This window comes from Macrosteles quadrilineatus, unplaced genomic scaffold (assembly GCF_028750875.1).
Source record: "Macrosteles quadrilineatus isolate MER2022 unplaced genomic scaffold, UCM_ALF_1.0 Scaffold_3__2_contigs__length_128488019, whole genome shotgun sequence".
NCBI lineage: Eukaryota > Metazoa > Arthropoda > Insecta > Hemiptera > Cicadellidae > Macrosteles > Macrosteles quadrilineatus.
This window is the reverse complement of record NW_026542596.1, coordinates 126,853,083-126,984,996: the sequence shown is the minus strand read 5'-3', so window position 1 is coordinate 126,984,996 and position 131,914 is coordinate 126,853,083. Positions and strand designations below refer to the sequence as shown.

Sequence of the window (131,914 nt, the reverse complement as noted above, 5' to 3'; positions counted from 1 at the left end):
AGTTTTTTCTTATCCACTGTTGTGCTGTCAATGTTTGTGTTGTCGTTACGAAACAAGCTATAGTGTCCGAGTGAAAGACCACCGTGATAAGTAATCAACCGTAGTCTCTCAGGATGAGTCTCGGTCACAGGACAGTTCTGAGAAGTAATTTGAAAGACGGCCTTATCAGGAGTGTGTGTCGTTAATGTGCAATGAGCTCCATCTCTTATTAGTTCTTGAATCTTTGGTACTTCAACTGAAAAATGAAAAGGGTGTTACTTAACGAGAAGGTATTTGCAACTACAATATTCCCTACAACTTTGAGCTACACGAGATAAACATAAAACCCGAATCAGAATTTGTGTCATTGTGTGTAAGGAAAACAACACAATGTGAATAAATGGCACTTAACTGTTTATCATCTCACTAGACGTTGTACTTACTTAGAGAATGAATGCTAAACTTAGCTGAGTGCCCTTGCAGAAACGATCGCATATATAGGCCTACTGGTTGTAACATTCTGTAACTGTAACACTTATATACTGTACTTCAATCGTATACACGTATAATTCAATGTGAAACCGAACATGTCTCAGGCTCTTACTTGTGCCAAATCTTGGTTCAAAGCCAAATAACTTAAATATCAATGAAGAAAAGACTGAATTGATCTATTACTCTCTCAATGATGTTCCAGAACATGTAAGTAGTGATGTACTGATGTAAAACAACTAGAGTTCACATTAGATTCTAGGTTAAGCTGGGGGACCTAAAAACACTATCCTTTCAAATATATTACATATAAGAAGAATCCATACCATTGTATAAATATCTAATGGTAGTTATATGTCTGTATGTCTGTTACTACTTAATGTAAAAACTACTGAACTGATAGCTTAAATTTTACAAAAAATATAGTTACCATAACAAAGGATGGTAGTAGGATTGTTCACACTTCGATACTGACCGTGGGGCAAAGGGGTTTTGTCCCTTTGTCTTTAAAAGTTCTGATATTAGGATTTTATAATTAACTATTGATTGATCTCCATGTCTGCAATGAGAACATTTACAATATTTACAATTTCTTTGACATTTCAATGTAAACAAGAAGAACTGCCACATTAAATTTACAATTTGTCAAAATTAACTCAGCCATCTCTGTGCTCCTCAAAACTAACGCATTTTACTACACCAAAGAATATTTTGACTGTAAAACTTTTGTTTTGTCTCAAACGATGACTGTATATAGTTTAATTGTGTTGAAATTGTGTTGACCTTTCCTAAATGTAATATTGTTTAACGGAATAAAGAATGAAGAACTGCCTATTGTATACTGACTACTTGATCAAAGTTTACCCCAACTCGGACATTGTTTACATGAAAAGCTACGTTCTGCAAATTACTCCTACTGAGCAACATACACAATTTTGAATGTATATTGCCATTGATCAATCTCTATATCGGCACCGAAAGATCAACGCAACTTCTTACGACCTTGATCTTCATTGTGAACGAACCCAACATTTGGCAAACCATGGCAAACCCAATGGCAAACCATAGCAAACCCAATGTCAAACCATGGCAAATCAAATAGCAAACCATGGCAAACCCATTGGCAAACCATGGCAAACTCAGTGGCGAACCATGGCGAACCCAATGGTAAACCATGGCAAACCCAATGGCTAAAAAATTTACACTATGATAAGAGTACTCTAAAAATACCTGTATACGCATTTGCTGCTTCATAATCCGGTTTCAACTCGTCGCATGCGTCAAATTCCAGAGGTCGCAAATCGATGCTTGAATACGCGTCACACCACAATCTTTTAGCATAATTGAATTCAATAAAATATAAAGCTTGATTGTTCAGCTTGGAGTCAGACACTTTAATATACTTGCATAAATTGTCTCTAACTTCTTGCTGTACTTGCTTTTTCTCTTCGGCGGTTTTGGCGGTAAAGAACTTGTTTTCTACCTCGTACGTGGCAATGTGGGAATAACGGTGTAATTTGAATAATGCAGGAAAGGAATTTTTCAGACTAGGGTAGGCTGCATGTGCCTCTACTCGCAGTCTTATTTCATTGCTGCCAATTTTGGAGGTGAATTTCGCAACGAATTTGATATATTTGTGAGTATTGCACACGTCAATTTGAGGAATGTTGAATAACCACGTCGCACCTTGCGTTCGTGATGTCTGGAGAGCTCCTTTGAGAACTGAAACAAAAGTGAAACTGCAGCTTTACCAAGAAGGTAGGGAATAAGTCTAGTTGAAGTGTCTATACTAATGGCCACGAGAGTCTGCAGTTGGCGGTAGCCAATAGCAAGACTGGGCTAGCGCGACCTTGCAACATACTCTTCGACACTAATCAAAATATACTACACAATATTTTCAAATCAGCTGGTATTATTAGATTTGGCAACACCGCACTGTCCTCATTGGCTCCTTCAAAGTCACGTGGCAAATAGGCTCCTCCATCAACTGCAGACTCTCGTGGACCGTACTATGGATATAGAATAGTAAGCACAGTACTGCTTTAGCATCAACTGCAGAACTGAAGTACAAAGTGTGTGTGTGTGTGTTTGTATTTTACATTTATCTGGCAGTTTCTTCTTCAACGTAATCCCTGCTGTGTGGAGTGAATTTGCCCAAGGAATATTTGACCGTCACCAAATAACATAGGGGAAAACCCGGGGGCTTGCAACGAAAGATTAAAAATTAGTTAGTCCGTAAACTCCAGTGTACTATCATTGACTAAACAAAATGTGGTTTGTAAACATGTGTTTTTGAAATTTTTTGGGATAACAAAGTTTCTGTAGTAAACGCCAGAAACGTGTGTTGCAAACGTAAAATTTTCCAACGATAATAATTTGCGTTACTTGATTTTTTGTATTTATTTGAATAATTGAGCGAGGTATCAGGAAAATTATACGTAATTACAACACGATCACTCCTCAACTGTCAAGGGTCTATTGCACTGAGACGACTAAATATAAACCTCCCGGTGTGTGTGTTAGCAAAACCACTGTCTCTTCTTTTAAACCAGCAGCCCCGCTACAGAGCGAATAATTAAAAAAATGTGAAAACAACTTGTTACATTCCTCTCCGTACAAGTAGACTGATCTAAATCGTTATCAAAAGTAATGTTTTGCATCACACTTGTCCAAAATTGCTTAGGAGAGGGCGAAACTAATGACTGATAAAGGAAAACAACACGGACTAGATTGTGATTATTAGAAAATACGCTTTGAATGCTTGGAATATGTGTAGAAAAATACAAAAATACAGTAGACTAAGCAAACATTACAATAGTCTAATGTTTATTTTAGAATATAATTTAACGTATTAAAAATAATGTAATATAAATGCGTTACAAGTCTTGTAATAACTAGACTAACCAACTGAGGGAGTATGTTTTACAGTTTCTATACATGGAAATACCTAGCTTACAATCGTATATGTATAGGGGCCTAGTGGATATTAGCTGGTAACTAACTGTACTTACTATTATATTCCTCTGCTGCACAAACTGTTATGATCTGTAAAAAGTTTGAAAATTGCATATGAGTATTGCCAAAAATTAGTTTACCCTTACAAAATTGCTTTAATCAGCCCTGCGACAGTTTTTACTTAAGAAACTTTAAGCTAATTTGGTATCCTATGAATCAGCTGTAGAGATACACACAAAATAGACGTAGGTACACGAATACTAGAAAAATCGTGGTAGGTACTATAAAAAAGTTAACCTGACCCGACAATATACAGGAGGTTACGAACAATATTTTTCATTATCCATTTCACTCATCTTCTAACAGTAACGTTCATTTACAAACAAAAGCTAGGTTAGGAAAATTCTTCAAAACATAACAATAAAATTCAAGCGCACAGCTGATTTCTAGCGTTGAACGTCGTTGGCTCCATAGAGGTATATTTTTTTCCTACAGTTACCTAACAATGTACATATTCTCTCACTGATTTGAGAAAGCAAAGTGGCCAATTCGCTCATCAGTGAGACAATGTTAACATTGTCTCACTCTAATTACTTTGTCTCACTCCAGATTTGCAACGTGAAGGCACGAAATAGTGAGCGCGTAACATGCAGACAAGGTCGCATGCGCGCGAAATACGTTGGCAGCACTGGCTGTAAATCAGCTGGTCAGCTGTTGTACTGTTATACCATTAAATGTCATATTAAAAGTTCACTTCTGTGCAAAAATATGTTACATTTCTTTACCGATTTATTTATTTTATGGTAACTGTAGGAAAAATATAATGTGCAACTCGAGTGCAAAGTGCAATTGTCTCACTCGAGAAACAATTCCTCACTCGCCTACGGCTCGTGAGTTAGTGTTTCTCTCGAGTGAGTCAATTGCTCACTTTGCTCACTAGTTGCACAAAATAACTATTAAGTTGAGCACTCAATGTTATTTAAATGGGTTTCATTACCTCACCGAGTGAGTTTTTTTTTCAACTTTACATCACTCGAGAAGTAAAGAAGTTGTATACATCACGCTTGGGATAGGGAAGTTTAACATGGCGGGTTAGGTAAAACACTATACCTAGCTATATTGTGTAAAAGACAAAAGATTTAAAACAATCGCATTGAATATTTAATTGTACGATACTATCCTTATTAAATTTTGCCTTGTTAAGTGATTATGAATTTAACTACGACCAAAACCAGAAAATTTCAATTATTTACCTTACCACTCATTTGCTATTATTAACTACAAACAATACATTATTAGGTTAGTGGTACGAATTGTCCAGTAAATTAAGGTATCCTGCAACCTCCAATTGTGGCCAAGCCCTGCGTGATTTACTTCCCCAATAATATTACAGCATGTGTTCGGCCCTATAGGCACACAGGGACCAACATAATAGTGAGGGAGGATATGGGTAATGGATAAAGTAGAACAAATAAATTACTCGGTGCTGATGTAAGATTTGAACACCCCTGACCACGTCTGGAGCCTGGAGCATGACCTCCAGCAGCAAGACTAGCAAAGATTCCGTAGAAAGAGTCCTTGGAGCCTAGACATTCTAACTAGTAAAACAATTAAAAAAACTTAAAAAGAAAATTTATAATCCCACAGTATAATAGATATTTAAATTAAAATCCCTCTGATGTTTGAAAAAAATATTTTGAGATGGTAAATAACTCTTCAGCGGCTGTTTGAAATCGACGTAATTAACATTATGATGGTCAAATCCAAGATGGCCGTTAGCTACCATGGACTCCCTTAGAGAACAATTCAAAACTATAAATATCATTTCTAATCTCACAGTATACTAAATACCGGGTGTCCCACGAAGGGGTTTAAACGTTTGATTTTATATTACGTGCCCATTCATGCACCAAACCTTTTTAAACTTTACACAGTTTACAAAGTAGGTTCTAAAAATATTCTGGAAAAATTTCAACTCCCTAACCTTAGTAGAAACAAAATGGCGGCTTATTGACAAATTTACCAATGTGCTTTCTATAAAAACTACTTTCATGATTTATTATTAGTTATTTATTTATTATTATTATTTATTAGTTATTTGATTAATTTTTAGTTTTCCATTTGGCTATGTTCTAATTTTTTCTTTTTTAAAAGTCATATTGCCCTGGAAAGTAACAATAAAAATATTTTATAAAACCAAAAATACCTTTTTTAATGTTTTAAAGTAACTTTTTCAATATGCCGCCATTTTGTTTCTTCTAAGGTTAGGGAGTTGAAATTTTTCCAGAATATTTTTAAAACCTACCTTGTAAACTGTGTAAAGTTTCAAAAAGTTCGGTGCATGAATGGGCGCGTAATATAAAATCAAACGTTTAAACCCCTTCGTGGGACACCCTATATTTAAATTATAATCACTTTGGTGATTGGAAATAGTATATTTAATCATTAGTGCCTATAGTGACTCTTTTTGACCCGAGGTCAAGTCGGAAAATGAGCGAGGGTTAAAAACTCACTTTTTGCCCGTGTGGTGAACTGTATTGCATATATTGGTGAACTATTGCATCATTAATAATTAACAAATACAAAGCTAGAAAACGAAATATTTTGTATGTAAATATAACCTCTCAAAACGACTTCCAGCTTGTTTTCAAATAAGCAGCTGTTTAGTAACTAATTCAATAATTTAGTCTATTACGATCACTGAGCTATAATTCTAACTGGAGGTAGCACCGAATGTCCAAGATGCGTGTCGCCAGCCGCCATGTTTGCGTGAGGTGTGAGTTATAAGAAGCCATGTCATTGGATAAGAAAACTCACTGCTATACTATATTTCACAATTTTAATTTTTTTTCTTGTAACTCCATTACATCATTTTTTCACCTCATCATATCTCCTGTCATTTATTTATTTATTGCATTTGATAAATAATGTATGTTTGGAAGCAACTGCAGTCGACGCACAGGCTCGCTGCCCATGTCGGCTTATTCCCTATTAACATGTACGTTTTTTTTTAACATAGATGTAATGTAAAGGTTTATTTAATTTTATTCTTTTAAATTCACTTATGTTTTATTCTTCCTTTAAAAATTTGTGTACATATTTTGTAAATACCGTAATTTGTTGGAATAAAGAAATAAAGAAATAATACCAACCTAGTTATAAGAAGCCATGTTATTGGATAAGAAAACTCACTGCTATACCAACCTAACAAAATCAGCGACACGCTTTTGACAGACTTCTGCCATGGCAGTGCTACCTCCAGTTATAATTTTAGCTCAGTGATTACGATTGTGTTACAGTACATTATACCATCGATATGTCAAGCGATCGACATCAATAGGCTAAAACCTTACCTAATAAATTAATCTATAAATAATTTCGATCGATAGCAGTTTACAAAAGCTGATTTTTACTCAACGCAACGCATGCAAACGGCTGTTTTTTGCTGCAGTATGACAAACAATATTTTGGACGATAAATAACTCTTCAGCAGTTGTTATTGTTGAAATTATACAAGATGGCCGCTAGCCTCCAAGGACTCTCTTTGCCCAGGTAAACTGTGTGGTTATAGCGCTCGCCGAATCAGAGGGTCACCGACCCCGAATTCTGAGAAACATGTTTTTTATGGGTTGCTTGATCATTGGTATTCTTAGTGGCCCTTGATAGAAAAACAGCTTGTATTGTATTAGTCACTAACAAAACATCTAAATACGTTCTACATAGTTCCTGCTATTTGTAGGAAATCACACCCATCATATATGCGTAGACAATTTACCATCAATTTGCAGGACTTGTAGCATACAACTCCTTGCGCAATACAATATGTGGATCTTTCAACGTGATGTTTGTTGAAAATACATCAATAATACTAAATGTGAACTCTCACCTCTATCAGAATTACAGCTGCAACAAATGCCTTCATTTTGGGACTGCTGCTCCGAACACCAAGGCCAATGAAATGTGATTCTGACAAGAAACACAACAAACATTTGCGATGTCAGTCTGTGTCATTGATTAGCTGAGTAAACCGCGTTTCAAACACCTAAGAAAAACATCTTACATCGCGATCTTTTATGTCTTCATATTGATGATGATTAAATGTTCGCTGATAATTAAGTATGATGAGAGTAGATTTCGCATAAAAAATCTTAATCATGTTTAATGGGTGTTTTATGTCTGAAGAACCTAGGAAACTACTGAGGTAAAACGTTTTCCTCCTTAGAGGGAATAAGCCTCTAACTTGATACACTTTTCGACTAATATGTTGGGGTTTTATTGTGCATTTTGTAAAAAGTGTGGTCAGTACATTCCCGGAATAAGAGACTATCACTTTTGAAATGAAATTTTCTTTTAACTGAATCTTTAACTATTTAACGCAACTGTGGGCCATCCTGTGACGTTGAAGGCTGTTTAAAGGTTGTTAGTCTTGCTTTTAAATGACTTTTTATTGAACCAACTCTAGTAAATATTTTTCTGCAACATTTATGTACAACGCCACTTTTCTTGTCTTTGAAACCATAACTTAAGAAAAATTTGACACTTTAAATCAATGAGTTTATAAGTTCGTTGCTTTAAGGCCTTTTAATATTAAACAGTAAAATCCACATTTTGAAGGTCACTTGTGAAATCCAAATAGTTTACTAATAAAATGTAAACATTTGACAATCAACTGTTCATATTATTATACAGTACAAGAATGAGCCCAAGGTGTAACAACTTTTTCTGTAAGTTTATCTTAGTTTTAATATTACATGTTATGGTTTCTACCGGTTTGTCTCTCAGCTTCTTACAGCCCCCACCTTCCTCCTCCGTCACTTTTTACTACAGCTGTACTGCATATACGAGTATTTACTACATTTATTATTAGCTTATATCACTCAATGTAATATAAAACTATCACTTTATCACAATTTTTCTGAACGGAAAATTGAATTTACACAAAACCCCAACGAATTCTTTTTATAAAATTATGATTACTAAACATCATAAACACAGTTTTTTATACATTGATTGGAACTCGTTTCGTAGTTTTGAGAAATATAGGCTACTTCGAAGTTTTCATTTATTTATGAATATACAGTAATTGAAAATACATTTTAGTTTAGATCGCAAAGGTCGCAAATCATCATTTGTTTGGAGACAGATCACACCTGTTTAAACTTATTCTCTCCGACTGATTAACCATAATTGGCAACAATACCAAAATATTATAATGTCAAAAGAATGTAGGTAATGAAAATGTACGATCTTAGAGGAATGAAAATAATGCATGAGGTACAACTTATGTATCGGTAATTGTACAATGATGTACTTAATGACAAGGCTGGTACAGCAACAACCCTTTACAACTTATGTAATTGTACAATGATGTACTTAATGACAAGGCTGGGACAGCAACAACCCTTTACAACTTATGTAATTGTACAATGATGTACTTAATGACAAGGCTGGTACAGCAACAACCCTTTACAACTTATGTAATTGTACAATGATGTACTTAATGACAAGGCTGGGACAGCAACAACCCTTTACAACTTATGTAATTGTACAATGATGTACTTAATGACAAGGCTGGGACAGCAACAACCCTTTACAACTTATGTAATTGTACAATGATGTACTTAATGGCAAGGCTGGGGCTGCAACAACCCTTTTCAGCTTATGTAATTGTACAATGATGTACTTAATGACAAGGCTGGGGCTGCAACTAACCCTTTACAAATTATGTAATTGTACAATGATGTACTTAATGACAAGGCTGGGGCTGCACCTAACCCTAAAAAATTTTTTTATTACTTGGTTTTCTCGATTTCAGCTATATTTCTCCTGCCGAGGATTTCTCTAGAAAATGGTAAACAGCCATAGGGTATTAGGCCATAAAAAGTACAGCCAAAATTTTAAAATCTACTCTAAAACAACATAGGAACGTTTAGTCAACATCAATGATCACCAAAATTAAACACACATAAAAATGTTTCAAAATTTACAATAGTATGATAAGTCAACTTACTATTCGATAGAAGTCAGTAAAATAGCTCCTCACTTATCCAGATCAGTGTTTTAACTTGTTTGCTACCTATGCTCAACTGCAATGCTACGTTACCAACAACATACCACACATATACATACATACATAGTGTGCTGCAATGCTGTCTGCTGTGTTGCTATGTTGCATAGCTCTGCAATTATTATTCTGTCATCTGGCGTTGGAATCTACAGTTTGTCTGTACATTGCGCAGAATCGTGGAGTTGGTAAAATGGGAAAACCAAGAGATAAATAATATAGAACACGATAGTGTGGTTTTATGTTCTATTGGAGAATATAAAAATTCAGTAATCATTCAGTATTCACATATAATTTTCAATTATACGACGGTAAATTTTACATGAGTAACGGTTTTTTAATATGACGGTTTGCTGCAATAGTTTTCTAAAAAGGCATCAATCAACATACTTCTCATTACGACACGTTGCGAAATTTTAAAATTCATACAAAGACTTCTAAATATTTATTAAATTTTCAATCTATAATAAGAATCTGGAATCTGATCCCATCTTCAAGTAGAAAGTAGCTTATAACTGACAATATTAGTACTTATGATCGTGTTGAAAGGACAGCGTTGATTTGTCTAATTATGAGTTATACTGTCCTTTCTCACATAATTGTTTAAAATATAGGATTTCCAGTTTCAACCAGGACTATAAAGTCTGTCTAAAATAATTGTGCGGTTGGAATTCAACATATGATTTCCCTATTATGGTAAATCTCCCTCTCATTTACCCTTTTCTACACTAAAATACCCGTAACAATCATCTGTTTTATATTGCAGACAGGTTTTTAGGAAGCATTTGTTTATTATGATTGAACTACACACATAATAAAACAAGAAGATTTATTTAAACATAAATAATCTACGTATTAATTCTAATTTCACTAGAAGTTTTGTTGTAATATAGATAATCTTGGGCTAACATTTATGCTTTATGATTTTGATGGATTGTTTTAAATACAATTTCAGTTCAGGTAATGTAACTATACATTATTAAATTAGTTAATATCGTGGTGAACTGGTTTCACAATTCTAAAGCGATTCTTCACTTCTTATTTAGTTATTATTTTAATACCGTCGACAATGGGAACTTTGTCAAGGTCTCTAGCGGAGCCCTAAGGTCAGATCAGGATGAAAACCATTGGGTCATCCTCTTTATGTCTGAATAATCAGTGTACAACATCAGAGTAGGCCTACTCATGATGAACAACGGAGTCATTTCATTAAACTTGTTTTATTATACCATTCATTATTTGCTACAATTTTCTTTTACTGAGGATAAACTAACATAACAAATTGATCATACTATTTGAATGAACGAGTTATGTTTAAAGATACACAAAAATTAAAACATTTGTATGAAACAGCTATATTTAATTTTTTGCATTTTTCCATTGTTTACTAATTGTATAAATATTTCAAATCCCTAATAGTAAAAGCCCAATATGCCTGAGTACACACCAAATAGAAAACAAAACTCGTACAAATACATAAATATAATTTTATTTATAAAACATATATTAAACCACAAAATGAACACAATGATGTAAATTTAACAAAAGTTAGATTTAATGTGAACGTTAACAAAGTACTGGAAACGTTCCATTACATCATTCACTCTCATAACTAAAAAGTAGATGTTCACCATCATCTTCGCTTAGCCACCAGAGTCAGTGTCATCCTGCAGATTTATAATGAATGGTTCCATAATTTCGTCAAGCAGTCCTTCTTTAAAAACATCTTCTTCCTGGATATTTTCAGCATGAATTACGCATTGCTTCCAGTCTTCTACTGTTACCGTACATGGTTCATGACATTTTCAAGAAGGTTCCTGACATCCTTTATTTTAAAAGACGTGTTATTTTGCGCTACCTCCCCTTTCACTTGAGCCCAAATTAGCTCTATGGGATTGTATTGACAATGGTAGGGGGTAGGCGAACAACCTCAAACCACAGAAAACATATTTCTAAACCCATCTGCAACGCAAGTTCATCCAGTTCGTACTGTGGGGGAAAATCTTGCCTGTGCTGCCGCACGGTGGTAAGGAGTTCTGCTACTGTGTGGACTGGATTGTGTTCAATTCCGTTATCTGATAGCCACTTCATAATGTCCTGCCTTTCTTCATTTTGAACTTGGAATTTTGTTAAGTCGTTTTGAATGGTAGCTGGCATTATCCATTACAATAATCTTTTGATATATTTTCTATATTACAATCTTCGGAGTCCATATTATGTGCTGCAATGCATTTGTTTCCTTCTCCAGTTAAGTTTTGCACTGTTTTGGCTATTTCTAATTAACACTAATCAATTAAACCCAGACTGAATAATATTAAACTGCACAAAATATCATCATAATAATCACAATGTTGTTTACTACTAAAATGTAAACAAAGTGACACATGTTGTAAAATTATGAACAGTATGAATCAGCTGTAGGCTAATATGTGGTGGTGGCAGGGGCCAGGGAGAAAACAGGGGAAAACAAATTTGTCCTTCAACCGCACATTGAATTCAGACAGATTTTAACTCCGGGAAATAATCATATGGGTCAAAACGAAGAGAAAATCTATATATATAAAAGGCAAAGCCCTCACTGACTCACTCACTCACTCACTCATCACTAATTCTCCCACTTCCCACTTACCTAGAAGGCTGAAATTTGGTACACTGATTCTTTAGGCATTAAATAGGAAAACTAAGTGGTTTTTATTCTGATCGGACTCTCGGGCTCCGCCCCAGTGGCTCTGGAGTTTCCCATGTTAACCTTATGAGAAATGGAATTATTGAATCTTAACAGCTGTTTCAATTAAACAAGTTGGTTCTGTTCTATGATGTTCAATAGCATTAAAGTTACAAGGATTACCAACAGGGTGCAGCACTATTATTTCTTTTACATTTATGACAACAGCTAATTTGCAACCAAAAGGTGAGTGAGCGTAGCGAACGAACTTCAACCTGGAGCGAGTTAGCGTAGCGAACGAGCTAACCTGAAGGCAAGTGAGCGCAGCGAACGAGCTCCAACCTAAAGGTGAGTGAGCGTAGTGAACGAGCTCCAACCTAAAGGTGAGTGAGCGTAGCGAACGAGCTCCAACCTAAAGGTGAGTGAGCGTGGCGAACAAACTTCAACCAGGACGTGATTGAGCCATGCGAACGAGATAATCTTGAGAATTAAGAAGTTAAACGGGGCAAAGCCCGCGGGTTACAGCTAGTCAAGAATAAAACGTTTTCCAAAATCAATTCGTTAACCATATATCTGCCATTTTGTATTTTTTACATAAACATTTTTATCTCTGTGTTTTTCAACCGATCATTGTGAAACTTGGAATGTTAACCCATCAATGCATGATTTTTTTATTGTAATGATTTTAATATATTTAATAGGTAATATGATAAGCTTAGTGTAAAAAATAGTCAACAAAATCTAATTTGTTGTTTTTAATTAAAATTGTTAAATTTAATTATGTTACTTCTGACTAACACTTCTGAGTAAAATAGAAGAGAACTAAGTAGGGATAAAATTAACTTAGTCCAATTAGGGATCTTTAAATGAAGGCCATTTTAACATTATAAAACTATCAAAATATTATGAAAAGATGTCGCAACTAACTATTTATTTAGCTTTTAAACCTATCAAACGACTCCAAGATAATATATGTAGTAAAATTTAACCAAGATATTACAATATTATGTTGTAGAATTAGGTAGAATAAAGTCTTTGCACCTAATTTTACAACTAAAAATCATCTTAATTCGGTTATTTTTCATTAAATCTCGATCTTTTTATATTCGCCCTCTTTGTTTTAAGCTATTGTGTTTCGTTCATTGTCCGGTATGTGGCAAATTTTGTTATTTTCCAAGTTCCTTCTAACCTTAAGATGACACGATAGCGATCTCAAAACGTGAAACTTTTGTATTACAAATACAATAACGAAAACAGTCACTAATAATCTACAAAATGATAAACCCACTTTAAAACTTTAGAGTCAGGTTTTCCTACATATAACTTTAACTTTTTAAGTTCCCAATACAATTAAGATAACAATTAACGGTTATGTAACCATTTACTATTACGCTTGTAAATGAGGGAAGTTTCCCCAGTGTTATCTTGGAGGTTTATCTCGCGATAGGTGTACAGAACATGTAGGAAGTATGCAGGACATGTGTGGAGGTGATATTGGTTATCATTCACGGTCAGTGTTATAAAAGGTCTCGGAACACTTCGACGACACTTCGCACTTCAGCACCATGAAGAACACAGCTGTCCTCGTCGCCCTGTCCATCTTCTGTGTGGTCCTAGTGGCCAATGCACGTAAGTATCGAGTTAACAAACAGTACTTTCTGCTGTACTATTCCATGCGTTTTTCGTATTTAAATTTTTATTCCAAATGATAATGTATCCAAAAACCTTATACAATATTGGAGAAATAAAATTTTGGCAAAAATGGTTCGGATTTTGATTAAAGTTTTAGTATTTTATAGTTCTTTTAACTCTTAATGGCACAGCCCCATTACTGTTAAAACTGCGGTACAACAGTTACTACAACTTTTGTGACTATCCAATAAAACCCCATTAAATAACAGAAAGGCTTTTCGAAAAACTGCTTCATCAATTTTGATTAAAGTTTATATGTTTTTCCCAAATAAAATATTACAAACACCATTTCTGTATAAAAAAAAGCTTTTGCAACTTTTGTTACTTCCCCCATAAAATATAGTTTCTCCCATCACTTACTCGTGATAAAGGCTGTTGACAAGCTAATCAGTAGGTGGCAGATTGCTGATACCGTTTATAATGTTTGGAGAAGAAATGTGTTTCAAGTCTGGTTTTAACAAGACAATATACAAGTAAATACGTAATTACAAACTGTCAGCTTGACCGGTCAGACAAACATAATCATTTAAAACACTTTAATATTTAAACACACTCTAATCGATTCAGCCGTTCAAGGGTGGGCTTTCTTGTTTTCAGTAATGTGAAATGTGGTCAGTCTTATTTGTGCTTTGTGTTTAAAGTAGACATGTTAACTGATTCTGTTAGTCTAAGGGTTAAAAAGAGGAAGTTCTGTTAAGGCTTGGATTCAAACCCAACCATTGACTTTTACCTGTGTGATGTCCTGTCGGGTCGGGCTACACCTTTAGGCCTTATAGTTTCACTTAAAAGCTTAAAAGAAATTAAATAGGTTTTAAACATTCAAACTGTGTCTGTAAAGATCTCAAATAAAACCACGACGATGATTCAATTTGTTACAGCTTGGCTTCAGTACGTGTTCTGCGTTTGTTGGAAATATGTTATACCATTGACTATTGTAATAGTCAAAGGTTATACCTGGTAAAGCGTTTATTACAATATAAGTTGAGGAACACCAGCATTTTTACTAAACAAATAGTTTGATACTGTTTAAAAAACTGTTTTGTGTTAATCCTGTCTGGCGATCTTTTATTTAATGGTTTACGTTGAAATAAATCCATTCCAATAAATATATCAGCCATTAAAAATAGTTATTTGTGTAACTAGTGGTGAAAGTGGCACTTTGCTGCACACGAGAGCAATGTTTACGCACGAGCCGCAGGCGAGTGCGGAATGATCTCGAGTGCAGCAAAGGCCTTTTTCACTCGTGTTACACATTATATTTTTCCTACAGTCACTATAAAGCATATAAATAATTAGTCTTTCAAACACTATACAACACGTTTTTAGGTTCAGCTGGCAACACAAATGGTGCCCTAGAGAAAGTAGTACCCGTGGTCCGTATCACTCCGCTATTTTTCCTCGGCAAGAAATGTGCTCCACGTTTTGAGAATATAGTTCCGTATGTTTTTGTAATTTGAAGTGGTTTCCGCGCCTAAAAAAATGCTTTAAAGGTATTTTCTTGTTTATAAGATCGTAGGAACGTTTTAAAAACGTTTAAAAGAAAAGTCTAGAAAGTTCAGAAATACCGAAACTATAAACACGAAATGACAGGTTAAATCGTAGTTATAATAGTCAATCAGCTGCTCATAGTATTATTATCTGTAAGTGTTGCCAACCTATTTCCAAGCTTACACGGATTACGTGCATAATAGAACCACGCTGTTTTGTGTTGTTTCGTTGGAATCCTGATGTGCGGCAAAGTATAAACCGTACGGCAAAGTATAAACCGTACGGCAAAGTATAAATATGCAGCAATTAGCAGCTTTCTGTACTATAAACAGTACAAGGAAGCCAACTTTGTCGGGTGACTGTAGGAAAATTATTTTTCATCACTCAGTATTCGAAAATAGCCAATTTCCATACAGCTGGGATCTTCAAAAATCGTCAATTTCCATACAACAAAAACAAATAGTGATCAGCTGACTTTTCCTGTCATAAACATTACTTTCTCTACATAAACATTACTTTCGCTACACAAACGATACTTTGCCTGACATAAACAAAATTACAACCAGCTGAATTTTACACTTAAATGAATTCTTCAACCGTATTGTGTTTAGATTAGAAAAATGAATAGGTTACGAAACATCAGATAATTTTTTAAGTTTGATGAAGCAGTTTTTTTTTCATCGTGATAAAAAGTATCGTTCAATACTCATCACGAAAGTCCCACTTCGTGACTAGTAGTGAAATATACTATTACATCTAAACTTTGTGTAGTCAAATACATTGAGTCGTACCATCCAATTGACATACTTTTTCTACCTTAAGATATACTAATTTTCGTTCAGAGAATGAAAAAGTATAATATGTTAGATAAGGTGTATCTTTGCCTACCCCTTCTTTCCTTGTTAAGCTTGAATTTTACTCCTTTTCCCATGTGGTATTTTACATAATTAATATCTTCTACTTGACAATCCCCATGTAAATAGCATGGCCAAAAATCAAATTCTTTATACTTTACATGACATTAAAACTTTAAACATTTTTGGACTCTCCCCTTTTTCTCGTTGATTAGAATGTATTTTTAAGTAGTGCTACTGTAGTTATTTCATATACTACTTATTTAATATTTTTTTTTTACTTTTTCAGAAAACATTACTTCTAGAGTCGTAAGACAGGTGAGTATGTTTTTATACTCTAAAATGTATCATCATACTACTATAACCATACTAACAATATACACGTGAAAGTTTGTGTGATTGTTTGTTTGAAGTTCAATCACGCATTAACTACTGGTCAAATTGGGCTGGAATTTGGCATGATGATAGCTCACATTCCCAATTAACATAGGCATATTCTTATCTAAAAATCCTTTCCCAAAAGATATCGTTCTCTTGCCGTTGCAAAGCACTGGTATGGCGGCTAGTATAGAAAAGTAAATAGAATAATAAATAAAAATAAGTAAAAAAACCAACTTCTAACTTCTGAAATGTATATTCATGTTGAAATAGCAAAGTTAAACCAAAGAAATAGTTTCGGTGTAAAACATTTTCTACGTTTAGAGGAAACTAACAGGAAATATGGAAATGACGAGAGCTGTTTAGTTTACCGAGAAATATACGTAACAATTTTCTCCTGTTATAAGATAAAGTATAACTAACTCCTTTACTGGCAACAAAGAAAATGCTAATAAAGAAAACAAAAAGGATTACGGGTGCATTTGTAGGTGCATATCGAAATATTTGTTGGGAGAATATGATTAGTTACCTATCCTCCTCTTTATTCACCTGTGTGGAACTTGTATAACCAAGCAAGATCCCAACCTTTAACCTTGTGTGAACAATCATGTTAATAGCAAGTTAATAGTATAACTAACTGGGACGGTGGCGTCGTCCTGTAATCTTGCTACTAGGAAATCACGAATTGTGGGTATTATAGGCATGCACTGTGGATGCGATACTCCCTGGTGTGGATTAATGTCCCCACTAGAGAGTACGACAACTATCCGCAGTACTATCCTGACAATTAGACGAAATTGTTAATACCAAGACAAAAATGTGGTCCGGATTCCACCATAAACTGTATGTCCCCTTGTCATTAGCAGTATTGACTATTAAGCTGGAAGAATATGACAAAAGAAAGAATGTGACGACCTTTGTCACTAACAAGACTACATGATCGCGCCACTCATCCTACACTCATCTCCATTCATACTTCGCTTAAAATACTTTGTATGGTCACCATTTCAATGAAGAGTATTAAAAAAGTATTAAAAGTATTAAAGCTAGTTTGGACGTTGAAAAAGTTCTCCATTGAGGGCTCGGAGCTCACTTAGGTAGTTGTAGATTGTATGTTGTAGTTGTAGGTGATAAGCGTCGGTTGGCAAATGTTGTTGAATTCGTGTCCATTCTATGCACAATTTGTTGTATTCGTGAACGGACAAAAGTGTATCAATTCTTCAACCATCTGTTTTGTTTTTCAGGTTGCCATGCCACCTCAAGCATTCGCTGTGGCTGATATGACCATGCCTGATGATATGCCGATGGGTGTAGCGGACGAGATGGGTCCGATGCAGACAGGTGCCTAGCTCTTGGAGCACTCAATGGAAACATTGTAACAAATATGAAATAAAACTGAGTACAATTGTAATTTTTGTTCTTCCTGACCAATCTACTTCTGCAATCTGTATTTATAGTGTCGCTAAAAAAGAAGAAATTTAGACAGTGTAAAACACAGTTAGGATTAGGTAAAAAATTAAAAAAAAACTCTCCAAACACTGTTTTTAAATTTAAAAGTCTAACAGTTTATGGTCTTAATGGAACTAATGTCTCATGTTTGTTATCAAATAGACAGCAAGAGAAGGATCAGAACCCCAAATTACTCACAAGTATATCACAAGAAACCAGTGAGACACAAGTCCTGATGATCACAAACTGAGACTAGATTTACTAAAACAATGTATACCAAAAACATGTGGTTGAATTACATAGTCAACGCAGTATTCTGTTATAAAAGAAACGGAAAATTAATAACCTTAAGAATAGTTGGAACGTTCATCTCACTGAACTATGTTTTTATTCATTTGAGAAGCTGGAGCAGTCAAAGTGGAGAGTTCTAGGAATTTCATCCGGTTCCGTAAAAATATGATAGTAGACAGGGTTTTTTTTATTTCACGATTCTGAATCAATACTTGACGGATTTTCATGATTTTTGTGTTGAAAGAAAGATAATTTTGAGAACTAGGGAATGTCTAAGCCACAATTTTAGTTTAGGGTTTCAGTTTTTTAGAAATTAAGTTTTACATTTTAAAAAGTCTAGCAGCCGACACTAACATTCTGTTCTAGCTTTTGGTAGAATACAATCATTGACTATTGGATACAGAAGACTTACTTGATAGGGTAGGCCTACACTCTCAGTCTCTACTCTTAGCAAAGGCCTTCTTTTCCTTCGGGTCATAAGCAAAAGCAACATTACTTTAGGGTTTCAGTTTTTTAGAAATTAAGTCTTACATTTTTATACAATACTAGCTGTACTGTAACCCGCGGGCTTTGCCCCGTTTAACTTCTTAATTTTCAAGATGATCTCGTTCGCATGGCTCAATCACGTCCTGGTTGAAGTTCGTTCGCTACGCTCACTCACCTTTAGGTTGGAGCTCGTTCGCTACGCTCACTCACCTTTGGGTTGGAGCTCGTTCGCTGCGCTCACTCACCTTTTGGTTGCAAATTAGCTGTTGTCATAAATGTAAAAGAAATTATAGTGCTGCGCCCTGTTGGTAATCCTTGCAACTTTAATGCTATTGAACATCATAGAACATGACCAACTTGTTTAATTGAAACAGCTGTTAAGATTCATTAATTCCATTGCCCCGTTTAACTTCTTAATTTTCAAGATGATCTCGTTCGCATCGCTCAATCACGTCCTGGTTGAAGTTCGTTCGCTACGCTCACTCACCTTTGGGTTGGAGCTCGTTCGCTACGCTCACTCACCTTTAGGTTGGAGCTCGTTCGCTGCGCTCACTTGCCTTCAGGTTAGCTCGTTCGCTACGCTAACTCGCCTCCAGGTTGAAGTTCGTTCGCTACGCTCACTCACCTTTGGGTTGGAGCTCGTTCGCTACGCTCACTCACCTTTAGGTTGGAGCTCGTTCGCTGCGCTCACTTGCCTTCAGGTTAGCTCGTTTGCTACGCTAACTCGCCTCCAGGTTGAAGTTCGTTCGCTACGCTCACTCACCTTTTGGTTGCAAATTAGCTGTTGTCATAAATGTAAAAGAAATAATAGTGCTGCACCCTGTTGGTAATCCTTGTAACTTTAATGCTATTGAACATCATAGAACAGAACCAACTTGTTTAATTGAAACAGCTGTTAAGATTCATTAATTCCATTTCTCATAAAGTTTAACATGGGAAACTCCAGAGCCACTGGGGCGGAGCCCTTTTAAGAATTTCTAAACGGGAAATAGTTTACGTCCGATTCGCATACCTACAGAATTTACACACCAAATTTCATAACGATCGGTGAAGTCGTTCCGGAGGAGTTTGCAGACAAACACTGTGACACGAGAATTTTATATATTAGATTTATATATACAAACATCCTCTTTTATACTTATAGACTAGCTGTTGTACCCGTGCTTTGCAACGGGAAGAGGACACAAAATGCAAAAAAGTTAATATTACTGCACCCTGTTGGTAAACTTTATAACTTTTTAAGCTATTTAATATCATAGAACCAACTTGTGTAGTTGAAACAGCTGGAAATAGTTATTTGTGTAACTAGTCGGCAAAGTGGCACTTTGCTGCACACGAGAGCGGCTCGTGCGGAATGATCTCGAGTGCAGCAAAGGCCTTTTGCACTCGTGTTACACATTATATTTTTCCTACAGGCACTATAAAGTATATAATTAGTCTTTCAAACACTATACAATACGTTTTTAGGTTCAGCTGGCAACACAAATTAGGTGCCCTAGAGAAAGTAGTACCCGTTCCGTATCACTCCGCTATTTTTCCTCGGCAATAAATGTGCTCCGCGTTTTGAGAATATAGTTCCGTGTGTTTTTGTAATTTGGAGTAGTTTCCGTGCCTAAAAAAATGCTTTAACGGTATTTTCTTGTTTATTAAGATCGTAGGAATGTTTTAAAAACGTTTAAAAGAAAAGTCCAGAAAGTTCAGAAATACCGAAACTATAAACACGAAATGACAGGTTAAATCGTAGTTATAATAGTCAATCAGCTGCTCATAGTATTATTATCTTTAAGTGTTGCCATGCCAGTGTTGCCATCTCGTAGAAGTTTTTAAGGCACTCGCCAAGGCTCGTGCCTTAAATTTTCTACTCGTGTCGTAAAGACTCACTTAACGCAATCGTTGCGTAAACTACTATACTACTCGACTTTTTTAGGAAAGGTTGGGAAAATAACAATGATTACATGTTTTAATAATTCATCTTGGTAGCTTTTCCTTTACAGTAAATTTTGAACTGCTTAAACTATGCTTGAATTAGGAATAGAAATATTGATATAACTATATACCGTTTTAAATGGACTACTCGATTCCCGTACTCAAGACGGACCAACATTCATATTTAAAATGAATCTAACATCCGTTTCAATTTAACAAGTTGGTTCTATGATGTTCAATAGCATTTATGAAGTTAGAAGGTTTGCCAAAAGGGTGCAGCGCTATAAATCTTTTGTTTATATTCATGAAAATATGTAACTACAGTATTTTAATCACTCAAATAATAATTGTCTCCATAAAAATATTGTTTTAATAAAATAATGAAGCTTGATGGTGAGAGTGAATGACGAAATAAAAATTCCCTGATAACTACGCTCAGTTTTATGGACACCTCTGTGAACACCACCCAGTTAAAATTATAACCTACACATACAACTATTTTATACTTTAAATCAATGCATTCAACTGGATTGGATCAAAACAGACGATGCGTCGGCACATGCCAAAATTAGTGAAGACGTGTTTTGATTCGATTAGACTAATTGACAAGAAAAAATAAAGTTATTTTTTCTATGATGATACGGCAGGTAGTTAGGATCGAACAGGAAAAGCTTTCTGATAAATTTCAGAGGTTAAACCCTTTTTTGCTCATCTAGTCAATTCTTGTATGAAACTTTGGCTTATAAAATATATTAAATTAATATATATCGTTCATACGTCTTCTTAGTATGAATTGCTACGTGTTCTTCGTACTGTACCATGCAGAATACAATGATGCTCCAGTAAAGACAATCGTTGGAACACTATAGTAGTATTGACTATTGGATAAGTCAAAAGATAGTAGTTTACGCAACAATCGCCTACGCAAGTTGCGTACACTACTTTACCTACGACAGTGTTTTATTTACTAAAATACTCTACTAATAACTTCTAAGAGAGGTTATGTTTACGTTTATAACCTCTCACTGCCACCAATGCAACGAAACATTGTAGGCCTACCAAACACTAATTTCACCACTCAACAATTAAATTGGCCTGGACAGCTGATTAGTTGAAGTTCAAAACATTACAATTTTACTTCTTCTCTCTCAATCTTCAAACGTCAATGGTGTGTTAACCGTGTTGTTATGAGTAAAACTATGCTGTTATGAAAGTAAACAATGCTGTTATGAGAAATTTTTAATTCTAAGAACCGAACTGAAACGGCTACTTTAAAAAACGGTCGTAGGTAAAACTTGTTTACCGATCCTCCTCCATGCTTGTTACAAACCCAACAATTAAGTTATCCCTTGTTAACTGTCGTCACCAGTCATTGTTATAAACCTGTCAGTCCGCCAATTAACGTCCGTCAAGTGTCACATGTATAACTGATATAGCTAAACAGCAACGCTGAACTATCATTTTCACAACTAAAAAATATTGAAGGTCATTTGAATGTGCATTGTAAAAGAGGTCATAAACACATTTTACCTACGACCGTTTTTTAAAGTAGCCATTTCAGTCCAGTTCTTAAGGCCCGTTTTGCCAGAAGCGTCTGGTGCGTCCGACGCTCAGCGATGATCGCTAGAGCGATAATCGCTCAGCGTCTATCGCTCGGGCCTATTTTGCCAGAAGCGTCTTTTCCTTGCGATTATTTGATCAGTAAGTGGTTTACTTTGGTGACAAAAGGAGTGTTTCTGAAAATAACCTGTAAAAAGCAAATAGGTAGTAAAGTATTTGTTAGCTGAGGAATTAGACGATGATGAGATATTAGAAATGTTGTGCAAACGTAGGGAAGAAGTGCGTACTATGTTTTTAAAGAGGCCTGAAGAGGGATATTTTAAATTGTTAATTGAAAATCAATTGACAATTGACTAAACAGTCGTGTGCTAAAATGGCTTTAATCGGTTTTTCATCTTCTTCACTATTGAATCCGCACTTTGTTTGTGACATGTCACTAAACTTGAAAACACAACTCATATTAAGGAAACAAAAGTTAAGTCAACAACTAAACACGTGCTTATTCCAGTAATAATCGCTAGCGACTGCGTCTCCGTCTGCTCCAGGAGCAGTGGTCCGCGACAGACGCTTGCGTCTCAGTTACAGACGCTGGCGGCTGTAGCGATAGACGCTTCTGGCAAAATAGACTAACCTAAAACAATGCAAAGCAGTGGGCAGCGATAGACGCGGAGCGATAGACGCTGAGCGTCAGACGCACGAGACGCTTCTGGCAAAACGGGCCTTTAGAATTGAAAAGTTTCACTTTACAGCTGTTTACTTTCATATCCGCATAGTTTCATTTCATATCCGCATAGTTTTCTCATATCCACACAGGTAACGGACCAATGAGGTTCAAGTATTGAGAGAAAAGAATTAAAATTGTAATGCTTCAAACGTCAACTAATCAGCTGATCAGCTGATCAGTTGACCAATTTAATTGTTGATCCGACTTATTCATGTTAATACTCGCGTATTCTTAATTAAGTTGGTGGAAGTCCAAAAATAAATGAAATATTTGCCGAATTGTACCTGATACAATATTATTTATGGTAAGAATGCTGCTAGCAATAACATAACCTCTCTAAAAAGTTATCAGTAGTGATTGTTAGTAATTAAATCCAGATTGATAGTAATTAAAAAAACGGTCGTAGGTAAAGTAGTGTACGCAACTCGCGTTAATAGTCTTTACGACACTCGTAGAAGTTTTTAAGGCACTCGCCAAGGCTCGTGCCTTAAATTTTCTACTCGTGTCGCAAAGACTCACTTAACGCAATCGTTGCGTAAACTACTATTTCATCACACTGTCCCAAAAACAGCTGTCTTACGGATCGTTTTGAGTCCCTAAAGAGATACCGTAGCGTTTTGTGGACACGCAATTTTACGGACTCGAATCATATGGTTATGTCAAAGCTTATCTCAAAAACAAATCAGCTGTTCTGATCCTTTAAAATTCTTCAACGAGTTAAACACTATATCCTCCCAAAAAACCCCTACTTTAGGATCTAGTAACGAAAACTACTATTATATTACTGCCGTAAAACAACGAGACTTCCGAATAAATCAAATAAAGCCTACCACAAGTTGTGAGCGTTAAAATTGCATTCATTTTTCAGAATATGTTAAAACAATTTACAATTGGAGATAATGTAAGCTCTAACGCTTGTAATTAAACAACTACGATGCTAAAGAGTCACACTGTTATGTGTTATTTCGTAGAAAGCACTTTTTACAGGCAGAATCGACTCGATCGACTGGCCATGAGTCCAGTTGTAATTGATTTTGGAATTAATATGTATAGGTTAACACTCGCCTTCAAATCTGAAGGTTGTTGGATCAATCCCAATAACCCTGCCACAGCAAACCTGCAGATTAAGCTAATTTCAATTTTTCGAATTGATTTTAAATTAAATCTATTTATATAACACTATTGTACCTGTTGCTCGAATTCGAGCAATTGCGAAGCATTACATGCGACTCAAAGATTATGGAAATACTCATGATCTACACAACCAGTTAGATATAATCAAAATCTTTTGTAAATATCTTATCTTTTTTCAAAGAGCTGATCTTGTTTTTTTTATTGTTTTTAGTGTAAAAAAAAAAACATTAGCCTATTTCTATTTATTTTACTTGGTTGTGTTCTATGACTTTTTCTATGTTCCCATTGTTTGCAAATCGGTTATTTCAATGATTGCCCAAGAAATGTAGCACAGTGTTAATTCAGTTTTATTTTTAGCATATATCAAATTGTCCAGGATTTCTCGCTCTTTTCCATTCTCTAATAATTACACCAACCCAAGTTTCGTCTACAGATGCAATATGCCAAAGAATATCACCTACGTACAATCTCCAAGAAGTGGTAAAAAAAGGCAGAAACCAACCCATACAAATACAATAGATATAAGTTAACTCCAAAAGAAATAATTTTAAGAGTTACTGTGATGTTAGGATTTTCCACTGATTTGTTAATAGAACATTATATTGCAAAACATGGCACGATTCAGAAGAAAATCGATTTCAAAATCAGAAAAAACCATAAAAAATAGTTCATTTTGACAAATTTAGTAAATCACAATTTAAATATTAACAGCTGTTTCATTCAAAAGTAGTGTAAATGTATGCATATGGTCGTAATGTAAACAAATCTGAAGAGGGAACTTCAAAGGCCTCTGGGGCAGATCCCCAAGGGAATTTACCTCGTTTCTCTTTTGATGGCTCATCTACAGACTAAGACCTTTCTTTAGAGACCCCTACCGAGTTTCTACGCCCAGCCGTTCTCTGTAATTAGCTGTGACAAAACCCCGTTTTTCCTCCATAAGAATAACATGGGATGGGAATTTAAAGGCCACTGGGGCAGAGCCCCGAGGGAATTCTCCATGTTTCTCTTTTGATGGCTCATCTACAGACCAGGACCTTTCTTTAGACACCTCTACCGAGTTTCACCGCCCAGCCGTTCTCTCAAAATAGCTGTGACAAAGAAAAACAGTTTCAAATTAATATATAGATTAGGTATAATGAGTACCTAGGTTTGCTGCTACAGGGAGGCTAATAAGTGTGTTTTTTAGTAAAATATTAGTAGCTTAGTATAAAATAAATACATTTGCCAAGTTTGATCAAAATACTCCATAAATAAGCAAACTAAAACATTTTACAATATTCTCCATAAGAATAAGATGGGAATTTTAAATTTTGGAAGTAGGCACTAAATTTATGGTATCTCGTGTTTTTTTTAAAATTTTTTTTTGTAATCGGGATTTTCCCATAAAATAACTGAAAAATCTGATTCTCTCGAAAATGGTCAGAACTATTTTGATAAAAATATATTATGTTATTGTCCTTTAAATTCTAAACAAAATTGTTCAAACCCCATTTTCGTAAAAAATATGGTTCCAAAGTTATTGCAGCTTATGTTATTTTCCCATAAAAACCCCAAAAATTGGATTTTAGGAAAATAGCCTGTTTTGATTAAAACTAATTTGGTATGGACCTTATAATTATAAACAAAATAGTGCAACCCCCTGTTGCTTTAACAATTACGGTTCAAAGGTTATTGCAACTTTTTTATTTTTCCTACAAAATTATCATAGTGACTCCCACTGCTTACCCATGAAAGGTTGAGGACAAGCTTATGGGAGATAGTATGTGTCAGATTGCTTTACCCAATCAAAAAAATATTTATTTTATATAATTTTTCAGTACCTTCAAAATGTATAAACTGATTCTAATTTATTACACTACCAATAGAGTTTACATTGATAAGGTAACTAATTATTAATCTTAGCTACTGTGCAAACCAGTTTCACTCTCTTTTGACCTAGAGATAACCTTGTTTGGATCCAGTTGATTCTGACATTATACTGTCAGAAACAATGAAGACCACTTGTATCTTAGTGATGCTTTGCTTCTTGGCAATCTCCTGTATACATGAAGGTAAGAATTATTCAATCAGAATACCTTACCTCTTAGAGATGCTGAACTTGGTTTGAAGTTCATAATTTGAATCTTTTCAATTGTGTATCACTTGTCAAATTGTTTTCTGTTATATATTATTTGTATTTGTAACTAATTAATTTTGTATTCCTCCGTGTAATTCACCGTATGTAGGTTTGTTTGAAGACATTATAACATTATCTTTCTCTTTAGATGATGATGCATATAGATAATCTATAGATATGCAATTTAACTTTTCTTTGGAGCACTTTTTCATTATTAAGTTTTTTTTAATCAATGTTTGAAAATGCTGCTTGTACAATTCCTCCACAGTTGTATCCAGATACAAGACAGTGTAGGAATTGTATATGCATATACAAACAGTTTAAATTATGAATTTAAAAATTAAACATTGGACTTATGGAACTATAATTTACCTTTGCGTACCTTTAAAAAACAAATAATTTGTTTGTTTCATTATTGCACTTTGACACATTTTTGTTTATTATTAGTATAGTAAATTTTAACAAGTTTTACGGAAAATAGCAGAAAATTGTGTTTTAGCGAATTTCCCATATATAGGGAATATTAGCGAATTTCCCATATAGGGAATAAGCTATTACCGTAGTACTCATGGTAAGACCTGGACGCGGGACCGATTTTTTTTTCGTTTTGAGGTCCCTAGAGACCAAAAACACCATCCGTTCAAATTCTTATATATATATATATATATATATATATTTATAATGAAGAAAGCATATTAACTCAGTACCCTGAAATTATTTTTATTTTTAAAACTCTACATGTTTCGACCTTTAGGCCATTTACAAGAGTAACATTTAACCTCACTTCAAACACAAACAAATTAATTAACAAATAAACATCATGTGATGATCTTTACATATGATTTTCTTTTTTCTTAAAATGTATAGTAAAATAATCTTTGGTCATGGAATTTTGTCATATTTATATATAAAATTTTATTATGGTTGTTTAATTTATCCTCCTCTTGATGTTTGTGTTAAATATTCTTTAATTTTAAAATTTTTTCATATATAGGATTTTGTTTCTTAACTTGCATCGTATTGATTATATTTGTTGGATCATTCTTGTAGCTGCAGTATATATGATATTCTTCTTTTGTATCTAATTTATTTCCTTTTGATCCATAGTCTAAAACTGTCATATCTGTTTCTATTTTAGTGAATTTATGATTCTCATTAAGCATGTGTTCTGCTACATTACTTTTCATACTAGTCACATTCTTTGATTTAAAGGCTTGTACATGTTCTTTATATCTACAATTGAACGACCTTCCTGTCTGTCCAATGTAATACTTTTCACAATCTGAACATTTAATTTTATAAATACCGGAGTTTTCATATTTTGATGTTACAACTTGGTTGTTATCTTTTGTGGCTCTTTTATTAATTACTTCTAATGCGTTGTTTTTGGTTCGGTAACTTACATTTAATTTAGAATTTTTGAATGTTTTCCTGATTGCCCTATTGAATTTACTATTATATGGAACACAAATAAAATCATTCTTTTGTTTTTCTGTTACAATTTTGTTCTTCTTTTTCATTTGTTTTTTCTTAATCATATTTTCTATCATTCTAGGGTTGTATCCATTTTTAAATGCCAAGTATTTAATTAGATTCTTTTCTTTTATGAAATTAGTTTTGTTCATCGGGATATTGATCAACCTATTTGTTAATGCGTGGAATGTAGACATCTTTTGTTCCCACGGGTGATTTGAGTCTGCTGGTATTATACAGTCACTTGTAGTTGGTTTTCTATAAATTTCAAAGTTATGAGATCTATTTTCCTTTGAAATCGTCACGTCTAGGAAATTTATTTTGTTCTCTTGTATCTCTTGAGAGAATTGTATCGTGTTTGATAAGGAGTTGATATAGTTTAAACGTCTTTTTGATTCTTCTTCCGTACCTTCAAATAGACATATTATGTCATCGACATATCTGAACCAATATTTTATTTTATTGTAGAATGGATTAATTTCATTAATAATTTTCTTGGATTCCATATTATGCATATAAATGTCTGCCAATAGTCCTGAAAGTGGAGATCCCATGGCAAGTCCTTCTTTTTGTATGTAGTATGATGAATCAAATTTGAAGTAATTTTGACTCGTTGCAATTTTTGTAAGTTTTACTATATCTTCTATTTCATTTTTTGACAAGGTTTTGCTTTGGGTTAATGTTTCTTTAAGAATCTTAATAGTTGGTAAAATAGGAATGTTGGTATACATGTTCTTTACATCGAGTAATATATGCTTTCTTCATTATTTATAATAGTAGCCCTTTATCTAAACAATTGTATATATATATATATATATGTGTCCGTTAGCGCGATAACTCGAGCAAAAATGATCAGATTTTGATGAAATTTGGTACAAACGTGTAAACCTACATTTATTCGAACGAGTTCGCGATCCAGCATAATCAGACCATGGGAACAGGGGTTTATGGGGGGGTTTATGGGGTAAAAATGGGTTTTTTCCATTTTTGACCCTAAATACAAAAAAATTTGCAATTTCTTTCTAAACCGTTTTGTAGAGATTAAAAAAAGAAATAATTTAGTATTTTGAAGCCCTGTTGTATGCCTAACTGTCACGGAGAAAATTCAAAAATAGTGTAATTTAAAATTCCCATGTTATTCTTATGGAGAAAATGAAAATTGTTGTACTTTACTTGTTTATGGATATATATTGATAACATTATGCAAATTTATTTATTTCATCCTATACTATTGACTTATGGTCAAAAAACACTTTTTACCCTCCCCGTAGCAGCAAACCTAAGCACTCGTTAAATCTAATGTTATTTAAATAGGGAATAAATAACCTATGTCTTATTTATGGAAATATTTTAGTAGAAATATAATCAGACAAGTTGAAATTCGCTTAGTCTGCAGGTTTGCTGCGGCGGGGGTATTTTGTAATTATTATGTAATCAAAATAAATTATAAAGAATGCTGAACTGCTTTATTTACATTTAAATTAAAGGGTCATTGCTTTTGAAGGTTATCATTAGAGACCTCCTTAGTTTGTTTTTGTTATTCTTCTAAAGTCAAATATATTACTTTATCAGTGGGTTTATTTTATTTTCTTCTATTATAAGAAAATAAAATAAACCCACTGAAAAGTAATATTGATAACATATTATTTAGATCTGACTATACTTTATTTTTTAAATAGCTACACTTACCACTTACTTAAGGTAAAATAATAGGAAACATCTTAATTTATTTTACTGTTACAGGCAATGCTGATGATTTGAAAGTAGTCAAACAGGTAAAGAAGTAGCCAATCTTGAAGATAATTTTTACATTTAATTAATTAATTAAGGCTTAACTAATTAATTTAGGGTACAGTATAGCTAATAATGTCAACACATGCCTTTTTAGCGAATTTCCCTATAGGGAAGTAGCTATTACCGTAGGTCTCATGGTAAGACCTAAGCCCGGGACCGATTTACTTTTTCATTTTGATGTCCCCAGAGGCCAAAAACACCATTCGTTCAAATTTTTATATATCTATATATATATATATATATATATATATATATATATATATATATATATATATACATATATATATATATATATATGTGTCCATCCGCACGATAACTTGAGTAATTTTTGTCCGATTTTGATAAAATTTGGTTTGAAGGTGTAAGGCGGGATAAACTTGAACGAGTTCGCGAACCAGCATGATCGGACTATGGGAACGGGGGTTTATGGGGGGTTTTATGGGGTAAAAATAGGGTTTTCCCATTTTTGACCCTAAAAACAAAAAATTTCACAATTTCTTTTTAAACCATTTTGTAGAGCTTAAAAAAACAAATAATTTAGTATATTGAAGCGTTATTATGCGCTTAATTGTTACGGAGAAAATTCAAAAAAATTGTAATTTTAAAATTCCCATGTTATTCTTATGGAGAATAAGTCAACTGTTGTAGTTTGCTTGTTTATGAAAATATTTTGATTGATTTTGGAAAATACTTTTATTTCTTACTAAACTATTATCATTTTATACAAAAAATCTTTTTTACCCTCCCTGTTGCAGCAAACCTAAGTACTCGTTAAACTAATTCTATTTAAATAGGAAATAAATGTGCTATTTTCATGAAGGCATTTTAGTGTAAATCCAATCAGGTTAATGGAAATTCGCTTAGTCTGCAGGTTTGCTGCGGCGGGGGTATTTAAAGTAGTCATATAGCGTAACATTCCCTATTTAACCTAAATAATTTTAATGTTCCATTTCTAAGAGAGGTTTTCTAGTTAAAACTGTTTATCGATAAACACTAGAGGTTTCATGTAGATTTATTCACATATTCCATAAATCTTAGAAAAATACAAGCCACTATACAAAGTTTTGTTGTGGTAATTAAAACTATGTTTTTTTTTACTAAATTGTGATTGACAATGCCCACAAAAAATGTTTAAATATCATTATGTATGTTTACATGGTTGGTTAATATTTATGAAATAAAATTATCAGTAGCTAATATTAAAAGACATGATTTAGGCCCGCCGCACATTGGAGCGAGGCTAGGTGCAGGCGAGGCGCGGCTGATTCTGTAATACACTTAAATGGAGCACCGCACATTGAGCAGAGGCTGCGCGCAGCCTCCACAGCTGCAGCCTCTGTCAGGCCTCTGCGGCGTTGTAGTTGGAATACATTTTCCTGCACCTCGCTCGCGCCTGTGTTGGGATTCTAGTTGTTTGTAAGTGAAATATATATATAAATGGAGCATTTATTCAGATGGTTTTAAGTTATTGAGCTTTGCATTCCTTCCCACTAATGCCACTTTTAATCAAGTTATGGATATCATCAAACTGTTGTTTGTTCACTCAAAAATATATTCTAAAAGACTACTCTGGCAGTTCAGTAGTTAAAACATACTCTCCATGGCTTAATTTTTTTTTTCGTGTAATCACGTTTTCAAAAACATTTTTTACGTTTTTCGGATAGCGAATAGAGTCAAACTAAATTATTAAACTCACAATCAGAATGAGTAAAGGTCCAAAGAATCTTCAACTTCTCGCGATAGTAGGACCAAAGCTAGTAAACCTCTGTCCCGCCTCGCTTCAATGTGCGGTGACACGAAAAAGACCTCGCTCTCGCCTGCACCTACCCTGCACCTCACCTGCTCCTCGCCTCGCTCCAATGTGCGGAGGGTCTTAGTCGTGCATATAAAAATGCTTTGATGGAGGCCCTAACACATATAGCCCAGGCAAATTAGACATATGCTTCCCAAAAATCGTCTAAAGCTGGAAAGTGTTTTAATACCTTTTGGGGGTCCCAAATAAGAGTCCTGTAAGTTTGAGACGGATTCTGACGTCTGCTTAAGTTTTGGGAGTCGAAAAACTATGAAAATCTTGCACTTTTTTCACATTTTCGCTTATAACTCCTAAATAACGAATCCTACGGAAAATGTTGTGCGAAGGTTTCTTTTAGTACATTAAATTTTGCGTCGATTGGTGTTTAATACGTCAAAATCGGCCTAGCCGTTTAGCCGCTGTAGCTTTTTAAAGTTAGGTTATTTTCATCAACATGGCCAAAAGATGATTATTTGACCAGTTTTCGGCTTACAACTCCTAATCGACGCTTGCTATACAAAAATGCACCTGTAGTTAGTTTGGAAAAGACAAAATTCTGCGTAATATGTTTATTTACCAATCATTAATGGTAATTGATTGCTACCTACTTTGTATTGTCGCCATTTCATTGAAAAAATATTAAAGTTAAAGTTGGAAAATTTTACTAAAATTAATATTTAATATTAAATTTTTTCAATGAAATGGCGACCATACAAAGTAGGTAGCAATCAATTACCATTATTGATTGATAAAAAAACATATCACGCAGAATTTTGTCTTTTCCAAACTAACTACACGTGCATTTTTGTATAGCAAACGTCAATTAGGAGTTGTAAGCCAAAAACTGGTCAAATAATCAACTTTTGGCCATGTTGATGAAAATGACCTAACTTTAAAAAGCTACATCGGCTAAACGGCAAGGCCGATTTTGACGTATTTAACACCAATCGACGCAGAATTTAATGTACTAAAAGGGACCTTCGAACAACATATTCCGTAGGATTCGTTATTTAGGAGGTATAAGCGAAAAACTGAAAAAAGTGCAAGATTTTCATAGTTTTTCGACTCCCAAAACTTAAGCAGACATCAGAATCCGTCGCAAACTCACAGGACTCTTATTTGGGACCCCCAAAAGGTATTAAAACACTTTCCAGCTTTAGACGATTTTTTGGGGAGCACTCCCTATATTTGATCTAATTTGCCTGGACTAATAGGCATTTTGTAACTTTTTATTTAAAATATCATGGCTGTCTCCAAAGAAGTGTTCCTAATATTTAAGTTTTGTCTACTTGTTTAGAAGGGACCGAGCGACCTATACGGTTTTTGCCGTGTTTCTTCTCTGTTTTACGGGTTCTGACCATGGTGAGACTAATGTACACCATACACAGTCACAATAAACATAAACAGTGTCAAATTGAAGAGCTAGATTGTAAACAATGAACAGAGCAACGGCTGATCATGTTTGCATGTCTCCCTCGGCAAATAACCGTGCAGTGTAAAAGTTTACCTTTAACCACATGCGCCACTTACACGTGGCCATGGCGTCACAACCTTCTGGATCAGTGGTAGTGAACGGCTGCAAGACGGCATGGTTTTCTTGTTACACCTTACCCTGTATGGTCCCCATTTCAGTAAAAGTATTGTCTCCCTTAGTTTTATTACCATAGTTCATTTAGCATAAAAGATAGAATACTGTAGTTTACAATGAAGAAATCTCTTCAATTTGACTCGGTTAAAAAGTTGGGGTATAGGACATTCAATAATCAACATTAGCACACTCACTCAGTGGCAAAAATTTAACATTATTTTTAATAAAAAAAAACTAGCTACAGCTTTAACCCTTTGAGGAAGAATTTTTCCCAATTTTTCGCCGAGTGTAGTTTGCCATTAGAGCAGTCGGGAAAATGGCGCCTGGTGACCTATACTCGCCATTCGACTGCAAAAATAAACTTTATTAATTTTTTGATTTTTTTTTTTTTTGTAGTCACCATTTTTGAGCAGTCGGGAAAATGGCGGGCGGTGACCTATACTCGCCATTCGACCGCAAAGGGTTTGAACATAGGACTGCAATGTCTACTTTTACTACAATGAAATAGGTTGGACAGAAAGTTGTATTCTAGTACATGAGTGTTTGTTTTATTTCAGAACACCTGCGAGCCTGGGAAGACATTTATGAGGGATTGTAACACCTGCAGGTGCAATCTAGATGGTACAGTCGCCGCTTGTACCAGACGCGCCTGTGTAACGCCTCTACCAAAGGCAACCTGAACACTTACATCATGCCATACCCACGCACTCCTCAATATCCTGTAATTTTAGCTATTGTATGTAAGTTGATAGGAAAGAAAATAAATGTTATGTGTACTTGATAAAAATGTGTTTGGTTGAAAGTAATTTTAGTTTATCCAGAGGTCACTAATTATTCACGTGATTGAGCCATGCGAACTAGCCCAATTTGAAAATGAACGAGCATTTGACATAAAACCACATTCAGGACAGGAGGACGTCAGTCGGGCCAGCTAGTCATTATAAAAAAAATACCCTTTTCCACCAAAGTGCACCAAAATTCAATACACCAACCAACTACCTGATTAGGTTCATAGCATTTTACATCAGTATTTTAACAATAATTTTTCATTCAACTCCAAAGAGGGTAAGCTTATTTGAATCAAACATAAAATGGGAATTAGAAAAAAAGGTTTAAGTAGGTAGTGTTGAGATTGAACCCAATAATTTAGTCTAGTAATTTTGGGTATTCCTCTTTCCAAACATGGTAAAACATTACATAAGACATTTTCAACAATTAAGCTCGATAGTGTTTAAAATATGCTGGGAGCTTCTTCTATAATTATTACTGGTACTGCATCTAGAAATGAACTTTAAGATACCAGTAAAAATTTTCCAACCCAATTAAATAATAAGATACATTATCCTACAATACAGTTTGTGTGCAGTATTATGAAATCACAAATCGTAAACAAAGACAAATGAAAATAATTCAGTAAAAATATACCTTTTTATTCAACAAAATAAAAATGAGCACAGTGAGATAAGTTGGTGAAGTATTTCTGCTGGTCACTACCGGTCACAGTTTCCTTGGTCTGTAATCACGAACAAGGACCTCGGTAGGTTGGCCTCGGTCAGTACCTCGGCTACCTTAGCCTCCAACCTCGCCTTGTCCTGGGGAGAGTGATCCACGTCCTGCACTCTAGTCAGGATCCATCCTGAAACTACAGAAAACATATCCTTGTTGATAAAAAACAAAAGAAATTTGAATATTACGATAAGAGCATACCTCCTCATAGGGCTTGGCTGGTTGAATCATGTAGGTACGGTTCTTCTGTCTTGGATACCCAGGAGCAAATACTGCACAATCTTTTGGCTACTAATAATGCCATCACTTAGTGGTTCAGAGTCCTAAGAAGAGGCTTTATCTGTTTTTTGTTTGTTCAGTGCCTTTAGCATTGTATTCCTTTTTTTATAAAGGAATGTTCCAAACCCCAGTGTTGTGTTACTATCTAATATGAACAGTCTGTTAGATAACATTGACATAGTAGTAATTTTTTCCAGCAATAAAGTAGGTGTCACTGTAGAGCTTGTCTAATGATTTTAGATTTTTAGATTTTTTTCAAACATTGACTCAAATTACAAAAGATGAATACAAAAGTTGCTACACTCAGTACGTGAAGAATAGAAGCTATGATCAATGTGACTTGAATGTTTTATTTTGCATACAACTAAGGATTATACGTTACGTATACTTTGTTCTTATGAGTCAACCATAGTGTACACTCCTGGCAACAGCATTTATATAATGGTTAAATAGATAGAAGTGGTGACAAAAAAGAGAGAAAACTATTTAAACCACATTATTATGTTGGAAGATGATTTTGGTACAACATTTGAGACAACAAAGTTTTTATCTATTACAGTTTTCTAATAGGTCTTAAACAATATTTAACCTGCAGAACCCTATCCTTGGGTCCTTGGTAAGAATTATATTATTGTGACTTTTTTTCATATACTCACGTGCATGAGCTAACCTGGCGTCTACACAGCTATACACAACCGCAAAGGAATCGTAGTCTGTGTCCAGCACCCAATATGGAGCTCTTATAGACCTGATAACTGAAACATTATACCTGTATCTCACTACGGTGCGACAAATCAAAACCAATTTTATCACATTGGTAACATTACCATATACTGAAGTACTACTTTAGTTAACTACCTTAGTGTTGGTAACTACTTTAGTAACCAATGCAGATGGAGCAGTTGTAGTCAGTTTTTTTACTTTTTTCTAATTTTTTGCTACTGTAGACATTTCTGGTATATTGTCGATCTCATATTTTTCATTCTATGCTGGTTGATGGTGGGATAAAAAAGATACAATTGTTTACAATAAGTTGCACTTTCAGTTTTTTGTCTAAGAAAGAATAGTTGGAGTAGGAAACAAAACAGTATTTTACAACAGCATGTGGATGACTAAGTTAGAATAATTTATTTTCATAATAAGTCTACTGATTTAAGTTTTAACCTGTTAATAATTAAAGACATTTCTCATATAATAATAAAGATCATTTTTAAAACATCCTAAACATACCTGGAGCTGGGAAAGTCACTATTAACTTGCCCTCTATATTATGTGGATCTGCAAGCTCTGCTGTACCTTTGATACTGCTCATTGATGGGAAGGTTCCTCTGATAAAAGAAACATTTATATTACATTATATATTATCCATAGTACTTACAAGTTATAATTATAAGTAGGGGCCTAAACATGCTACTTGAAGTTGAGCACCGGCAACTCTTTGATTTAGGTACTACACTAGGGGCCATGAGAGTCTGCAGTTGGCGACAGCCAATACCAAGACTGGATTAGTGTGACGTTGCAACATTTACTTCTCTACTTTGATTTAGGTACTACACTAGGGGCCACGAGTCTGCACCCCGTTCACTACTTTTCGACACTAATTAAAATTTAATAAACAATACTTTCAAATCAGCTGGTAATATTAGATTTGGTAACAACGCACAGTCCTCATTGGCTCCTTTTAAGTCTTCTGGTAAATTGGCTCCTCCCTCAACTGCAGACTCTCGTGGACTGTACTCTGATTGTTCTCTATCTCATAACAGTGGATAATGATTCAGCTATTTAGGGGAAGTCTAACTTCATTGACTTTGGATACCGTAACTAAGCACGTATAAATAGGTAATATCTACATCTTGTACAACAAGCTAGATGTATTTTACTTAAAGAGAACTAAAGAACATGGACGGGCATGGTCATCTTAAGCATGCTACAATTTGCAAATAGCAAATCTGTTGTCTGTATTGAAGATCTATTTACCTTTTAGTTTTCACTATAGCAGCGGATGATTACTTGAAATACTCAGTTTTTACAACAGGATGAAAAGTATTCTTTTTTAACACAGCTGCCCATCACCATAAACTTACTGGCCAGTGAATTACTGTAATATAAGTAGCATTGGCAAGCTTATGGTGACCACAGTGAAGCTATGGTGCAGTCTGACCCTCTGATCTCCAGCAATCAGCAGTCTGGATAGTGGCTTTTCAGCCCAAAACACGACCGCTGAACCACCATATTTGGTAATGATAAACTTGCAGTATCCAAAGTCAAATACTTTCATTTCATAACGTTGCTTGGGTTTGGAAAGACACATTTGAACTTGCTTGATCATTATGAAACTTTTTGACTCAAGAATATCAGACAATGATTTCCTGACGGTGATTTGTTTTCCTTGTACAGTAACAATGTTTGATTGGTCTCTTACTCTTTTGGTATCTGGGAGTTGAAGACATCAATGCCGCCAGTAGTGGTGTTTAGCGTGTAGCGAGCCGTGACACAGCGACCTTCACCTTGGAACAGCCGAGTGCCGAAGGTGGCATATTGGTACCAAGTACCCAGATACTGTAATGTAATAACCGGTATCAGCTGAGCTTATGATACTGTAACCTGATACTGTATACAGGGATTTTGGGTTGTTAGTTATTTTTCAACCTGCTTCAAAATCCATTATCTGCAGGAAATACAAGTTGGTGAATGAAGAAACTATTGGTTTCACTAGAATAAACTATCTCCATGTATCAAAGTTCAACAATAAATGTTCTATGATCAAGCAGCCAACAGAAAGATCTATAGTTAGCGGCTTGAAGCTTGAAACATTGAAAAGATTGTGAAAACTGTGTTTGGTAAATTGTCAACATTCTCAAAGTATTGCATTGTCTAAGGTAATGAGCTACTCACTTACCCTGTTAACATCAAAGTCTTGTTTTACGCTGACCGATGGACATTGACCCGTCTTGACCAGCTGACCCAAGCTGTGCTGGACGCCACACAACACCACAACCAGTGATAACAACAATGTCAGTCGCATTGTCTGTAACATAAGAAAATTAAAATTTAAAAACAGAAGAAAACCTTTTTCTAAAGCCTTTAGTGGAGGGTGTTCTCAAACACAGAGAAATTTCTCCTTACTTTAGAGATTCATACATTTTTTTCTAGATTGGACCATGAGATCTAATTTGAACAATTATACAATTTGATAGTACCTATTGTTATTATTACATGGCATATTGCTACCAGTGATTAGCAGGATTTTAACACCAAACTCTCAGGACAGAAGTGTTACACACTAACGCACTAACGCACTAACCAAGAAACCAGCATTATTTCAATAGAAATTCTACAGCAATATTCAATCATCAAGTAACATTCGAGTCGTATAAAGTCACTATTATTTTTTTACAAAGCTGTATTTTAATTTAATTGACTCCATTCTGTAGTACAATGATTGAAAGATGACTTTTTCCATGATCAAACTAGCAACCTTTTGACTGAATGATATACATTATACATAGTAGTTGTATTTAGAAATGGAAATTTAAACTTGTATTACCTTGTTGTGTTTGAGTATCCTTAATTACAAGATGATGTTCAAAATGTGTACAAATATGACTAAAATATATCTAAGTTTGCCTGATTATAGTAACAAGGATTTTGACTATGATTTTCCTGATGATATGTCGTGACAAAGAGAGTAGCGGCCCTGAAATAGGAGGTCATGACACACTTCTCAGTGTAAACAAACTAGTATTGGCTAGTAAGCTTATCAAAGTTTATAGCCAAAAAACGCTAATTGATATTTTATATTTCAAACCATTGTTGATTGAATCTTGCAGCAGACTATTCATCATTGAATAGCTCAGTCTGCTCAGTATTTTAAATTTAAATTTTCCTCAGATACAATCTGATTCTAAAGATTATTTAATAAACCGGTCGTTGTTCCTCCAACTGCAAATACTTTAAATCCATTTAATTGATTGAACTTATTTATACAAGTTTATTTTTACAAATTATTTACCAATTTATTTATAGCTTTTACGAATTATGGGATTCATAATTAAATAGACCAAAATAGTAGCTTTAGCTTTCCCAATTTTAGTAAACTGGCTTTATATACCAAAATAATTTAGCTAAAAACATTGCTTGTCTTGAAAACCTTTAAGGTAGGTTAGGTATATTGTTTTTGTTTACATACCGTCATGTTCTTAGTCCTCTCTAAATTCAATTGACCTGCAATAAAACCAACCTACACTGAGGAGTCAGGAACTGAAGAGTTAGTTAACACAGACTGTTATGACAACAACTCTAGAAGGAAATGCTCACTGCTCATCTAGCACAGAACTACTCAGCATCCTTCGTGAGTCAGCTGTTTTCTCCAGCAATCAGTGGAAGCAAACCTGCCCAGCTGATTGTGAACTTAACACCTCACAGACAATGAGTCTGCAAGGTTATTTCACTGATTACACAGAAGTAGACAGTAGATCCCAGCGATTAACTATGTGAGTATTTGTACTATGCACAAGGCAAATTAATCATCCTTTTACAATGAAGGAATAATTATTCATAGTTGCTTACATGGTGTGATTATGATGGCCAAATAATAAATTATGTAATTTGGTTATTTTATACAAATAACATTACAATATTTTACATAAATTCACTAAAGCATCACCAACTGTAAGGATAACCTCATTTTTGTATGAATGTATACAAAATTGTATCTTGGCCATCTGTAGTTCAGATGATTGAAAATAGAATTCAGCACAAACTCTTAAATTTTAAAATTCTATAATAGGACGAAGGGTTTTCACGGAATATCATCATAGATAAACAGACTCCCATCATCCAAACCTGCAAAAGGATAAGAGCTTTAAATTGATACCCAATATGCCTATAAAAATTAATATTTAGCAGTCGATTTGCTGAATACAAAATTCCAACATAATTTTGTAATAATATAAATTCAAGATAAGTTAAAATCAAGATAAAAGATAACTTCCTAAGATAACTTAAGATAACTTTCTTAAAAAAACGGTTAGGGAAAATGTGAAGTGTTTGAGATGTTTCATTGGCTTCTGAAACTGTCAGCAGATAATTGGATTAGTTTTATCTTATTTGCTATCAGCAAAAATCAATTTCTCAATGAAAATAGATTAGTTAAGGTTCCCTTGTTGGTTGGTTGAAAAAATAAACAACCAATTATGAGTATTTTCCATTGTTATATACAGAGAGTATGTATTATGAAATGAGAATTAATTTCTGTGAAAAAGTTTTCAAAATCACCTTCAAATATTTAGTAAAGATCTGATAAAACTGTAAAGGGACAGAAGGTGTTGATAAATTAACCAATTTCGAACAAAGATTAGTACAGTATCTACATTTTATTATTGGCTGGTTGCTGCAAGCTAAACGAATACATTGTTACACACTCTTAACTTCAGTTTTTAGTCACAATAGGTTATAATGTAAAGAATTATAATTTATGTACTAGGACAACTAGCAAGTGCAAACACTACAAAATGTTGTCAACAAACAGATCAGCTTACCTCTGCTTCAGGCCGTTGTTCTGCTTGTGTAAGGTTTGTTCATTTTTTTATGATGTACCAGACCAGTACAGATTGATGCTACTTAATTCCCAATTTTTTTATGCGCCCAAACAGTGGCATCTTTATATTTATATTTTTGTCATCCCTCCAAGGTGCTGTCACTTTTTATTACTTTGTTTTAGTTGTATTACCTCCAAGTTCAAGGTTGGCTAATCTCTACACAATAATATCCTCTTAGTTTTGTGTTTTATAAACAATCGTCTACAAAATAAAGCGTAGAACTAGATTTCCTGCACTCCGACATTAAATGATCTGGGATGCCTCTTTCCTTTAGTAAAACTCCTAAATCTGCCTCTGTCACTAATTGTATGTCACTCGAATGTATTAAATATTGTCAATTCCTCAATTCCAGTAGCAAGTGGGATGTGCATACACAAGAATCCTTCCCCCGTCGCTTTTTAAATTTTGTTCAGTCCTCTTAACAATAAATTGCTGTTTAAGTAATTTAAACCACTAGGGACTGTAGTCTAGTGGTGTGTGACTCTCATTCTTGTTTGGAGTCCTTCCCTCATTCCTCCTAAAACTCCATTCCAAATGACAGTATCTTTAGACCTTAACGTTGAATTTTCTTTATCAAAAGTTTATCATTGCTTGTGTTTGTTACTTATTGTTGCGCTTTAGTTTTGTTGATTTGGCTCAGCAATTTTTGTTGTTAAATTCTTTTGGCTTTTAGATTTATGTACTCTTGTTCATTTTTACTTTCTCCCCCTATACCATAGTATATGGAGAAAGTATTGTTTTCGTCAAAATTTTCGAGTTTGAGTTTTGAGTGGATATATTCGTTTTGGGTCCCCCTGGACCCAAAAAAGTGGTTTTCGAAGTGATGTCTGTGTGTGTGTGTGTCTGTGTGTCTGTGTGTCTGGATGTGTACAGAGCTAGAGACTACACCTGTGGTCCGATTTCGATGAAATTTGGTATGTAGGTTCTAATCCATGGTATCTCCAGGCGTTTTTTTCATTTTTTTAAAATTTTGATTTTTAATGGGGATTTCCCCATAAAAACCCATAAAAAACTGGAAAAATTTGATTTTCTCAAAAATGGCTCGAACGATTTTGATAAGAATTTAGTATGTTGTAGCCCTTTAAATTCTGAACAAAATGGTACAAATCCCATTTCTGTAAAAATTACGGTTCAAAAGTTATAGTAAATTATGTTATTTTCCCATAAAAACCCCATAAAATAACAAAAAATGGAATTTTAGACAAAAATCCGGTTTTGATTTAACATAGTATGTTATAGTTCTTACAATTTTGAAAGTTTTATTTTTATTTTTTAGAAATTTTGATTTTTAATGGAGATTTTCCCATAAAACCCCATAAAATAACTGAAAAATAGGATTTTCCCTAAAATGGTTTGTACGATTTTGATAAAAATTTAGTATGTTATAGTCCTTTATATTCTGAACAAAATGGTACAAATCTTATCTCTGTAAAAATTACGGTTCAAAAGTTATTGTAAATTATGTTATTTTCCCATAAAAACCCCATAAAATAACGGTAAATCAGATTTTCCCAAAATTGGCTCGAACGATTTTGATAAAAATTTAGTATGTTATTGTAGTCCTTTAAATTCTGAAGAAAATTGTACAAATTCCATATCCCTTTATTTAATCTCACCGCTTACGCATGATAAAGGTTGTTGACAAACTTATGGGAGAAAGTATGTGTCAGAATGCTGATACCGTTTATTAGTTTTAGACTATTATTGATTTTTTGCTTAATGAGTTTACATTGCTTTCCAAAGATTTATGTTTTATAAATTAGGTATTCGTTCTTCCAATTTTTTCAATGCTGCTTATACTGTATGTATTTCAAGGGTGTTGAACCTTGCAATCGTTAAGTTTTTCTTCTGCTTAGCTGTAATTTACCTGCCGTCTAATTATTTGTAAAAATGTTTGTACAAAAAAGTTGTAATTGTACACTATGGTTTGTCTCATAAATAATTATTTCAATTGCATTTAACCCCAAATAATGTATGTATCGATTATCTGAATCAGGTACCCACCCTATAATTCCTATAACTATCTTAAACTCACCAAACTACTTTAAACAAATTTCTATTTTCCACAACAGTGTGGTATACTTTTGTCCTGACTCTCTGCACTTAGGTGCTCGGGTACTGTTCTATCGGGGGACTCACGTCCTCCACAGCTCGAGGGTTGAGATACAGTATTAAGTGGCTGCTATACTGTCTGGGGCTCCATCTGGGGTTCTCAGTCATGATGCATACAACCCTCAAACTGAGGCGGCAGAGCCCTCCGGTCACCATCTTCTACGACTTGCGCAAATGGTAGGTTGGGGGCAGGGTAGCCGAGTGGTTATAGTGCTAACAATCATAAGGTTGCCGGTTTGTTCCTGAGAAGTCAGTTGCTCTTTGATGGTTCGAAACTGGACCCAGCTGTTCCTGTTCCTGAGCTTTAAATAAATAATACTGGCTAATGAAACAGCTGATCTTAGTTGGTATTTTTTGTTACAATAGAGAGCCTACATTGGTGGGTCCATTATTCTGGCTTGAGAAACAGAAAATTTTATTCTTTTTATGCCAAGAAATCTCTCTTTCGAAATCTAAAATACTTTAGTTGAGTATTTTTAGATATTTATCAGATCAGATAAAATAAAATTGTTATTTTGCCTAATATTGTAAAGTTTTAGAGATTCATGTACAGATAGAAACTTTTCCATTCAGGTAAGTCTGCTATAACAAAGTATAGCAATTTATAGTGCCTTTTAAAAATTGTATGATGGTTCCACTCTATACATAATAGCGTGATTTATACTCTCTGTTACATAGGGTTATGAAATTCATAACCGCATCCTAATACTCCTAATACTTTTTTTCATTTTTGAACAGTTTTAAATCAATAGAGACAAATGCTGATTAAGACGGAGGTCTCAAAGAACCAATGGTAGGATGAGGAATTTCCTTTTGAAGAAAAAATCTATAAACAAAGTTTATGTCTTAACTGGTAACACGGTAATAAAAATATTGAGTAACTATTATTTCTCAGGTGTTACTTGGCTGCTCTACTGAGTACAGACCATCAGAAGATCAGACTTCTTCAAGGTCTGGAGGACTTTGACAGCAAAGTTGACGATCTAAATCAAATCACCCTTGTACAATACAACCCTAGGAAACGTGGGATTCTTTGGCACCTTCTGTACCATCTAACATACACTGTAGGCACCAACGTGGTGTCTTTCACTTTCTTTTACCCTACAAACAAACCATTCTTAGGACTAGTGTTCGATCTCTTGGTGAAAACATTTGCAGGGGAAATGGGGTTTGTTAACACCATAGTGAATGTAGTGTTCTGCAGTGAAATATGCTATCGCTACCGTCTCATCACCACTTCTTGGGTAAGCTGATTTGTAAAAAAACTGTACTGTTAAGACAATATGTTATAAATATTCTCTACTAGCTGTCCTGTGTACATATCACCCACCCCCTTCCACCACGCCTAGCCATGAAGACAGCTAAACAACCCCAGAGCTGTGTGGGCCAGATGTTTTTGGAAATGAGCAATAAACACTCCCCCCTACACCCCAGGTCCTAGCGCGGCCGTGCACCCAGACTGAATGCAACTAGTAACACTGCTATTTCATTGTCAAGTTGACCCATAGTAAATCAAGTAAAGGGCAATCATTTACTATATGACTCATTGTCTGAATTTGAGCCTTACAGTACTTTTTTGCCTTACAAACAAGTCGTATGACTATAGCTTAAACTTGTTCTTCTTGTCAGTACACTGTTTATCTCTTATATGAGCTCTCAAATTATTCCTAGTTTTTAAACAAATTTGTCAAGTACCTATGTAACCTATATTAGCTAAATATTCAATAAAAAAGTATGAAACATCTTGTGATAAAAACATTACCTTCACAGACTACTGTCTGTCACCCCCAGGTCTACCACAAGGAGAGGTTGAAGGACACTCCTGTCGCCCGTGTGGTGGTCCAGGAACGCTGTCGTCTGCTACACGCCCAGCTGACTGACCTAGCTGATCTCCTTAGCCTCTGCTACGGCCGCTTCTACGTTGTCAACCTCTTCTTTGTGTTTCTCGAGTCCATGATGTTTCTCTACCGCATCATCCTGGTTCAGTCTCAGATCGCAGGGAATGTTCAGTCCGTGCTGTATCTTGTAGTCAATGTTGCCTCCGTACCCGTCCTGGCGTGTTCCACTAGTAGCATTATAATTGCAGTGAGTGGTAACACTGTAACTAGTTGTAATGGATCAAGCCACTAATTATCTTAGTTATTTTGATATTTAAGATCTTAAAATATAAAATTAAGGATGATTTCTGAATATTAACTTTATTTTTTAATGTCTCACACAGTATCGAAAAATATTTCCATGTTCTGGATGAAAACTGTGGCAATTCTGAAACTACGAGCACAGCAAACAAAACTGACTTTTAAGAACTCGGGTTCTTTAATAATATGATGGATCCAGAATTGATTACCATAATAATTTTTATGACAGATGGCCAACACAAAGTAGAATGTACATTAAAATATCATATTCTTTCTCTAGAGGACGGGTATCTTACAAGAGCTGAGGAGAGAGAGATTTGCTGGACTCCCCAGAATGTGTGGGGAACAGGTAAGCTAGTTACTGTATTTTAAATGCCAAATTTTAATAATTTGAATAAGTTGATAATATTGATTGTTTGATAAACTCTTTCATCACACTGCGGCAAAGAGCTTGGACCATCAGCTGGAGAGGAGGAAATCTGCTGGAGAGGAGGAAATCAGCTGGAGAGGAGGAAAATCTGCTGAAGGAGGAAAATCAGCTGGAGAGGAGGAAATCAGCTGGAGAGGAGGAAATCAGCTGAAGGAGGAAAATCTGCTGAAGGAGGAAAATCTGCTGGAGAGGAGGAAATCTGCTGAAGGAGGAAAATCTGCTGAAGGAGGAAAATCTGCTGAAGGAGGAAAATCAGCTGGAGAGGAGGAAATCAGCTGGAGAGGAGGAAATCAGCTGGAGAGGAGGAAAATCAGCTGAAGGAGAAAAATCTGCTGAAGGAGGAAAATCAGCTGGAGAGGAGGAAATCAGCTGGAGAGGAGGAAATCAGCTGGAGAGGAGGAAAATCAGCTGAAGGAGAAAAATCTGCTGAAGGAGGAAAATCAGCTGGAGAGGAGGAAATCAGCTGGAGAGAAGGAAAATCTGCTGGAGAGGAGGAAAATTAGTTGGAGTCCAGTAAACTTATCCAACACTCTCACAAGATACTTTTCAAAAAGGCATAAAATTAGTGGTTTTAGCGAATTTCCCATATAGGGAATAAGCTATTACCGTAGTACTCACGGTAAGACCTGGACCCGGGACCGATTTTTTTTTTCGTTTTGAGGTCCCTAGAGGTCAAAAACACCATCCGTTCAAATTCATATATATATATTTATATATATATATATATATATATATATATATGTGTCCGTTAGCGCGATAACTCGAGCAAAAATGATCCGATTTTGATGAAATTTGGTACAAACGTGTAAACCTACGTTTATTCGAACGAGTTCGCGAACCAGCATGATCGGACCATGGGAACGGGGGTTTATGGGGGCTTTTATGGGGTAAAAATGGGTTTTTCTCATTTTTGACCCAAAAAACATAAAATTTTGCAATTTATTTCGAAACTATTTTGTAGAGCTTAAAAAAACAAATAATTTAGTATATTGAAGCGTTATAATGCGCCTAATGGTTACGGAGAAAATTCCAAAAAATTGTAAATTTAAAATTCCCATGTTATTCTTATGGAGAATAAGTAAACTGTTGTAGTTTGCTTGTTTATAAACATATTTTGCCCAAATTTGGAAAATGTTTTTATTTCTTACTAACTATTAACATTTTACATAAAAAACACTTTTACCCTCCCTGTTGCAGCAAACCTAAGTATGTTTTAAACTGATTCTATTTAAATAGGGAATACATGTGATAATTTTAAGGAGACATTTTATACACTAAATCCATTCAGGGAAATGGAAATTCGCTTAGTCTGCAGGTTTGCTGCGGCGGGGGTATTTTTTTCATTATGATCTCAATAAATCTTACAGTCATATATGTAAAATTGTATCAGTTGTAAAATAATCAAAATAATAAAATAATCAAAATTAGCCCTTGAGGGAATAACTAGACTGTGAATGAGCAGAAAGCTTTGCCCGGCAACGGCTTGCCTCGGGGGTATAATTTTGGACAGCTTTACATTTTGCCTGCGGGCATCTTTTCGACGTGCCCTGCCTCGTCTGGTCCTGTAAGCACCTGTGTAATTCCCGTCGCACAAGACGCCCTGGGGCAAAATGCCATGTCGCGCCCCGCACCATCCGGTTCTGTGTGGCCGGCCTTACTCAACCAAGAAAGTCTTAACGATATTCGCATGAAATCCTGTGTGAGAGTCATGCTCGGACCATGAACACCTACTCGCCAGCCTTGTGGCATTATATACTACCATCAGACAATTTTTAACATGAGTTTAATTCTCACAATGTTCCAATATGATCTACATTAAAAAGAAACTATACTCCGCTTACAAAATTTAGGTGGTTTGAGGGAAAGAGATTTCATCTCCTCCATCTCACCCTAACTAAATGTTGTGTATGCACGGTGTTGTAAATGTTTTTTCTATGTAGGCCTACATGTCAGATGTGTTTTTACATTTTACATTTTCTTATTGTTAGACCGTTGGAATTCTTTTAAATAAAATGTGACTATGTCTGTTGTTAGCTTGTAATGTGCTGAATGACTGAATAAATGCCTTATTAATGCCTAACTTTGAAATAACAGCTGATAGTTGATCAGCTGATATATAGAGTAATAAAAAAGTGGTGGGGTAACCAAGTAAACCTTTTCCCCTTAAACCACCTAAATTTTGTGAAAAGACTTTAGTAAAGAAACATCTATACCACAAATTGGAATTTAGGAAAATGGACGCCTCTTACACTAATTGCTATAGCTATTATTACTCCATATGTGGTAAAATAAAAAGATTATTACGAGAGCATAAATTAAACAGGAGACGGATCAGGTATACATAAGTGCTACACCTTGACTTTGAACTCTGTTGACCTTCCAGCTCAGTCACTTAACACAACAAAACATATTGGCCATTCCAAGGCCAAGACTTTGTACAAATATTGATTCTGTTTTATTAATTTGTTTGCAGATAATCTTGTTCATCAAACAGCTTCATAGAGACCCTCTTTCCATCACAGCTTGTGGCTTCTTCCCCATCAACAGACAACTCATTGTCTCTGTAAGCCAATCAGTCTGTAGGGATACAACTCCCATCTATAAGTACCAACATAGCCAGTTTTTTACTCAAAGAAAACTTAGTTAAACGTGCATGTTATAAAAGTGCTTTGCAGTTGAACTTATACTTTCTTTTTGAGTTTTTCATACTATGATATTTGATAGATTAAAGTCGAAAATTAATGCTTTATGTGCCTCTGAAAATGGCAATGGCAATCTAGATTTAGCGACATTAAGGAGGATATTTAGGGCAACCAATATATTATCCACAGTTATCAACTCTGATTTGAAGATACTGGATACTGGTTCAACTTCTCAATAACAGCATTATAGCTTAATAGTAGTAATAAAAGTTAACACAACGATAGTACGGTAAGGTAAGTAAATAATAAGTGGTAAAGTGAACCTTTTTGATTCTATAACAGTAGGAAAAAATACTGCAGTTAGTTTTGTCCCAACTTTATGTAGTATTTATTTTATTGATAATGATGAAATATTTCAGATGATAGCATCCATGACAACTTACTTTATGGTGATCATCCAGATGGGAGAGGAACTAGGAGTCCTAGTAGCTAAACTGTTTGGGTTAGAATAGATGCAAAAACTAACAAGTTTTCAGAGGTGTACTAGTATATTAGCTGTTAAGGAATTCTTACTAAACAACGGACAACTGCAGTTTGATCCTCATTAGGACATCACTAAAGGCTGTATGACATCCTTCATGAAGCCTACTCCAGCCGCAAAAGCAAACTGCGAAGAAACCAAGCAAAGTTCAGATTATTTTTATAAAAAAGGCAATGTTACAAGAATATGAAGTTAAAGACAATTTATTGATATGATCAATATTTTATACCTTTGAACTATACTAAAAAATAGTATAAAATACTAAAATTAGCATTCAACAAAACCACCTTGCCACAGCAAACCTGGAGATTAAGCAAATTTAATTATTTGTAGTTTTTTTTATATAATAAAACAGTATATAATAGTAAATTTTAATTTGCATTTCACATTTAGTATAACAAATTGACACAGTTATAGTACAGATTTGGTGCTAGTATGTTTTTCTTTTTTAATTTTTGTTACATTTTCAAAGCTTGTTATGAAGCAAATAAATTTGCCAAATTTTTTAAGTTCTACGTACAAATAAATGTACAATTGATTGATTCTCCATAAGGAAAACATGTGAGACTGTGTTTAGCTCTGGTTTAATCATATATATGTAACATATCTCTGGCAAACATTAATAATATACTGTAGATTGTTTTTACTTCTAAATTTGTATAATGTTTAATTTTAAAGTGTTTAGTACAATTTTAGATCACAAATTGATTTGGTGTCCCTTTAAATGTTTGATCAAAATGTAATCATTTAAATATTTCTAAGTAAATTACCACTTTATAATTTATTTTAAAATTCATATTTGATTAAATCAAGTTTGATAATCTTGAATGTGAAAACAATTCTCAAGCTGAGTTGGTGTTCAATAATTGTCACATCAGCAAATAGCTGGTGTTTCTAACTGAGTGTGAAATATGTATTCAACTGTCTGTTGGCAGTTTGTGTGGCTCACTACACTGAACTGTTTATTTTATCTTTGGTTTTTAATATTAGAGAAGTTTGATCAATATTTAATTAATTGGTGTATAATGTTTAGTCTGAACTGTTCAACTTACGTGAGTGATTAAAGTTGGTTTAGAAATTACAAAAAACATAAAATTTTCCTGATTGTTGTAGTAGTGTAACATGGAGTTCAACATTGGAAGTATATAAGTTATACGTTACATCACATCATGGGTAAATATACCTTACAAAATATTATTGATGCAATAAGTGATTTTAAATTACTTATTAATATAGAGGTGAGAATTTTATTACTGTATTAATAATAACGTAACGGTATTGTAGTTGATTTTATTATCATAGATTACATATACGTAAATTTACTGATTTATCACTTTTGTAGATCAGCTTGAGACTATTTTAGTAATAATATAATTGTAAAACACCGTTGAAACAAAAAAAGAAACAGGTGACGGCTTTTCCAAAAGTCCAATACCGGTACCTACAGAATAATAAGCCTTCTGTAATAACATTAAGAGATACTGTAAGCTTTTAAAGAAGAGTATTGTCGGTTGAAAGTCGCTTTTTTATGTCTAGCAGTTGTTTTAGACCATTTCTAAATCTTGTATCATAATCATGGTCAGATTGATTCAGGATGAGAGTGGCAGAGTATTCTGTTGAAGTCAAGAGAGAAATTTGATAAATCCATGAGCTATTATAATGGTATAGGCTAACTTTTGTTTGCCTGTAACACATTTATTTGAAACTTTTTTTTACTTATACAGTTATGGACAAGGGAGTAAGTTCCTACTTATTCCCTTGTTTGAGGTGCAGTTAGTTGTATTCAAACATAAAATAAATTAAAACATATTTTATTTTGTTCCTTGAAGTTGAATAAATATGTTTTGAGGAGAAGAAAACCAAATATTCTTTTGAACCAAACCCATATCCTACATAATTAAATTTAACTTAATTTATATTTATTATACATACTCGCCAAAGACTAGCTTACACCTAGTTCACATAGCCTACAACAGGTAAATTGTGCCTTCCTATTACACATATGATCACAATCATATGGTTATCACAAATACTCCGCTTTCATGTTTTATTTGCTTAACCAAACTAGCACAGTAGTTCCATGATAAACTACACTCTATGTTTTGTGTTAACAGTTTAAGACTCTTAGTTTTTTATAGGACGAATATGGTAAGAGTTTTTAACATTTCTGCCATCCAACACCATATAATGAAAGATCTGAATGACAATATCTAAAGTAAAACTGAAAACACTTTTCGTCCATGAGTACAACATATTAATTTAAATGAACAGTTTTTTGGGAATTGATTAACCTAACATTTTATCCTACAACAACGTTTCAATGTACACATAATTTCTTTTAAGCTCTTCAAAAAACTGTACTGAAAATATAGGCATTTTCATGTTTAAGGGTGAAAAATATAAAATAAACATTTTATTCATTTGCTAGGTCAGGTATTGTTATAACTGGGACCATTTTGAATAATCAAAAAGCTATAATAGTGGGTCTATTTTGATTTTAAATATTAGTTTTGTTGTTTAGCAGTAATTAGTTTAATTGTTAATGATCCCAAAAGCGAAGCATTATAAAAAAATACCCACAAAATATTTGAAGTTTATTTCAATATCCATTCTAAAAAATACTACTAACAAATCAAATACAAATTATTAAAAATGTTTTGATTCCTTTACAAAAAAAGTTCTAACAAACAAATCAAATGTTTCACTGTTTTAGGCAAACTATGCAGTGTTGACCAAATTTCGACTATGACAGTAAAAGTCGTGTAGAGCAGTTCAAAGAAAGTGAATGCAAAGCGGGTCATTGAATGCAAATGAGTGATGCGGGAGTGATGGGGGTTGAGTGAGGTAGTGATAAACTTGTTATCAGAGAGATCCTGCAAGAGTGATGACAATCCTGAGCAAACAGAGGTACCAGCTGATAAGAGACTTGAACTGTGAAGTACTACATCCTTGGACCTCCAGTTGTGCTTACAATGCTTTGGGAACATTCTTACAAAGCGTAAAAGGTAGCACCAAATTCTTCTTGCTAATTTATTTGGTGAGTGATTCAGCAATATAATCTTTCCATTTGTATTTGTCACATTTTTACAAGGTTAGGTTTTGGGTTGTTGAAAAAATTTAGAGAGGAGTGATACATTTTATTTGGTATAAATATTGAAATATCAACAGTGTTTAGTTTTTCAAGAAAAGTACGATGGGCATGCCTTTGAAGCTTGGAAACTAGACCGGCTGGATAATATTCAGGATTTTTTTGTCTAAGGACGCTAGGCACGAGCCCGGGATTGTTTTTCACATTACTTCAGGCTAGACCTAGGGGTTACATCATTATCACATTTATTAGTGATTTGTTGGGATTTGAACCCGGGACATCAGGAACCGGTGTCTCGCACTCTTAACCACTAGGCCAGCTCGCTCCCCCAGATTATATTCAGGATTGAAACAAATTCAAAATATATCCGCCTAACGTAGGCGGAGCCAAAAAAGATAGGCAGATATACCGTCCGCGATGCACAAAATGCTAGCGGATATCCGCCTATAGTAAGGGAAGGGAGCTATTATGCAGACCTTGACATTACCAAAGATTCCTTCAATGACATTATTAATGATTTTGATCAATTACTTTACATTACTTGGTCAAAAAGATAAATTACTTGATCAACTCCATGATCATTGACTTGAGAATCAAATGCATGATGCCTTTGTTGATGTAAGGACTTTGAGACATTTACTATTCCTCATACACATCTTCTGTTGTGTTTAGCTTCAGAATCTGCCGAAGAAGCAGAGCTACCAGAAGCATGTGCTGCTACAACAACTGGTAAACTTCTGCAAGTCCTGTCTATTTGGAGGATTTGCTGGAGGAACTTCAGTAGCATGTATGTGCTTTCTCAGGTAATAATCACGGTTAAAATTAAACTTCCTAATAAATTAATTACAAAAAGTATGTAAAAATGAACACAAGCACAAGAGTGAAAAATTCACAACGATAAAAAAATAAGTTATAAATAAAACAATTTGACAGAATTAAATTGACTTTAAATGTTTTTCAAGTTGATTGTCTCTTTTCATCTAAACGTTTCTCATCAGCCTTTTTCATGTATCTAATTGAAATGACCGACTGCTGTTTTCTAATTATTCTGTTGTTTACAGATGGATTCTAGGAAGATACACTCCGTATACTTTAGGACTGATACCAGGCTTCATAGGAGGAGCTGGAATATTTATTGAAGATAATTCAAGAAGAGAAACTAACCTGACACTTTTCATTGCCATGGTAAGTACGAATAAGACCAGGACAAATGTAGTATTGTCTGAAAATAGTAACCATCCTCAGTAAAAATTGTTCAATAAAACTTTACGGAGTACGGACAAGTCTAATATGACTTCCAAAAAAACTCGACATGTTTACACCTAAATAATGATTTACTATGTGATACGATACATGTGAAAGATGATGTATTGACTGTCAAATTTGAATAGGTGCTCACACTGTTAATCAACCGATATTGAACCCATATCATCCCTTACAGGTTGCAAATTGGGATACTGAGAGAATAAAAATTGTGTTCTTGCTATTATTCATCAAACTAACTAGTTGAAATTTTATTATTTTAAACTAGTAGTTCTGTGCCTCGCCACGGGGAGAGAACGCAGAGAAGATATGGTGATTCTACATCGCCTTGTCCAATGCAAACTGTTGGTTGATTAAGCGCTTGTTCTAGATGTAAATTAATTTTATCAATGTCCATAAGTTATCACAGGGAAAAAATACTCTACAGAGATGCGTTTATTCCAATTGGAACACATGACGTTCCTTCCAAACTCTAAGGTTTTTGTGTCACTTTATTATTTAGACATTTAACTGTAAGATCAATTGCTGTGGTTTAAAATATATAATACTCAACTTATAAGCAATGGTTGAAACGGAATTAAAAGTTATGAGACCAATGGATTTTATCTATATGATAATGACGCATCCCTCTAGGACTAGCCAGAAGTGATGTGTAAAAAAGGAACTGGGCTGGAGCATAGCTTCCTATGATTTGAAGGTGGGACATACAAAAAAAATAAAATAAAATAATGAGTATTAATTGTATTCCAATAACGCTTGTGTCAACACTTTTTTCAGGTTGAGATATACCAGAAATATACCTCAATATTGCTATTGCCAGAACATACATGTTGTACCTTTAATGTAAACCAAGTAACGGAATATCTCATTTTCCAGTTTGCCATGATGTTGGTAATCAAATACTTAAGTTGTATTATGTTGTTTGCTAGGTTTCTGATCTCTACCTAAAGGTGTTTAAGGATGAGAAGGTACTTGAAATGACTTTGACCAAAGAGATTCTTTTGTTTACGACGTGCAGTTCCCTCTTGCTGTACTGCCTGAGAGCTTTTAAAGACTCATACACGGTACTGTGGTAGGTTCCAACATTAGTGTTCTTGTAAATGTCTACTTTGACTAACGTGAAGTAGACGTTCCATCCTTAAAAAAAAACCGATGTTAACCTTTGGATACTTAAGTAGGTAGACATCCTGTATAGGGTGAATAAAAATTCAAGACCTCCCCATGTAATACTTTTCTAAGTAAATATATAGAGATACCCTTTTGGTGGTTGTGCAATCTTAACAAGAATTTTCATTTCACGGTTTTGAAAATTTTGAGTGTTCCCTAAAAATCCGGGATTCTGGGGGAAAATTTTTAAACGTAAACTCCCTTGGAGTGACACATAATTTTGAAGTGTTTACAAAAACTTGGAATAGTGAATACCAGAGTTTGCTATATCTTCTCTATCTAAAATGGTCCACCCTGTATGGACCAGCTGTAGTCTATTTTCTATTTAAAAAAAGACATACGTTAATTGAATGAACCACTCTCAGATATAGTTTTTCCTACTAAGATAGTTAATCTGACATAAAAGATGCTACAACGTTACACAAGTCAGTTTAATTTGGTTGGTGTATTTGCGATAGGAATTAGTAATTTACCTCAGTATGTTGGTGGCTCAACTCAACTATGTTCATTAAAAAGTTTTTAGTGAAACCTTTAGCATTGCCATGGAATGTTAAGTTCTATCAGTACTAAAAGGTATAGTGTCCATAAATTTGTTTACAAACTTCTTAGTTGAATTCAACCACTGTTGTAGTGCAGCTGAAAAATACTGCTAGTGTTTTAACAATGACAAAAATTGTAAGGAGTTTGGTTGGAAAAGCGGTGGAAAAGAATCCATCCTGACATATGCACCAACACTTCACGCTATCACAATATTTCACTTTCACTGTCACTGAAAACTGAAAACACAGGAAAGTTTACCTAAACCAAAGAAAGTTTTTTTTGTGCTAGGATGTATACAACTCATTTAGATAAGCCTGCTTTCCCTCAAAAACCCCTGAAACTTGGGTCCATGTACTTAAAATTACATTGTGGTCTAGCATTTAATGTAATCAAAACTCTTAGCAATAAAACAATAGTAAAATAATTTAAAAATCTCAAATAACCAATGGGACAACTTTATTTTACAGGCCGTTCACCCCTCACAAGCTCCCTAACGACCCAGAGAGAAGAAAACAATGTCCACACTCTGGCGAATGTTTAGAGGATATCAAAAAGGTATTGTCTCGCAAATAGTCAAAAGAAAATATTGACACCACACCAAAAATGTTGAAAGGAAATGTGTGAAGAAAACATATAATCTTAGCTAATACTCCTTGTTTTAGAGTTTGAACTTGATTTAAGAGTCAATCTATATAAATACAAATTAATGTTTTGTCTGTGCATTACATAGAATGGTGCAGTTTCTGGTTATTTTTACGATTCATAGCCTAAAATATATGAATGAGTCTTCTGAAATATCTCAGAATATCTTCAGAAATATCTCAATTTCTGATTATTTTTCTGTGTTTAAAAATTAGCGTTATCTTTAACATAGAGATGTCTACGTTTATCAATAGTTAACGATTATAGCTAAATATTCCATGTTTTAGATTTTAGAGCTTTGGTATTATGGTAATCAATCTAAATCGGAATCATTGGTGTTTGTTCCAGACTGCTGTGACATTTGTATGTTATGGTGCAGCTCTCCAATGCTTCAAAGTCCTGACATTGAACTTTCTAAAGTTATTTTACAAACCAAGTTCTTTTTTCAAAGCTTTCTTTAAATTGGATAATTTGAGGCTTCCGTTTTTCGCTGGACTTTATGTATCTTTGTTTAAGGTAAGTTGAGAGTGTTTAATTGATGATGCGTACAGTAACAATTATGTTTTTAAAATTTTAAAATGTTTTGATTGATCACCCTACAAAACGGGATACACAAGGAAAACTTGATAACAAAAATGTACTGTTTCTGTACTTTAATGTGCTATTTCTAAAAACAATACGATTTTTTTTAGATTAGGTTGTTACGGCACCGAAAAACCAGAGTTGCATCTTTTGAGGCAAATGGAGTAAATAAGTGTGTAAAATGGATTAGATGAGAGGATTGTTACTAAGATCAGCTGGTTTCTTAGCCAGGATCTTAAAAATCCAATCTATATAATTAATACGCTACACGAAAGTTTGTCGGTTGAACTTCTCCGCCATTTCTTAACCGATTTTATCCATTGACGTCTCATTGGAAAGAGCGTGTTGCGTAGATTTGCAAACTGACGTTACATTTTTGAAAAAGTCCCTTGGGCTCTGCCCCAGTGGCTTTGAAAGTTCCCATGTTATCCTTATGAAGAACATAATTGTTTACATTTTGATCAGCTGTATAATTTTATTGCTGTTATTTACTTTTCTATTCAATGAAACACATTGAGTACATTTATTTACTATTTGAGTTTGTGTAAACATAACCCCAAAGACGGATCGTGTTAGTATGGTTGTATCTTAAATTTGTGTATTTATCGTTGTTTTGTGTCGCTATATTGGATTGTGTTAGCATGATTGTAGCTTAAATTTGTGCATTTATCGTTGTTTTGTGTAGCTATAATTTGTTTATTATTTGTTGTTTATTTCTTTTAAATGTCTCCGACGCAACGACAACGAAACATAGACAGGAGGCGCAATCGTGATAACGACCGCAGCTACAGAACAGGGGCGCGTAATAGGCTTAACTCATCACAGTCTGAACCTGAACCTGGACAACTTCAACTATTTGGTTACAAATGCACCCTAGCACTACCCCAAAAAGACTTTTCGTTCTCAATTGGCCCTCTATTAATGACCTGTGTTACCTGTACAGCGAGGCATTTGGAGAAGGAGAAAACCGGCTGGAATTCTTTAGGTTTATCAATAACGAAGATAAACAGGGTCTGAGTTACACAACGGTAATATTTGAGTTGACTCTTTTAAACTCATTGTAAATATGACTGTTATTCAATCTGAAATAACTCCTGTAATACTTTGTAATTGCTCGAATTCGAGCAACATGTACACTAGTGATCAATGAATGAGTGACACCAATAATAATTTCTAGTTAGACTGATTTTTTTATATTTGACTAGCTGTAACCCGCGGGCTTTGCCCCGTTTAACTTCTTAATTTTCAAGATTATCTCGTTCGCATGGCTCAATCACGTCCTGGTTGAAGTTTGTTCGCTACGCTCACTCACCTTTAGGTTGGAGCTCGTTCGCTACGCTCACTCACCTTTAGGTTGGAGCTCGTTCGCTACGCTCACTCACCATTAGGTTGGAGCTCATTCGCTGCGCTCACTTGCCTTCAGGTTAGCTCGTTCGCTACGCTAACTCGCCTCCAGGTTGAAGTTCGTTCGCTACGCTCACTCACCTTTTGGTTGCAAATTAGCTGTTGTCATAAATGTAAAAGAAATAATAGTGCTGCACCCTGTTGGTAATCCTTGTAACTTTAATGCTATTGAACATCATAGAACAGAACCAACTTGTTTAATTTGAAACAGCTGTTAAGATTCAATAATTCCATTTCTCATAAGGTTAACATGGGAAACTCCAGAGCCACTGGGGCGGAGCCCGAAAGGATTTTTGAAATAAGAATATGCCTATATGTTAATCGGGAATGTGAGCTATCATCATGCCAAATTTCAGCCCAATCCGACCAGTATTTTTCGAGTTTACTTTTCCCATACACACATACACACATACAGCAACCACCTCTTTTTTATAATAGTATAGACTAAGCATGGAGTACATGTATACCCAATAGTACATGAAATGAAATTAAATGAAATGAAAAATCATTTATTTATACAGACAAAGTTAGGGCCACATGGCCCTTTCTTACACTTAACCTGTACTTTAAAACATAATATAAATATTTTAACATAATCAGCTTATACAATAAAACAAAACAGAAATCATAGATACAGAAACTTTTATAAAAAATCAGTAAATTTTAAAAATACTTACACACACACACTCACCCACACATACATAAAAGTCAGCGACCGCTATGCGCACAGGCCCCTACGACAAACCTACCATGGCCATACGTTCAAAATAGAGATTTTTTAGTGCTGCCACAAACCGGGAACGACTATCGAGGGATTTAATAGCTAAAGGGAGATCGTTCCAAAGACGGCAAGCAGTTACAATAAAGGCTCTGTCGTAAACTGCGGCCCTATGGTGAGGCATACGCAAAGTTAATGATGCATGGCGTGAGTATCTGACACTTTCTTCAGCTACAAACCTAAAATCATCTACAAAATATTTTGGAAAATTGTTTTTTAATATTGAATAGGTTAGCGAAAGAATTTTGATTGATCTCAGATCACATAGCTTTAATAACTTAGAATGAATGTAGAAAGGTGTGATGCGCTCACTGCGTCTTAGATCATAAATGAATCTTAGGCAGTAGTTCTGAGTGCGTTGGAGAGCATCAGCGAGGTTTACAGTCATGTCATTGATCACAGAGCTGCAGTAAGTGAAGTGGGGAAAAACAAGTGATTTAACCAGGTGACCAAGTGATTTAACTTTATGTGCAAAGGCAAGAAATTCTGTAGCTTTTTAAGTGAGTGGATTGATGCAAAAACACCTTTTTACGGATGTCTACTACCGCATCGCCCCAAGTAAGTGTCGAGTTGATAGTAAGCCCTAAGTTTTTGACCTTGTCATTGTAAAGCAAATCTGTTCCATTTATAGTAATTGGATTCGTCGTCAGAAAGTCAATAGAGTTCCGTAAACGTGGATGACAAATTATGATCGGTTTAGTTTTTTCGTGGTTGAGTCTGAGTCCGTGTTTATTAGTCCAAGTAATGATTTTCTCAATATCTTCGTTCACTCTCAGAACACTTTCGTTGATCTGTTTGGGTGAAAAATGTGTATAAATCTGTAAGTCGTCAGCATACATGTGGTATTTACAGTGTGTGAGGACTGAGCTCAAGTCATTTATGTATAGTACGAACAACAGAGGACCAAGAATGGACCCCTGAGGTACACCACTAGTAACTGTCTCCCAGTCAGATCGTAAGTCATCAACCTCAACACACTGCCACCTGTCTGACAGATAGGATCCCAGCCCAGCCAGTCCAATACACCATTTGAAAACCCTATGGCCCTTAGCTTTTCCAAAAGGAGCTTATGATTTACACAGTCAAAGGTTTTAGAAAAATCAAATAGGGTAAGAATCGTACCCTGCCGATGTTCCATTGCTAGTCTAATGTCGTCCGTCACACGTAAGAGTGCTGTTTCTGTACTGTGAGCTGCTCGAAAGCCAGACTGTGAGTTGCATAAGATATTGTTTGCAGTCAGAAACTCAGTGATTTGGCAGTGCACGATTCTTTCAAGGCCTTTAGATAATGCGGGCAATATACTGATCGGCCTGAAATCCTGGCAAGAAGCAGGTGCTGGAATCTTATTTAAGGGACGAATTAGGGCAGACTTCCAAGAAATCGGGAATATGCTTTGCCTTAGAGATGCGTTGAAAATGCAGGTGATAGTGGGGAGTATAGCAAAGAGAATGTCCTTAATGAAGGGAATTGGAATGCCATCAGATCCAATAGCATTACTGCGAATACGTCGAATAGATTTCAGAACATCAGACTGCAGTACAGGTTTGAAAGTAAACTTGGGGTATCCTAATTCTTATACAGGGGAGTTTCTTAACTCCGTTATATAACTCTCAACTTGTTGTTGATTGATGCTTTGACCAAAGGAAGAGAAGAATGCGTTTAATTCATTGAGAGGAACATTGACTCTCTGTGCGTCAGGTTGTTTCCCAAGCCCAAGACTTTTTACGTTACGCCATAAAACTCTAGATGATTGGTTATTGTTTTCAAAAAGCATACGAATATGTCGTAATTTTGAATTCCGCAAAAGTTGTTTAACTCTATTTCGAAAATAACGATACTGTTCCATTTCTTCTTGATTCCGGGAACGTTTTGCTCTCCTGAAAAGACAGTCGCGCCTAGCCATCAAGCTGCGTATTTCAGGGGTAATCCAAGGCACTGGTTGTTTTTTGGTCAAACGTTTTGAAACAATTGGAACATGTTTGTCAAACAGATTTATAATTTTGCTGTTTAGTTCATTTAACATTTCATCAAGAGATTGAGAATTTTCTATTAAGTGCCATGGCGTTTTCTGAATATCTGACATAAACTCAACTTCATTCATATTCTTAAAATCCCTATATTTTATAAATTTAGTCTTGGGTTTAGGTGCCTTAACTGAATACACACAAAATATGAGATCATGCTTGGATACTGCTGGAACTGGAAGCTGCCCATGATGTACAATGTCTACAACATCTGATACTACTATTAAGTCAAGAAGAGTGTCAGACTCGGCAGCATGATGTGTAGGGTCAAGTGGGAGTATGTTAAAGTTACATGAGTCGAACAATGTAGTACATGAATACTGAACTATAATTTCCGAGATTTTATTTTAAGGTAGGGAAGTTGAATATCCGTTATATTCTAGGGGGTAAGCTGTGCTCTAGTCCAGACGACGGGCAGAGATGAAGCCTGGCACGCACTGCCAGCTGGAGTAGTGGCATCCCTGTGCTATCTGATCCAACCTAACCTATCTCTGGCACTGTTTGCGCTCAGTAACCTCTCCCAGGTGAATATCCTCAACTAAAAGGTCTAAAGTGTTTTCTTCTTAATTTTTTTTTATATTTTGACTGCATGTTACTGTAGTATACTAAGTGTGGTGATCTAAAGTACAGTAGACTCTCGGTAATCCGAATAATATAGGACTGTGATACTGCCATATCAGTGAAAATACCGGATTACTTTAATGTCATCAACAAAAATACTTAAAATGAATGATTGTGCGGTCGGAAAACTGCTATTGACACGATTGCGGAAGACGGAAATAATGTCTACAATACCGCAGGAGATATTCATGATTTTGCCGCTGATTACCAGGAAAATCTATACAAGCAACGGTTTTGTCTTCTAGAGAACTTGAAAAAAGTAATCCAAGAGTAAGACCTAGGTCTCACTTTAACTAATGTTTAAACACTCTACTAATATTTTGTAGACTTACAGATGGTTGATTGTTGACAGATATTATGTAAGGAGTTACGGAGGAGGTGGGACCTACCACGTTGGTATTACAAAGAGATAGCCTTCATGGTGTGTATGGGACTGCTGTACCACGCGAGGGCTGTGTTTCCACACTGCTTCCCCCCGTACATGTTTAACATCATGGACACGGTCACTGTGGGCAGGTAACATACAGTCACAAAACTACTTAAAATAAAATGTGGCCCAACCAAAATGTGGCAAACGGCAACTAAAAATCAAACACACATTAAAAAGGTTGGTTCAGGAGTCAACTATCGGTGAACAAAGTAAATTGTAGTATGTAATGACTATCTGTTCTGTCTCAAACTATGATACATGAGTTAAATTGACCTCTGATGGATTTTATTTCTGAATAACTTAATTAGTTTTTATTTATTTGATTTGGAAGAAAAGTCTTGCTTTATTCTCCAATGACATGATCAAAACATTTGTATACCTCCTACCCTAAAGTTAGATAGCTACAGTGCTATCCTGTAGCCCATTTCAATAGTAGAAAACTTGTTTACCAACGACCGTTTTTAAACTAGCCTTTTCAGTTCAGTTCTTAGAATTGAAAAGATTCAACCACAGTATTGTTTACTTACTAGTACAAGTTTGGACCAATGAGGTTCAAGGATTCAAAGAAAAGAAGTAAAATTGTAATGCTTTGAACGTTAACTTATCTGCTGTTGAGACCATTTTAATTGAATATACAATTAGTGAGCGGTTGGGATAATAAGTAGTGGCATCACAATTAGTGGCAATGAGATGCTATAAACGAAAACTTAACTTCTCTTATATAGAAGTTAAATAAGAGTAGTGATTGTTTGTAATTTAAAAACGGTTGTACCTATGGTAGGTCAAGTAGTGTATGCCACGTAATTAGCCTTTAAAGACACTCATAGAAGTTTTAAAGCCACTCGCCAAGGCTTGTACCTTAAATTTTTCTACTTGTATCTTAAAGACTATCTTCAAACTACTAAACCGTACTATTATTAATTAAATGAATTGTTACAGGGCTGAAATTGTATATGGACTGGTGGAGAAGCATTTGCTTATAAGAACTGTTTAAGTGGATACAAAGACAAAGACAATTTGAGTTTGGTCGCAAGCATGACATAATCTTGCCTCAGAAGATGAAAAAATTGTAAAAATAATTTATAAATAGGTTTTGTAATTTATTAAATGTAGTTATTAAAAAAAGTCATCATTGGATTTACCTAGTATTCCCATGATCCTTTGGTCTTTTACTATATACCTCAGGCAAATTGTAAATCATTGGTTGACGATTAGTGATTATTATTGTAAATGGCATGTGTTAATTATTAATGTATTATTTTTTCAGAATTAGAAAACATGTGGCTTAAAATCTTACATACCTTAGTGATTTAGAAACAAATTATAAATTACTTGGCGACCATAGCAGCTCTGCTCTTAAGCTATGTATACAAAAGTGAAATTAAATACCCTTTTTTTAAACCTTATTCGCGGCACAGAAAACTTACTACTATAACCCAGAATGCCAACCGCATGGTAAAAAGCATTAAGTGTTTTGAGAGAGCTTTGCCTGTCAATCGTAGGCAGCGCCACCAGCGTTGCTATGCTGAGTGCATGGCAACGCTGGTGGCGCTGCCTACGATTGACAGGCAAAGCTCTCTCAAAACACTTAATGCTTTTTACCACGCGGTTGGCATTCTGGGTTATAGTAATATGTTTTCTGTGTTCGTGGTCTTCCACTAACACGATACATTTCAACACTGCATTACCATTCTTACCTAGAAACAGAACACGAAAATCAATAAACACACAAATACGCAATGTTTACTACATCAGCTGGTATATTTAAAACAGCTTATACAGTAGAAACACAGTAGGTATGAGTATGTCCATTAGAAAATGACTGGATCTTTGATGGCCTGTGGGGCAGAGCAGGGGTAATTTTTGACACTTCTGATATTTTTCCCAACGTCCTTGGACCTTAAGCTTTAAAATGAATCCGCAACAGACTGATTCACATATGAAATTTTCATTATGGCATTCATAATATCTATTGTCACAATTATCGGCATGTTAAGGCATCTGGTCTGGACATCCTAGCAATAAACAAGGTTTACTGCAATGAGCAGTTGTGTTAGTACAGGGTGGGGCAATGAGAACGCCACAATTTGTTTTAGCTGTCACATGTTAATTGTTGCAACAACGAATGATCAGCTGTGCATAAAACATCAATTAAACTATGCCATTTTAGTAAATATGATGAACAAGGCTATTAACACTGAGATTTTGATGTGCAAACCTATTTTTAAAATAGTGGTTCTTGTGCAAAAACCCAGAGATTGTTTGGACCACATTCCATCCTCGGTCAACATGGCACTGTTCCAGATTGGAAAACAATGGTGAACTGGGTAAAATTATTTAGGATAAACGCTTAAACCTTAAAAATAATCAGTGGGTGCCGCAAAACTCTTTGTACACCAGCAAATGTTGAAAGAGTGCGAGTCGCAGTAACTCAACGTCCAAAGAGATTTACCAGGAAGCTGTTGTTGTTGAAAGCTTTACGTTGGCTCCTTTTTTTGAAGGGGGGGGGGGGTTTCTAATAAGCTACTTGAAGTTCGAGGTTTTTCAAAGTCACCCCACAGATTTGCTTGAACCGAAGCTAAGAATTGTCCAAAAACCAAAGTGATTCCTGAAGAAATGCTGGAGGAGTATTTGATGGAGTTTTCAAGTGCCTAATGTCAAGTAGGACATGGACGTCACTTGCAGGATTTCGTTCTCCAAAAATGGAAAAATTACTTTGTTAAGTTAAAATGGCAAAAGATAAGCTGTGTTTTGATGTGCTATTTATATCCATAGGGTGAATATTATTGAGTTTGTACTGCTTATAAATTGGGGCGCTTTCATTGCCCTACCCTGTATAATATGAATTAACTTTGCAGAAAAATAATATTAATAATATTGCACCACATTATGGTGATACATTCAGTTTATCACTTAATGTAGGTGATCACTTATTTCACTTTTACACTGGAACTTCATATTTTTTTTTAACTAATGAGTATTTCAACCCAGAAGATGAGTGTTGCTGACTATCTTCTACTCCGTTCACAAAATTTTGGCGGTTTGAGGAAGTTTTTCTGGGTTCCCACCACTTTTTTAGCCTAATGTATTTATCAGCTGTCGGCTAAGAGAGTTCCACCCGCCGGCTGGTTACTGTGTAAACATGATCCTACAAAAAAGAACCTCGTGGCATTGTTAAAGTGTTTATCGAGTTAAAATAAACTGACGATAAAATAAACTGAGTTAAAATAAATTCAAAAAGATCCTAACTATGCACTGGATGAACTGAAAATTCTTAATTATTTCTTTAAGTATTTAAAAAATCATTTTGAAATTCTGTAAATTAGTCTTTTTCACATGCGATTTTAACTTCTAAATAATAGTTAAAAATTAATTTTTCCCCCTCCATTGCAAGCTCTGATATGTTAAGAGCACAAAATCACACAGTCGTTGGAAACAAATTAGATTTAGAATGTTGAGAGCTTTTGCAATATTTAAAAGCCCAATGATTAAAGACAACTATCATGCTCGCACGGTAAAACATCACTTACCGTAACGTAATATACTATTACGGCATGGTTGTTCATCATATGTGTAGGCCTATCTGTATGCTTTGTGCCTTGTAATGGGTGTTGAAATAAGCAAAAACTATACATTTTGTTTTGTGTTAGAATTATTACAGCACTTGAGTTGTTAATCTGAACTTATAAACAAGGTAATAAAAATAATTTAATTCAAATGAACAAATTAAAATTATAAGCCAGCCTTACTGTAAAAACATCAAAAATAAATTCAAACATTTTTTCATTTGTGAATTTGTTATAGTTGTAATAGAAAGCAGGACTTCTAAAATTAAATTAATTTGAACTGTGAACATGTCTTCTGAAATGAAAGATTCTGAAGTCAGCTGATGTGTTCTTGTTGTGATATAATGTTGACTTTTTGACACAACTAACAAAAATAGAACACTTGAGTGAAGTAATTAAAAATTTTGAAATTTGGTTTTAAGTGATTGAAAAATATTGAAGCTCGTCAAGATAGTGCAACTAGTTGGGTTTATTGAAAATTAATATAACAGAAATAAATATTCCAGAAGTAAGTTTTGATTGGTTTTGATTATTTTGATTTTGTGTGTGTAAACAACAGAGACTTATGTGAATGTGAAGGAACAAGAATATATTTGTTATATCTACATAGAATTCACTTAGTCATTTAAATTAAATATTTTACTGACAGTTTCTAATGAAGTTAAATATGATGTCACTTGCACCTCCTTATTTCAAATAAAATATACAATGGTCAGACAAAGTATATAAAACATCAAAATATTGTCATACATATCCAGTAGTGCCAACCTAAAGTTAAATCTAGTTAGAAACTTATAAAATTAAGTTGTTATTTAGTTTCATAATCTTAAAACACTATAACTTAAGTAGCGGTGCATTAACATTGATGTATCATTATATTTGATATGGAAAGTTTGGTTTCTAACTAAGCTAAGTTTTGTTTTCGATAATTTTATTGAAATAGATAATGCGATGGAGTCAGATATCAACATTTTGCTTTATCTTAAAATACTTAAAGTAGCATTAAGAGCAGTGTATTATTATAACTTGAAAACCAGAAGTAGATGCAAAGCTAGACTAGACAGAAAAGAAAAAAAGTTGTTTTCTAGTGAATTTTCTCTATGTTATCAAATGGAAGCTGCTATAAACTAGACAGGACACAACACGCGGCAAAATGACACGACATGCCATTACACTTGCGGATTCTGGTTAATTCCCAAAAGAGCATTAAATCTTTCTTATAGTCATGTTTTGTTACGCTGCATGTAGTGTCCTTTCCCATGTAGACAGTTGGACTGTACTAGGCAGGAAATGGAAATAAAATGGACACGGGACAGGAACTTTCTTTTTGGATGAAATATGAGCTCAGTTAGGAATTTTTTGGCTACCTATGCGTGCATACTATAGAAAGAAATTGTTCCTATCAGATTCCTTCCCGTGTCCCATACGGAGTAGCCCTGGCACAAGAATTTGTCTGTTATTTCCATTCCTTGTCATGTCCGTTTCTTTTGTTGATTAGAGTAGTAGCCAAACCTATAGATGTAAACATATCAAGTGCAGTTGAACGGGTTCAACATCTTTTATACTTAAGAAAAGTGCCCATACTTAAGAATTTCCTTACTAATTTCAGGAAGAGTTTGGAGAGCCTGCCCTGAACTATTGGCAGCCATTGTCAAAACCTGTTCCAGTGGCACCAGTTGCAGCGGACTGTATGGCAAATAATTATGAGAACCCTGGTTGGGCTTATCAAACCCCAAACTATCTCCCACCCCCGTACTTACCTCCCTGTACTTCCTACCAACAGATGTATCCTGTCAACAACGTTTTACCACCGTACATCCAAAATCAGGTATGGCAGCTTTATTGTGGTTGTGGCGTTAGGTGTTAGATAGCTCTGATCATTAGAAATAGGTTAAATTTAAGAAAATAACAATTTTGGAGAAGACAATGATAAGTTATTTAGAATACAGTAACTAATTCATATTGTAGCATCATAGTCATGACATAAACTTTGAATATTGCAAGTATACTTTTTTTCCTACGTTGTAAAATCATGATCATATTTTGATGTTCGATAACTCTTGAGTGTGATGCCTACTAAATATTTCTCTGTTTTATCTGAGTTAATTGTACAATGAATTCTATACTCTTTTGGCTATACAGTTTTATTACCAGGTAAGGGATGGTTTATAGATTGTGAAGAGCTTTTACTTGGTTAAAATCTCAAAATATTTTGTTTATGTAAGTCAATGAAACAAACATCAAAACAAAATTATATTGGACAGAAACACTCTTAGAATTCTTTCCAGATAATCCTCATGATGTCAAATATTAGAGAGTATGTTTTACCTATGATTCTAATCTGTCGTTGGTTTGTTTTTACCACCACAGGAATGTGACTTTTCACCGCCAGTGCCTATTGAGGGAGGAGCAAGAAGAAGAATGTCACAATACGCTCTAAATAACACTAGCTATGATCTGTTTTCACTATCAGCAAATCCTGGCTATGAACAGGTAGTTAAGAAAATACTATGCCTATTAAGAAAGAATTTTAGTGTTCACCTCCTAAATAGCTGTCCAGCCGTCAGAGCGGAAATGTTGTTGCGCCCGTTTTTGCAATTTAAGTTTAAAAAGTGTGCTACAGTTGACAATCCCGCTAGTTGTGATGTAATAACTGAATACAATAAATGAAGGTTCTGCCTTGAAATGCCATCAGTTTCAAAATTGCTAAACTAAAGTTTATGTCCAAAAAGTTGTTCATGGCAATGTCCAACATCACACAGCAAATAGCAAACAAGATCCCGTTCATTCATTCAAAAAGGTTTTCACTCAACTACCCTTTCTACAGTTCCGTACCTGGCTCCTAGTGACTTTATTTTGTCACAAAATGAAAACTTGGTAAACAGAATGGCGCTTCAATGACAACTAGGAGCACCAATTGCTTATAACTAGATTGCCGAGCTCGCAGGCAGCGGGATTCTATGAAAAAGGGATTTCAAAGCGCAATAATTATTAAAGGCCTCAATTAGTTTGGCCAGATGAATAGTATTTTAGTTGCTCTTTTAAATGAGGTTTTGGACAGTTTTCTCTCAAAACTGGATAAAATACCAATGGTGTGGATAGACACAATTATTAATTGTCTGGGTAGCCGAGAGGTGATATAAAAGGAAATCTGAAGGTCGCTGGTTCGATTCCAAGATAGGGTGTTTCCTGACCCATATGCCATTTGTCATCGAGCTATGAATTAGATGTTATCTAACAAAAAAGTCGATGTTAGATAGTAACAAGACCAGGGTTTGGGCCATTACATTTCAAAAACATTCGAAAAATGTCATTAGTGTAGAAAACAAACAAATAACAAAAAACACAATGAAAAAATGATACAGTGATACTCTTTCCTTGCACAAACGTTTAGTTTAATCCTAAAACGTTCTATATTTTCTGAATAGCCCTCGAATATTATTGTTTGCCAAAACATTTAGTTTGGTTTTAAATAGTAAAAATATCAACATTTGAATACAATATTAATATCACTTTGTAGATTCTGTAGGATAAATACTTCCTATAATGACACAGATTTAGTTTTCTTTGGGGTTTTATTTAATAACTTAATACCAGTTTCCTCTTAAATTAGGAAGTGTTTTTTGCATCCAAGTATTTAAAGCTATTACACGTATTACATGTTTTTATTTTGTTTAACAGAAATTATCCATCACAGGTAATGTTAGTGTCTAAAGTTGATCTGTTGAAAGCATTACTAATTAGTATTGTAATGACCAACAACAACTTGGTACAGAATTGATGTATAGGATTAAACCTTCATTTTAAGCTGAGTTACAAAATGCACGTGGTTACTCAGTGTATCAGGGAATAACCAGATGATAAAATACATCGGGGTAAAGTTTCAAATCTTCATTTGTAGGCTACCCAAAAATATTCAAACAGTATTTTCAAAATGATAATTCCTTAAAGTTTTAATTTCCCCATTTCAGATTTACACGACAATGACTGACAACATGATACAAGATGAGGTCACTCGAGCAGCAAAGACATTGTTTAGCAAGAGGAACCGAACGTTGATGCATTGGCTCAACCCTGATGTGAACAAGAATCAGATCAAGGTCAACACCGACGCAGCCTGGGAGATGCTTCCGGCCGTGCAGAAAAAGTTTTTCATCTCTCAGGTTAGGTGAATTCCTTGTCTGTGGTTAAGTACAATTTATACAGTTTATTTTTCCTACAGTTACCTGACAAAAAGTTCACCTGAAGGTGGCCTTTCTTGCACTGATTATAGTACAGAAAGTTGATAATTGCTGCATATACTTACTTTTGCCGCACACCAGTATTCCAACCAAAACAACACAAAACAGTGTGCTTTTATTAGGCACGTAATATGTGTACGCTTGAAAATAAGTTGGCAACACTTAAAGATAGTACAACTACGATCAGCTGGTGCAGCGTTTTCCCATTTTGTTCAATGTTTAGATTTAACCTAACCTAAACACGTGTTGTACACACTGAGCTATAATTACAACTGGAGTCGCCACTCTGTGTTTAAAAAGCGTACACTGTTTTGCTGTTTTTTTTTCCAGTTATTTGTGTTGTTATGTTGGCCTTTGATCGGTTGGTTGGATAGCTGACAAATTCGAACCAATCAGATGGGGTTATTTTTGACAAGTCCAACCAACCGAGACAGTGTGACCAACAAAACACAGCAAGCGGCCATCTTAATGGCACTTTTTTATGTTCAACCAGAGAGTAGTGAGTCCAGTTATATTCTATTCATCTCTATAGTTATACAATGTTTGAAAGACTATTATTTATATGCTTTTTAGTAACTGTAGGAAAAATATAATGTGTAACACGAGTGCAAAATGCCTTTGCTGCACTCGAGAAACTTTCCACACTCACCTACGGCTCGTGCGTAATTATTTGCAGCAAAGTGCTACTTCGCCCGCTAGTTACACAAATAACTAGTGTCGCTATCATTCAATTGCATACTTTCGAATAGGGATAAGAGGCTCATTTTATACTGAATGTGAGTAAAAGATTGATGTAGAAAAATTTAGAAGCATTTAGTTTTGTTACTGCCAAGGACTAGCTGTGTATTTAGCCATTGCCATTTGAGAGCTACATGACCGAAAATGAGATGGACAGTTTCAAACAATTAAAAAATATTATAAGATATAACATCAGTTGGTGAGGGAAAGGTTCTCTGTTAGATTAGATAAGATTTACCTTTGTAAATGCATAACTTATCCCAAAACTCCCTAGCCATAAGAAAACTTGGTAAGATCGATGTTATCATTATCAATTCTGAGATGGGGACGTGACATAGGTGCTTATTTTTACCCAAATATGAGTATGATGGCGTGAGATGATCTGTGTAGCTTGGTTACTGACTAAGCTGTTTCATTTAGGCCTAATAATTTATTAAAAAGCCCGATGACAGCTGGGTTAAGTTTCGACTTTAAAACCATCAAAAAGCTACTAACTTTTTTCAGGATCGATCCGGCACCATAATTGATTGTTAAGTGAGTAGAGTACTACAACCACTCAGCTACTCAATAAGCAGATAAAAATTGTACTAAAAAGAGGAAAGAATAGAAAGGTATAAATTTGTTTAAATAACATACCAAAAGAAAATTATGGTCAAAAAGCTTACATTTGCAGAAAATTAAGTACACATTTTTTTGCCCCACCAAAATTTTGGGCATAGTAATGAAATTATAATTCTTATTAGAGATTATATTTTTCATACAGGTAAAGTAACGGGATCTAATCATAGCAAATGAAATTGATTTTTACCTTAATTCAATCCTCTGTAGTAAAATATTCATCTATAGTTCATTTTGTTTCATTTAATTAAATACAGTATCATTAATCTGTCAAATGATCTAATATTAACACTCTCATCGTAGGTGCTAGGAAAGTTTTCACCGCATGTATCAAGCTTGATGGTAAATCCACAGTTGGACCCTTCACAAGTTGACAATCCAAGTCCATGTATGGTCAACATCTTTAACCCTAGTGGATCAAGGGCAACTGGTTTTAAAAGAAGACGAAAAAAGAATCCTGAGGATAAAAAAGTTAAACCTGATAGTAATGTCAAAATGATAAAAACTGTTATTAAAACTGAAGTAGAAGATAGTTGTGATTCTGGACTAGTTATTGATATTGGTCCAGAGGTAAAGTCCAAAGAAGTTCCTTCTGTACAAGTACAAAGGGTAAAACGGAAATACACCAAAAGGAAACATAAAGAAAGTACTTTAGGAGTGAATGTTCAAAATACCCCTAATACTTCCCTAATGTGTGCCTTGCCTGTCCGTGTAGAAGATATAAAAGTGGAAAATGATTTAGATATCTCTAATATTACTCAACCAAAAACTGAGTTGCCCGATGAATCCACTGAAGCAGGAGAAACATCGAATAAGATAGAATGTGGTAACACAAAGAATAAAAAGCCAAAGGTAGACAAAAACGAATTACCTCTAAAACCCAAACGGAAGTACGTAAAACGAAAACTTGTTAGGAAAAAGTACAAAAAAAGAGAGCCAAAACAAAAACCTCCAAAGGATGAAATTGTTTTGCCAGAAGTAGTTGGAACCGACAATAATGAACCAGAACCTGAGCCCATGAATGAAGAGGAAATGGAAATAGATTTGTGGATTGAATTAGAAGACGATTCCATTCTTACAAATGAGGAGGTTGACAATTTTTTTAATGGCATTGACGATCCTGACCATCTCTTTAGCGAATTAGGTATTGTAATGGAAAATCAAGAATTACCAGAATTATTCAACAATCCGTAAATTTATTCTGTAATTTAAAATTTATTACATTCAATAAATAGCTTAGTTTAGAGAGCCTTGGACTGTAAAACAAGTGTATGGGGTCTTGGAATTGTTGGCTGATACTAGTAAAATCTAACCATACAACATGTACCCCTGGAGTTTTATTTCCATTTATTTTATTTACTTTGTACTAACTATTAAAATAATTTAAAGTGATTAAACAGAATAGGTAGAAACTCTCTCATACAGAAATTGTTGAGCTATAATATAGGTTATTAATATAAATATACATTTTCTTGTATACACTATCTTAGTCAGAAACATGAATAAATAGTTTATTTTTAAATACCTAAGAACTATTTGACATGTAATTTTTTAATATATTATAAATTATTATTTTTCCTCAGGAAAGATATTCATTATTAGTTGAACCCCTCATATCTGTTGAGTGTGTGACTGCAACAAAGATATGTTATAGTCAAAGATAAGAAAGAAACGTACAAAAAATAAAAGCGGGGCCAAAAAACAAGAACCAGATGATCGATAAACAAATTTAAAGCGAGAGAATGGTCGAATTTGGTTGTAAAACCCCTAAAATGAATTTAAAAAAATGTGGTAACAAAGGTTTCTCTATTCAGAGACTTGCCCAGCAAATGCAAGTAGAAACGTGGGTGTAGGTTTGAAACAGAAAGATGAAGTCAATAATGTCTAAGTTAGATATGGGAGGTTCTATTGTATTGACCAGAAAGTGTGTTGGCAAATGTTTTTTTTTATATTTATCTACACTCATTTTCAAAAGAAGAAGCACAGTTTTGGCAACAATTTATTTTTTATCCACATTGGTAGTATTCTCTGAAGTCACTTCTTAATATTTTGCATTTTTCTAATGACAATAGGAATGGTTTAGCTGCAGCAATTGAGAGGTACTTGCCTGCTCTCACTAAAAAAATATCCCTGAAAAAATAAAGTTATTACATTCCATTTTACCAAGTGTAATAAAATAGTAAAAGTAATAAAATCATCACATATGCAAACACCAATTATTTGTTTAATTGGTAACAAATTTGATCAATTTTTAGAGTTAATGATTATTATGTCAAATATTCAAAAGTAATACCTTCAAAGAAATTTACCTGCATTGGTAATTTTTGCATTTCAAACTGTAAGTAAAAATACATAAATGTGATCAAAACACGTTTGAAATGTTACATGTAGGATGAGCTGAGAAATTCTGTTGTAGGAAATATTGCCTGGTATATATATGAAATACTAACACACAAATTTCGGTACTGACCTAGTGTTTAAAATGATCACTGTGTTAGGACATTCATAGTGAATAAAATCTTTTAACACGTTCGCTGCTGACCGCTAGATGCCGGGACGGCGCCAGGAGCTGAACTAGCGCTCGCCACTGCGTAACATTGCCGCTGATCACTGAATTATAGTAAAAACAACCGTAGTTATACTGGATAGCAGAGTTCTACAATAAAACTGGCTTTGGACTTAGTACTAAGTGATTCTGATAGATAACAGCACTACCCAGGCTGCAGTCGGTAAAGTAGTGTCGCTATCTAGCAGGAAAGAGGTGGGACAAAGCCCTGATCTAAACGACCCTGGTGGTGATTTTGGGAAACTATATTTTTTATTGTTAGAAAAGTACGTCCCCACGCAAAGAAATATAGGACGCTCGTGACGAGCTGGCTGATCCAAGGAAACGTTAAACAACAATAAACGGTGACGTTCTGGAACGTTCCTAACTCCTGGCGCCGCTGATGTTCCGGAACGTCTGTAGCAGCAAATGTGTAAAAATAAACCCTACGCATTAGTTGTAGATTTACATAGTGTCTGTCTTTTACCTGTTAAGAACTTCTTTTGCTGAAGCTGCTGATGAAGCCATCTGTCCCTTCCACAAGAAGCCTCTTTTTTGCTCAAATGGGTTTCCTCTTAGCATCCCTGCAATTTTTACAAACATTTATCTTTGTAGTTTTTAATCTAAAAAAAAAGTTGTTGCAAACTACAAACATCAATTCCAGATCTTAATTTATAATATAGAATATGTATAATATTTTAACTTTACATAATAAACACATCTTACATAATCTTACCGTTTTTTTCTTGCATAAACTAGCCATTTTCTGTATTTACTACATTATTTTCTCCTGACATAGAACGTTTTATTGCTTGAAATAAACACCATCTAGCCTTAAGAGTAATTTATGGCAGTTATTTCTCCTTTTAGTAGCAAGATTTTAATATTTTCCTCATCTTTAAATAATAGCCAAAGACGAATTAATTTGAAGTTTAAGGTATGCTTCTGAGCATAGAGTGCATTTTGCGGTTTACTTCATTTCATGTAATGGTTCCTGATTAAAAAGTATTTAAATCAAATACAGTAGTCACAGTTATCAGACCATCCGAGTTAACCTCCTCTGCAATGTCATGGTGTCACCTCATTTCTCAAATAAAAATGACAATTTTTTCCCAAATTTTCATTGCGATTTTTTATTATCTCAACCAAATTTTTTTTAAACTCTCCCTCGATCAAGACACAATTGTCAACATGACCAACGCTCGCAACGCAATCGTCAACTCATCCTCACAGCGCCAGCGTTAACATTTTTATAATTATCTGTGTTATCCGACCTTACTGTGGCCAGTTCAGGTAGGATAATCGACACTTTACTGTATAACAGCTTCTTGTGCATTACTGCCTGCCCTCTGAAATCGTAACTCAAACCGCACAAACATTCACCCTAAATTTAAATAAACCTTCAGTCAACATCAGAGCAAAGTAACCAGACCATCAACATGGAGATCATATTGTACACACAAGTTATGTAAAATATGACTTGTAAAATGCAAATAATGACTAAACTCACCATGAGTTCTCGGAATCAATATTCTTGAGCTGGATTGGTCGTCTTCACCTGGAAACCTTTCATGGTAATTATTTGTGTCGAAACATTTCATTTGATGACACACTGTATTTTTGTGTCATAAAAGCAACAAGATAGTTGAAATTACCCCTGATGAGAGTCACACATTTTTTACTGACTGTTTTCTTGAGATGAAAACGTCCGATAGATTATGGAAACTCTTTTGAGTAAAATTTCCAGTTGGCTAAGCATTGCTAACAGAACAGCTGAACATCTAAATTTATTGCTACCACTTCGGGTTTAGCTACATTCTTCAATTTCTCTTTGTCTTGGTGAATATGGACATGAGTTTATGGAATTCATCTGAGATTTCCTTTAACCTAGATATTCTAGGCTAACCTTGGCAGTTCCAGGTTAATAATTTAACACGACTCTTGAGTCTTGCGATATGGGAAATTGACAATAAGCATTTAATACAAAGGAGGCATTTCCGTAAAATAAAAAGGTTGTTGATGTACTTTCTGAATAGAAGGTTCATCATTATGATTACTTCATAAGTAAACTCATTGGATTAAGTGAATTTTGGAAGAGAAATATTAAATGTTTTACCATTGAACTCATCCTTAAGACATTTTAATCAGGAGTATATTACTGAAATAAATACTGTGAAGTAATGTAAGCGAAAAACATAGTCTGACTATCACATTTGTTTGCTGCTTTGCATATGTAATATCGTAAGAATTATATGTCAACAATCTAAGAAGTGTTTTTACATCAAATAATAGTTTTTATAGCTGACTCATTATTTTTAATACTGTAATATATACCTTCTTCAGAGCCACTAAAAGTGGACTCCTCTTCCTCTGAGTCTTCGTCTCCAACTGGTTTTTGTAGCTTAAAATCTGAAATAATATAATATTAGGTTTGTGATGATAAATAATTACCAATTGCACTAGAAACTGTTTAGAATATATTAAAGTCCGTTGCACAAGTGAAAACCCAAACATTAAGATGCACAGTAGCATAAGAAGCTAATGCGGATGTGTGGGCAGAAGGCAGCACAGCTGGCAGGCTCAATTTAGTGAGAACATTTTCTTAGCACCACGCCGTGGCATGATATACATTTGTATATATATACATATATATATCTTATACATATATATATATTAATATACCTGTATATATATTTGTCATATAACTTTGATGTGAATTGTTAATTTTAAGAACGCTCTTGCCTATCTTTGGAAAAAGTGTATATTATGACTGTTGGATTGTGTTTACTGTCACTGTTATTGTGAATCATTAGATGAATTATGGCTGGTGATCACATGTATTACTCTCGCCATGAAACACTCACCAATAAAATGCTAATCCAAAAACTACACAGTCAAAAAACAGTTTATAAGTCCAAACAAAACTGCTAGCTCTTGAGGTTGTGGCCTTCCATTATAGAACAAACTCTCAGCAGTAACAAATTTGTTTGAAAAAAAGTTATTGCAATTTCACTTGGCTCGTCAAACAGCTGGTTAAATGTTACAATAAGGATGCCAACATAATCCAAAACTAAGAAAATGGTGGGATGTTACAACAAATTTACATTAAGTATAATTTTAGGGAATTGATAGAATTAAAATATTTAAAACAATTAAAACTCTAATGAAACATCCAAAGAGAGAAATCCAAAATCAAGTGTTATAAAAGTAGGGCTACAGATATTATTAAAATTCAACAAAATTTGTGTGGAGATAAATCGTAATATTTTATACTAAATACTAACTTTTGAATTTGTTCATCGTCCTTTTTGCGCTGTTTGGGTTCTGAAGACGGGCACCAGCTGAAGGCCCTGCATCAAATATTACAAATAAAATTAGATTAGATTGATTTAACTTGTTAATAAATGTCATCATTACAAACTAAACATGTTGAGTGCAGGCTGGTCACCGAGGACCGGCCGTGAAACTTGCGTGCAGGCCGGCCCGGTCTTTCGCACGGCCTTAAGGAGTAGACGGAAGTTATTGCGTGTGCGTTGCTAGCTAAGATTTTAAAAATATTTTCAGGCCTGGGGAAGTACCCACTGATATTTTTACCGCACCGAATGTGTTATAAGCTAGGTAGTATACCACTAGTTCTAGTTTAGCATTTGGCTTAAATGTTTAGTATTAATGTTTTTACTAGAATATTAACAGGTTGAAAGTAGCAACTGGTGTTTTGTCAATGTACAACATCGTACAAACATAAATAAAACTTAGAAAACTAGTTATAATATTGCAATAATCCTAGAACAATCAGCAAATGTAACGTTCAAGGCTGGGTTTAACAATGTAATAATTAGCTGAAAGCACAGTTTCTTGTGTATCAAGTCAAGCACTCACATGTCAATGCTGTGTGGTCTATCTGGTAGTTTTCATCAGTAATAAACCGCTCCAGTTCATCCACTTTACCTCGTTGAATGTCTGAAAATTTTAAACTCTTTTATCTTGTAGAATTACTTAAACAGTCATCTACTTTTTCTACGTATTTACAGCTGAATTTGAATGCAGCCTAAGTATGTAATAAATGAGAATAACATACTTTGTTACCGAATATAATCAGCTGTTTCAAACCCAAACCATTTTTATACCAATGGTCAAGGATAGTGGAATGCTGTGCTAGGTAAAATGAGGTGCACTCCAGCTTGGCCTTATCTTGCAACTAAAAATTATGATATTTCAACTATTTGTTATTTGACCTTTTTTTATTTGGTGTTGTTTGATACAACATTTTAGATAAAGTGTACTCTTGATATATTTTGATAATATTTTTCCATGAAATTAGCCATTTTTTAAATTTAGGCTTAAGTCATAAAAATTTTAACGGCTGCCATTTTTAAGCCAACAAATATTTTTTTTTATGATTATTTTATACAAATAGCATATTACCAATTTAACTTGTATACCAATTGTCAAAGATATTTTTAATAATCTTAAAGATAAAAATACCGAAACAAAAAACTAAATTGGTGATATCTTGCTAACGAGGTGTTTTTTATGGTATTCTTGATTTTTGTTTTATTTTTACCCATAAAATTATGAGTTTGTTGTACTTACTTTTGGGATACCCTGTATATATTAGAAGTTACATGCAAAAATTTACCATCAACTAAAAGATGTTATAATAATACTACTTTAATATACAGAAACTTACTTTGTAAAATATGGCATTGGACACTTTTTATAATTAGATGAATGGGTTTTTAGACAAACAGTATTCAAGCAAGAACATTAATTTTAATTTTGATTAACTCTTTTTTTTTATTTACCGAATTGTTAAGTTCATAGTTTTTTTGTAATCAGGCCTATATCAAGTTGAGGGGATATTTTTTGTATACTTACAACCATTTTGTACAGAACAGTACTGAAAAAACAAAAAAAACTAGTGTTGAAAAAAATTATTGTAAGTAGTTTAAAGTATAAAATTCAACTACCTTTATACAGATTGTAGCCGTCCTGAGCCATAGCCAGGGAGACAGCAGCCGGCAGCAGTAGCCAGGACAGTGAGGTAGGCATGACAATGACTGAGACTCTGACAGCAGACGACGCTTCATTTATCTTGTCAAACCACCCCCTCATTAAACCCACAGCAATGAGACTGTCAGAGACAGCTGCGCTTTCACTTCTTACCGAGTATTTTTGGCAAATTGACTGTTTGTTCTTGACAGCATTCAGAGATAAAAATTTTGAATGGAAAAAGATTAAACTTAAATTTTGAATTGTATTTTTAAAGTGATACTAACATACACATTGTACTGTAGTTCTATTTGACCAATAGAGTAGCTACTAAATATATATTTTACTGGTTCGGCCAGGCACATTGCTCTTTCTCAAATATATATTAAAAATTTTTTAAACATTTACCTTTTAAAAACAGTTGATGATTCTGTTTAAAACTGGTGGTTAAACTGTTTAATATGTGACCATGTCTATTGCAAGATTGTTTTTCTCAAGGACAATAATGGATTTCTGATTTCTGTTAAACTTGTGAACTGTATACCTCTTACATAGCGTTAGACTAACATGTCCCATAACACCAGGTACAATTACTTCTTATTTTTATACTTCAGGTTCAGAGCAATGAATGGTATGTCTCAATGCAATTTCAGTTCATAAAATAACTAACATTTATGTTCTTATATTTCTTAAACCATTTAATAATTCATCAATAATAATAGTTAATACTTTAATAATTCATCAACCTAAATCAGTGGCCAACAATAAAACGTCCGAAAAAGGAAAACACAGGAAAGTAAAAGTCTATTATAAATAAAAACATTTATCTATTTACTAAAAACTTATAATTTATCATAAAAACAACTTTATAATACAAAAAAAGAAAGGCCATTGGTGATCACCAGGTAGGGTTGCCAAATCGCTGCAAAGCTTTGTCTTGTGTAGATAGATCCATCTGGACTTTCTTACGCATGTAGAAGATGGGACAATCACGGCTGAGGAATAATACATACATTCAATAAAGGCTAAGTACTAATAGTTAACCAATAATTATCTACATTTTTACAAAAGTCCTCGGTGTTCACTTTAGATGTTATCTAGCCAAGTGTCACAGGAAGCAAAAGTGTAAAGTGAGGACTATTTCTATTTCACAACTCACCTACTAAAATAAGCTTTTCGCATGTGTTATTTTCATCCTGTGAATTAAACTAACACTTCCCACCAAATCGTTTCATCATTTCACCTTCTGATAACCAGGCGAATATAACAACCACTTCAGCTCTTGGCATAAACCAATAATTCGGCTACACCTATAAAACTTGGCAAATCAAAATATCAACATATTCACCTTGTACAAAGAACCTCTTCGTGCAAGCTGCCTTGGCACCGTTGGCATTCCGTCCAAAGCCGACAGAATCGATTTTCTATTTCTTGCAATCTAAATAAAACAACATATTACTCTCAAACACTAGATAAGGGAATTACAATTTACCGATGTCCAAATAATAGTACTAAGTCCGATGAACAAATTTAAATGCAATATCTTGAAATAGGGGAAGGTTTGTATAACACTTTTAATGTCTGTATTAATACAATTAAATTAAATTAAAATAATATTTATTGTCATAAATCATAAATAATGGCTATGACCGGGCTTAGGTCTTACCATGAGACCTACGGTAATAGGTCTCATGGTAAGACCTAAGCCCGGGACCGATTTACTTTTTCATTTTGATGTCCCCAGAGGCCAAAAACACCATTCGTTCAAATTTTTTTTTATATATATATATATATATATATATGTGTGTGTCCATCCGCACGATAACTTGAGTAATTTTTGTCCGATTTTGATAAAATTTGGTTTAAAGGTGTAAGGCGGGATAAACTTGAATGAGTTCGCGAACCAGCATGATCGGACTATGGGAACGGGGGTTTATGGGGGGTTTTATGGGGTAAAAATAGGTTTTTCCCATTTTTGACCCTAAAAACACAAAATTTCACAATTTATTTTTAAACCATTTTGTAGAGCTTAAAAAAACAAATAATTTATTATATTGAAGCGTTATTATGCGCCTAATTGTTACGGAGAAAATTCAAAAAAATTGTAATTTTAAAATTCCTATGTTATTCTTATGGAGAATAAGTCAACTGTTGTAGTTTGCTTGTTTATGAACATATTTTGATCAAATTTGGAAAATACATTAATTTCTTACTAAACCACAGTACCTTTTAATATTTTACATTAAAAAAAAAACTTTTTTACCCTCCCTGTTGCAGCAAACCTAAGTACTCATTAAACTTATTCTGTTTAAATAGGGAATAAATGTGATATTTTTAGGGGACATTTTAGTTTAAATCCAATCAGGCAGATGGAAATTCGCTAAGTCTGCAGGTTTGCTACATCCCTATAGGGAAATTCGCTAAAATTAAAATAATATTTATTGTCATAAATACATCTGTGTTATTATAAATAATGGCTATGAAACTATTACTATATGTCACACAGTTTTATATAGGGATGGACGGGATTGAATTTTTAGTTCGGGACGGGACGGGACGGGATTTTTATTTCCTTCCCGATTTTCGGGACGGGACGGGACGGGATTTTTTTCTGTGCATAAAAAGAAAGTACTGTATTGCAGTTACCAAAAAAGACATACGAAATAAATTTTTACCTTTTGTGGCACTGATCTATAAAAACCAAAAAATGGGTAACAATTTGCAGGTACCTATAGTAACTTGTGACTCACGGGGTGATCGTCTGTATGACTCACGGTCACGGCGCGATCGTCGTCATGACTCGCGATCACGGCGCGATCGGCGGTATGACTCGCGGTCACCGCGCGATCGTCGGTATGACTCCGCGGTCACGGTGTTATCGTCGGTATGACTCCGCGGTCACGGGGCTATCGTCGGTATGACTCGCGGTCACGGCATGATCGTCGGTATGACTCGCGATCACGGCTCGATCGTCAGCATGACTCCGCAGTCACGGCGCGATCGTCGTCATGACTCGCGGTCACGGCGCGATCGTCGGTATGACTCGCGGTCACGGCGCGATCGTCGGTATGACTCGCGGTCACGGCGCGATCGTCGGTATGACTGCGGTCACGGGGTTATCGTCGGTATGACTCGCGGTCACGGCGCGATCGTCGGTATGACTGCGGTCACGGGGTTATCGTCGGTATGACTCGCGGTCACGGCGCGATCGTCGGTATGACTCGCGATCACGGCTCGATCGTCAGCATGACTCCGCGGTCACGGTGCGATCGTCGTCATGATTCGCGGTCACGCGCGATCGTCGGTATGACTCGCGGTCACGATTTGCGATCACGGCTCGATCGTCGGTATGACTCGCGATCACGGCTCGATCGTCAGCATGACTCCGCGGTCACGGCGCGATCGTCGTCATGACTCGCGGTCACGGCGCGATCGTCGGTAGGACTCCGCGGTTACGTCGCGATCGTCGTTATGACTCCGCGGTCACGGCGCGATCGTCGAAATGACTTCGTCTCCTGCGTTCGCGGACCTATCGCTCGCAATAACGGCGTTTTCGGCACTCGCGAAGTGGAAAAATCGTCAACGATCGGACCAAATCCCGTCCCGAAAAATTCCCGAGTCAAATGTAATCCCGTCCCGATAATCGGGAATATTTTTTTCCCGAAAAATTCCCGAAATTTCGGGACCCGTCCATCCCTAGTTTTATAATATTGTATGTTTGTATAATATTGTTTGTGAGTTATCCATATAAATCCCAAAGTACCCATGAACTTTTGAGAAAACTACAAGTCACACCCCCATAAACCATATACTTAAAATAGCGAGAAACCTTGCGCAAAACTATTCATTATTTCATAAATTGCCCTATAATAAGACCAAAAGCTGGCGAAATTGCTGAAGGCTGGGGAATTGCTGCCGTAATTCCTTTCTAAAGGGAGCTTTCCATATACCTAAAGTTAAATAATTTATAAATAAAAACACTTTATAAAAATGCCACATTTTTAACCCTTTGCGGTCGAATGGCGAGTATAGGTCGCCTTGTAGGTGTGACTTGTAGTTTTCTCATAAGTTCATGGGTACTTTGGGCTTTATATATGGATTAACTCTGCATTGCTTACAGTCGGGACTACGTAAGTTTGCAGTTGAGGGAGGAGCCTATTTACCATATGGTTTTGAATGAATCGATGAGAACCATGCGGTGTTGCCAAAACTAATAATACCAGCTGATTTGAAAATATTGCTTAGTATATTTTAATTAGTGTTGTCAACGAGCGATGTGGCAACGTCGCACTAGCCTTGTCTTGTGATTGGCTGCCACCAACTGCAAACTTACATGGTCCCGACTGTGGGTGCTGATTGGTCCTTGGATGAGCATGCAGTTTAAATTAAATAACATGTTGAGGTAAATGAATAATTGACGAGCTGTCCGGAGTGTGGGAACTGTTTATGACGATTAGATTAAGGTATCTGCATTACTAAAATTCAATGGGTAGGGAGGAAAACGGGTCCGCGATGTAGGAAGTGGTGAAGGAAGTAGTCAAGGCGAGCTGTCCGGAGTGTGGAAACTGTTTATGACGATTAGATTAAGAGGTATCAGCAATCCTACAATGCTATGGAAAGGGAGGGAAACAGGTCCAAGACGTAGGAAGTGGTGAAGGAAGTAGTAAAGGCGAGTTGTCCGGAGTGTGGGAACTGTTTATAACGATTAGATTAAGGTATCTACAATCCTAAAATGCTATGGAAAGGGAGGGAAACAGGTCCGCGACGTAAGAAGAGGTGAAGGAAGTAGTAAGGTGAGCAGCGTGGAGTGTGGGAACTGGAAACCGTTTGTAGCCGTTAGATTAATGTATCTGCAATGCTGAAATGCTATGAGAAGGGATGGAAGCATGCCCACGACATAGAAAATTGTGAAAGAAGTAGTAAAGGCTAGCAGTGCGGAGTGTGGGCAATGTCTGTGGCAATTAGATTAATGTATCTAAAATACTAAAATGCTATGGAAAGTGATGTAAACACAGTCCATTAGCGGCCATTGGGTATTCCGTGGACATTTACACAAGATGGGAATTCAAGTTGAAAGCCTCTTATGTAGGAAATGTGGAGGAGGAGGAGGAGACAGCATTCCACGTGATATTTATGTGCCCAGCCCTACAAGGTCTGCGCATGAGATCCCTTGGCCTATCGACTGGAGATCAAAGGGAAGAACGGGTCACCATTGTCAAAAGGATCTCACGGTTCACAAAGGACCTGGGATATTTGACAAAGAATGAGGACCTGTGAATGAGGGTGCACAATGAGCTGTTCTAGCTGCGATGCAATCCCATGGTTACTTGAAACCTGACCCTCTATTAAAAAAAAAAAAAAAAAAAAAAAGGTCCACAAGTAGTAAAGTATGAGCATAGGGTGAGAACCATCTGTGGCAGTTAGATTAATGTATCTTCAATCCTAAAATGCTATGAGAAGGGAAAGAAACAGGCCCCACGACGTAGGAAGTGGTGAAGGAAGTAGTAAAGGCTGGCAGTGCAGAGTGTGGGAACTGTCTTTGGCAATTACATTAATGTATCTGCAATCCTAAAATGTTTTGGGAAGAGAGGGAAACAGGTCCACGACGTAGGAGGGGGGGGGGGTGAAGGAAGTAGTAAAGGTGAACACTGTTGAGTGTGGGAATGGATTAATGTATCTGTAATGCTAAAATGCTATGGGAAGAGACTGTAGACTGTAGGTTAAAATGATTACGAAGCACGAATCAATACATATTTCGATATATGCAATCGTTTACAATAGAAATTTACAACTGAGTTGAAAATAGCTGATTTTTACTCCATGGAGGCTAAAAACGATTTTTACTCCCCAAAGTGTAAAAATGCTACTTTAGACCCGCAACGCATGCATTAAAACGTCTGTTTTTACTGCAGTATGAGAAAAACAATATAATATGAACCCTTGATGACTCCGCTCAATTTTGTGGATGCCTCTGCGAACGCCACCTATTTTAAAAAGTCCAAAATCATCCCAAATTTGATTAGTTTGCTGTTACATTGAGACAGGTAAGTAACCCTGCAATCATGAATGAAGGATAGGTGTGAATTGGACAGTGATGCCTTTTGTATCTTTGTTACCGACTAATACCAGTTGTGATAGTGGACTACTCACTTGGTCAGCTCCTGCATGTACAGTCGGGCCTGGTCGGGTTGGCAATGCTGACACAGAGGCTGGTTCTCTTGTGCAGTTGGCAGAACTGCCTTGCATCCCAGACACGTCTGCTTCTTGGTGGTGAAGGCAGAGAGAGCTCCAACACGTGAAGTCACCACCGCCTTGGTGCGAGTGTGGTCTCCACCTAAATCAAGTGAATTAACCATCAAGATGGCTTTAAGTGGAGAGGAGTTCTCCAATCCTTCAGCACAAGAACGTTCTGTTTGCTGATCTCTCAAGCTATATTTGTTTTTGTTTTTTAAATAGGTCAAAACACTACTTAATGTCACTGATCCACCAGGTTACAACATTATCCTTAATGTTTTTAAATGTATGCTAGGAAAATGAGCAAAATAGTTGCAGAATTCTAAGCATAAAAATGTTTAATAAACTACAAGTGAAAAATAATATGGATTCTGATTAATTATTTTATAATGATTTATATGGTTAACTTTTTATAAATTATTTGTAGTAGATATTTCTTCTTTACAACATTTTTTGACTGTGATCTTTGAAGTTAATATATTAACTCTATTTATTAAATTGATGACTATGTTTATTACATGTTCTCGACAATAAATTCTATTTCATTCTATCACACAAGATGTTGGCAATTAGATGGATTTTAACCCAGATCTTCAAGGCAGAAGTCCTTGGCCCTAAGCACTGGAACAGCACACCCCTATCAGGTGATTAACATTTATCTTACATTTTCTGTTTGTGTAAAATTGGCTGAACTAGAGATTATGTACCATATGCTAGACATTTACACAAGAATAACTAGAATTGGTTCCAAAATATTTGTAAACAAATGGTTAATTCTATATTAAGGCGACTCAAGACACAGAAACATTCGTGCCCGTGTATTCCTGTTCATTGTCGGTATTTTTGCACACATCGAAGGGAAAAAATATTTGTTATTCCCAAAAAAAAAAAAAACAGTTGCTTAGAAAACAACATGTGTGTAGATGTCTACTCTCATTAATCGACGAATAGCAAGACAACTAGATCGCCGAACGTCAATTATTACGAGCTTGGCGAATGGCGCATGTCTGGAGCCACCTTTAAAGCTTAAACGAGAAACAGTGTAGGAGTGTACTCACGGAGTAATATAGATTCAGCCTTATCGCCAAGAATGGGTGAAAAGATCCTCAGTAGAGGTTTGGACAGTTGGTTCTCCAAGTAGTAGGTACAGTCTATGGGAATGTTGTTTTCTAATACATAAATTGGATCCTGAAAACACGACATGGGTTATTGAATACTGAATATACTTCTTATATTGTTTTATTTTAACAAGCTAGACACTTCAGAACATCTGACAACTATATTTAGTGACTATTACCTTTGACTATATAACTCCCACTGTGAAGAAAACACTCAATTACCCATTTTTAAGTAGTTTACGTTAATGAGATAGTTTATGTGACATAAAATATGCTACAGTTTATTACAAGTTGTTTTTCAGTTTGGCTTGGTTAAAAAGTTTGTGTATTCAACAGAAACAAATAATGGACATCAGCTCACTATGCCAGCATTTGGTTAAATATAACTTTGGCATTTTTTATACAAACACTGGTGCGAGAGGGATGGGTTCCACATATCCACAAATATTTCAAAGGGTTTTGTCCACTTTCCATTGAAAACGTTTTAAACAGCTTAATTAAAAATTCAACTGGTATAAGCACACAAAAACTCAACCTCTTGTACCCACCTCAGCCTTCTGGTAGGCCGGGGTGCCTTTGCTGGCCGCTACGATGACGTAAGGCACTCGGTCACCCAGCTTGGGGGCATTACCTGGGTCTCTCTTTCTCATCTTGTTGGCCAGCTCGACATGAGCTTGCTTGGCTGTGTAATCCTACAACACACATACATCTCAAACATGAAGCACAAGACATTTGGAGATGATTTACTTTCTTCTAAAGAAGCCTGCCCCATTGTTAGCGAATTTCCCTACAGGGAAGTAGCTATTACCGTAGGTCTCATGGTAAGACTTAGGTCCAGGACCGATTTACTTTTTCATTTTGATGTCCCCCCCAGAGGCCAAAAACATCATTCGTTCAAATTTGTATATATGTATATATATTATAACAACATTAAGTACCCTTTTAAATTCATTTTAATTAAGAAACTATAATGTTTCCAATTATTAATAAGTACCCTTTTAAATTCATTTTAATTAAGAAACTAAGTTTAATGAATTTAAAAGGGTACTTAATGTTGTAATAATGTTTGTTTGTTTGGCAGTGATAAACTCAGACACCGCTGAACCGATTGCCACGAAACTTGGTACATACGTGTAGAATGTCATGGAATAGGTTTATACACCATCAATTTCGTGATCCGTCCAATCGGCTCCGACCCAACGAGATCATCTTGAAAATTAAGAAGTTAAACGGGGCAAAGACCGCGGTATTATAAATAGTCAAAGGCAAGACAACGTCTGCCGGGTTCAGCTAGTATATATATATATTAGGGATGGGCGAGATTGGATTTTTAGTTCGAGACGAGACGAGACGGGATTTTTTATTTCTCATAAAATTTCGAGACGAGATCGAGACGGGATTTCCCTTCTCATACACAACAGGAAATGCACGTTCAAAATTTTTACCTGATTTTGTAACATTGTTAGATGACTGTTTAAATACAAAAATAATGATAATAGGCAAGAATATTTACAATCTTTTATTAAAAAACGTCAGCATAACATTTTTTTATTAATTACGCCTAACTTATTAAAAATGCCTACGATTAGGAAACATAGTGATATCAGTTAGGATAGAGTTCAACTTATCCTAAAATAAAATAAATCATAAAATAAAAGCAATATTAATTTTTATAAAATAGTTAGGTACTTATTTTGACTTTTTATAGTAACAAAACATTCCTCACACTGCTTACACTTAACAAAACTTCTCAAATGTTATTAAAGTAATATTATTAAAATAATTAAAGTAATATTTACATTTAAAGAATTAATTCAATAAGAACACCTTCGCAAAGGAAACACAACTACAACACGCTCCTGTATTGCGGGTATTGCAATAACTAACTAACTAACTTGGTAACTTTCTTCAGGCGTTTTTAATTTTTTTTTTTTTTTTTTCTCGTCTCGATAAAAATCTCGGCCAAAAAGAAATCTCATCTCGTGTAACGAGATTTAAAATTTCCCGAAAATTTCCCGAAATTTCAAGACTTGACCAACCCTAATATATATGTATGTGTCCGTGAACACGATAACTTGAGTAATTTTTATCCGATTTTGATGAAATTTGGTTTGAAGGTGTAAGGCGGGATAAACTTGAATGAATTCGCGATCCAGCATGATCGGACCATGGGAACAGGGTTTTATGGGGTAAAAATTGGTTTTTCTCACTTTTGGCCCTCAAAACACAAAATTTACCAATTTTTCTCTAAACTTTCTTAAAGAGCTTAAAAAAACAAACAATTCAGTATATCAAAGTGTTTTTGTACGGTTATTGGTTACGGAGAAAACTAAAAAAATGGTAAATTTAAAATTCCCATGTTATTCTTATGGAGAATATTGTAAAATGTTGTAGTTGACTTGTTTATGGATATCTTTTGATCAAACTTGGCAACAATATATTCATTTTATACTAAGCAATAATTATTTTACTTAAAACACATACTTTATTAGTTTCCTTGTAGCAGCAAACCTAGGTACTCGTTAAACCTAATGTTATTTAAATAGATCAATTGAAAATCAATTCAGCCAAATGGAAATTCGCTTAGACGGCAGGTTTGGTCCGGCGGGGGTATTTGTGTTAAGTTTAGCTTTCTCCTTTTAACTTCAATTAAACTACACAAAGTTAAAGACAGTAATTCTTTTCTTTTTCTAAAGAGGTTGGCAGCCTTTTTAACTTATAATTTCTTGTACACATGGGTATCCAAGGTTTGTTCATGGATTTTTTAAGGGAGGCAAAGGGGAACCTGTACAAGTAAACTGCACTGGTAAATTGTAAGTGACGGCATTGGAATGCAAACCTCCAACATTGATGCCTTGGTACAACGGCGTTGCACTACTGAGCCACTGACTCACCATGCACTGTATACAATAATTAATTATAGAATTATTTAATCATAATGTGAATTCACATTTTTCTTTTAATACTGTTCAGTGATCCTCTTTTCAACCACAGCCCATTAAACTGAACTTGGATTACCCAAGACCATAGTAAAAATTAAAATCAATTGAAAAGTTAGCTACACAACGAGAACTGTCTGCTGTAGCGAAAGTAGCTTGGTCAATGAAATTTAATAGAGTAAACTCGTGTACTGTGATAAAGGATAAATTTTAGAAAACAGTTATCGTTTTTTATTAGAAATAAATTCTTTGTATACAGTTGTAGATTTTAGATGGATATCCTTGTTACCTTGTCTTGCTTGGTGAGCTCTTTGGTGATGACCAGTTGAGAAATGTCTATACGGTTACAGAGCAAATCACTGATCACCTGTTTGGCGTACGCCACTGCGCCATCAGGGTTCCTACAACACACACTCGGTTAGAACCATTTGGCAATTGAGTATAGTGGTAGTGATACGTCAATGAATCTTGAACCAATCCACCAAATCTCAATAAATACTTTAATCTTTAGATTTAATGTATTAGATTCAAATTTTTAGTTACACCTGATATTTTCTTGTGTTACAACCATGTACTTTTGCTCAAGGCAGACAACTTAACAGAATCTAAATGGGCATATGCCAATGTTAACAGTTTCAAAATTTTAAAAAAATGTTTAATTTTTTGGTTGTGGTTTTAAGTCCTCGGGACAGGAATTTTGTAATATTTTAGTGACTGTGAGAAATTATAACAGTATTATCGTAATCGTAAGAGCTAAAACCTATCTTGCTGTGATCATTTGAGTTACAGCGGCAAATAGGATCATTGACAACAACATACAACATACAATAATATGAAAAAATAAAAAAATTTAATTTTACAGGAAAAGTTGTAGGATACATAAGGTGTACCAATGGACCAGTACCTTTCAATGAGCAGTTTCTGCAGACACATGTTGATCATGTTGGAGACGAGAGGGGAGTTGTCTCTCCTGACTGTCTCCAGACCCTTACAGTCCATCTTGTCATACGTGTCTGTGCGAGTGAAGTACAGACCTGCGTAGCGCTTCTTGTTTATCAACAGGTACGGGAAGTACACCTGAACAAATATAAAGCCAGCCTTAGCAATTATAACTTGATGAATTTTGGAATTAAATAGTTTTCTTGCGGTATTCACATTGGTATCCAGCCTGTGACAATTAAATATTGATCGACATTTTCTATACTTGACAATTAATCAAACACATTGGAAACTAGCCCCTGACTATTACATGTGCACATTGGTATCTAGCAGATGCATTAGACGTGCCAATAAATAGATTGCAAATTTGATATCTAGATATATCATTTGACAATTATATCTGGATATTGGTATCTACATCTAGCATTTACCAACATCAAACGGTAACATTTCTCACTAATCTCTCTGAGGAAATTTTATATAAGGAAACGTCATTGTTAGGTAATGTAACATTTTTTGTACATCTATAAGCCACCAGACTTTTAATGTTTCTAGGTGAGCAAATTCAAATAAAAAAATAATTCATTTTCAAAATAATATACTTAATTCCAAAATATTTGTCTGTTACCTTCTCAAACTCCAGTTTGATGGGCTTGATGAACTTGGAGGACACATACTCCGCTGCTTCTTGCCCCAACTTCATCGCTTCTTCCAACGTCTTCACGCCGAACTTTACCATCACCGAGTCTGTGTCTCCATAAATTACCTGGAAAAATTGTTTCTTTCTGTATCAAAGTTTCGGTTTTGTAAGAAATTGCTGATATTAACCTCAAAAAGAATATTATATGATTTCAACAGAACATTAATTGGGCCTTTTCCGTTAATTCACAACTACTAGTGGAATGTAGTTAGGTTAGGTTGTTAGGTTAAGTTTTTCACTACCACTTCTATTATGATCTATTGCTCTAAAAAACTAGTGGTAGTGAATTAACGGAAAAAGGTTCCATTAATTGTTGAGTAGACTTTATAAGGAGAAGAGCGGATTCGAGTGAGTGAGCTAGGAGTCGAGTTCATTTCACTTATAGTATTTTGTGCTTGAAAAATATTTCTTATTTTATTTCAATAAGGTTTTAAAAAGTGCCAATGAAATTTTGTATTGCTATAGCAGAAAAAAAAAAAACATAACTTAGATCATTTATTAACTAGTGAAGTGGTCATTATTAGGGCATACACAGGGGATTAAATTTTTTCTTGTGGTTTTATGATCCGATAGATAACAGGTCTAATTTTATTCTGGCTAAATGTTCAATTCTTCGGATATTTCCCTGAAATTTTAGTATTTAAGACGGAAAATAGCCTTAAAAATAGCAAATTTCAAGCAATGAATTATTAAAGTGTTCTATAACATACAAAAATATTTATAAATAAACATTTCTAAATAAATTTAAAATTGTAGAACACTGATTACTTACAACTGCATCATGTTCGTATCCATTCTTGACGCAATACTTGTGTTCCACTTCCTGCTTTGTTTGCTCTATCATTGTACGTCCATACGCCGTTACACTCTGGGAAAGTAAATGGTAGTTCAGAATAGGCAACAAAACTGACTAATAAAATAATTTTAACACTTTAAATAATATTCTCACAGAATATTCTATTAATAAACTTATTGATGAACTGGCTCGAAAGGAAATGGGCAGCTTATTCGTGGATTGTTTGGTTAAGGATTAAAATTTTGTTCAAAAAGAATAAAAGTTTTTGATTTTGTTGTTCCTTATTGTTATTAAAAACAAATTTAAGAAAACTTTCAATCAATCTACAAACTTTGTTTATTTTTTCTTCATAATTTTAGGACCAGAAGATGCAACCTGGAGAAATCAGGCCTACTTTTGAAATCAGGCAATTATATAAAGACCCAGATGTAGCTAATTAAATGAAATAATCTTACAGCTATTATGCAGAGCTGACTCACCCCAGATATCTCCAAACAAGGAAGTTTGCCTACTTGTGCGCCAGTGAAGCCATACACAGAGTTGGCGCTTATTTTGAGCGCCAGTTGACGTCCATCCAACACTTTCTTCTTAAACTCATCTGTCTCGTTTTTCAAATCAGTCTTTGCTTTCTTTCTGGCGCTGAGTAGGTTTTCCAAAATCTCTGGAAGTAGTCCTTTTCTCACTGAACTCTTCACAAAGAGATTGTTTGATGGTGTTTTGGAATACTGGTCAGGTGTCAAACTGTAAACGTCATAGATTAAATTTTAAAACTCTGTGAGTAAAAAAACCTTTTCTCCCTTAAAAGTTTTCTATTGAAAATTAAAATAATTATATCACATTCATCACTTTGTTTTTGTTACTGGACGAGACACTTTTCATTTTGTATTAATTTTATATTAAAAATTTAACATAATTGAGAACTTCCAAGAACTGATTACGAATAAAGTGATTGTGGGGGGGGGGGGGATTGTGAGCTACACACATCTTTAAAAAAATTGCTATTTTTCAAAAATCAAACACTACAGATGCCATTCATTGTTGATTTTTTTTATTTTTAAACTGACTACGAAATGGGAATGGAATGTCCAGTTCTATTCACAGAGACAGATGAAGCACTATTGAGTAACCCACTTGTACTTGTCCTTGCTGTTGCTCTGCAGCAGAGTGGTGTAGCAGAGGTTGTGAGCCATCATGATACTCGGGTACAGAGAGCTGAAATCCAGCGTAGCCACTGGCTCGGCATAGTAGCCCTTCTTGGGCTCGATCACAGTGGCCCCTTCAAACTGTTCCTCCTGAACACCTCCTTGGTAAGCTGGCATCACGTAACCCTTCTCCTTAGACTGTGGAAGAGAATTCCTCGGTAATTATAAACAATAAGTAAAACAAATATAGCAAACGATATGTACTACTAGAAGTAATGCTCTTGATCATGTAGTGCAGTAAAAATAAGCAAACCTGGGTACCTGTTAAACCTAATTTGTATTTATATACATTTAATAAAACATCCGGAATCAGGCAAATTGAAATTTGCTGAGTCTGCAGGTTAGCTGTGGCGGAGTTGTTTTACTCATGAAATTAAGTTAAATTTGAAGATTTTATACTATCACACTATTTAACTAAATGGGATGAATGGTCGTAAACATTAAAAGTAAACGTTCCATGGGATTCGCCTTTTTTTTATAAATAAAAAAACTAATTATACTTAATCACAAATAAATAAAAAACCGTTAGGCTTAGAGAAAAATGGTAAATACAAAAAATGTGTATTTTTAGATGGACTACATTTTGTGTATTTAGAGTTTTCCTGTATCTCTAATAATAAAGTCACTATAGCCAAAAATACAGAAATATGCCGCCATTTTCCAATATGGCAGCCGTAGCACAGCTTCAATTTTAGGGGACTTTTAATAAGGGAGGTACACCCAACATCTGTACCAAATTCCTCGCTTGTGCTAATTTTTTTGGGGTCAAAACATATTTATATTGTACTAATGATTATTAATCACAATATTGTAGTCCTTAGGGTGGGGAGCAAGCTGGTCTAGTGTGGGACTTCGGTCCCTAGGTTCTAATCCCACCACTGGATTTTATCTAAGTGATAATTACCCCCTAGGTATATCCAAAGTAATAAGAAGTCAGTTCTAAGACACAGCCTAGGATTATATAAATTATTTAAGATGGGGATGCCACTACGCTTATTTTAACCCAAATATGAGTGTAAAGAGGGTACATAAAAACTGTAGTTTTGCTTAGGTAACACCTTGACTTGGTAAAAAAGTTTGTGTATTCGACAGAATTTAGTGATTTAGATCAGCACAATCTGTCAATGGGGCATCAACTACGACGATTTTAATAACAAATCTGTCTACAAATTTAACACTAAGATGGAATGTCTAGTAGAACTGAGTCATTGGCATGGTGTGCTGACATTTCTGCCTCGTAGCAAACAAAAGCAGTCTGTCTCGTGGTCCCATCTTCAGACAGTAACAGAGCAACAAAGAACTTCTACGCATTAGTACCACTACCAGTACTATTCCTCAGAGCTGTAATGTTTAGAGATTCCATTGTGCTTCCTGTTACAAATGCACCAGTTGTAATAGCTCTGTTAAACTGGTGATGGATTTGAGATTTATTTAAAACGCAGTTTAGACAATTAGAGAATAATATCTAATATCCATAACACAGAATAGGTCCTACCTTCCGCAGCAGCTGAGAGACCACTTTGATCTGCTGCCCTCTGGTGAGCAGACTAGTGAGAGAGACTCCGGTCACACGCGACATCTCCATGTAGTTGATGATACACATGAGCTTGTCCAGCAGTCGCAGAGGAAGGTAGGCGTCCTTGAGACAGTACACGGCCAGTCTGTGGACCAAACAAACATACAACTGTTACTGTACAACTACTTCCAGACCACCATTAGGCCTGAAGAAAACTCTCTCAACTCATACTTTCCTTAGTTGAAAATGCTGTCAGTGACAGTGATATATTCTTCTGATGTTTTGTGTACAGTGTAAAATTGTGAATTTATTGTATTAGTTTGGATTCATTCCCATTAGAGATAAGCCTGATATCATCATAAAATAATAAAAGCCATTGTACTCTAAGCAACACCCTTAACCTCAAACATACATAAAGGTGGTGTTATATTGATAGGTGCAATGTAGCATTTGATTTTTACTTGTATGTTGCAAGTAGACTCATGTGTTTTATGTCCAGTTGCAATTGAGTGCGCTGATATCAACTATATGTCTGTTTTCATATTTCAGAATAAATCTTACAGCAAGTGATTTATCTGTCATTATAATAGCGGAGAACAAGCAGTGGTTTATAGGGTGATTTATTTTTTGTCCTACTTGGTGAAAGAAAAAGAAAAATTGATGGCTATATAAAGAGTAAGAATCATGTTGGCCTGGACTGCTGTGGGTTAGGCTAGCACCACCGTATTGGCATCAGAAGGATTTTACATTCAGTACGGTATGCAACTAGTATTTGCTACTAGTGCACTAATAGCTCTTATACTTTTGACAGTGTAGTTTCAAAATGAGGAATGTGAATGAAAATCCCGCCAGTTAGTGATGCAATCAGGGGTTTCTTTTCAAATTTTTAATTAATTGAAATATATTATTAGATTTGTGACATGTAGCCTATGGCAAAGGAATAATGAAAGAATGATGAGTGTGATTGATATTAAATAAATGGCTGCACCAACTTTCATGATTCTAGTGGTAGATCTTGCAACTGATAAATTGGGGATGAAAATTACTCCAAAAATCTGTATACAGAATGAAATCCCAAACTTCAAAGAGCTTAGTTCACAATGTTGCCGCAGATAACCTTGAATACCACAAACGTCATGGCCAAGTAATATTAATCCTGGAACAATTACAATTTAAGTAGGGATGGACGGGTCCCGAAATTTCAGGAATTTTTCGGGAAAAAATATTCCCGACTATCAGGACGGGATTACATTTGACTCGGGAATTTTTCGGGACGGGATTTGGTCCGATCGTCGATTGCGCCGTGACCACGAGTCATGACGACGATCGCGCCGTGACCGCGGAGTCATGCTGACGATCGAGCCGTTATCGCGAGTCATACCGACGATCGCGCCGTGACCGCGAGTCATACCGACGATAACCCCGTGACCGCGGAGTCATACCGACGATCGCGCCATGACCGCGAGTCAGGACGACGATCGCGCCGTGACCGTGATTCATACAGACAATCACCCCGTGACCCGCGAGTCACAAGTTACTATAGGTACCTGTAAATTGATACCCATTTTTTTATTTTTATAGATCAGTGCCACAAATGGTAAAAATTGATTTCGTATGTCTTTTTTTGTAACTGCAATACAGTACTTTCTTTTTATGCACAGAAAAAAATCCCGTCCCATCCCGAAAATCGGGAAGGAAATAAAAATCCCGTCCCGAACTAAAAATTCAATCCCGTCCATCCCTAAATTTAAGAAAACTTCCTAATACAATGAATTTTCATATTTTACAAATTTACCTTCTACGGGTCTGAGGGGTTCCGTTCTGCAAGTCGGAAATGATGTTGTGGTGAACATCTTCCTTCTGCTCCTGTAGGAAGTGGTAACTGACAGCGTTGAGAGTATATGACCGGAGTTTGTAGTCCCTCAGCAAACACTGGAATCAAATCAAATCATAAACTGTTTAATACAAACATTATTTGGAATAGAACATACATACATGACTTACTAATAAAAATCCGGCACAGGATTCTCCTTTGCGCGACTCAAGAATGCATTAACGTATTCATGTTTCAAAACGTAAAAAATAGACTAGCATTAATCTTCTAAGTTCGTAATTGGGAAAACGTGTTGAGAGAGTTAGTGTGAGAAAGTCGCATTTTCACATACGAGTAACAATAGAAACCCTATTATTGGCCTTTGGATTGTTACAAATTAAGGTACTTTGGTATTATCCGGAGGCCACCCTTATACAGCGCGCTGCGGTGGTTACATGAGTATTATCATTGAGTATAAACCTAACCCTGGAGTCTCCACTCAATGGGGCATAGCATTACCCGTGCAGCGCCAGGCTGAGCAGCGTCAGCGGCCCGAACTACGCGACCTTCGGTAATGCAGTACATCAAGTTGCTAGTGCGCTCTACCGGTAACCATGCAAGACGCAACAATGACGCAACTCATCCCGCTGCTGCGAGCTCGCTGTCGGCTTTGCTAATAATTCAAGCGTGCTCCTTGCGAAACCAACATGGTTTAAAAAATTACTTCTATATATGATGGCATTGAGTATAAACCTAACATGATGGTAAACATTTTATTCTGAACTACTCGTATAGAGTAATTTATTTTATAATGCGTAAGATTTTTACACTTTACATGAATGTACCTATGTTGTAAGATTGGACATTACAAATTCATTTCATACAAATTCATGTGTCATTTCAAATTCGAATATCTGTATTCTGCTTAGAAACAAATTCAGATAGTTACAATATCCTAACTTTACTCTTTTACCCTTTTACTATAATCGACGACAATGTATTAATTTAATGAAAATATTTATTGTCAATGTCATGTAAAATAGAATCAACAAACGTAGGCATAATGAAAAAATACCCCTCAATAATAACTAACCAACAGTGTATTTAATCCATGTCGTAAATTTGCCTTTATACTGTTCATACACATGTATGTATTTTTAAACTACTAATTTAAAATGTGTATGGACCAATGACATTTTTCCAACATGTACTTTTTGTTACCGTGCTACTTTTTGAAACACACTTAATACTTAAACTACACTTTCTCCAAACGTCACAGGTCGCAGGCAGTGTGGTACTACTTGACAACTTAACACACCCTCTTGGATGGTTTTTGTGTCATAAAATGGTTTTTCTGCCTATGGGTGCGCCTTTTATAACCCTAAGCCCTCCCTCCGAACTAGGAACTAGTCAACTAGTCAGTATTTTGAGAAGTGGCATTGAGAACAGTCGTTGTCTTTCATCAGTGTATACGTTAACTGTGATATAGGTGAACGTTATTATTTATTTATTAGCTCTTTAAGTTAGTTCCCGTTATTAGTGACTTCCTGAGTAGTACTATTTGTTATCGAAAATGAAATTTTTATAACGGTCTGTAAGATTTTCTACAATGACGTCGCAAAAAAAACAGGGTGATAAGTGTTTTTTTTCTAGATGCAATGCTACTAAAAGAGACAACCCAGACCGAGTATTTTTTTAGTTTCCAGTAGGAAATCCGGAAGTGTGCAGTCAATGGATTTTAAACTGCGGAAATGAGAGTTTGTCTGAGTTACCGGAATCTCTGTTAAGACGCCGAACAGTGTGCGATCGTCACTTCGAACGTTCGTGTTTCACTAGTGACATGAGAACACGCCTGGAAAAACACGCGATTCCGACGTTAAGTGGCGATGGGAATACCAGCGATGTCTCAGCACCCGTGTCGTCCACACCGACACCAGCAGCAGCCCTCCAAGACACAATGGACATATCGACGACGTCGTCTCCACCTCCACCAGAAACTTCAACAACAGGTAGGCAGGCATATATGAATATGTAATTTTATAGTTAGTTGGGGAAGCCTCTGATAAATAGTTAACATTGTTATGCTCCTTACCCGGCGAAAATGAATCGTAACGTATGATTAGAAAGTTATACAGTGAAACCTCAACAAGACCTCCGAAACAAGTCGCCATTGACAAGTGTCATTTTCAAAGCTTCTAATATTTATTTGACCCCTAATCACATGTTACTGCAAACCTCGATAGTAAGATTTATTTAACAATCCGTATGAGAGTCTTGTTATTGAGTTTTTACTGTAATACTATAACATACTTTGCTGAAATGCCGAAGTGGGTTTATACATAGGTACCTGTATAATGTATCCACTACAGTAGGCCACTAGAGTAGAGTTATAATTACACTAGTATACCTGTTGCTCGAAATCGAGCAATTGCAAAGAAGTACAGGAGTTATTTATAAACAAATAACTTGTTTAAAAACTAATAACAGTAATAATTTCCGATTATTTTAAAAGAGTCAATTAAAAGATTATTAACTAATGGAAATACTCACAATTTACACAACAGTCCTATTCCAGTTTGAAGGGTAAATTTATAACAATCAAACTGCCCATGGATGGGAAAAGGTAAGCTTACAATTTAAGTATCACTAAAACTGCCATATCTCAGTTAATACTCGTCCGATCTTAAAGATTAAGGTGTCGATCGATTTGTAATAAAATTGCCTTAAACAAGTTATTCTTGTAAAATTTTTGTAAAATCAACGGTTTTCGAGTAATTTAAGAAACAAAATTTTAAACAGCCGCCATTTTGTTTTATGAATTTGAAAAATCGTCATAATTCTTTTTGTAGCTTTGTATAGTTGTCATAAATGTTCGTGCAAAGTTTCAACTTCGTATGTTCAACCAATCTTCAGAAAAAAATTAATAAGTGAAAAAAACAAAATGGCGGCTAACTGAGTTAATAAGGACTTCCGGACAATTTAAATATGATATTTAGATATGTTTCTTACCCAGGAACAATGCCCTAAAATATTGGTAGAGAGTTCCGGGACACCCTGTATATTGGTTGGCATGCTATATAATACTGCAAAATATTTTGGTTTATCCTTGTCGCCGAAACGTAAGTTCTTCGCTAAATAGAAACCTTTTGTATTAACGAAACCTTTTTAATTTTCCTAAAACTAATGTGTAATTTTAATAAAATATGAATTAAAACCAAACGAAACAACTGAGAGGAGGAGGAGACTGTTTGTCAAGTCATAAAGTTTTGCGAACTCAACAATGTTACAAAAGACAAAACCCGCGCCCAAATCAGGGGCTACAAAATTCCAAGGACAGGCGAGGGAGGGCCCGTCATTTCGCAGAAGGACGAGTTATATGACTCTGCTAAAAGCCGAATAGTGGCCCTAAAATAATTGAATGAACGTTAGACTCTATGTGTTGACACGAGGAAACTAGCTAAACATACTGGACTAACTTATTATGAGTATGCGTAAAAACTCCCTAAGCCTATCTATATTGAAAAAAAGTAACTAAACATTACAAAGAGCCATATGATGTTAGTCTGTTATGAAACAGTTTACTGATTCGTTCAACACTATAGTTCTAAATAGGTCTATTAGTATATTTTAATATGCAACCTAAATACGCAAATATAAAATAGTTTCTTTAACGTTTACCTATTAATAATGTAAATGTAAACAAAGACTCTTTGCGTAGTAAGTGTATACAGTAAACCATTTAATATATAACCTAAATACAGTATAAAGTAAAACACTCTAGAATTATGATTAAAAACTATGTTTAAACAATTTCTTTGAACGAGCAAACTGTAAGGTTAACGTTTATCCAAATCAGATATAAAACATACAGATATCACTTATAAAATTAAGTATTGTCTGTGGAATACACGGACTAATGAAATTAATGAAATATTATATGCTGTAGATTTGCTGCCAAGGGTGTATATCAAATTCTATTTTTTTATTGTGTATTTTCAGGACCTGTGGCTGGGACGTCATCAAGTGGCCAAGAACTACCCCTGCTATCTACAACTTCTCACACATCTCTTCATTACACCGGTCCTTCTTGTTCCTCCACTCCCTATGCTAGTTACTCTGTTCAACATACGCGGACATCTGAACAAAGTAAACCAATGGATCAGTCGCCTAAGTACGTTAAATACGTTGGAAGAGCAATAACCAAAAGGAAATTAATGATGGGCGAAGATACCCCGAGAAAGGTAAAACTACGTAAGCGTCTTACCAAAGTAAAAACAACCCTTCGTCAACGATCTGCGCAGCTCAAACGGATTAAATCCAGACATACGACCATAAGTAAGCATACTGTTTACAAGGCTGCATGTAAGGAGATTAAAAGTAATGCATTTAAAACACTTTTGAAGATGCAAATGATGCACACGAAACGAAGCAACTGGTCAGATGATGAAAAACAATTGGCCATGGAAATGTTTTACAGATCGCCGACCTTATATAACAACATGCGTGACCAAAAAAACTTCAACTTGCCTTCACGCTCAACCATTTCAAGGTGGCTTAATGTAATGGAATTGAAACCAGGGATTAGTGAAGAACTACTTAACTTATTGAAGATAAAAGTTAATAACATGTCTTCTCTGGAAAAACAAGTCACATTGATGTTCGACGAAATGGCAATAAAAAAAAATTTACAGTTTAATGAAAAAAGAGATGTGATCGAAGGTTTTGAAGACTTGGGTGCCTATGGAAGGACGCCAAGAGTAGGAGACCACGTTTTAATGTTTTTAATCAGGGGCCTGGCGTATAAATGGAAGATGCCAGTAGCCTATTTCGTCACTAGCCGTACAATGTCAGGAGACATGATTGCCACTGTGTTGAAAGACTGCATAACGTCACTGAGCAACATTGGTCTCAACATACGAACAGTTACTTGTGATCAGGGGACCAACAACCAAAAGGCTGCAGCAATTCTAAAGGTTACCGAATCATCACCATATTTCACCGTACAGGAAAAGAAAATTTTTTTTATTTTTGATGCTCCACACTTGTTCAAGTCGATAAGAAATGCTCTTCTGAAAACAAACATCCAACATGGTGATGGAGTTTGGGCCAAATGGAACCACTTTGTGACATTATACAACTTAGACAGCAAATCAGATAAAGCCAGATCATTATGTAAAATTACTGAAAAACATGTCGCGCCAAACGCTTTTGACAGAATGAAAGTGAAATTGGCGACACAGGTATTCAGCCATTCTGTCACTGCCGCCATGCAAACCGCTGTGGGCACTGGCCAGCTACCAGCTGATGCAGTTAACACGGCAACCTTCATCGGAAGACTTAACGACATTTTTGATTGCTTGAATAGCAAAGTTCAGTTTGACGCTAATCCACTGAAATGTGCAATCTCTTCTACCGACGCTGGCCTTCGTGTAGGAGAAACATTGAAAAATGCATTACCATGGATTAAGACCTGGCAGTGCGATAAAAAAACAAGCAGATCACTCAGCCGACCTCCTTGTTTTTCAGGGTTGTACCAAACAGTTTCGTCAGTCCTTCAACTTTGGAATGACATCAAGGAAGAGGACACCAAGTATCTCCTGACGAATCGTTTGACACAAGACGCCTTGGAAAATGAGTTTGGAATTGCAAGGCAAAGGTGTGGTTATGAAAAAAACCCATCTGCCATGCAGTTCCGTCAAAATCTGCGTCACAGAATCCAAGTGACACTAATGAAACCACCGGAGTCTGCTAATTGTGAAATAGACGATGACGTCATCCTCACTGCGTCCGATCTGGATAAAATCAGCGACACCGAAGATGAAGAAGGAGATGGTGATGGTGATGGCGAAGACCAAGTGAGAAACGTCGACGTGTCTATGTCAACTACAGAAGGAAGTGGAAATGAAGACATGGAAGTTGACGACCCAGACGACATAGTCCAATCTGACGACTCGGATATTGACCTTGACGCCGAACATATACAGCCACCTCAAATTGCCCCAGATCAACAACCAACGCTGGAAAGCTGTTCTGTTCAGTAAGTAAATATCAGCTCAAGTACGCCTTTAAATTTCTCACTTTATTAGGTAACTGACGTAAAGTAATGTCATAAACACTCAATTCATAACAAATTTTCACAACTAAATAATTATTTTTTATGGAATTTTTAAACTCTAACAGTTTTTTCACTAAAATTAAACAATGCAATTATTATAAAATCAGTAAATTCCACATATCACCATAGTTTGCTTCCTACTGGTATATACAGTTCACAGGCATTTTAAATACGGTAAAAGAGCAAGAGTTGAAAATACTTTTTTTCTCGTTTAGTTAACTATATTGTTCGTCATATTGCGCAATTGCTTAAGCAAACTAAGTTATAAAACGGCAACACTTTTAAGATAAAGATAACCTCTCAAAATGCTTAATGCTGTTAGTATAGGATTCAGACAAACTACGTCATTTGTTTATGTTTATGATCCATACCGGCCTTTCTAATATTCGTGGTGTAGGCCTACTTTATAATATCGGCATGTCGAACTGTTAACAAGAATGCAACAATAAGCTAAAACCGATTAAAACCAGCGAAACATACTTTAGATACGTGCGATTGCTTATTATCGAAGCTTACACCAACTGTGTTTACAACAACTGATTTTAACTATCTAGGGACTTAAAATGGTATTTACTCCCTAGGGAGTAAATGAGCTACTTAAGACTAGCATGAAAAAGTTGAATATAGGTTTGAAGGGAATACCCCTAAAAACGGTTCTATAAAACAAAAACAAATCAAAATCAAATGTCTTGTGTTACAATTTCAATGTATTTCAGGTATGTTGCTGGATATTTGGCGAAGATTTGCTTGAAGAAATTCTCATGTGAAGAATGCAGCCGAGAGCTTACAACAGGTGCCCAGCTCAGTGACGAAAATGAGCTGCTGATTCTTCACAGGAGTTATTCCACAAAAGATGGAACGAGCCATCTGACTGCTCCATCCAAGGAAATGGCATCCGTAACAGACGTCATGCTTTTTTCTTTTAAAGAAAACTTTCAAAAAATGAAGCATATAGTAGGGGTCAAGTCATCCTTGATGTCTTCAATCAAAAAGGACATTATGAAGAAACATAGAGAATGGCTAAAACTAGAGTCTACTTGCAGGGAGCATCGCGACTTCGTAGTCAACTTCCTTGTGCGTTTGAAAATTATAAAAACTGTGCTGTGGACGTCCCGTAGCTTAAGAATGGCCCGCTACGGAAAATCTACTACAAAATCAGTACCACATCAACGTAAACTAAAAAATTTGCAACACTTGTAAACTTTGTTCAAGAGCTTCTTGTCATACACGCATATCTCAAAACTACTTAACCATAGATCAATGAATGAAGGCCAATAACTATTTTGTATTATTTATTACTTGAGTATCTTTTGCACATTGGTGCATCTTGTAAACTAGTTTTAATTCACGACATTCGTTTATTTAATCATTCAGCTGGTTTCATTATTTTTTAAATATCGCGATTATTCTATGGTGTAAATTATATAGTATTTTTCCCATGACATATGTTTAGTAAGCTGTTTCGTTTTCCTTATTTAGTTTACTGTATACCTTTTAAACTCTAGCATTTTAACATTACATACGTTTCGTAAGCAGGTTCGTTGCGTTTTAATATCGTGGTTATTGTATAGTGTAATTTGTTTTATTAAGTTCATGAAAAACGTTTAGTGAGTCTTTTCGTGTATTGTTTAATATCGTGATTATCCTATGGTGTAAATTTTAGTATTTTGTGCATAACTTGTGCTTAGTTAGCTGTTTGTATTTTTTTTTGTTTTTTTTGTTACTGTTTCCCTAGTAAACTGTAAGTTGTTGTATATATATATATACACGTTTCGTTATTAGCCTTTTTTTTAGATTCGGTATCACGGTTGATCTATTGTGTAAATTGTAGTATTTTTACAAGATATACGTTTAGTTAGCAAATTCGTTGTTTTGCTATATTTTTTCGTTTACTGTATGACTTGTAAATTCTTTGTAGAATCATTGTAGTTTTTGGTCCATGACGTACGTTTAGTAAGCGGATTTGTTTCTTTTTTGGTATTTCGTTTACTGTATAAGTTACCTTGTAAACTGTATTTTTTGTACAATACGTATTTCTTTGGTTACCCGTTGTTCTTTAAATACGTATTAAAGATTATTCAGGAGTGTATTTTTTTTTCAATGGCATACGTAGACTTACCGGTTTGATTTATATTGTCTTTTTTTACATTACTATTTCCATATGATTAGTCAGCTGTTCGTTTTTGTGCATTACCATTTCCATATGTTTAGTCTGCTGTTCCGTTGTTTTTTTAAAGCGATTATTCTAGGCCTACTAGTAGGGTGTAAACTATAGTATTTTGTTCATGTAATACTTTGAGTTAGATATTTGATTTTTTCATTGCTTTTTGCTAGGTTAAAAACGTCGTATTTGTTGATGAATTTGTTTGTTTAGCCGTATTTTCCTTCTTCCTTGTTTTATAACGCATTTTAATACCAAATTATTAATAGTAAGTAATTATTTAATGTAATAGGAAAATTGTTTTTACAAGATTTGTTCGTATTTTTCTTTTCGTCATTATTCTATTATGCCTTTAAAGTATTTATAGTAAAATTCTTATAGCAATATGTATTTTTCAATTCATAACTTTGTATTGAGCCTCGATTTTGTTTGATTTATAATGTATTTATTTGTTGGTATACTTGATCAGCAAGTTTATTATATCAAGCCAATTTTACAAAGATTTTTAAAGATAAGGCTCTGTAAATACCTTTGTAGTTGTACACTCGTACTGTCAACCAGTTCATATGAAGTAATGGTATAAAGATTTTTAAAAATTAAAGTGTCTGTCGATACCCTTGTACTTGTACTCTTGTAGTTACAACCAGTTTATATGAAGTTAATGGTATAAAGATAAAAAAAAATAAACTGCCTGTACATACTCTTTTACTTGTACTCTTGTAGGCCTAGTGTAAAGCCGAATCATAACTATGCATATTTTTGAAACGTTCTTCTCTCGTAGAATAAAGTGAAAGTAGTGCGTGTTATGTCACCGAGGAAGAATATGTAGCCTACAGTGGTTTGGGAATCAGGGGTGTACGACTTAACCGATGGTACCAGACAAATAATAAGGCGTAAAAATAAACACTGAAATAATGTTATAACACTTACCATATTAAAATTCTGGTAAATATTTTCAGTTAAAACTTAAAGTAATAAAGAAATTTAGGATTTATGTTATAGAATTTTGTTAAATAAGCAGTGCATATGCATTATCCTAAGTGTTCTTAGTTTTAAGTTTATTATATTATGTAGAGAATATGTAAACCCACAACAGAAATAAAACAAACTTAGTTGTAATATCAATATAATAAACTATCGGTTAAACGATAAAAATGGTTTGCTATAAAGTTGATCAGAATTGTACGTAAAAAGAAAGGCAAAATTTTTTTACAAACCTTTGTAATTTGATGTGAGTTTAAAATCATGATAGACCTTCAAATAAGTGAATCATATACAGAAAAAATAAATAAAATTGGGATTCCTGTATAGCCTACAATTAATTGTAGCATTACAATATTGACAAATAACTTTTTAATTGCGTAATGTATGGATAAAATTATGTTATATGTGTTAGAGGCAGTCGTTGCCGTTCGTGTTCATTGCATTCGCTTTGTAGAGACAGCTCGACCGGTGAGGGAGAGGCCGGTTGCTGTGGGAAGTGACGATGAGTAGGGGGGGGAGACTGACGCGCGAGCGCGGTGCAGGCTACCTTAACGCAGCGTGTCTCAACGCAGACTGAGCTCAGCGGCGTACTGCATTACCATTGACTACCACGACCCAAGCGTCAGCGGCCCGAACTACGTCGTCAAAAGCGGTACCGACTAACAGTATAGCGGTGGGCTCTCTAGGTTAGGTTTATACTCAATGGTATTATTCATTCATTTTGATAGCCCCTAGACTACGAATAATGACTTTATAGGCTTACCTCCATCATTAGTCCAAAATTGTGGTCAATTAAAGTAGGCTAGATGTATTTTCCAAATATGTAGTTATTTTTGGTCTACGGTAAAAAAAATCCCTCTAAAATAAGTGGCCTCGGATAGTACCAAAGTACCCAAATTAATTTAACCTTTTAATGTTTTACTGTATTGTTAGGCGATTTGTCACATCTACTTCTTTAACAGTAGATTAATACAATATGAACAAAACATACTCGTGAAAGCATTTTAAGATGTCACAGCCATACGCCATATTTAAGTCTTACTATTTTTAAGTCTTACGCCATATTTTATAATATAAAAATGAAATTCCCTCTATTAAATATTTTTCATTAAACCATGAAGCAAAACGTTTCGAGGATAACAAACTAATTTGGAGATAACATGATCATGTTAAATACATCATAGGTGAAGTACCCTGAATGACTCTGAGTATGGAATTTTAATGTTTTTTACTTGACCATTAACCATTTTTGTTGTTGCAATCCTTACCAAAAGTAGATCAAATATGACTCTTCCTTCACAATTGATATGCTTGTTCTCTCGGCGCCCCATCTGCTTGCTCTGAAGAATCTGCTCTTTGATAGCGGATCTGAACAATGAGAATACAGAATAAAATATGTTGCTAGAATATGTTGCTTGCTTTAATAAACTTTGTATAAGTTTTCTGGCTATGATAAGTACAGTGGTTATGATTATTTCCTTTTTTCCTAGAACAGCGGGACTATCACTTGGATAAAATCAAAAATCCATTGGCGATTTGGCAGGATTTGAACCAAGGACCTCAGGGACCGAAGTACCACGCTCTACCACTATACGCTCCTCACAGTGATTATGAATAGAAACTACAAAAGAAGAGATGACAAATCTACCTACATTTTTAAGACATTTGGTTTAAATGATCAAGATTACACTACTTCAGTAACCATCAATTGTATGTGTTTTTTTTGTGTTTTTTTTTTTTTTTTTTTTTTTGTAAGTAATATTAAACCTACTTCTCAAGATTATGGTAAAATAAAAGCCTCTGTTAGGGTCATGGTGATATTGTGTGTCAAGGATAATAAAGTTTTCATATATTTATTCTACACAATTTACTTCCCTTTTTACTTTAGTACAAGATATATTATTTTTTTACATTACCTAATGTCTTTGATTCTTCCCAGAAAGGTAAAGTTCTTAGCATTGAGATGTTTTGCTCGGTTGATGAGGTAGGTGAAGTCAAAGTTGTTGATGTTATATCCGGTGAACAAATCAGGATCCACTTCTCGAACAAACTCAGCCCATTTCTGCAAACGTTAAAAACATAAAAAGAAGACATAATATATGACAGGAAATGAAATGTCTTGTATTAAACAAAATATTTCCAATATAAGAAATTATGTATTTATTATAAAGTTAAGACAAAAAAACCTACACCAAATTTATTCCAGCTACGACTTACGTTCAACATTGGAGAGGATTTTATTGGGTCAGAAGCAAATCAATTTTTTAAATCATACTCATTAAGTAATTTAAGCCTACCCATTTCTTAAGTTTTCAAATTAAAGTATTACAAACTAAATTTCCTTACGAGAAGTTTCTAGGCCTATATTATTTTCAATGCTGAAATTACACCACTCTTGAGAAGGATGCACTATGGTGCCAAATTGAAATGTTGTTTAAATCTTGTATGTAATCAAACAAAAAAAAATAAATTTGTTTCCATTTTTGTGAGAAGCCGGTTCTTTAAGTTTTATTTAAGACCTTAAGAGTTAACACAAGATTCATTTATTTTTATTTTTGGTATTATTTGTTGTTACATAAAATTTTAAAATAGGATCAGCCAACAAAATTCGAGTTTCACTATATCATTAGTGTTTTGATTTCAAATAATAAAACACAAACATGTTACTATAAAACACACCTCCAGCATTTCCACTTCACGGTCGTAACTGAGCACTTGACAACCAACAATGGCTGCACAAGTATCCAGAGTGAAGACGTTCCGGATAAAAGGCTCGGGCTCCCCCTGGCGAATCACCATGTTAGCGATCTGGATCACCGGGTCATGATTGGGCTCCGGAAATATACCTGGAGAAGAAAGAATACATGATAATCAACACAAACATTCGCAATACGCAAAACAAGTTTATACATTTTGTTGGAATTTTGAATCTGATTCAGTATTCTTGCCCCAATTTTTTTTAGGAAACATAACTTCACTATAAATTAGGCAAACATGTAAAAATGTTGCAGTTTTACAGACATGTCACTTTGAAAAATTGGCTATAGCAATCAATGGTCTTTATTATTAATATTAAAAGATATTTTTTCAATCCACACAACAACAAAAATAAAATAAGTAACTTATCAGTCAATTTTTCCATAATCTCTCCAGTCTATCATCAGACTGGCTAAAACTTTGCACAAAACAGTCAATGTACTCAGTATTACCAAAGGACTATTAAAGTTACAATATCAACTGAAGGCTGTGTCCGCAGGCTATCAATATTCTATGGTTGGTGCATTGGGAGCAACAAAAAGAATCATTAGGCTACAATGTTTACTTTTGCTCTGTCAACAATTTTTCTCACATGGTTGGCGAGGCCAAAAACCACCTAGGTTTCCAATGGCCACAGGAGTAAGTAAGTAAGTAACAATTTTTCTCAATAAGTTTTTTACTGTAGGTTCATACCAATTGCGAAGCAAGGGTACAACTAATAATGAATCGTAAAAGTAAAGAAATTAGGTTATTTACATTTTTTTTACCAAATCTCAAGAATTTTCCCATTTTTTACTACACTGTAAATACTATAATCCATTCATAAAACTTATGCAGTTTTAAGAAATCTATTCCCTACACTTAATTCTACCTTTAAAACAATAAAGTAACAGCTAAGGTTTGTCAATCAGCTTCAACATATACATTAAGTAAAACATAGTAGTCGAACTTTCCTACAAACCGACTAAATTTTGTGAACAGACTTCAGTGTTACAGTTACTCTCATTACGCAAAGTCTACTACATACCTTTGCGACCGGCACACTCGATGTCAAAGCTGAGTATGCGGAAGGGCGCCACCTTGCCCCACTCTCCCTCCGGGGCGTGTGCGACCAGCTGCTCGTACGAGATGTCCACCTCCAGCTGACAGCGAGACACAGGGGGCAGGGACAGGTTGGAGTGGGGGTGACAACCCCGCAGTCTCCACTGTGCCGCAGGCAGCTCCACCCAGCAACAACCTGTGATGTGGTTGTCTACCATAAACCTGGCAACATTGCAATTCGTTTGATTACTGTTTTCATTTAAAAAAAAAACTGGTGATTTTTATTTTTTAAGAGGTTGGCAGCTCTTAACCTTGAATTTGCCTGTCCACATAGGTCTCTGACCTGTGCGTGGGACTTATCAAGCAAAGAATCGGGTAAGATTATACAATACAAGAATGAACTGTGCTAAAAACTAGTGGCAGCACCAGAACAAGCTAGAACATCGCTACCTTAGAATCGTAATTGGTTTACCGACTAAGCCGTCAACTCACTGGTGTGCGTTACTATCATTTGAATCTAAAAACTGTTCAAAAATCTGTGTTTCAAAAATGTTATCACGTGGATTTTGTTTCGATTACTCATCAAGTCTTAAGACTTCGATCAGCGAATGGGAAAAAAATTGTACCAATCAACCAGGAAATGCAGTTGAACATATTTCAATTCAAAAATGAATCTAGAATGGGGATAGAATAGTGTGAGATGTCTTGTGTAGCTTCTACATTGTCTCGAAACCAGTGACCTTTTCATTTTCACACAAGTGCTAGACGACTCAGCTAGCCAGTGACATAAACAAAACTTAAGATAAGATTGATTTTTACAGGTGTAAAGTGGAAAACCACCTACTAAAACTTAGTTTGGGGAAAAAAGCATGGATATCCCAGGCAAAGGCTACACTAGACTCCAGAAAAAAGTGACTGAGACCCATCATTATGGAATGGCATCCACAAAATAAAACTGTTTTAGCGAATTTCCCATATAGGGAATAAGCTATTACCGTAGTACTCATGGTAAGACCTGTACCCGGGACCGATTTTTTTTTTTTCGTTTTGAGGTCCCTAGAGGCCAAAAACACCATCCGTTCAAATTCATATATATATATACATATATATATATATATATTAAAATTAAAACATATATAACAAAGTACCCTTTTAGTAATTATTTTATTTTTCATGACGACATGTTTCGGAACTAAGTCCATTGTCAAGTCATTTTTACCATAACCTCATTCTTTATTAAGAATGAGGTTGTGGTAAAAATGACTTGACAATGGACTTAGTTCCGAAACATGTCGTCATGAAAAATAAAATAATTACTAAAAGGGTACTTTGTTATATATGTTTTAATTTTATTATATTAGTAGCCCTAAAAATGCAAGAAAATAATATATATATATTTATATATGTGTCCGTTAGCGCGATAACTCGAGCAAAAACGATCCGATTTTGATGAAATTTGGTACAAACGTGTAAACCTACGTTTATTCGAACGAGTTCGCAAACCAGCATGTTCGGACCATGGGAAAGGGGGTTTATGGGGGGATTTATAGGGTAAAAATGGGGTTTTCCCACTTTTGACTAAAAAAAAAATAAAATTTTGCAATTTTTTTCCAAACTATTTTGTAGAGCTTAAAAAAACAAATAATTTAGTGTATTGAAGCGTTATAATGCACCTAATGGTTACGGAGAAAATTTCAAAAAATTGTAAATTGAAAATTCCCATGTTATTCTTATGGAGAACTAGCTGTAACCCGCGGGCTTTGCCCCGTTTAACTTCTTAATTTTCAAGATTATCTCGTTCGCATGGCTCAATCACGTCCTGGTTGAAGTTTGTTCGCTACGCTCACTCACCTTTAGGTTGGAGCTCGTTCGCTACGCTCACTCACCTTTAGGTTGGAGCTCGTTCGCTGCGCTCACTTGCCTTCAGGTTAGCTCGTTCGCTACGCTAACTCGCCTCCAGGTTGAAGTTCGTTCGCTACGCTCACTCACCTTTTGGTTGCAAATTAGCTGTTGTCATAAATGTAAAAGAAATAATAGTGCTGCACCCTGTTGGTAATCCTTGTAACTTTAATGCTATTGAACATCATAGAACAGAACCAACTTGTTTAATTGAAACAGCTGTTAAGATTCAATAATTCCATTTCTCATAAGGTTAACATGGGAAACTCCAGTGCCACTGGGGCGGAGCCCGAAAGGATTTTTGAAATAAGAATATGCCTATATGTTATCGGGAATGTGAGCTATCATCATGCCAAATTTCAGCCCAATCCGACCAGTATTTTTCGAGTTTACTTTTTCCCATACACACATACAGCAACCACCTCTTTTTTATAATAGTACTAGCTGTAACCCGCGGGCTTTGCCCCGTTTAACTTCTTAATTTTCAAGATTATCTCGTTCGCATGGCTCAATCACGTCCTGGTTGAAGTTTGTTCGCTACGCTCACTCACCTTTAGGTTGGAGCTCGTTCGCTACGCTCACTCACATTTAGGTTGGAGCACGTTCGCTACGCTCACTCACCTTTAGGTTGGAGCTCGTTCGCTGCGCTCACTTGCCTTCAGGTTAGCTCGTTCGCTACGCTAACTCGCCTCCAGGTTGAAGTTCGTTCGCTACGCTCACTCACCTTTTGGTTGCAAATTAGCTGTTGTCATAAATGTAAAAGAAATAATAGTGCTGCACCCTGTTGGTAATCCTTGTAACTTTAATGCTATTGAACATCATAGAACAGAACCAACAATTAAACAATTAAACAATAATTGAAACAGCTGTTAAGATTCAATAATTCCATTTCTCATAAGGTTAACATGGGAAACTCCAGAGCCACTGGGGCGGAGCCCGAAAGGATTTTTGAAATGAGAATATGCCTATATGTTAATCGGGAATGTGAGCTATCATCATGCCAAATTTCAGCCCAATCCGACCAGTATTTTTCGAGTTAACTTTTCCCATACACACATACACACATACAGCAACCACCTCTTTTTTATAATAGTATAGATAGATAGATAGATAAGTAAACTGTTGTATTTTGCTTGTTTATTAACATTTTTTGCCCAAATTTGGAAAATGTTTTTATTTCTTACTAACTATTAACATTTTACATAAAAAACACTTTTACCCTCCCTGTTGCAGCAAACCTAAGTATGTGTTAAACTGATTCTATTTAAATAGGGAATAAATGTGATATTTTTAAGGATACATTTAAGTGTAAATCCAATCAGGCAAATGGAAATTCGCTTAGTCTGCAAGTTTGCTGCGGCGGGGGTATTTTTTTTTATAACAGTGATATTTAACAGCATAATCTTTTACAGGAAGGTAACAATATATTATTTATAATCTTTTACAATTTTAAATATCAACATATTAACACTTGTACTGACCTAATGTCAAAATCAATATTAGACTCGAAGGCTTGGTAGCGATGGTTCTGAAAGGTGGGATAAACAGTTTCCTTGTCCAAAAGTCGCTTACAGGCAGCAATCAGCCGAGGCAGTGCCACTGTGATCTTGAGGAACGGCGATGGCTCGTCTCCATGGTAACCAAATAGATTGATCTTGTGAACCAGTTCCACTCCCAACACTGCCTCTTGGACATTGTCTCTGTTGCCTCTCATATCTGTCATCACAGCCTTGTTCAACGCAGTCTGTAACATAAAGTAGAGATGCACAAAATAAAAAAACCTAGAAATGCAAAAAAAAATTAGGTTTAGATATAATTCTTTAGTTGTGGTGGTTATCTTGTACACAGGTAAGATAATGTTAGTTTTTACAGCTTATCAGAAAAAAACAATGCAAATATCTATGAAAATAATAGTAGGCCTATTCAAAATAATAAAAAAAGCAGTGATAAGTTAAATTTAACAATCTTTCACCAGAACTGTCAAAGCCTGACTAATAAAATTGGAATTCTGGAAAACATTTTATGTGAATTTGAGTTAGATGTTTTGTGTGTAACGGAGCACTGGATGGTAAGCAATGAAATCAGTAAATATTCTATCAATGAGCTAAAACCAATTGCAAATTATTGTCGCACTACCATGATTCATGGGGGATCAGCAATTTTCACTAGGATTGATCCATCGTTTATTAAAGTAATGGATGACATTAACAGACTTTCTGTTGAATTTGACTGTGAAATTGCATGCATTGAAATATTAAATTTTAAGTTAGTGATAGTTACCATTTATCGCAGTCCTGATGGAAATGTTGAAATTTATGTCATAGAAAAATTGTTAAGTCACATTAGTCGGTTAAATAAGCAGTCAGTTATATGTGGTGACTTCAACATGGATTTTCTTAGTATTGAAAAAGTTCCTGTGAACCTTGTAAATCTCTTTAATATGTATGGTTTACAGATGAAAGTTATTGAGCCTACTAGAGGGAAAAGATGCTTAGATAATGTATTTACATCTTTAAATGACAACTTTACAATCAATGTAGTAAACAGACATGTTAGTGATCACCTTGGACAGGTTTTTAAATGTAATTTTGACAATGTACCTGAAAATTGTTCTACAGAAAACTTTAAAACAATAACAAAGATAACTGATGAAGGTATTAGAGAATTCAAATTCTATTTAGGAAAAGAATGTTGGGAGGATGTTTTTCAAACAAATGACATTCATGTTAGTTTTAGAAATTTTATAGATACTTTGAAATATTATTTTAGTGTTTGTTTTGTAACTACCATAACTAATAAAAAAGTAAGGTATAAGAAAGCCCAATCAAAATGTCAATGGTATAATTTAGAGCTAAAAAAAATTAAAGACAGACTAGATTTGCTGTATGACCTCTCAAAATCTACAAATATTACTTGTTATAAAAATGAATATAAGGAACTCAAGATTGTGTATAGGCCTAAGATTAAAGAGGCAAAAAAACAGGCAAACGTTAGCTTTATTAATAATGCAAAAAATAAAACAAAAGCGTTATGGAGTATTGTAAATAAAAATAAAAAAGGTACTGTAAATAGTAGTAAAAATAATTATTTTATACCAGATGAATTTAATGACTTTTTTATTAACGTTGCCAAAGATTCGATTAGCCCTAGTTCTTGTGTAAATAGTAACTGTGATTTCAATTTATATTTAAGTAACCTGATTGTACCTGATAATATTAGTGAATTTAGTTTTAAGTTTGTAACAGAAAAGAATATTATAGATGTAGTTAAGCAATTAGCTCCTAAAAAAAGTCGAGATCACTATGGTTTGACTAATGCTTTGATTAAGGAAGCCATTACCAGTTTTGTGTCTCCACTGACAGTTCTCATTAATAGTTGTTTAGGACAGGGAATATTTCCTGATGTTTTAAAGATCACAAAAGTGCTTCCTATTTATAAGAAAGGTAAAAAAGAGGATATAGGTAACTATAGGCCTGTTGCAATTGTAAATGTTTTATCTAAGATAGTGGAACTAGTAGTTGGTACACAATTGATGGAATATTTGGAATCCCATGATTTGATATGCAAACAACAGTTTGGATTCCGAAAAGGTTTATCAACAACTCAAGCAATTATTTCTTTGGTTGATAAGGTGATTGTTTTGAAAAAAAGGACTTTGCTGCAATCACTTTCTGTGATCTAAGTAAAGCCTTCGATCGAGTTTCACATACAGTACTGTTAGAAAAATTAAAGCACTACAATATCAAAGGTGTGGCTTTAGATTTATTTAGGTCTTATCTGCAAAATAGATCTCAGTATGTGGCATTAGGAAATAACCTGTCTCAATGTAAACCTGTAACCTGTGGAGTCCCTCAGGGCTCGGTACTTGGGCCATTATTGTTCTTGATAGTGGTCAATGACTTAAGTGTAAATGTCCCTACAGATATTGTTTTATACGCAGACGACACCACGGTAATCACCAGGAGTTCAGACTATAGTCAACTTTTAGAAAACTGTGAGTTGAATAAAAATGTTGTTGAGAACTGGCTCACAGCAAATAATTTAATTCTAAATAAAGATAAAACATCAACTGTAGTTTTTAGTCTTAGAGAAATTCCTGAGATGCCAAATGAAAATCTGCATCCAAAGTTTTTGGGACTAACTTTTGATACTACTCTAAATTGGCAATATCATGTTCATTTGGTAAAGGCAAGACTTAGTTCGAGTATATTTGCTATGAAATGTTTGTGTGGTGAATTGAATCAGGATTCTTTAATACAGGCTTATTATGGACTATTTCATAGCCATTTAAGGTATGGTTTGATTGTTTGGGTATCTTCTCCTCATGCAAATGAAGTTTTTATTATGCAAAAAAAAGTTCTTAGAGTCATTGCTGGTGTAAATATGTGTCATAGTTGTAAAAATCTATTCAAGGAGTTTAAAATTTTGACTTTGTTTTCTTTATTTATACAACAATGTATACTTTATATTAGAGCCAATATTCATTTATTAGACTGTAGAAAAGATGTGCACAGTTATAATACTCGTTTTTGTAATAACATTAATTTGCCAAAAGTAAGACTAGCCAAGACAGATAAAAGACCAATGATGATTGCAATTAAGTTGTACAATAAGTTACCATTAGATATAAGACTGCTTAGTGATAAGGATTTTAAAATTAAATTAAACTATTTTCTATGTAAAGGATCCTTTTATTCTATAGAAGAGTATATGTCAAGACAATGGACTGTTAAGGACTTCTGTTGAATATTATTTATTTATAAAATTGACGTGCCAATGTATTTGCATGAAATATTTTCTGGCTGAATAAAGTTCTTATTCTTATTCTTATTCTTATCAATTCAGGAGAAACACATAGGACAAATCTACAATGTACCAGTAATATAAAACAATGTTCAACAAATAATAATCATGTTTATATATATAATGTTTTCAAAATCATATAAAATCGGGTATAACCAACCTTAAATGGTTTACAATGGCTCTCCGTAAATTCTGGCGGAGCGGCAACAAACAAGTAGGGTGAAAAGCCGTGGACGTGACAACATACAGAGTTACCTCCTTCTGTGACTCCGTAGATTCTCATGATGGGAACCGGAGCTACCTGGGAGCCTGGCATCCCTTTGAGGGGACTGCCTAAGGAATATAAAAACAGCATTAGTATAGCTCTGAATGTTAGAAAACTCTTTATAGACGAAGGACTCTTTGTACACTCAGGATAGGAGTAAAACAATTCAGAGTATTATAGTAAATAAACTCCAGATAGTAAATAGAACAACTCTAAGTTTTTTGTTGTTTTTTTCCACACTACACGTCAGGGAATGGAGTTTTTTTCTGGTGTGAGGGACTCTAAACCTTTATCGGTCCAGGGATTGGATCCCCTAAAATCAAAAAACGCATAATAGTAAAACAGCACAGTATAGTAGTAAACAATTTCAAGGTAGTAGTTATTTAACTCAATAAGTTGTAGAAAATAATGTCAGTGAATTCTACAACACACTTTTTAATAACACACAATATCAACAGAATAAACATTGTTATTAAAAGGTTAATCTTCAAACAAACACATTTTAAACTTGTGACATTGTGAATCTTTAATTTTTTAACATTTCCCCGGTGGGGGGCTCCGGACCCCCCGGTGTTCCCCCATGACAGGCGTCTATTTACGCCACTATAGAAACATGCTCCAAAAGCAGCTTTATAATTTTTTTGCAAAACAAAATGAACCAGCCCAGCAGCATTTTTCAAACTTAGGTTTAGTAAAAGGTTTTACTAATAAATCACATGAAGTTTTAGTGCTTTTAAAATCAAAGCTTAAAGTGCAATTTGAGATTTTGTAGCTTACAGGTTATCTTGTGTAATGTTAGCCTATGGATGAAGAGTACTCTACTTTTATTATAAACGAGTACAGTGAACACTGATATTAGGTGATTCATGATATTTTAATGAAATGGAATAATCCTGATGATTTGATGCAAACGGTCAACTTATAGAACAAAATTAAATCAACATAATGGAACACTCTAGAACTAGTGTAATGATGACAACTTAAAAACAACTCATACAGAAATTATATTAATTGCAAAAGAAATCTAGCTAGGGTTTTAAAAGCAGCGTGATGTTACATACAAAAGGAATAATGTAGCTTACTTTGTATCCTGGACCAAGTCTTTCGATCCACTGTGAGAATCAAAACATTTTATAAAGCATAAGTTGTAAACATGACACAATTAATTTTATTTTGTTGCTACAAGCTTAAACTGGGAATAGAAAATACCTATGAGTTTAAGAAAAATGTTTTGAATTGAAATTACAACAGGCCTCTGAATAAAATGTACAGTTTCCCCAATGTTTAATATGTCTCAAATAAATCATTATGTGATGTTTAGTACCAAAATTGGTTATTAAATTTAATGTGTGAGGCTACTGGCATTCCTACAATCACAAGAAGACAACGCGTGTGAGTTGCTGAGCATTGACCAGTATCGAGTCTCAAACACAAGCTAAGCTCCTCCCATCATCAAATGTTTGAATAGTCTTTCTTAACCTAAGTTTAATTTACCAGTATCGTAACAATACATCCCATTTTATGATTGAGTTCTAAATGAGTCATTTGTTCCTCCGCTAATGTCTTCACACACCGCACCAAGATTACAGCTAACATCTACCTTCTCTTGATGGCGTCCTTGGATGTCCTTGGACTACTCTGGAAACTCATAAGGCTTCAAGACTTCAGTATTGCTATTGGTAGCTTCACAAACCACACTATTTTACTGTCCGACCGCATTATTAAATTAAATTTCCCCAACCCCTACCAAACATGTGGTATGATATTGCTTCTGTGTTTATTTAATCCTTCTTTGCAACTACATAAAGATTTTGATTTGTTAAAAGGATTGCTTAGCAATATACGTTTGATTTTCTCACTTAACATTTCTACAAGACGAGAAAAGACATAAGACTCACCAATGTAGTAATCAATATCAATCTGCTGGAACACCAGTTTGTCCGACGCAGGGTTCAGTTTTGGAGGAGGAGGACGACTCCACTTTACACTTGTCAGCTGGGTGTCAGGTCCCTGGGTAATAAATCAGTAAGTATAAAATATTACAAAAGAACAAAAGTAGTTGGTTTCATAAAGTTTCTTCATAAAGCTGTGACTTAGGAATTTTTAGCATTTTGTTTTAGAGCAAGACTTTCCTACTGAGTTTGGAAAATGCTAAACAAAACTAGAGTAAAGAGCACATATATTCAATTAGCATACTTTGTTGCAAATTTTACAGAACAAATAAGCCTACCGCTAGGCCTTCTTATAGAAGGGGGTCAGTCAATGTACAGTACAAGAAGTGGTAACAAACAAATAAGTCATAGCCTTTTTTTCGTTCAAATGTTTTCTGACAATAGATCTTTGATCAGGCGTCACATGCCCCTTTCACATTCGAAAGTAATTTTTTTACCTAATTCACAAAAAAAATACATTTCTACTACTTTTAAAAGTAGGTGGTTACTCTACTCACAAGTTAATAGTTATTTCTAGGCCTAGGCCTATTCCAAGTGTTATTAGGGTATTCCATACCCCATTTCTCAAATCCCCAAGTAGGATGGTGTCCTGATTGTACCCCCTTAAATTTATGGTTCAAGTGACACCTCTACCTATACAATGTCATTTGAGTGAATTTGTACTTGTAAGATTACAGACTTAGAAGTTTAATCAGTTCTCGGCACGCCAAAGTGGAAAAATGTGCTGTACAAATATGGGGGGTTCTGGTACATTTATTATAGGCCTACAACCAACTGTTCGTTATTCAAGTTTCTTGACTCACTTAAGTTAAGAATCACTTCTATGTTGTGATACCATGAATCTTAAGACCTTGTAAATATTCACAGCTTGATTATTTTGGAAACTTAGGGATCACTTTCCCTTCCTTTGCACAGTGTAACCACAAACACTCGATAGCCTGCTGTATGAAAATGTGATTATTAAATCACAAGAAAAGGTGAGTTACTTAATCAAAAAATTTATTTTTATTTATCTAATAAACAACATCAAATTGATGTTAGGCCTAATACATTATAAGTACCTGTTCAGATGATTCCTGAGGTTCACTTTCAGCTCCCTCCAATTCCATCTGATCCATGATAGCAAGTTCTTCCTCAAAACCAGATGGAAAATCTTCATCATCATCGACATTAGCTCTAAAATTACCAATGGAAATAGGTTAAAATCAACCTATCAATGTTTTATTAGATCACAATTACAAAAGCACCATAAATAGGCTTACAAGATGTAAGCTTATTTAGCTGATGATGTACCTAGCTATTTATTGTTTAGGTGAGTTGCTATCGTAATGGTTAGCGTCTCAGTCGGTACGGGAGGGACGGGTTTGATTCCCAGCACATCCACTAAACTTTAATTGGTTTGGACGCTTTCCCTTAAAACCATTTAGGCCTAAACTAAAACAAACGTTGACTCAAAACAAAAATACCACTGGCGTGGTAAAAAAAAAAAAAAAAACAGAATCAGTCTGTGCTTCAAGTTTGAGGACCTGCAAGAGTCAAAAAGGGCAGACAAAGTTTGAGTGGACATTAAACTAGGTGTACTGTTGATAGTATAGTGTATTGTTCGGTTTTGTTGTGTGATACCTGATTAGGACAGGCTCACAGTTTGGGTGTGATGTGCCATGGGCCTGAAATATAAGTACTTGCGCCTCTCAACACCTACCTTTTGTGGGAAATTTTTCTTTTCCTGGTGCCCCCAACAATAGACAAAAAGAAAAAAATATAGATTGTCAGTGGTGCTGCGATTACCATAGGTTATAGCACACACTTCTGGGACCCCTGTGTAGTTACGTGTAGCACACTGTAACTACATGGCGCTCCCAGTGGTGTGCGCCATAACCTATGGTAACCGCAGTATGGCTGACAGTCTACATTTAATTCCTTTTGTCTATGCACCAACAAACCTATTTAACCTCTTACACCCCAGAGCCCGAGCCCACCGGGACCATTTAAGGGGCCCTGAACTTGGAGCGTTCATTATGAATTGTAAATAAAGTACATTTATATAGGCTAGCCTACCCCTCCCTCTCTCCTCCTTCCAACATATGAGTTTCTTTTGCCCTTCATTCCCTCCAAAAGTGTTTCGCATAGTTTCTGAATGTGTGAAAATTTAACATAACCTAAAGGTGATGCAAACAAGAATGAGATAACAGTTAAACTTCTAACGGCTGCACTTTACTTGACGTCCTACACTCATTCGATTGTTTTTTCGATTTGATATTTTCATTCGATTGTTTCGTTCGATATATCGTTTGGTTAGTTAGGTTAGGTTAACCTTACCTAACTAACCAAACGATATATCGAATGAAGCAATCGATTAGTCGATATATCGATCGATATTTTCATTCGAATGAGTGTAGGACGTCAAGTAAAGTGCAGCCCTTCTAACAGCTAGGCTACACATAGGCTAGGCCCTACCTAGGTCCAGGCCTACAGGCAGTTTCATTTTAGCCTACTAACCTAACTTACCTGAATTTCTTTTGGTTGGGTGTGTTCTTCTTGGTTTGTGGGCCATTTTTTCTCTTCAAATCCATTTTATTAAGATAAAATACAACTTGGGAATATTATACTGGTGTTACGCTTAAAATTCTAAAACACCTGATGGCTTGCATAGGCTGTGGCGCAGTAGGTAATAAACACAAAAGTATAAATAGGCCTAAAGTTAACAAAAAACATTTCACTTCAACATAAACTTTATTAAGATTGTGACAAACATTCTCAGTAAACCCCTAAATAAGACGGATTAAGATTAAAGCTAAGCTAAAAACAAAACCTAACCCTGAATTACTTAGTTCACCTTCCTATTACTATTCTTCTATTCAGAGTTTTGACGATTTCGCGGGAAGCGAAGGAAAATAAATATTCTAGATAGTCTAGGGGCGAACATGAAATGCGCAAAGACTAGTAAGTACCACCGTTGGTTAGTTAATGAAATGAATGGTAAAGTACTAATTTAAGCTATTAAATAAATAAACAAATAAATAAGTACTGTACCATTCATTTCTTACTTTTGTAAAATTTGTAGCCCCTGAACTGCGTATTATAGACTACCGTACTAAACTATTACGTACCTCGTCTTGCAGTCCAAATATATTTGAACTGCAAAAGACGAGGTACGTGTTTAATCTTTACTTTTCTTATGGCCACCCGTGGCAGACCAGACATTGGTATGCCTTGAGTCACGGCCACGTCTAACTACAGGCCGCGGCCTGGTAGAATTGGCAACGTCGCCAAGTGGTGTTGTTTAGTGACAGACGTCCCATAAGATAACATGGCAGACAGGTGACATCAGCTCATTAATTTCTAATTTGCACTTAAATTTAAAGTTAATTTAATTAATTCAATTTAAATTTAAATCTATAAACATAAATTTGTTAAAATATTGAAAATAAAACATACATAATTGAAAACCGAAACAATATGAATTAAAAATCTATATCTGTAGATTTTAAGCGGGGTCAATTGTCATAGTCCAGTAACCAATCTTTCGTAAATACACAAATATCATTAGCTGCTTCCAAACAAAACAGCTGTTACAACACCACTTGCGACGTTGCCACTTCGAAAGCCACGGCCTGGAGTTAAAGGTGGCCGTGCTTGAGTGGTGCTGGGGCTATAGAATCGAATACAGTTTATAGTATTCTCTATACCCTGGTAATGTTGAGTAACCGCTAAGCAAAAAGCACACAAGTTGAAACCCCCATGTTTTTGTATTTACATATGTAATGCAGGCATTAAATCATTAAAAATAGACAAGCTGCTATACCCGTGCTTTGCAACGGGAAGAAAATGTGACCTAGAGAGCTATTCAAGTGGTGCTGATGTGTGTTTTAAAATACAGCAACTCTATGATTTAGTTTGAAAATATAAACTGATTTAAAAGTGTAATCCTACTTTCAAACCCCTATTTTTGATGTTAATCGATCCAAAAGAACATACCTCCATACGGACACATACCAGCATCAATTTCTTCATATTGCTGCTTCATGAATGACATGTTTTACCATAATTCTTCAATTTTAGTCAAGCCTCTTTCCATGTAGCTTAATATATAAATTACAAAATGAAAACTTTGAGCAATACTTAAACAAAACTTATACAACCTTTCTTTAAAACCAAACATAACCCTCCTCAATCTTCCTTTTTCTAGTAAATAAACAAACACCAATTTATTGCACTGACCAGCTGTTTCATGAACTAAATTGAATTATATCATTTGAACTTTGGAAATATGCCTGGGGTAGCCCTTTGGAAATTAGCCTGTGGGGCAGAGCCCTTAGGAAATTCGTCCATATCAATACTTTTCGGCAAATCTACACACTCTAAGCTTCATTTTGATGTGCTATATGCCTATATTTTTATTTGGTAAATGACCTTAACCGTTTACATAAAATTTGATTGTATCACTTTAATAATATAATAGATTTTAATTATTTTTAGTACATTGCTTGATAGTCATATGACCTTAACTTAATTTCTCATCGCATAGCAAACGTCTGATGGTTTAATTGTTTTTCTCAATTACAGTATATTATCATAGATAAAAACATACCGGTACTCCCTTTGATGTAATGAAACGCAAAATCCATAGATTTCTTAAGTATATCAAGAGATTAGTGATAGCTCCTATAATCAATACCTCTAATATACTTTTGGGAGATTGGTTTGTGAACTCAACTCTATGGCGAAGAGTTTTTCGGTTCCACGAATTAGCAGACAGTTTTGTGTTTTTGTGTTGATCTGTCATTCCACCTCCACGACCACGACATCGTTAGGCAAGTATAGAAATTCACTGTCACAAATATCCTATATTAAATTCATTGTTGGTAAGGGTTATAAAAAAATCATGTTTTTTGTAAAATTTTGTGATGCAATTCAAAATAAAAGTGACAGCTTAATAACCCTTTCTTGTTATCAAATTCATATGTAGCCAATAGACCCTAGGAATAATTGAACTCAATTAGCCTAGGCCTAACACCTTATATAAAATAACAATGAATATAATTTGGATTAAACATACCACCCCCCCCCCCCCCACACACCCCAATTGGGGTATAGTTTCTTAACTGGGCTATGCTAATATCGATTGAAACTATCGATTCGATTAGTAAACCTTCATGCGATTTTTTCACCATCAGCAAGTTTGGTTGGTTAGGTTAGGTTATGATAGTTTAATTTGATAATAAATATATTTAAAAATATCGATTATTAATCAATATTTTCAATTCGATAGTTTCAATCGATATTAGCATCGCCCAGTTAAGAAACTGTACACCCCCCCCAATTGTGCATATTTGTTTAACCTAGCTAAAACCTATCCAAGACAATTAATATTTAGTTTACATTTTTTCTGTCTTTTCAGGAAACCCATATTTAAACAGGGTATACTCAGAAAATATTTTGGAACAATCCAAACAACAGACTAAACCGAAACATCAAGCACTATGGCTGCTAAGGTTAGTGTCAATGCTACAACATATTTGGCATGCTTAACGTTTAGATATGTTTACACTGTACAACTCGTTTTACAATTTTTTTAAACAAATAAATATAACTTTTATTTTTAAACTTGTTTTAATCCAAACAAAAATTTTTCAAGTATAAATTTTCCTTGATATTTCCAACGCAGGACGAGAAAGCGGCAACCTGTTGTAAAAGACAATTTTTGGTCATAAAACACGCTTGTTGCACCTCTTCTTGCTTGATTAATATTTTTTATTTTAACCTATTCTTAATCATTTTCATATCTACCCTAGTTACCAATTAATTAACTTAGGTACCGTACCTGAGTGAAAATTTAAAAACGTACGTTTTCATGTCCCTGACCTTTTACTTCGTAGATACTGGATTTGTAGTTTATTATTATGTGTTTTAATATTTTTTGGGACGGGGGCAACATGTTACACACATTTATTTGGTTTTAAATAGGTTCTAGGTATTTTTTTCGTATTTTTAAAGTCTCGAAATTCACGACCATGACGTGTCCCTAGGGTACATTTTCCAACTTTCACGCTGTTTTTAGACTAATTATTCATGCCGAAATATATAAAGCCATATTTTTATGTCATCAATGGTTATTAAACTTACCAAAAAGGAGCATATTATAATTTTATTGTCATTACAAACTGACTACCATGACAAAATAAGTCTGTCCCTCGATTTGGCGTCACGACCATTTGGGAAACTTTGGAGCACGACAGTGGCAAGCCTGGTGTCGATGGAGTCAGTTGGTTTTAGAGACTAGTTCGGGGTGTACGTCAGGATTGTAGTACCGGTCGTTTCGAGTTGAAAGGAGGAATTACAAGATTAATAAAGGAAAGATTGTGTTTTTTGTAATTTTGGTGTGTCCATGACCGTACGTAGTCATTCGATGAAGTAGACATGGTGTTAATTTTTGTTTATAAGATATTTCAATTGCTAGATTAACCTAGAAGTCCACTTTGTATCCTCGAACATGAGGTGCAGGGCTACCGCCAGAACAGAGCCAAATAACTCGTAATTTCACGACCAAAGTTTCACGACCATCGCGGGTTTTTTCACGACCAATCCAGCCTTATGGATTATAGTGTGTTTGGTCGTGACAATAACTTTAATATAATTGTAAATTGAACAGCTTAGTGCAATTGAAACACATATTTTTATTATATCTAACAGGATAATTGAAGGATTGTTTGGAAAGATTTAGATTATTTCAGAAAATTCACGACCGTACCGCTTGTCCCTGGCCATCACGTTTATGATTTCTATCATAAAAATTTCAAAAATTAAAATATCGTCAAATTTTAATGTTTTATACACAAAAGAAGCACACCTCTATACAAACATAACGATTTTTCGGGTCTCAGGTAAGTTTTTTCGTAGTTATACAAACTTAATAAGATTTTATTGGCTTTTTTTCAATTTTTTGAGTTTTTTGATTTTTTTCTAGAAAGACCAAATATACCAAAAGCTCAGTGACCTTTTTATTGTATAATGGTCATAAAAGTAAATTAGTTTATAGCAAAACATAGTTATAAAAATAATATTAACTATTTTTAATATGCATTTAAACGTCCGTTAAGGTCGTGACAGGATTTTGTGTTTTTCCACTAAAGATGCTCTTTTAAAAAGAAACTAGGCTACCAAACATATTGCGTTACCATGGACATTTTATGAAACTTCAAATGTTAATGAAATACAAAAAATAATAAAAGTTTTGAAAAAAGGGGAAAAAAATTTGCAAAGTGCTTTTCCTGAAAACGTACGTTTTTAAATTTTCACTCACCTATATTGTAACTGGTTGTACAAAAAAAGTTAATAAAACTAGTTGTATAGTGAAAACGTGGCTTTTGAGTAGCCTACAATGCCGATTAATTTCTTGTCACCATGCTGTTATCATACTCAAGAATAATTTGTCTTAGGTAGGCCTATAAAATAGTATCCTAGTTGCAGGAAACTCCCTCTTGACCCCCATCTTGGCTCCGTTTTTTTTGGACTCCCAACTGAGTCTACACAGAAGGTCTATAGTCCTCGCCACCCTAAGTTGAGGCAGCCCAAGGCCGCACGCCGTATATCTAGTGCGGCCTTGGGCTGCCTCAAGTTAGGACTAATATAGGTGGGAAATGCTTTGACAATCTGGTACAAAAGAGCCAAGTTAAAATAATGGTGGTTGTCTATTCAGCAATCAATCCATGTTAAAGACTCTGATTTATCTTTTAGCATAAATTTGTTCCTCATTTCTGTGCTTAAGGCCTAAATATTATTCTTGAACGATAATCTCATTTAGTAATATAATTAAAACTAAATGCTTACCTGTCATGTGTTCTTTTAAAGCCGGTTCCAGACATGCTCCATTTGCAAAGCACGAAATATTTTACGTTCAACGATCTAGTTTTCTTGCAATTCGCCGATTAACGAGTAGGTGTCTACACATATGCGTTGTTTTACGAGCAACTGTTCGTTTTGGGAATAGCAAAAATATTTGTTCACTTTGATGTGTGCAAAAACACCGATAATGAACAGGAAAACACAAGCACGAGCATTTGCTACTTGCCAAATAGACCAACACGTATCCACACTACTCGCGATTCGGCGAGTCGCTGCTCGGTGCTTGGCGAATGGTGCATGTCTGGAGCCGGGTTTAGATATAATTCATGTTTTAACTTCTGAGGGTTCAACCAAGGGTCCCCTTTTAACACCTAAAATATGAACTATGAGTACAAATAACTCAATTCCACTCTACTACTAACAAGTCTGAATTAACTTATTAAATTGAAAAACATGCACACATTCAATGAAATAATTCAGAAACTTTGTAGTAGGCCTAATCCTATTGTCAGGGTAGAGTAGGAAAATGATGGAGCTACACATTTGGATGAACCTTTCAAAACCTAATTCAAAATGGGAAAACGACAGAAATGGCATGCATTCACCATATTGCCCAAGCCCAAGTGTACACTGTACAGCAATACCATTACAAGAACCCACTTCCTCAGCAAGAACAAAATGGAAAGGTACATAAGATAACAGGTGATTTTTCCAAACACTTCAAAAGAGCAAAAGCTATAAAAGTGAAGTTATTTAAGAAACTTTTGTATGTTTCCTCTCAGTCTAAAAACTAAAAGGTCTTGTTTCTAAAAATAATTACCTATATAAATTATAGGCCTACTTTGTTAGACAAAGTTACAAAACAAAAGATGGCCAATTTTGAACTATTACATTTACTAGAATGAAACAATATGAAAGTTAGCAATAATTCACATGGTTTTACTTTACCTCGATAATTTTACTTTTTCAGACCCACCTGTACAAAGTAGAGATGACCTGTGAAGGATGCTCCGGAGCCGTGGAAAGAGTTCTAAACAAATTGAAAGGTAAGCTTGCAAACCTCTTTAATTTCAAACTTTCAAACCAGTAAATTATGTATTGACACATTTAATTCAGTGTATAAAATAAGGTAGGACAATAAAAGTCAACCTTTAATGTAGTAGACGAATTGTTCTTGAGGTGATCTCTGCTCTTTCTAAAAAAAAAAAAAATGACTCAGGCCACATACTTTTGGTATCATATAAGTTAACAGAAAATTTCTTAGTTGTTTAAATAAAAAAAAAAGTTAAAATGGGTGAACCTCTAGTTTTAAATTTGGATTTTTATTAAGTAAAAGTTGTATTAGAATAAAATTTGTATTCTAGTAAGCTTTATATGAAATTTACACTGTCAAATGAATCTGATTCATGGGCAAAAAAAATGTATTGATAAATGAGATGATAGAATATATGTACATTCATTAAAAACTCAATTGTTTGTGTTAGCATACCTTTAAAACCTTAAGTTCAACATGGGCTCACTAATTAGTAGGGGAAGCAGATCGATCCTTTATTTGAATGTAAATTATTAATGTATCCCCTCATTTAAATGAAATATTGCCTCAAATTTTATTTAATTCCTTAAACTCTATTGTATAACATTTTATTTTCCTAGGTCTATTTATATTTTATTTACCAGATAAATTAAAGCCTATTTATATTTTTTTTGCATAAATAAAGGTTAAGAAATAAAATGAAAATGTTTTGTTAAGTTTATGGTATAAAGTACTTCTCATATCAGCAATGTAACAGAGTGCACCACTTATCTAAGTGCTTGTCATTTCATTAAAGGCTATTGACCTCAGAGGAGGATAAATATATTTTATTGACACAACAGCTTACTTTTATGTTCTGATGTTTGTTTAACAATAATCCTAGATTTAAGTTATAATTTATTCAAAAGTCTGAAACACTAAAAACAAGTACTTTGTTATATGCTGTTGAGTTGTTAAATTTAATTAGTACTCATAAATTATGTTTACCAAGCTTGAGCAGATAAAACACCTATTCCTTTCAGAAAAAATTGTCTTATCACAGTGACCTTTTGTTGTAAAGAATTATCTATAGGCTTGTGTTTTATTCAAAATATGGAAGATTCCTAACCATGTCCATGAACTTGTTGCTCAATAAATTAAAAGAGTGTGTATCATTGACTATATTACGGTATGTACCGTACTATTTATTTTTTTTTTTGACTTGTCGCTTAATGTTTAAAAAAAAATTACTCTTCTATTGTTGCTGCTAATTTCGGTAGATAAATAAATAAATTAGTTGTCTTCTGTTTATTCATTTTTTGGAACCCAAGCCAAATCCATGATTTAAAACAAGTCTTCCCTTATTTTAGGGGCCAGCAGGGTTCCTGTTACATTTTGCATTCAGGACTGCAATTTAAAACAGTTTTGTTAAAATCTGTTTCTCGTAGTAAAGATTGTGTAAATTAGAATGGATAACAGCAATGCTCCCAACAACACTGAGAGTAACACCAGTACCTAGTTGGATTAAATTCATCCAGTGACTATCGGTTATCGAGATGACTGTACAAAATGACAAAAGCGACTGTCGTGGAAAATGTCCTTGTCCCCATCCCGCTCTCCATTCTAAGTGACACAATCTATACTATTCCTCCTGGGTACTTTTACTGCCCCTTAAATTCATAGTGCCAATGGTGATCTCTTTTTTCCCTCTTAGGCAAAGGAGTAGAAGACATAAACATAGATTTGAAAGGCCAACAAGTATCCGTAACAGCTACAATGGATTCTGAAGAATTGCTGACGATCATCAAAAAGACTGGCAAAACCACTACTTACATCGGAGAGAAAAGTTAGAAAGGACGTCTTACTGGAGGCTTTGCATGAATGGCTTAGAGTTGTGATTCCACCTTTACATAATACGAGAGCTTTATAATTTTCATAGTTAGAATTTATACATTTACTGATAAGTGTAGATTAGTTTGGTAAGTAATTTTAATAGATTTTTTACAGAATTTTACTGTGATGGCGATTTATTCAAGGTGTTTTTCTTCCAAAATGTCGCTTGTTATTTATACAAATTTTAAAATTAGTTCTCACTTAGAATATTTGAATGTTTCAATGTTTTATTACCAGCTATAAACTTAAGAAAATGTAGGTTTATTTTAAAAGGGTTATTAAACTCTAGTTTAGTGTCCTTAAAATTTTTCATTACAATGCTTCCAACCTTTTTCTGTAGGCAAGGTTTATTAAGTGTGCATAGCAGGGTTTATATAACTGAATTATTTTGTCAATGTTTGTTGTTGTAGAGAAAATGGCTTGTTAATCTTTATTTATTTTACTGGGTTTGTAAGTTGTTTTTTTTATTACCAATGGTTTTATTACCAATGGTATATTATATTTTTTTTTTTTTTTTTTTTTGTTAATCCTTATGGGTCATCGTTTTTATAGGTAGGCTAACATTTATATAAGCTAATCGTTAATTATAATGAAATCTTGCGAAAATAGCCTATATTTAAAACATTTTTTTTTGTTAATCCTTGTTAAATTTGCCGCTTAATTAAAAAACCTATCCTGTATTAATATAAGAAGTTAGAGGTACCTTCTTGATTTTGAAATAGGCTGAATAGATAAAACTGATGACTCATATGAAACAATATATTTCCTTATAATGTTCATTTAATAGCATATTCTATTTGTTTAAAGCAATGCTTATGTGAAAGAACAATTTGACCTCTTTATGAGTCAAAACTGTTGTTCATGTACCCTTAAAATGTGATTTAATGCGTAAGGTTAATCTTACAATGTTACTGATAAGAGCATAACATAATATAATTACGATATTAACAATTTCTTAAACCACTGTTAGGGCCATCGAGTACATATTTATTTCCATGATTTTTGGACATTTTAGAATGGGAAATATTCCACTTAGATTTTCATATAAAGTTACAACATAATATTCAAGCAGCTATAAGAATTACCTACGACTGCTGAAATTATTTACATAATAGTTTGGATGATTATTAACAACACAAACATTTATCTAATCTTAAGCTGGTGTTGGAAGGATTGTATTTTTTGTTAATGCTTTATATGATATTTATGGCGTGCTAAGTTTTTTTTGTTCCTAAAAATGCCCTCTTTAAGCCAATGTATCTGTCCATAATTCTAAATATATTTTATTAGGAAATGTAGCGTTAACACAGGAATATTGGTTAATGGTTATAAATGTTTATGATGTTAGTTTAATTTGTGTAAGTTTCCATTATTATACTTGCATGGTAAACAAGTTAATTGCTGTACTGGAAGGTTTCATGTTCTAGGGTTTTATTGTGAACTGTTCTAGTATTCTACCTCCTAACAGCAGCGTTAGCGCTCAAAAGTTAGAGTTGTGGCTATTAGGTAATAATAAAGACTGTACTCATTGTTTCAATTAATTGTGATAAATAATAAACAATTTTCCTAATTATTCTGGTGTTTTATTTAACATTGTACACATATTTTTTTACAAGCGAGACTTGCTTAAGTGAGGATAATATATTTTTTAATGAACACTTAGCTAATGTTTTGAACAGGTTTGAACTATAAGAAAAAACAACATTGCTGAGGAAATAATTTAATTGAGGTTAAAAACTGACATCATTTTCAATGGAGGAACAATATTGAACTAAATTATTGATCACAAACATGGAACCAGATTGGCACCAATACTACCTTTAACTAAGACTACACTAACTTAAATCAAATAAGAACCGTTTATTCAAATGCATAGCTTGACTTAAAAAAAATAATAAAAAAAAACAAGGGTAAAACCCAAATAAAAGTAATAATTTGTAACCTCTTGTTTGGGATCAAGGGCAATGTTTGGCAAAGATATTATTTAACAATTTACAGTTAAATTGAAAGTCCACGGGTTGACTGGTATAACTAGGAGTGGGCCAATCCTAAATTCCTTAAGGATTCCTTAAAACCTTTTTATACCAGTAATTTTGAGGGATTGTCAATTCCTAATACTTTATGGTGTCTTATTTCTGGGGAAATTGTTCCAGAGAACTTCTACAAAGACGATTATGTCAAGAGACTGTTGTAGTTATTTTAAATCACTTGGTTTTCAATGTTTTCATTAAATTTTCTCTTGAATAAGAATCACAGCATTTTAAATTTATAAGTCAGCATTTTTGTATCGGAAAAGAAACTGAACTATTTTAGAACACTACATATTTTCCATAACTTATAGAATAAGTATTTACCCTGTAAAGTGGAAATTACTGGTTCTAGTCTCATATTTTTAAGAGGATTGCTATTTATTTGTGAATTGTAATTGTAGCTATCAGGTACTTGAATGGTTCACAAAACGGTGTAATTCCTTAACACTTTATCTTAGATACATCTCAAAACCAGGAATTGAAATTAATAAAATAGCATTTTCTATATTAATTTTGTAAACCGAACCAAATGAATTTTGAATTAGCATCCAGTGAACACAAATATATTGTTTTCTACATTCCTGTCAGCCTGTGAATGCAATGGTAATTTAATAATTATCCATGTATACATTGATAAATGTACAAAAATATAATAGGATAAATCTCTAGATAAAACCGTTTTGGTGGTAAGAAAGGGGATTTATTCTAAATATTTACGAACAATTATTGTTTGTGTGCACCATAATATTATTTCTACAGTCTAACTAAAAGATTTTCAGTACTGTGCTATGTTAATGCAATTTATTTTGTAGAGTAGGATTCCTCTACTAAGGTTAACAAAATCATGTTTAAACATGAAATATCATACACATTAATTAACAATTAAGAAATAGTATATTTCATCACTAGGGCATAAAGTGACTCTTTTTGACTCCAGCTCAAGTTTCACAAAGTCTTGGTCGGAAAATGAGTGAGCGTTGAAAAGAACCGGTGCCTGTATGATTAACTATATTTTTGTCATATTGCAATATTATTTAACAAACTAAGTTAGAAAACTAAAATACTTTTCATGTAAAGATAACATCTCAAAACGACTTCTGTGTTTTCAATTTTGCTAATGCAAACAAGCAGCTAATTGGTAAATGATTCAATCATTTAGTCTATTATGATTGAATTCTTTGATCAAAATTATCAAGCAAGATGAAAATTCAAATAACAATCCATGAATATGACACTATTGTATTTCTTAAAGAAATCTCAATAAAGAAAATTGATTGATTGATTGATAGTGTAAATTATACTACAGTAGAGAGTCAAAAATCCGAACCAATTGGGACCGTAGGTAGTTCAGATTACCGATTTGTTCGGATTTTCAAACATAGACTAGAAATGCCTAATAGACACATACTTAGGCCTAGTGATGTAAAATTCCCGGGAATTTAATATCGAGGAAATATTCCCAGGGAATATTGCCGGCAATATTCCCAAAATTCATAAATTCCCGGGAATTTATTTTTAATTAGCAAGGTAGGTTTAAAAACTGTTACTTAATAGTTAAAAGCCATAATTATAAGGTTAAATCAATCACAAAAACTGAAATAGGCTATATTATAATACAAAGTTTTATTCATCATTGCCTCCAGGATTGATTATTGACAATATAAATAGGTTACATACCTTACGTCGTCAATCCTAAAATTAGTCTATGGCGACTAGTTTCGAAACATCAAGGTTTCATTCATAAGAGGCAAGAGGCTCGACAATGAAACCTTGATGTTTCGAAACTAGTCGCCATAGACTAATTTTAGGATTGACGACGTAAGGTATGTAACCTATTTATATTGACAAAGTTTTAATTGAAATAAATAACTGGGAATTTATAATTTTATAAGCTAAATTGCTCAAATCGGTCACTGTGGTAGTTTGTTTTAAATAAAACACAAACAATCTATTTTCAAAAAATTTTGATTTCATACAACTAGTGTAACTGTTGCTCGAATTCAAGCTATTGCTAAGTATTACAGGTGTTATTTTAAAAAGAATAAAAGTCATAATTTCTGATGACTTTAAAAGATTCGCCTCAAGAATTATGGAAATACTCAAGATCTATATAACAGAGATCGATATAATCAACATTTCTTGTAAAATATCTTATCATTTTTCGCAAAAGCTGATCTTGTTTTTTAGTGTTTTCTACAAATAGCCTTACACCTAGCCGCATTAGGTAGTCCATAATAATGACTATAAATTCTTAAAAAACATTATTTCTATTTCTTCTCCTTGGTGGTGTTCTACGACTTTCCTACGTTTCCATAGTTTGCAAATCGGCTCTTTCAATTATTACTAAGAAATGCAGCACAGTGTTAATTCAGTTTTCTTTTAGCGAATTTCCCTATAGGGAAGTAGCTATTACCGTAGTTGGCAAGGTAAGACCAACGAGCACATAATATGATAAGACCTGGAGCCGGAACCGATATACTTTTTAGTTTTGATGTCCTTAGAGGCCAAAAACACTG

The 131,914-nt window shown here is 34.7% G+C and overlaps 7 protein-coding genes and 2 long non-coding RNA genes across 15 annotated transcripts in view; 5 read left to right on the top strand and 4 right to left on the bottom strand.

The window, feature by feature from the left end:
- Positions 1–9,567, bottom strand: part of LOC128990477 (uncharacterized) — a 9,837-nt gene extending 270 nt beyond the window's left edge. Inside the window, exons 1-5 of one of the 2 annotated variants that reach the window (XM_054412848.1) lie at positions 9,434–9,567; positions 7,310–7,465; positions 3,480–3,513; positions 1,699–2,190; positions 1–235 (exon numbers count right to left, since the gene is read on the bottom strand). The exon at positions 1–235 is cut by the window's left edge and continues 270 nt beyond it. In XM_054412848.1, the coding sequence (XP_054268823.1) occupies positions 1–235; positions 1,699–2,190; positions 3,480–3,513; positions 7,310–7,345 (797 nt within the window). In that variant the 5' untranslated portion in view covers positions 7,346–7,465; positions 9,434–9,567. The remainder of the gene's footprint in view (positions 236–1,698; positions 2,191–3,479; positions 3,514–7,309; positions 7,466–9,433) is intronic. The other variant, XM_054412849.1, reaches the window with a different exon arrangement.
- A 4,097-nt stretch (positions 9,568–13,664) lies between these two features.
- On the top strand, positions 13,665–17,975 carry LOC128990478 (uncharacterized). The gene is made up of 3 exons (XR_008490532.1): positions 13,665–13,781; positions 16,476–16,504; positions 17,809–17,975. It is a non-coding gene; the product is annotated as an uncharacterized LOC128990478 (long non-coding RNA).
- Positions 17,976–26,106: 8,131 nt separating this feature from the next.
- Positions 26,107–33,684, top strand: LOC128988387 (uncharacterized). The gene is made up of 3 exons (XR_008490371.1): positions 26,107–26,185; positions 29,467–29,498; positions 33,455–33,684. It is a non-coding gene; the product is annotated as an uncharacterized LOC128988387 (long non-coding RNA).
- Positions 33,685–34,326: 642 nt separating this feature from the next.
- On the bottom strand, positions 34,327–39,049 carry LOC128991014 (apolipoprotein D-like). Of its 2 annotated transcripts, none has more exons than XM_054413715.1 (6): positions 38,872–39,049; positions 37,582–37,710; positions 37,105–37,241; positions 35,913–36,010; positions 35,339–35,437; positions 34,327–34,539 (listed from the first exon to the last, which is right to left on the bottom strand). In XM_054413715.1, the coding sequence occupies exons 1-6, from the start codon at positions 38,875–38,877 to the stop codon at positions 34,388–34,390; spliced, it is 621 nt and encodes a 206-aa protein (XP_054269690.1). In that variant the 5' UTR covers positions 38,878–39,049; the 3' UTR covers positions 34,327–34,387. The 2 variants fall into 2 exon arrangements, with proteins under 2 accessions (XP_054269690.1, XP_054269691.1); XM_054413716.1 differs by lacking the exon at positions 38,872–39,049 and adding an exon at positions 38,230–38,347.
- A 10,218-nt stretch (positions 39,050–49,267) lies between these two features.
- On the top strand, positions 49,268–61,696 carry LOC128990753 (transmembrane protein 135-like). 2 transcript variants are annotated; one of them, XM_054413309.1, is made up of 10 exons: positions 49,268–49,318; positions 50,859–51,182; positions 51,906–52,036; positions 52,295–52,418; positions 53,426–53,568; positions 54,671–54,758; positions 55,194–55,361; positions 60,017–60,157; positions 60,607–60,770; positions 61,624–61,696. In XM_054413309.1, exons 2-10 carry the CDS (start codon positions 51,030–51,032, stop codon positions 61,676–61,678), a joined length of 1,167 nt encoding a protein of 388 aa, XP_054269284.1. In that variant the 5' UTR covers positions 49,268–49,318; positions 50,859–51,029; the 3' UTR covers positions 61,679–61,696. The 2 variants fall into 2 exon arrangements, with proteins under 2 accessions (XP_054269284.1, XP_054269285.1); XM_054413310.1 differs by lacking the exon at positions 49,268–49,318 and adding an exon at positions 50,264–50,293.
- Positions 61,697–68,361: 6,665 nt separating this feature from the next.
- Positions 68,362–71,173, top strand: LOC128990083 (uncharacterized). Its single transcript, XM_054412318.1, has 2 exons — positions 68,362–68,413; positions 70,151–71,173. Exons 1-2 carry the CDS (start codon positions 68,375–68,377, stop codon positions 71,039–71,041), a joined length of 930 nt encoding a protein of 309 aa, XP_054268293.1. The 5' UTR covers positions 68,362–68,374; the 3' UTR covers positions 71,042–71,173.
- Positions 71,030–77,476, bottom strand: LOC128990084 (uncharacterized). Of its 2 annotated transcripts, none has more exons than XM_054412319.1 (7): positions 77,363–77,476; positions 76,272–76,352; positions 75,677–75,742; positions 74,727–74,801; positions 73,903–73,950; positions 72,880–72,976; positions 71,030–71,977 (listed from the first exon to the last, which is right to left on the bottom strand). In XM_054412319.1, exons 1-7 carry the CDS (start codon positions 77,442–77,444, stop codon positions 71,854–71,856), a joined length of 573 nt encoding a protein of 190 aa, XP_054268294.1. In that variant the 5' UTR covers positions 77,445–77,476; the 3' UTR covers positions 71,030–71,853. The 2 variants fall into 2 exon arrangements, with proteins under 2 accessions (XP_054268294.1, XP_054268295.1); XM_054412320.1 differs by having other exon boundaries at positions 71,030–71,479.
- A 793-nt stretch (positions 77,477–78,269) lies between these two features.
- LOC128991159 (DNA polymerase delta catalytic subunit-like) lies at positions 78,270–119,453 on the bottom strand. 2 transcript variants are annotated; one of them, XM_054413931.1, is made up of 23 exons: positions 119,127–119,453; positions 117,680–117,794; positions 116,565–116,676; positions 115,749–115,778; positions 114,562–114,734; positions 111,080–111,342; positions 107,686–107,921; positions 106,581–106,747; positions 105,818–105,963; positions 105,170–105,269; positions 94,624–94,760; positions 92,808–92,973; positions 91,242–91,450; positions 90,590–90,851; positions 90,087–90,182; positions 89,243–89,380; positions 88,580–88,752; positions 87,965–88,076; positions 85,285–85,428; positions 84,677–84,806; positions 83,535–83,718; positions 78,733–78,822; positions 78,270–78,379 (listed from the first exon to the last, which is right to left on the bottom strand). In XM_054413931.1, exons 1-23 carry the CDS (start codon positions 119,189–119,191, stop codon positions 78,283–78,285), a joined length of 3,345 nt encoding a protein of 1,114 aa, XP_054269906.1. In that variant the 5' UTR covers positions 119,192–119,453; the 3' UTR covers positions 78,270–78,282. The 2 variants fall into 2 exon arrangements, with proteins under 2 accessions (XP_054269906.1, XP_054269909.1); XM_054413934.1 differs by lacking the exon at positions 115,749–115,778.
- A 1,943-nt stretch (positions 119,454–121,396) lies between these two features.
- Positions 121,397–127,494, top strand: LOC128990630 (copper transport protein ATOX1-like). Of its 2 annotated transcripts, none has more exons than XM_054413106.1 (4): positions 121,397–121,432; positions 122,020–122,113; positions 125,434–125,509; positions 127,190–127,494. In XM_054413106.1, the coding sequence occupies exons 2-4, from the start codon at positions 122,102–122,104 to the stop codon at positions 127,324–127,326; spliced, it is 225 nt and encodes a 74-aa protein (XP_054269081.1). In that variant the 5' UTR covers positions 121,397–121,432; positions 122,020–122,101; the 3' UTR covers positions 127,327–127,494. The 2 variants fall into 2 exon arrangements, with proteins under 2 accessions (XP_054269081.1, XP_054269082.1); XM_054413107.1 differs by having other exon boundaries at positions 121,398–121,483.
- Positions 127,495–131,914: the final 4,420 nt, after the last annotated feature.

Excerpts from the sequence above, each read along its gene's own strand:
- LOC128991014 (XM_054413715.1), bottom strand. Across the intron at positions 37,242-37,581 it reads AAGACTTTGATGTTAACAGG|TATCTGGGTACTTGGTACCA; the intron begins GTAAGTGAGTAG and ends ATTACATTACAG. Across the intron at positions 35,438-35,912 it reads AGTGACTTTCCCAGCTCCAG|TTATCAGGTCTATAAGAGCT; the intron begins GTATGTTTAGGA and ends ATAATGTTTCAG.
- LOC128990753 (XM_054413309.1), top strand. The coding sequence starts at position 51,030 with ATGACAATCCTGAGCAAACAGAGGTACCAGCTGATAAGAGACTTGAAC. Across the intron at positions 52,037-52,294 it reads GCATGTATGTGCTTTCTCAG|ATGGATTCTAGGAAGATACA; the intron begins GTAATAATCACG and ends TGTTGTTTACAG. Across the intron at positions 53,569-54,670 it reads GACTCATACACGGTACTGTG|GCCGTTCACCCCTCACAAGC; the intron begins GTAGGTTCCAAC and ends TTTATTTTACAG.
- LOC128990083 (XM_054412318.1), top strand. The coding sequence starts at position 68,375 with ATGCTTCCGGCCGTGCAGAAAAAGTTTTTCATCTCTCAG. Across the intron at positions 68,414-70,150 it reads AAAAGTTTTTCATCTCTCAG|GTGCTAGGAAAGTTTTCACC; the intron begins GTTAGGTGAATT and ends CTCTCATCGTAG.
- LOC128990084 (XM_054412319.1), bottom strand. The coding sequence starts at position 77,444 with ATGCCTACCTCACTGTCCTGGCTACTGCTGCCGGCTGCTGTCTCCCTG. Across the intron at positions 75,743-76,271 it reads AGACCACACAGCATTGACAT|GGCCTTCAGCTGGTGCCCGT; the intron begins GTGAGTGCTTGA and ends TATTTGATGCAG. Across the intron at positions 71,978-72,879 it reads GCAAAAGAAGTTCTTAACAG|GGATATTTTTTTAGTGAGAG; the intron begins GTAAAAGACAGA and ends TTATTTTTTCAG.
- LOC128991159 (XM_054413931.1), bottom strand. The coding sequence starts at position 119,191 with ATGGATTTGAAGAGAAAAAATGGCCCACAAACCAAGAAGAACACACCC. Across the intron at positions 117,795-119,126 it reads CCCAACCAAAAGAAATTCAG|AGCTAATGTCGATGATGATG; the intron begins GTAAGTTAGGTT and ends TGGTAATTTTAG. Across the intron at positions 91,451-92,807 it reads TCTCTCAGCTGCTGCGGAAG|TCTAAGGAGAAGGGTTACGT; the intron begins GTAGGACCTATT and ends TCTCTTCCACAG.
- LOC128990630 (XM_054413106.1), top strand. Across the intron at positions 125,510-127,189 it reads AGTTCTAAACAAATTGAAAG|GCAAAGGAGTAGAAGACATA; the intron begins GTAAGCTTGCAA and ends TTTCCCTCTTAG.